General features: G+C 38.9%; 11 protein-coding genes and 2 long non-coding RNA genes across 20 annotated transcripts; 5 read left to right on the top strand and 8 right to left on the bottom strand.

Moving 5' to 3' along the window:
* Positions 1 to 14,626: 14,626 nt before the first annotated feature.
* Positions 14,627 to 18,961, bottom strand: ccdc174 (coiled-coil domain containing 174). Its single transcript, XM_042405281.1, has 11 exons — positions 18,823 to 18,961; positions 18,513 to 18,620; positions 18,310 to 18,410; positions 18,164 to 18,222; positions 17,919 to 18,072; positions 17,244 to 17,339; positions 17,017 to 17,153; positions 16,803 to 16,897; positions 16,345 to 16,489; positions 15,878 to 16,030; positions 14,627 to 15,251 (listed from the first exon to the last, which is right to left on the bottom strand). Exons 1-11 carry the CDS (start codon positions 18,862 to 18,864, stop codon positions 14,680 to 14,682), a joined length of 1,662 nt encoding a protein of 553 aa, XP_042261215.1. The 5' UTR covers positions 18,865 to 18,961; the 3' UTR covers positions 14,627 to 14,679.
* A 2,293-nt stretch (positions 18,962 to 21,254) lies between these two features.
* On the top strand, positions 21,255 to 24,923 carry ghrl (ghrelin/obestatin prepropeptide). The gene is made up of 4 exons (XM_042405337.1): positions 21,255 to 21,828; positions 23,021 to 23,098; positions 23,189 to 23,300; positions 23,410 to 24,923. Exons 1-4 carry the CDS (start codon positions 21,715 to 21,717, stop codon positions 23,427 to 23,429), a joined length of 324 nt encoding a protein of 107 aa, XP_042261271.1. The 5' UTR covers positions 21,255 to 21,714; the 3' UTR covers positions 23,430 to 24,923.
* A 98-nt stretch (positions 24,924 to 25,021) lies between these two features.
* tatdn2 (TatD DNase domain containing 2) lies at positions 25,022 to 31,942 on the bottom strand. Of its 5 annotated transcripts, none has more exons than XM_042405254.1 (8): positions 31,839 to 31,942; positions 29,980 to 30,292; positions 28,468 to 28,881; positions 27,186 to 28,181; positions 26,905 to 27,032; positions 26,547 to 26,730; positions 25,473 to 25,615; positions 25,022 to 25,381 (listed from the first exon to the last, which is right to left on the bottom strand). In XM_042405254.1, exons 2-7 carry the CDS (start codon positions 30,280 to 30,282, stop codon positions 25,475 to 25,477), a joined length of 2,166 nt encoding a protein of 721 aa, XP_042261188.1. In that variant the 5' UTR covers positions 30,283 to 30,292; positions 31,839 to 31,942; the 3' UTR covers positions 25,022 to 25,381; positions 25,473 to 25,474. The 5 variants fall into 5 exon arrangements, with proteins under 5 accessions (XP_042261188.1, XP_042261210.1, XP_042261179.1 ...); XM_042405276.1 differs by lacking the exon at positions 31,839 to 31,942 and adding an exon at positions 31,419 to 31,700 and having other exon boundaries at positions 28,474 to 28,881; XM_042405245.1 differs by lacking the exon at positions 31,839 to 31,942 and adding an exon at positions 31,419 to 31,698.
* Positions 30,318 to 36,605, top strand: LOC121892342. Its single transcript, XR_006094386.1, has 3 exons — positions 30,318 to 30,850; positions 34,096 to 34,181; positions 36,518 to 36,605. It is a non-coding gene; the product is annotated as an uncharacterized LOC121892342 (long non-coding RNA).
* Positions 35,543 to 38,656, bottom strand: vhl (von Hippel-Lindau tumor suppressor). The gene is made up of 3 exons (XM_042405315.1): positions 38,212 to 38,656; positions 37,000 to 37,122; positions 35,543 to 36,739 (listed from the first exon to the last, which is right to left on the bottom strand). The coding sequence occupies exons 1-3, from the start codon at positions 38,396 to 38,398 to the stop codon at positions 36,546 to 36,548; spliced, it is 504 nt and encodes a 167-aa protein (XP_042261249.1). The 5' UTR covers positions 38,399 to 38,656; the 3' UTR covers positions 35,543 to 36,545.
* A 130-nt stretch (positions 38,657 to 38,786) lies between these two features.
* On the top strand, positions 38,787 to 42,062 carry LOC121892310 (vasopressin V2 receptor-like). 2 transcript variants are annotated; one of them, XM_042405302.1, is made up of 3 exons: positions 38,787 to 39,805; positions 39,978 to 40,873; positions 41,061 to 42,062. In XM_042405302.1, exons 2-3 carry the CDS (start codon positions 40,030 to 40,032, stop codon positions 41,267 to 41,269), a joined length of 1,053 nt encoding a protein of 350 aa, XP_042261236.1. In that variant the 5' UTR covers positions 38,787 to 39,805; positions 39,978 to 40,029; the 3' UTR covers positions 41,270 to 42,062. The 2 variants fall into 2 exon arrangements, with proteins under 2 accessions (XP_042261236.1, XP_042261227.1); XM_042405293.1 differs by having other exon boundaries at positions 38,787 to 40,873.
* A 5,892-nt stretch (positions 42,063 to 47,954) lies between these two features.
* On the bottom strand, positions 47,955 to 59,743 carry crbn (cereblon). Its single transcript, XM_042406784.1, has 11 exons — positions 59,486 to 59,743; positions 59,125 to 59,243; positions 58,784 to 58,986; positions 58,269 to 58,418; positions 56,558 to 56,720; positions 55,553 to 55,615; positions 55,367 to 55,451; positions 55,106 to 55,221; positions 53,512 to 53,576; positions 50,606 to 50,737; positions 47,955 to 49,143 (listed from the first exon to the last, which is right to left on the bottom strand). The coding sequence occupies exons 1-11, from the start codon at positions 59,556 to 59,558 to the stop codon at positions 48,960 to 48,962; spliced, it is 1,353 nt and encodes a 450-aa protein (XP_042262718.1). The 5' UTR covers positions 59,559 to 59,743; the 3' UTR covers positions 47,955 to 48,959.
* A 7,496-nt stretch (positions 59,744 to 67,239) lies between these two features.
* On the bottom strand, positions 67,240 to 74,564 carry pa2g4a (proliferation-associated 2G4, a). Its single transcript, XM_042407339.1, has 13 exons — positions 74,357 to 74,564; positions 72,985 to 73,113; positions 72,639 to 72,744; positions 71,681 to 71,750; positions 71,488 to 71,580; positions 70,662 to 70,725; positions 70,349 to 70,427; positions 69,885 to 69,963; positions 69,631 to 69,764; positions 69,427 to 69,521; positions 69,198 to 69,325; positions 69,033 to 69,086; positions 67,240 to 68,887 (listed from the first exon to the last, which is right to left on the bottom strand). The coding sequence occupies exons 1-13, from the start codon at positions 74,436 to 74,438 to the stop codon at positions 68,825 to 68,827; spliced, it is 1,176 nt and encodes a 391-aa protein (XP_042263273.1). The 5' UTR covers positions 74,439 to 74,564; the 3' UTR covers positions 67,240 to 68,824.
* Positions 74,565 to 77,090: 2,526 nt separating this feature from the next.
* Positions 77,091 to 94,972, bottom strand: erbb3a (erb-b2 receptor tyrosine kinase 3a). Its single transcript, XM_042407572.1, has 29 exons — positions 94,885 to 94,972; positions 87,880 to 88,037; positions 87,283 to 87,469; positions 86,782 to 86,907; positions 86,613 to 86,678; positions 85,788 to 85,906; positions 85,355 to 85,496; positions 85,003 to 85,116; positions 84,317 to 84,434; positions 84,118 to 84,191; positions 83,916 to 84,006; positions 83,737 to 83,754; positions 83,188 to 83,411; positions 82,957 to 83,089; positions 82,703 to 82,796; positions 82,396 to 82,550; positions 82,261 to 82,314; positions 82,020 to 82,161; positions 81,817 to 81,936; positions 81,615 to 81,713; positions 80,868 to 81,053; positions 80,580 to 80,735; positions 80,319 to 80,394; positions 80,034 to 80,180; positions 79,821 to 79,918; positions 79,519 to 79,719; positions 79,345 to 79,413; positions 78,978 to 79,239; positions 77,091 to 78,192 (listed from the first exon to the last, which is right to left on the bottom strand). The coding sequence occupies exons 1-29, from the start codon at positions 94,970 to 94,972 to the stop codon at positions 77,393 to 77,395; spliced, it is 4,317 nt and encodes a 1,438-aa protein (XP_042263506.1). The 3' UTR covers positions 77,091 to 77,392.
* A 4,181-nt stretch (positions 94,973 to 99,153) lies between these two features.
* On the bottom strand, positions 99,154 to 106,131 carry arf3b (ADP-ribosylation factor 3b). Of its 3 annotated transcripts, XM_042407520.1 has the most exons (6): positions 106,057 to 106,082; positions 105,882 to 105,939; positions 103,851 to 104,103; positions 103,637 to 103,747; positions 103,380 to 103,504; positions 99,154 to 101,478 (listed from the first exon to the last, which is right to left on the bottom strand). In XM_042407520.1, exons 3-6 carry the CDS (start codon positions 103,996 to 103,998, stop codon positions 101,317 to 101,319), a joined length of 546 nt encoding a protein of 181 aa, XP_042263454.1. In that variant the 5' UTR covers positions 103,999 to 104,103; positions 105,882 to 105,939; positions 106,057 to 106,082; the 3' UTR covers positions 99,154 to 101,316. The 3 variants fall into 3 exon arrangements, with proteins under 3 accessions (XP_042263454.1, XP_042263452.1, XP_042263453.1); XM_042407518.1 differs by lacking the exon at positions 105,882 to 105,939 and having other exon boundaries at positions 106,057 to 106,131; XM_042407519.1 differs by lacking the exon at positions 106,057 to 106,082 and having other exon boundaries at positions 105,882 to 106,042.
* A 3,042-nt stretch (positions 106,132 to 109,173) lies between these two features.
* On the top strand, positions 109,174 to 114,413 carry fkbp11 (FKBP prolyl isomerase 11). Its single transcript, XM_042405841.1, has 6 exons — positions 109,174 to 110,653; positions 110,754 to 110,816; positions 112,331 to 112,418; positions 112,598 to 112,631; positions 112,792 to 112,862; positions 114,161 to 114,413. Exons 1-6 carry the CDS (start codon positions 110,528 to 110,530, stop codon positions 114,367 to 114,369), a joined length of 591 nt encoding a protein of 196 aa, XP_042261775.1. The 5' UTR covers positions 109,174 to 110,527; the 3' UTR covers positions 114,370 to 114,413.
* Positions 110,823 to 114,207, bottom strand: LOC121893784. The gene is made up of 4 exons (XR_006095426.1): positions 114,119 to 114,207; positions 113,229 to 113,329; positions 112,304 to 112,393; positions 110,823 to 111,914 (listed from the first exon to the last, which is right to left on the bottom strand). It is a non-coding gene; the product is annotated as an uncharacterized LOC121893784 (long non-coding RNA).
* Positions 114,414 to 116,674: 2,261 nt separating the features above from the next.
* On the top strand, positions 116,675 to 118,562 carry LOC121893783 (40S ribosomal protein S26). Its single transcript, XM_042405842.1, has 4 exons — positions 116,675 to 116,783; positions 117,860 to 118,037; positions 118,139 to 118,269; positions 118,464 to 118,562. The coding sequence occupies exons 1-4, from the start codon at positions 116,703 to 116,705 to the stop codon at positions 118,497 to 118,499; spliced, it is 426 nt and encodes a 141-aa protein (XP_042261776.1). The 5' UTR covers positions 116,675 to 116,702; the 3' UTR covers positions 118,500 to 118,562.
* Positions 118,563 to 119,494: the final 932 nt, after the last annotated feature.

The raw sequence follows: 119,494 nt of genomic DNA, 5'->3' as shown, positions 1-119,494 counted from the left end.
TTGCACCCCCATCTGACTGTCTGACTGTACAGCAGGTTCTTTTCAACATAACAGGAAACTGCTCTCCCAGTTTCCTGCACAACCCAACTTCACATCCTCAGCAGCTTATGAACATCATTCTCACATTTAACCCCTCGGCGAATTAACTGTGACTCACCGGCAGTGAAGTAAGGGAGTTTATTTTTATTCTTGTGGTCAGCTGGTGAAAATTTGTTGCACCTAAAAAAAAAAATTCTGTGCCAAGTAGGACGACCACAGCTGATTCACTAGCAACACACAGGAGTCTAAAGGTGGGGAGTGGCTCTGTGGGGAGTCTAAAAGGGGAGTCCTGGCTGTGGATGTCACGCCTAAGAATGTCCATTTTCAGACTATAAAGCATGAGCGTGATGAGATGTAATCCCTGTGTTACGTGCATTACAAATTACTCTAAAAGAGAGGCTAATCCCGGCCGAACGGCACACTAAAGCACACTGAGTATTTCTCCGGAGCTGAAGCTTTCCCAAACACCATGCAGAGGCTGTCTGTGATGATGAAGCTGTACAACACACTGATGAGCTGTCTGTCCTTTCTTGCTCTTGTGTGTCACATTTTAGGGTCAAAAATCAATCCACAGCTACACGAGGAGATTTTACTCACATTAGTCCATAGCCACTGTCACACAATTGCAAACACATAATCTGTGGTGGCTCCCTTACAATTTAGCGTATTAATAAACAGGTCACAGCATTTCATCCTGTCCCGTACGACCCAACACGAAAAACCTGAGGCGATATAGAAAAAAAACCACACAAAACTCTTACTGTTGAGTTGAAACAATCACTTAAAGCTGCTCTCACTGAGCTTATGAACAACGTTTTCACTAACAGAGTGTTCGGCTCATTGAAAAACATTATGTGACTTGACCCTTTGACCCCCTTTCTGATGGTGCTATAATTGTTTTCATATTGAGTCAATAAAGGGGAGGAAGGTGGTCTCTGCGGTCTGCAGCGCGAGAGGATAATGACAGATCTTCTGACAAACATGGCCCATATGAAAGCATGTTTTGGGATGAGGAGGTGTCCCCACACACACAAACACACACAATGAAAACAGTTAAAGGAGAAGGCTGTTTTTGCCAACAAATCCCATGTAAAGACCAGAACAAACAATTAATTGGACTGTCTCTGAATACTTTTTGACTTCCCTACTCAGTCTTCAGCCCCGAGCCAATTCATTCCGCATCCGCAGCGATTTCCTAAAACAGCTGGGCACTGCTGTTTATAGCAGACGTTACTTAAACAAGGGTAATTTGTGCATTTGTTGGGGACTATTTTCAGTTGGGGATTACTACACATTTGGCGCTCTAGTGACTACTTACATCAACAGGACAGGTTCCGTTTACGGCGCTTTGGTAGCTTGTTGTGCTACATATCACATCATCTTGACTTCATATTGACGTTCTTTGATAAATTTACAATGTAGTATAAAGTAAAGAGGTTGTGATATGTGTTCCCACACATGCGCAGCGGCCTTGCACAGAACTTCTTTCCCCCGAGACCGAAAAAACCATAATCTCTGTGGCAAAGGAACATGTCACCCAGTGCAGCGGTGTGGCTCATTGATGTGTTTTTTATAGTTTTTGGACAACAAGTTCGCTGTTGGTTTGGCTCTGCACATGATATTTGTTGACAATAAGGAAAATGTGGAAATCGTCAGCCAGATCCTTTAACTGTTACAGCTGTGGTGTTTTGGAAGGGAAGTGTGTGTTGGCTAATGGTTCTTTCTATCTTCTATAGTACAGTATAATGATTGTGTCCCTCTTCAAATCAAAATGTGTGTGCGTGTGTTTTTCAGTTCAACACCTACATTATCAATATATAGTTCTTTATCTATCTGGATCTCTTTCATGGCTGCAGATCCAGGTCAGACATACTGTATCATGATATATTGTATATCTATAGTTTATGTATTTAACAGTGTTGGTGTGTTTTAGCTCGACAGATTAGAAAACTGTGAGAGCCGTGTGCAGTCTGCACCCCGAGGTCCATCTCTGTCTGTGTGTCTCCTGTTTGCGTCAGGCGAGGGAAGAGCCGCGTCTCCTCCTCTCTCCTGCTCTGAGGTGAAACAATAAGACTGTTGCTTAAAAAAGGAACTCCATCTTGATATACTCCTTCCTGTGACTGTTTTCAAGTCTTTCAGCAAAACTAGAGAGAGGGTGTAGTCGCCAAACTTAAAGGAGAATTCCAGTTATTTTCAACCTGGGCCTCATTATCCCACTTTTTGACATCATCATGGTTTATGAGATTTAAAACATGTGTCGTTTACTTCATTGTACGTGTCTTTAGTTGACTTACTCTTTGTTTCTGTTTAATCACTTTAATTCCTACTTGGATTATTACTGAAGAACTACAGTAGGATCCATGAAATCTAGTAGAATTCCTTGTGTGTTTATTTAATTTCTTTCAAATGAACTTTAACAGAACACATAAGCAAACATATAACCTCTGTGATGGACATCCACTCCCACACACACACACACAAACAGAAAAACACAGATGTACATTTGTGTATCCTTGGAAAGTATTGTTGACGTTGAGAACACTGAATCCTGTAAACTGTGAAGTTTTTGAACCAATAGGACGCAGGAACAAACTCTTGTGTCATGGCTGTCTAAATTTAGTTTCCCTTCACATCATGACAAGGAAGAAAACACAGCTGGAGGGTTGTTTTTGTTCTCCTGTGAGAACTTTCTGACAAGTGTACAATGGGATTTGTTGTTTTTTCACAAAGGAAAGTTGTAAAAAAATAAGATTTATGACATGACATATAGAAAAATGCTTACTATCATCTGTCTGTCTTCGTGCTGTATCAGTTTGTCGTTATGTGCTTCATTCTTTGCACAAACTTGAGTGTGAGAGCTGTTTGCCTTCATGGGAGTTAATAATAACGCCCGGTTTTAACTCAGTACAATAAACAAAGGACTATGTGAATAAAGCCATTTGTGCAGTAAGGAAATATTTTAACTACGTATGAGACAATAGTGTGTGTGTTATGGTTAATCCTGATCTGAAGTGCTTCATATTCTCTTGAACACATTGTGGGTCAAGCTTTTATGCATAAGTTCATTTACATTCAGGATTAGTTCACTGGTTTCTATCCATATATGCTGAAGGAACTCTGCACTTTAAAGCTCAGATTTATTCATTGGCTTTCGACTTTTTGCAGATTAATCACTCCTGATTTAAGTGACGGGTATTAATTGAAACCGAACAATATGTCCATCTGTCTCTTGTCACGGGAAGCAATAAGTCTAATGACCATATTTATGTGAGCGCCGATCACACGTCTCTGTAAAACCACACTGGATTAACCTGAGCTGACCCTCTGTCATGAGTGTTATGTGTGTCTTCAATAACATGTCAGTGTGTGTGTGTGTGTGTGTGTAGACGAGACATGTTTAACTGCTCAGGTGATGGACGTCAATTTAAAACCAGAATGCAAATGACATCTCAGTAAAAACGTCTGAGATTTGTTCAGCAAACACTGAGACTGAGCTGAACATCAGCACTTTATATTACTGTAATGCAGTCAGTGTTACTTCCTGTTTCAGGGTAATGTCTTCAAATTTGTTTTCTATCTATAGCAAAATCACATTTTCATCACTTCAACCTACTATTTCATGCACCAGAGAAGACTGGCTGAAGACTGGAGGATTTTTGTTCTCTTAAAGGAATAGTTACAACATTTTGGGAAATACGCTTCTTTGTTTTCTTGCCAAGAGTTATATGAGAACATTGTAAAGCTGGAGCTGGAGCCTGCAGCCTTAGCTTAGTATAAAGACTGGTTAAATTTACCTTCCAGCACCTCTAAAGCTCACTAATTAACACATTATATCTTGTTTGTTGAATCTGTACAAAAACCAAAATGTAAAAATGATAAACTGCAGTTTTTTGGGGTTGCAATATTTCTTGGCTGGGTGTCCAATCCTTCTCCGGTAACTGTTACAACTTGAGAAGATAGTCCAGCACATAAAACTTCCCTTTTGGTACTAATTAAACAAAATACAACGTGTTAATTAGTGAAGGTTAGAAGTGCTGCAAGGTGGATTTCATTAAAGCAGCAAGAATAATTGCATTAGCCAAATGTCAAACTATTCTTTTAAAGATTAAATCTAAACCTTAAAAATCCTTGAGGCTTTTATTTTAAATATATATCCGACTGTCATTTTTTTGTGGTTGTTTTTGTAAATGTTGGTGTTTGTGTTGGAGTAGCTGTGTGTTTAAAATCAGATGTTTACTTTGGTTTGGAAAACTGCCATTTAAGTTTCATTAATAATGAAGAGAAATGCAGGCGGATAGAGTCTGTTTTTTTAGAGGCAACATTAATCTTGCACCGAAGGACACATTGAGATGCAAGTAGCCCCTTAACAGCCCCTGGATCTAACAATCAATACTGGACACGTGATACTGGAGCGAGCAAGAGTGACATTGGTGCCGCCAAGAAGCATTGCTTCCTCCCTTTATAGCATCTAATTTAGGCAAAGTCACTGCCTGTCACACATCACCATCAAATCCACCTCAATTACCTGACTTGGCAACACTGAGCACATTTTAAACTCTTACTTGTTATTCAGCTGTCACCTCATGGTCACACACAAGACTCCCAAATCTACTTTATGTCAGAATCTCACTTTTTATCATTTAATGAACAAGTTATGAATACACTTCTTATTCAGCCATAAGTGATCTGGATCTGTCATTAATAGATATAGTAGAAAGCTGTGGGGGCAAACTTACACCTGGTGTTTAATACATCTGCACAAACTGCATTTTATTCCTTTCAGAAATTCAAACACACAAAACAGAAGTAGCTAAAAATACATTTTATGCAGATGTTCATTTGAATGTATTTACATACTTTAGATACTTTAGACCAAATCACTGTGTATTTCAAATGAATGAATGATATCTACATGTGATTTATACATGTAATGAAAGGCGTAATTTTTTATTTAACTCAATAATCTTTTCCTTTTTGTCCTTGATGACTGATTTAATGGATCTAAAATCTGGATTTCAGTGAAAGGGCTTGAGGTTTGATTCAAATGCAGATATAAAAAGATACAAGCAGACTGTATTTGAACTCGCAACTGTTACCAAAACTGCCTCTTGACACTGAGTTATTGCAACTTTCTGAGCCAGGAGACGACAATACTGAGGCTCATCATCAATACACCCAGGTGGAGACTCTGAGTTTAGCTGTGTCAGCTTGAATGGAGGCAGAGAGAGGAGAAAAAGTGGAGTTGCCAAACAGCGGACCGCTCAAAGAAAGTCCAGCTGGATGAGGCTCAATGCAACCGAAACAAACCTGCTTACAGACCGGGTGCTGCAGAGAAGATAATTAAAGAGCTGAATCTCCAAAAGATCTGTCCAATCTGAAGAGACCTGAGAAGGATCTAGAGGAGAAAGTCCATTGAAAAGGCTGCTGGACAATACACAGCAAGGAGGGCATTGTAGAGTGAGTAATGTGGAAAGTTGCAACAGGAACATGTGACATTTATGAAGGCCATCAGGTTTGTTCTGTGTAACAGAGAGAACAAATCCCCCTGTTGGCACACCAGCCCGCACAGCAGCAGAGAGGGTCGAGATGGTCACACGCACAGAAGGAGCTGCAGTGGGAAGAGAAAGACTAATAAACACTATGGTGTATAGGCTAAATGATGAAAGAGCTGACATACATCCCTAATTTTCATTTATCATTAAACTGTCACAGTTGGTGTTAAACACATATCACAAAATCTAGCTGCATGTGTTACTTAAATAAACGCAGGATTTTACTTTCTGTTGCCCGTCAACTGACTTCTTGTCACACACTATAAAAAACAGTTTTTCATACCACCTACAAAGGTGGATTACTGACATGCTTGAAAAAAATATGAACAATTTAGCATTTTTGATGTAGTGGCAACATGTCGTTTGACGTATACCGACTTGTTCTGAAAGGACATATAAGGGGTTTGAGTTTGTCACATGATTTATGACATTTTTAATGGTGACTTGTCTACTTGTCGATATAATCTCCATAAAATTACACCCACACATGTATTTTTATCACTGTGAGATAAAACATTTTAAAGTTAAGTCAATTTATATCGCCTAACATCACCAATTTGCCTCAAGGGGCTTTACAATCTGTACAACAAACAACATCCTCTATTCTTAGACCCTCAAATCAGATAAGGAAACCACCCCCCTTACCCAAAAAAAACCCCTTTAACAGGGAAAAAATGAGAGAAGAACAAAATTTTATTCAAAGAAATTCAAACCTGTAAAAAAATGTAAAACCTGTTTGTGAATTAGTGCTTTAAGAAGGAGTTACTTTACTAAGTATAATATAAAACAGCCCCTGTGCCCTTTAGTGTAGTGTAAACAGGAACGTCTGATACTTGTAGGGCTATTTGCAGCATCTGTTAACTGCAGGTAGAGAACATGCTGGGTGGTTTAGTGCAGGCCGAGAGTGAGAGCGGACTGCCAATGAGTCCACAGTCCCTTTACTTCCTTGTTCACTCCTGTTTTCCCTTTCACACGAGCAGAATTTATGAGGCCATTACGAGTGTGCATGCAGTGTCAACAGTGCCCAAGCTAATATCTTTGTCCAGTGCCGAGAGGAGCGGGGGGCCTGTCAGGCGACACACACACACACACACACCGCCCAGGAGACAAACAAACCCTAGCCCTACCAGCTCACAGCTCAGCCGAACACACGTATGCACTCAAGATGTTTAACATGCCTCAGCATTTCAAACTCATTAGCGGGCTTCTCTAAGGTAACCGGCTACTTAAATAATGAATTTAGCCCAAGTCTTCACTTATTATGAACAAATCTGTTCATTAAGGGAGGAAACTGAAGCCTGGTCAGATGCCCAGAGGATTAAAAATCAATGCAGTGCACCTTGTAACACGCCAACATATAGAAATAAATTGACTTGAGTTGAGGTACTGTATCTATACGCTAACTAGGGCTGGTTATTGAATTTCAATGCTTCTTTGGTACCAACCAAAATATATCAGTGTCTGGACAGATTCATAATGTTGCTTACATGTTATTTGATCAGATACTTCCTGATTTAAATTAAGCTTTTGCCAATTTTAGACTTCATCTTAGGTCAGGTTCATGTGTTGCTGCTTGTGCTTAGACAGAATTCAACATTTGACAATTTCTGCTACTTTTGTTAAACAAAAACCAGACTGAAAGTCAACAGCCACAATTGCGGCTCTGTGAGGCTGTACTTGATCTTAATTCATAATGACAATGCTTACATACTGATGTTTAGCAGTATAATGTTTGCCATATTCAAGATCTTAGTTCAGCATGTTAGCATACTAATATGTGCTTATTAACACTCCAGTACAGTTGAAGGCTGATGGGAATGTCATTAATGTTGCAGGTATTTGGTTACAAACCAAAGTATTGGAGAAAGTGACATTTTGAGGTATTTTATTGGTGTTATATGGCAAGTTAAGGGATCACCAAAGTTAATACAATTCATCCTGCAGGGAACATGAATATGTGATCCAAACTTCATGGAAATTCAGCCAATAGTTGTGGAGCCATTTACCTTAAATGCCAACTTTATGGTGGAGTTAGAAGAAAAGTCAAGCCATCACCAAAGTTATTAGGATTCATCTTATGGGGACCGTGGATGTCTGTACAGAACTTCATGTTAATCCATCCAATAGTTGTTTAGACCACATAATAGTTGGTAGTCATGCTGCTATCATGGCTAAAAAAAAAGGGTTTTGTAGAAAACATGACTATGATGTCTTTGTCTCGGCATAGGTATCAAATATATTCAAACAACACCCAACGCCAATGGTAACAATATGTTGTTAACAGAGAGCAAAGGTGTTACATTACAACAAAAATTCAGCCGTCCCATGTTGTTAGTTGAACCACAGCCAAATGCTCATCAGAGAATCCCTGGGGCCTTTTGTCCCTCTCTCTCTGATCCATCTGCTGTGGGGGGAGACTCTGCAGCGGGCCTTCCATCAGCTCACTGGCACCAGTCTGTTTTACATGTGGCTGTTTGACACATCACAGCAGGAGCAGCATTATGGCCTGGTAAGAGGGGCTCAATAGCTGTGGCAGCATTAGCTCTTATTACACGCACCAACTCATTACAGCTCACCGTGGGGTGATACTGACAGAGGGACCCAGGCCTCCATCTGAGGCACATAATCTCACAGTGTGGAGCAGGCGATACACTGGAAGACACATTTCACTGATGGACCGTTGAAGAAGCCTACAGACAGAGCAAGACAGTGCTCTCGTTGAGGAGTGTGGGATGTCAAGGCAATAATATGTTTTAACTGTCCGCACTATGGACACTGTGCTGATTTTGAAAGCATGAGGTCAAACAAGTCTAATTTTTTCTTATTTATTCTGCAATTTTCTATTCTTATCATGCAGATTTTGGCCACCAAATTATGAAAAAACTGTATTCTTAAGGACCACTTTGTGTTAAAGTTTGAGTATTAGGTGACACCATTATTGATTTTTAAGTTATAGTGGTAGCAGCGTGTGTTTTACTAGCAATAGTAGTAATAGCTGGCTCATACTGGCTGCCATTCTTTACTTAATGTGGTTAAAGTTCAGCTTAGCTTATGTAATTTGGCATTTCTGTGAGGACTCTGTCCACAGAGTTGAACTCCTGCAGTGCTCCGCAGCTGAGATAAGCACACAGAAGAACAACTTGCATCCCAGAAGGAGAATCATGTCATGTTAAAAGCAAATGAAACCAACCTGTCGTCCATCTCAGGTGGTACATAGAGTACAGGTGAAATTAATTTAATTTAAAATTAACAGATAAACCTGCTTACGTATCAGAAATGAAATGTAATAAGCTGAATGTTGGATTTTCCACTTGTCTCTCTTTGGCTCTTGCCGGACCTCACAAAAAACCCCCCTATTGTTTTATGACTGCAATGAAAAACTCATCTCCAAGCTACATTACTACTTGTCTTAGCAGTTTTGTTTGTGTTGTTTTAGTGTGTGTCTTTGTTTCGCCTGAATTGTGCATATTCCAATAACTATAACTATAATATATCCTTATATATATATATATATATATATATATATATATATATATATATATCTTTGCTTTACACTGAAATATCTGCAAATCTAATGACATTACCAGCCTCAGCTGTACATCAGTGTTAGCATTGTCATTTTAAGCAATTTACAATAATGACGTTAGCTTCAGCTCAAAGCACATTATACCTCAGGTACAGCCTTACAGAGCTGTTAGGATGGCTGTAGACTCTTAAATGTGTTTAATTATTCCCACACATCCTCAACAAATTCTTATAGCACTTACTGAGTGTGTGTGTGGCATGTAAACAGGCAAGTTTCATAGTAAAAACAAAATGTCAGTAAAAACAAAACAAAAAAAGATTGGTTGACAAAACAATCTCCCCACAAGGGCCTTTTAGTAGCTGTTCTGGAGCTTTCAATCAGTTCAGACATAAAGAAATCAAACTGTTGAAGTAACTCAGCTCAGGAATAAGATGCTGAGATGTTGAGGAATCAAGTCACACCTGCAAGCAGATGATCAGAAACCTGTATAATGTTATAATTATGTATACAGGGATATGAATAACCAGGTTTCCATGTTCCATGTAAACGTCATGTCCTGAATAAGATTAAAACCAGGATAAGAAAATGAAAAACTAATGTACATGTAAAACATACTCAGTACTTTACTATTTTTATACTATCAAAGATCTAACATATTAATGTAGTTTATCGATGGCTTCAGTCACACTTTGCTTTGCTTGTACTGTATCACCATGCAGGTCTTCCCTGGAATGTGCACACATTTTACTGCTGGTGATAATCCTTGGCAAACTGGTAATCCTCGGGGCAGTTTTATGATGCTGTGTTTCAATGACCCAACTGGGGACCGAACTCACAAACTGAGAGTGGGAATCAAACTCATAAATTGTTAATCCAGGGGCAGATTCTACAAGTTCTCTGAGCAAGATGAATCTTTGATATTAGAGTGGTTAGTCAACCAGAGACCAGAGCAATTTTACACTGAAACAATAGACACAAAAATAGCTTTTTATATATAAAAAAAGGATTCCTCCTTAAATTACAGACATTAACATAAAAACAAGTGGAGGGTATAAGGGAAATACTACTGGCTCCATTAAAGATAATTGGTCATTAAGACTCAATCAATAAAATCAAGCATATTGAGCCAACAAACTAAACTACTACATGAAAATAACAAGTAATACTGTCTTAAAGGGAGTTTCATCACACTCTAAGTTATATTAAAATATGTCTGAGTACCAAACACAAATGAAAAAGTGCATTATTTGTGTATTTAAGTCAAATAATAGATCTGTAAATTGAGATTTCCCAGCATTTAAGCTGGGGTCCGCATCCTTATTAAATTCAGTCTTAAGGGGCATCGATGTGGCCTTGTGGTCCAAGATGCATACTGCGTAATGACGACATTTCCCATTCTGGCCTTTTTGAGCGTCACACCCCGCTTGCTCTCTCTCTCTAAAATCACCAGGACACTGATACAGCGCTAAAAGTACATTTATATAATCGCTTCCCTCCCTGAGAGTGAAAAGTTGCTCATCTGGTTGCAGATGAGATCATTTTTTATGGCTGAGGGAGTGTAGAGGGGAATGCATGACGAGCTTTTGGAAAAGCTGAATCTGATTGTCTGATTTTAAGCTACAGAGAGAAGAGACAATGATGGTACGTCAACAAAAGAAAATCCTTCAGCTCAACTCATTTAAGTTACTTTAAAGTCTCAAAACAGCTCACAAAGCCAAAGGAAAAACTTAACCATTCTACTTACACAAGGAATTTTAAAAGGGCTTTTGCACAAAGTAAATTTAGCTTCAGTTATTTAGTTAACTACTTTATGAGGACAATAATTGTTGAGTCTCATTGTGGTTTTCATACATTTTGAGAGCTTTCCTTTGCAAATGTACTTTATACTACTTGTTTCAGACAACATGGTTGGTATTTTTAAATTGATTTCTTGTGCAATGGACACACATTACCCTGAAAAACATACACCCAGGTTTCAGCTCGTTTGCAAACATCGACTGTTCATATCAGTCATAAATAAGAGTTTCTGCTACACTCATCGTCATACTGCTGCTGATTCTGGTGCCTGGCCTTTCAATTAATGCAAGATGGAGCCGTTTCAGATGAGGATCAGTAGACACAATCTAGGACAGGTTCACACTAACAACGCAAAAACTCAGCAAACTTCTCTGGTTTATCTGGAGATTTATTTGATCTTACCATGTCAGATGTTTCATTTTGCTAGTAGAAAGGACAACAATTTCTACCTCTTGTACTTGGTGTTGCTTGTTTGCCTTTTATCCCCGTATAACTGCAGTAAAAAGGGGGCAAACCTGCCCCGCCCTCTCTGGAACAGGGTCCTGCAGTGCCATAAAGGACATAAGACATTATTACAGCAGAGCAAGTGTCAGACACTATCTTCAACTCATATAACCTTCCTCATAAAGGCTCCATTGGCTCCTGTGCTACAGTGGCTTCATAGCTCCACTGTAAGGAATGTCATCAGTAAACTGACACCTACACTGTTGAGATGTGACAGTATGTTTCTGAATAGTGCATAAGAGTCTGCTGGTTAAACAGCTAACACTTTGCAAAAAAAATATCAATAAAACTAAACCACTTAGAGAGATCACACCACATTAGATCTCAAGTGGTTTCCACATGCTGAAGGTCATTTGTTTTCTATTATGAGAACAGCAGGTTGCCATTTTCCTCAGCCAGTAGGATTAAACTGCCACATCCACACGCAGGAATCATTTCTCAGTGCGGCAGGTCCCCGAGAGGAGGGCGGATCTGTCAATGGGACACACCCACCTGTCCCTTAAAAGTGATTAGACTCATCAAAGTGGTGAGTCAGCAAGTCAAATGAGCTGAGACTACAGTTGTGCTGCGGTGGTTCTGCACAGAACGGGCTGCTTTTTGCTCTTCACAGTGAAGGATTCACTGTGACTTCATTGCATTGATTTCATTTGTCTCTCTTTCTCTCTCTCGCAGCCAAGATATTTATACATGCTATGATTCTTTCCCATATGTCTTCACATAGCATCACATGTGGTGGGCAGGCTGGAGAAACAGCCATAAAACCCCTTGAGTCCTTATACAAGCAAACTCTAAAAACTCTGGACAAAAAGCCAGTGCATTTCCATCACTGTAGGGTACTGGAGAAATACAATTTACTGAGCTTTGAGAATTTTAGATTATTCTCAAATTTGTGCCTAGTTTATAAATTTTAAATGATTTGGCCCCTCCTCCACTATGTGACTTTGTGTAGACTCACTCAGTAAGTTCTATTAGATCCTCCAGAATATCCTCTATACAAGATTGTACCATTTCATCGCACTGCATTTGGGCAGTCAGCTTTCTCTGTGAAAACCACAACTCAGTTGAATGCCCTACCTGCTGATATGAAGAACTGTAGTTCAATCAATACATTCAAGGCCAAATTGAAAAATCTACTAAAGACCAATCAGCTGTGTGTCACTGAGTCTAAACTCCATCTATGGTCTTCTCATTAGCGCAGGTAGTTTTGCTTTTAATTTAACAAGTTAACATAATTAATTTCTAGTTGACATTGTGGGTGTATGTGATGTGCTGTTGTGTGTAGCTTTGTATTTTGTATTTTGTATTGTGAGTTCTGTGTGTTTTTTGCTTTGTACTGTTTGTTGTTGTGCTGTTGTATGTTTTGATTGTGGAGGACTGCGAATGCAAATTAGCTTTGAGCTAACAGTGCAGTGCATCTTTAATGTTTAAAAACTGCACACTATCCCAATCAATAAATCAAATCAATCAATCATTAAAAAGGGCTTTTCTTAATTGTTATGAATATTTTGGTCTTTGCTGCATTATGTATGTATGTAGAGAGCATATTAATCCACAGAAGATATAAATCCCCTGTATGAGTATCACTCTGGGAGGTCTTGTCACTGAATCTGCATCATCTCACCTCCAAGGTAGCAAATTTATTCAAGCAGCTAATTTTATTCAACAATGCTGAGAAACATATATAATTTCACAAAGACACACATACTGTATATGAACACACACACACCTAACAGGGGACAGTGTTTAAGCTGTCTGAGTGTGTATTTCCCAATCTGCTTGGACTGGTTTAACTTCACAGAAACAAAGGAGGGAAAAAACACAGCGTTGAAGGTCACAGGGGGGTCAACGACACGCCGCACCAGGAAGAGAACCACCTCTTCATACAGGAGATGCACAAAACATAAAAAGTGCCAAACTACCTATTCTCCTGCCTGAGAAAGGAAACAAGTGAGCCAGAAACCAAGCCAAATATCTAATTAAGAAGGTAATGGGGTTGATCTGGTCTTTGATCTGTGGTCAAGTTGAAGTTCCAGCTCTTGTTATTCCAACTATCAACTCATCTGTATAGTTCCCCACTGTTTCCTAAACGTCTCAGGTCTCACATGGTTCCTGTAGACCAGGACGGAGGCAGAGGTTGCAGTCAGACAATTGGCTTTGTCTGTGTCACATGTACGCTGACATAATCCACTGGTAGAAATATTATTCTTTGTAATTTAAGATTACAAGTTTGGATTTGCTTTACTGGTGTAAATGATCATACCAGCAGAAAGCTATTGTTTTTGCTAGCATGAATAAAAACCTGACAGTTTTCTAGAGCGCCTCATTTCTGTGATATGCAGTCGTTAAATCATTTTCTGCAAATATAAATCACTCCTAGATTACACAGTGCTCTATTCTCTCTAGCAGCATAATACAGTATTCCTCTCTAGCATTAATTATCTCATTATATAAAATGAGAAATATGAACGCATGCCACTCTGATTACACTGAGTGTGTAAGAAAACTTTCAAATATTCAAACTGTGTTCAAAATCATCTAACTGGACTTAGAAACTGAAACTGTTAAAATTTGAGAATAACCAGCTCAAATATACACAGCGACTCAAACACATCTCTCTGTTGTGTATTATTTGCACGGCTTTCTCCTTATCCTGGGCCTGTGTTGGAGGAAAGAGACAGGAGGTGCAACAAGGATGTGTCCATTCAGGCATCAGGGAACAACAAATGAAGAGGTTCAGATCAGGTTACTTCAGCAGGACAGTAAAATCCCCTGCATTTAATTTCACAGAATATCTGAACCATATATATGCGCGCTCACCTTCATCAGCTGCCTTTCCCTAAATGCCAGGAGAGGATTTATGGATACATTTTAAATTTGTTAAACAATCTTAAAATGTTTGCATTGTCAATTCAAGCACTATAAATAACAGAGACAAAGACGCTGCTGTAAACAACCAGCATATTCAGAGATGTAGTTTAAATAAAAAGGTGTACAGTACCATCTAGTGGTTGTTGGCATATCACAACTCTGCTTCATAGAGTGGGGGCTTCACTGTATGTGTACAGTATTCAAGATGAAACTAAATATTTAAGTAAATGAACCCTTTCACAATAAAAAGAACCAAACAAGTCAGAATAACTTAAATTGTTGATATTTATTAAAAACTAAAACTACAGAGCTGAGATGTTTTGCTCTGTTTTTTTCTCAATATTTACACTCATAATATGAACCAACTACACAGCAAACATGATATTTCAGAGATCAGGTAGAGTTCCTGAAGAAGGACAGCATGTCATCCAGATTCTGAGAAGCACCCTGAGGGGCCTGCTGGGCTTGGCTGTGGTCTGTGGGCTGGGGGGGCTGCTGAGGTGGATACTGGGGTGGATACTGGGGTGGATATTGGGGTGGATATTGGGGTGGATATTGGGGTGGGTACTGTGTGGGAAAGTGAGGGGGCAGGTGAGGTGGAAATGTGAACTGAGGAGGAGGTGGAGGAGGAAACGGAGGATAAAACTGAGGAGGGGGATGCTGTAGGTTGACAGGAGGAGCAGACACAGGAGCTGACGGTGTTGGCTCTGAAGGTGCTGGAGGATTTTGTTGAGGTTGAGGAGGTGGAGGAGTAGTTTTAGGCTCAGGGTGTGGTTCTGCCTTGCTCTCAGAGATTCCTGCTGGGCCTTTTGTCCACGTGAAGGACATTTTGGAATTTTTCTTCTGCTGCATCTCAGTCTTCTCTGATCTTGGTCTCTTCTCATTACTAAAGTAAGCAGAGGGAGGTGCAAACTCTGAATCTCGCTCTTGCCGACGTCGAGTTTTCCACTCGCTAAACATAGACTCTGTACGAAAAAATAAAAAGGTGGTGTTAATGGACCAAGCACACATTTCTAAGACAGAACAGTAACCCTGATCTTTGAAAGTCAGAACCACAACAGGCATCTAAATCTTTGAGAGATGCAATTCTTTATTCAGTTTAAATTTTTGTGTTATCCTTAATATGTTTCTTATAAATGACAAAGCACAGCTCTAAACAAAAAGAACACAAAGAGGGAAGAGAGAGATAAAGATCCTATAATTCATACTTATAATTCATCAATTCTTAACATGCCAAATGAAAATGTATTGTATAGGTGACTTGCCACTGAGAATTAAGGGAAAGATTACTGCGAAAACAATGCCTCACACCTAAAGTGTACAACAGCCAATAGTACCGAGTGATCTGAATGAGATGGAAAAATTAATAGTGAAATAAATAACATCAAGTAGATTTTTAGTGAAGTAGTGCATACTCCTATCTGTCAATAATATCATTATTTACTCAATTCAAGTAGACTTTTACACCAGTCTTAGTAAAACGTCAGGAAATTAAACATCCGTCTTGTGCAGGTTATTTGTTTCCAACATACTTTCATTGTACTTATAATGAGCTGAATTTCAAATATTTAATATTTAGTATTTAGTTTACCTTTGCCTCTGTCCCATTCTCTGACATGAGGAACTCCTGGTTTAGTGTCCTTCCTTTCCTGAATCTCCACTTCCACCTTCTTCAGTATGCTGACCTCTGGACAGTCCTCAGGTGGAGGCGGAGGTCCTATTAATTCACCTTCCTCCTCCCCTCCTATGACAAACAGTTCACAGAAATCACTCATGGGATCATTAAAGGTGCAATATGTAAGATTTGAGCAGAATTTTTAGTTTAAAGCATTCAAAAACTAACCAAAATTATCAACCAAATGCAAAGAAATAACAGTTTTTATGTCAAGGATGTCTATGTATTGTGTTGCAGAGTGGGGGACTGTGATTTCTGGTGATATGCTGCCCCATTGTGTTTGGATCAGGTGGCCAAATCTTACACATTGCACCTTCAAAATGCAATATACATTTTACATAAACAGCTTAATTTCTATAATATCAAATAATGTGGTTTCTGACCTTCATTCTCCTCTTCTTTCTGCTCTTCCTCAGTGCCGTTCAGGTTTGTCTTCATCTTCCTCTGCCTGACTTTGGCCAGTCTGGCCTGCAGGATGGCCTGCCTCTTTTCCTTCAGTCGTTCCCTCTTACTGCGCTGATCTGTTGTCTGAAGGATGAATGTAAAAGAGAAAAACAAAGATTAAGCAAAAAGTGAGAGAGACATTAGATTCAGAATTTATTTTATTTACGAAATAGAAGACATTCAAGTGTGCCGCAGCATCGTCTAAGCTGGGAACAGTTGTGTTGGACAAAACTAAATAAACAAACATATATATAATAAACACTTCTATCATTGCTTATTACACAACTAACAGAGTCTTAAGTCTGGAGCGGTATGTGGATGAGGTGTGATCATAGGAGGGTGGTTGTATCATGGAGTTTAACATTTCTGTGTTTTACAGCTGTGATTGGCAGCTCACCTGGTCTCTGAGCATGTCCAGAGTTTCTCTCTGCTTTCTACGCTGCTCTTCATCCTGAGCAAACGCAAAGTAGCCTACACCAAGCTCCCGAGCCTCTGAGATGAAACAAATAACAAACAAATAAAATGTTGTTTTTTTTTTTTTTTTTTACAGCACAAGACTGACAACCCAAACCCCTCAAGTCCAAATGTGTGCAGAAACGTAGCGTAGTAACCTTGCCCCCTCATATCCTCATAGTGGATTGGTCCAACAGGCTTCTTCATAGCTTCCTCTTCCTCCCTCTCCCACTCCTGCCTCTGCAGCTCTCGACGCATGTCTTCTGAGAGTAAAGTCTTCTCAGCTGAGGCTTTTCTACATGGCAAAGTTGCAGATATCAGTATGACAACAAAATACAGTCTCCAATCTTAGGAAACCTTTAGTGTGTTCATATTTGTAAAATACCCTTTTCCTTTTAGGTCTTGGTCCATTTTCTTAAAATCTGGAAGGTCTTTCTTCATGCATCTTCGAGATCGTCCCAAAGCATCTACAAAGTCCACCCTGCAGAGAAACAACACAGTAACACCCACTTAGAGGTCTGAAATGGTGAAATACTTCAGACATTATAACTATGTAATAATTGTTACATTTTTTTATTATTTAGAATTATTTAATTCAGGTTAGAAGTGGAGTATGTGATTCTACTTTAAAATAATTAACTTGGATTTAGGGCTGCAACTACCAATTATTTTAATTAACAATTAATCTGTTGATTCATTTCTCGGTTAATTGATTAAACGAAACAAAAATGGTAAAAATGTCCATCAAAGATCAAGGTGAAGTCCTAAAATGTCCCAATCAACGATCCACAATAAAAAGATATTCAGTTTACTATCACAGAAGACTAAATAAACCAGAAAATATTCTTCAAAATGAGAAATCGATTATCAAAATAGTTGCCGATTCATTTTCTGTTGATTGATTAATGAACTAATCATTGCAGCTCTACTTGAATTATTCAGCATTTTATAATTACAAAATTGTTATACACAGATCTATATTCATTATGGAAACAAATAACAAACCAAAATGACATATTTCAAGAATGAGACCCTTGAAATTGAAGTGATCAGACGTTACCATTCCTCATCTGGGGCCTGAGGAGGAGGGACAGGAGACAAACTGCCTCTTTCCTCGTCCTCTCTTTCTGTTTCCTTCTGTGCAAGTGTTTCTCTCTTTTTGTCAATAATCTTCTGGGTGAAATCAACCAGGAACAGTCCCTCTGTCTCTTCATCTGAAACATTGCGAGACAGGATTAATACAAAGTACATACAATTTGTCCTTCACACTAGACACCAGCAGGGTATAATTCATATGTTACCAACCTGGAAAGTCTCCTTTTGTCATCTGCTCATAGAGTTTGGCTTTCTCCTCCAACCTGCGTCTGTTATGAGAGAAGAAGGATGAGTCTGAGGGTTCAGTCACTACTGTGTACTGACAGTCAGTCTCCTGTTTAATGTGCTCAACTCACTTTGATGAATCGAGGCTGTTCTGCTCCTCAGCCAGCTGCTCTGCATCTTTCTCTGCTCTTCCTGAAACACCAGCGTTTTGCTTGCTCCAGACATTAGGTTTCTACACAAGGACATGAAGACAAAAAACTTCCATCTGTCATTCAGCTACACAAGCAGGTAAAATGAATATGTCCCCAAAAAAGAACATATACTCTCACATTACCTTGACTTTGGGTTTGGATTTGAATCCAGCACCAACATCTTCTCGCCCAAGTTTTTCCTGTTTGAATTGCTCCTGCTTTCTGTAGAGTTCAGCTTTAAGGTCCACTAGCTGTAAGAAACAAGGCAGAAATATCAGTCGGACAACTTTCTCTTCAGCTACTAAAATCTATTGTAACTCGGTTGTATTTGCTCGCAATTTAGCCTGACAGCAAGTGAGCTAACGTTAGCTGTTTTTAGCATTTATTGAACGTCACACGGCCACACAGGGTATCAATAAGATGTTTATATAGCTGCTTATGTACACAACTCACCGATGAAGCAGTCACGTCAAATGGTTTCTTCTTTTTATCCATGTTTATTATCTCTTTTCTAAGCTAACTGCACCATCATATTCGACTATGTAAACTGTGTCTGACTTCTTCTTTGGTGTTTGTCGCGCTGGCATAACGTTGCTTTACCGCCAACTAGTGGCCGCCTTCTTCTTCTTCGCCGCCACCAACTGTTGAATTACATAGTTCTTGAATCCTTGTTATTAAACCCGTGTTTTATAGATAAGTGACGACCTATTTAAAAAAAAGAATTTCCAGAGTCATTTGTAAAGAGTGTTTTCAAGTTTATGCGTTCAATCCCTTTATGTTCCAGTTCATTCTTTAACAACTGTCTTGTATATTTGAGACAATGAAAAAAGATGTGATCCACAGTTTCCATATGATTGCAGCTATCACAAGTTCCGGTCAGATGTTTCCTGAAGTGTAGAGAAGAGTTTAGTTTTCTTTGTCCCAGTCTTATTCTGCTGATCAGGCACTAATTTCTCCTGTTTTTCCCCTGCGCCCTTCCCTCTCCAACCTCTTCTTGAATCTGATATAAATAGTATCCCGTAGCCTTTGCCACTGTGCCTTAATCCTGCTCCATATAAGCTTTTGCTTCTATCTTGCTTCTTGCTATTACAACTTCTACTTGGTTTCAAGCTAATCCATTTTTGGAAAAACGATCAACAACCTCATTTCCCTGGATGCCCACATGTGCTGGTACCCATAAAGACAGTACATCAATTCCTAATCTAATAATTCTATATAACTATTGCATAATGTCATAAAGGATGTGCTGTCTGCATCTTGAAGAGGTATGCTTGAGACTAGCCAGGGCTGCACTTGAGTCTGAGCAAAGCAGTATATGCAGAGGACTGACTTCCTCTATCCATTGCAGGACTAACAAGATTGCCATCATTTCAACTGCATATACAGATATATGATCTATAGTTCTTTTGTTCACCTTGACTCTTGACTCTGGGACATGAAATGCACTACTTGTTTGCCCATTCTCTGGATTTTTTGACCCATTTGTACAAATTGCCAATATCTCTCATGTAATACAATGTTCACATAAGTCTGCTTTTTTACTTGAATGAACATGATCCAAAATTGAGAAATCAATAGACGGTTGAGGCAGTCGCCATGTTGCAACAGCTGGAATTAAAACAGTTTAACTAATATCCCAATCATTAACTTCCAATTCCTTAGTTATATCTGATATGACTGTGCAAAAACTCCCCTTTTTGATTTTGCTACTTGTGTACAAAAATATTTTTGGAGATGGTTTAATGGAAGGCTGCACCCTGATAGGTAGAACTCCGCATTCCCTCCTCTTCCTCCCTCTCCTTTTCCTCCTCTCTAATAGTGGATATACAAGAATAATCATAATCATAAGAATAATCATATCCGACAGAGGTTGAGTTCCCTGCCTGACACCCATATGATTAATATCAGGTCAGGTTAAGACGCTCTGACCTGCACCTTTGAAGCAGTGAATATTAGATAATGGAAAACTGCCCTTTGCCTCCTTTTTATTTAAAACCAAGAACATTAATGCCCTGCTACCTCTGATAGTGAGTACTAGTGCTCATTATATTATACCTTTCAAATTCAGGATTGTTTCAAATATCCTCATATAAGGTTTCATCACAATTTGTAGAGTATAGTAGTTAATTGCAGTAGCTGAAGAGTTAATTGCACATGACAGCATTTAAACTGTTTCAACTGTGTAAGGTTTTCATCTTTCATTCCAGATACACTGACTGTCACTCATATAGGATGCATGATGCTTGAGCTTATGAATTTCATACTGAGGGACTACAAAGGCCTGAGAGTTCCCACAATAAATAGTGACTTAAACTGTTTTTTAAAAATCCCATTTGATAAAGTGATGAACCAGCACATCACTGATGTCATGAATTCAGAACAAGAATTTATTGAGGGCTTTTATTTGCTGTCCAAAACAGAATGTGGTAAGAAAGCCTATCAAATCAAACTATAACTCAGACCCACGTGTAAATATTCTACAAAAAGTCATAGTAAACCATGTGTAAATAGCAGCTCTGAACACTAAAAATGTCTCTCAAATTAGGATTGCATGGATTTTGATCTATTTTAGACCCACAATAAAAAAACAAAACAAAACAATCATCTACTGCACACATTCTCATCTCAAAAAGAGACAATTATTAGTGATTGCATGAGGACGACTGAGAGGAGAACAGATTGGCTCTGGGTCAGAATGCTCTGTTTTAATTTATCTTAACTTAAATAGTTGTTCCCTGATTTTGCATCAAAATGCATGTTTATGCATTCTTTGGTTTTGTGCATTTATAACATACTAAAGGAGAGTTCTTCATTGTCGAGCATTTTGATTGTTTAACATTAACTTTATAACCGTGTTCACATCCAGTGGTCTCTATAAGTAAACAATATTAGCAATCAGTTCCATGTTCAATACTGCATTCAGTTCTTGTCCTGTAGATAATACTGATATATTCAGTCCCATTAATCAGTATCTCTATGACAGCAACACTATTACCTCCATCAGCCCACTGAATAGATAAAATGTTCATCAGACCTGCTATCAGGTTAACAAAACAATGCCTACTTCGTTATCAATTTAAACATTTGAACAGTCCATTGCTACCAAGATACAACAACACAAGTACCTGTTGCTATTATGTTTAATGCCCTTAATGACCAAAGTGAAAGAGGATAAAAGGTATATAAAGGTATGAAGTCAGAAACTCCCAAAGTCGAGACCTAACCCCAGTGTCGGTATCTGATTCAGATTAGTAGACTGATATTTTTTTTACCAACACTGTAAGTACACATCATTGCGTGTGTAACTAGATCTCTCTGGCAGAGTAGATTTCTTTTTGTTCCACCATGTTTTTGAAGAGAAATACATTCCTGCTGGTCTTTCTGTTGTGTTCTCTGGCCTTGTGGTGTAAGTCGATCAGTGCTGGCTCCAGCTTTCTCAGCCCCTCTCATAAACCTCAGGTAAGGAGCTTTCTGTCAGACATTCAGCTTTGTATTAGTTCTTCGTCTCTTTATAAAAATATAAAAATGGAATGTAAACCAGGAAATGTTAACCCTCTTTTGATCTAATCCTGTAGATGATGTATCTGTATTAACTTGTGATGTTTCCTTCATATACTGTCCTAATATGAAGCCACTTTCAACATAACTTACTTTAACTGTTCTTTAACAATTACTTGGTTGCTTGTTTGTTTGATTGTGTATGAAACTTTTTCTAATGCTTTAACATGTGACGCCAAACCATGCATCAATATTTTACACTTTATCATATTACTTTGTCTTCAGCCTTAAACATATTTAACTGGGATGACCAAGATGGCACACAGAGGTAGTGTGTGGTGGCCATGACATAGTGAACCTTAATAAATGGCAGGTGATCAAAATGTGTAAATACAGATGTTTAATGCACTGCATTGCTTCAACCTATGCACAGATAAATCATAACTGAATCCCAAAACTCATGTTAACATCTATTGTAATGTTCATACTCAAGGTCGGGTTGACGTTTTTATATTTTATAATCTTTTATAATTTTATAAGCATTAAACTAAAGGTGCCATGTTGACCACCCACAACTATACAACCTAGAACAGCACTAACATATCATTCTGTTCAGTTTTCTATTCCATGTACTGTCCTGACGGCCGGCATGTACTTTCGAGACCTGCTTTTTTCTGACTAATGGTGAAAAGTATGCTGACTAGAGATCAGCTCTCACAGCCTCAGTCCAACCATTACTATAGTGGTTGGAAATGGCCCTTTATCATCTGTCATCATTGAATGACCAGCATGAATGACCAGCATTCGATATCTATCAGATCTGGGGTGGTCATCCCAGGCCACCCACTGAAATCACCATTGATGTTACATATGATGGTAGTTGTGCTGACTATAGTTTTGACTGAAACGTTTACTATTTTTCTTTTTTTTTTTTATTACACTTAGTCACCTTTTGGTTTTGTAATAAATTAATCATTTTAGCATTTTAAGAGCTTCTCCAAGGCAGAAGTAATAAAATAAGGGAAATTGATTTATCACATGCATGTTTAGTTGATGTATTGTAGATGACAGAATGATGAAATCCTTACAACCACATTTGGACCGATAATCTAAAGTATAATCATGAGATTTTTCTGTCTTGTGTCAACTACAGAACAGAGGGAAATCATCCAGAGTCGGCCGCCAAGTCATGGAGGAGTCCGGTCAACCTCCTGAGGACGACCACATCACAGTTAGTGGTAATCATAGAACTACTCATGACTACAGTCCACCACCCCAAATAATCACAAAAAACTTTATGATCTTTCTCTACTCTGGGTAGATAAGTGCCCCATTTGAAATTGGCATCACCATGAGTGAAGAGGACTTTGAGGAGTATGGCGACATGATGCAGGAGGTCATTCAGCGTCTGCTGGGAAACACAAAGACTGCAGGTTCATCAAATTCTGTTTTACAAGTAAAAATATCGAGTTCCCTTCTGCTAATATGCAGTAAAATGATTTATTTCACAATTTCAAAATGTTTTTTCTCCTCTTGTTTCAGAGAGATCATCACAACTTTGAAGATAATGGATGAGATCTTCAAATTTGCAGTCTCAATGCTTTCCAATTTCAACATCATTAGATAGTGATAGTAAAAAAAAATAGCCTGTAGACATGTTGGTCTCATTTCTTTCAAAGCCCTTAAAACACTGTTCACTCAGACTGTAGCTAAACAGTTTACAGCCTGTAATCTAAGAGAAATGACTGATGTCCAACTCATCACAATTTAAAACAAGAAACTGTTCACCAGGTGTAAAATCTTAACTTCACTTTTGGGAGCTTTCAAACTGATCCCAGAGTCTTCATCAACAATGAGGTTGTTTCAGTTTTTATCATATGAACTTATTATGGAGCTTAACTGGTGTAAATATGGTTCAATATGAATTTAACATAATACAGAAGCTGATATAAGTTGAATATCATTATATATGGATCTTTAAAATTATTTGATCAAACTACTACTAAAAATGAACTTCCACTCTCAAATGTGTAAAATTATGAATTTAACGTTTCTCATAGGTGTTCAGACATCCTTGTGGATGCAGATGAGTCACTCATATTCATGATCGCATATTAATCAGAATTTAAAAACAGCCAACATATACATGTACAGTACGTACTGTACAACCAGTCCTGATTAGTGTTTAGAGACAAACATGTGCTTGTAAAAATAAAGCATTAATTAACCTTTTCTCTCTGTCTCATCTTTGACTCAAGTCTACTGGAACTTGTATACAATTGACAGTTCAGGGCTTTTTTTTCATTTAATTTGGTGATGTAACTGAGAAGGGCTCCTAGGCTGTAAATACTGTAATATAACTCTTTATTATCCTTCAAACAAATAAACAGTAAAGGACATTCATTCACCCCCTAAATGAATGGCATTTTTGTGTGAAAACAGAATATGAACATGAAAATAATTGCAATCACAGGCCTAAATACTGCTGTTTTAGACATGTGAACATCACATTACCAACTCACAGAACAAGGCTGTAAATCATCTTGTTCAAACTTCAGGAACTAGGTCAAACACAGCCAAGCACAAACAAAATGTTAGATGTGTTTTATGTTGCTCTGATGCATTTACCTGTCTTTGTGTTCCACCTCATAGCTTTTATTTAGGACAGATATACCATCAAGGACAGTGTGCTCCGACCTACATTCTGGGATGGATATAAAACTCTTGTGAACAAGGCTTTTATTAAGAACCTGGCAAAAGTGTAAATGTATGTGTTTTTAACACATCTCTTTTGTCAAACCTGATATGCCAGAGGCACGTCTACCCATCTACCATTAATCTAATCCTCCAACTGCATACTCGAACCACCAGAAAATGTCACAAGAAGGCCAGGCTAATCATTCTCAAAATAAAAAGCACTCAAGCGAAATGTGTGTGTGACGAACATGGTGGTATCAAAACAAGCTAATGGACCAGTCTCTGCCACTTCCGTCTTTCAATAAAGAATCAGCTTTGCTCAAGGCAAACATTAGTGGTGTTAGAAGTTTCGCGGCGGTACAGACGATACTTCACTCTCTTGCATTGTACATGTTTGTGAGCTCTTCAATCAGTACTCATGCATTACTGAGTAAAATGACTAGTCACACCTGCAGAATAAAGGAGCAGGATTAAAGGATTTTAATGTCTCCACTGCATCAAACCAAACTGTACAGCAGCCAGACAAGACAAACATCACAACAAATTAGAGCAGGCAAAGAGTGTCAACAAAAGCTTAAAACTGATAAAGCTTAGGAAGAATTTCTACAATGAATCACATAAAATATAATCAGATAAACAATAATATACAGTTTCTCTATCAGACAGGAGACATTTTATTTTAGTCCTTTTTTCTGGTCTTTTGCTAAGCACAAATTTGCGAATCTTTCAGATTGTTTAAAATGAGACTGCAGACTTCATGCTCCTTAAATCTGTTCCTCCATCCTCCTACATCTGTACACATGGGGGATCGATAAATCTAAAACAAAAAGCCACATAAAATGTTAGTGTGTCACAAGCCGGCATTTTGTCTGTTCTTTCTTGCTAATTTCTTATTCATCATCTCTCACGCTCATATGCCGTAAAGTTGAGTGGTGTTGTTTCGGATGGTGGCGAGGACTGTGGCCATGTCCTCTCTCTTCAGGAGGCTCAGCTCCTGCAGAGTATGGATGCCCATTCCAGGATGTGAAAACCGACAGACGTCTTTATTCACCTGTCAGAGTGAGAGACTTATCATATGTATGCTCTACTGCACAGTATAAAGAGTTCTGTAGTCACATTTCCTCCCACATATTACTAAAGTGTACTAATGCTAGTGTTTTGTTTATTAATGAGCCCTGCAACAGGCTCAAATAACCTCAAATCAAGCAAAAAGGGTTTGAAAAGTAACTACTGAATTGTTTCAGACCTATTGTAAAGGGTCAGAAGCTGATATTTTGTACTAATAATTAATATCTGGTGTGTGATTTCAGACAGGCTTTAGACCATCATGTGTCAATAAAACTGAAACCAAGACTTGTCCAGTGGCAGAGAAAACTCCAAGATACATTTATCCTTAAAATTAAGAAAAAACCAAAGTAACATTAATAAATATGCAAAGAAAAGGATGAAAAGGATGAGATCAAATGTATAGATTATTGGTCTAACCCAACATCTTGCAGACTTTCACAATGTCTGAGTTGTTCTACATTTTGTCTAAAGTTGTAAGAGCTTTGTTTGGATCAATATAGCATCATAAATACAAATACATGATTTTAAAAGTATCATCCAGTCTGGACTATGCAGTCCAAGGTGATTAATTTGAGTTAAAAAAATATATACTATACATAGTTAACAAAGTATGAACTTATTGGTACTGGAGATGGACAACAGAAGAATTTCTGTTCCCCTCTAAACCAAATATGAGGATCTCCTTATTGAGAACAATGGTTTCAGTGTTTTTTTAAATATAAAATTGACATTTATAACAACCTATATTGTGCACATTTAGCTGAAGTTCATTTCCCAGTCTATAAAGAGGGTGATACATTTCCAACAGTGATCTGTACTCATTTACAGTTATTAATAACATCAAGAGATGGTAAAAAGCATGTCAATCACATAGAGCAGTGCTGTGTTTTTCCTGGGCTTCAATCTAAATGTACCTGTCTTGGCAGGAAATATGGTGCATCCGTCTCCAACACAATTCGGTTGAGAGGGACCTTGCGGACAGCATCTCGGGCCTCAGTGGCGCTGGAGTAGGTGATCAGGGCTGTGAACCCCACGTACATGTTGGGGAACTCCGTCAAGAAAGGTTCAATCACTGGATAACTGTTTGTGAAACAATGCCTGCGACCCACATGAGTAATGAAGAAAGAAACTTCACAGATTAATGACATTACTGTTTACTGAATTACTACCTTTTTAACCTTTTTTCACATTGTTGTAGAATGTACATCATGTGACTTGTTGATAAATAATTAGTAAGATGATCCTTCTCCACACACACACACACACACACACCTGTGAATTTTGTATTCCCTTGGGACACACTTCTTCATGATTACCAGCAGGTCATCATCTGCATCCCTACAGTGGATCACCAGAGGCTTCTGCATGGCCACAGCCAATCGCAGCTGACGCTCCAACACCTGCACAGAGAAACAAAACATTGGCACTCATTCTTAATTTACTATGTTATCATTCCATACATCTCTGGCCACTCAATATTGATACATGGCTGTCTGATTCAAGATTAATAGTTATATTCAACTCAGACCATGTGTCAGATCTTTTTTGTTTACCTCTTTTTGCTTGTAGGAGTCAGTGGAGTTTTTGTGGGAGTAGTCCAGCCCTATCTCACCAAATGCCACAGCTTTTGGGTGTCGCATGGCCATCAGTATGTTGCGTTCATGGACACTTGAGTATTCCTTGGCAAAGTGGGGATGGCAACCAAATGCCCCCCAAACCATGTCTTCAGCCAGCAATCCTTCCCACAAGGCCTCCTTCACCATGATCCGCGGGTTGCAGAAGTCGGCAATACAGCCTCGAAACTCAGAGGAAAAGCTGCTCTGGTACAACCTTCGGAAATTGCTGAATGTCCCACGGAAGCCCAGTTTCCCATAGAGCATGTCTAGATGGCAGTGTGTGTCTATGAAACCAACCTGGTTGTATGGGTAACTTGTCCAAGTAGGTTCTGCCCCCATGGACAATCTTCTCTTAGAAAAGCCACCATGAGTAAAAGAGAAGGGGGGCTCACGCATGTAAGATCCAGCATATGACTGCCTGCGTGTGTTTGTGGAGTTCAGTGCTCCTCTGTTTGAGCGTAGTGGCAGAGCAAAAGGATCCGATAAATAGGTCGAAGTGTTGGAGGTGCGTAAATTCTCGGTGTCAACTCTGGAAGCCTTTGAAGGGCCTGTATTTGGTGGATGAGCCTGCTTGCATGAGACAAAAACTGTCCTCCTGGACGGTGGGAAAGACATCTCCATTTCGCCAGGAGCTGCCTGGATAGGCCCAGTGGTTTCATTGGTGGATAAAAAGGAGAGAGAGGAAGTTGTGGCTGGCTGGGCATTCACTGAATGGCTTTGGCATTGCTGGCTGTCGGAGGAGTTATTCTGACTAGTTGTGTGAGAAAACAACAACTCTGGAATATACTCCAGAGAAGGGACGGACGAGTCGCAGTCTTCAGTTTCTGGTTCATTATCTGGCACAGATAGCTCATCTTGGAAGGCTGAGTCTACAAACACGGAGTCCTGAGAAACAAACCTCTTGTGTGAATCCTTTCCCTCTAGCACAACACTCTGAAAAACATAAATAATATTGAACAAATTACAAAAACATTTCCCTCTCTTTAGCTTTTCATCCTCTATAGCTTCATTAATACTATATGGCTACAACATTTTAAGGAAGTCAATGTCCCGGATTCTTGAATTAAAAAAAAAAAAATTAGCTAAATGACCAAAAAATAAATCACAGACAAGAAAAGTATCAGATGATATGCAACTAAAACATTCTAAATTACATATAAAAAAACAAAAAAAGAATGAAAGAAAGAAAAAAAATTACTAGCAGTAAGTTGGGACTTACCCTTACATCTGCTTTTGGCTCTGTACTGTCATCCTGGGCGCCTGAGTCCACAAAAAGCGGAGTGGGGGACCACTCGTCTTCCTGGTCAGTACCTCTGTCCTCTGATTTATTTTTGGGTTTGAGTGGAGAGCAGTCAACAGTTCTGTCAGGTGTTGCCAGACTGGGTACTTCAGTCTTCACTGGTGAAGATGCAGGTGGCGAAGAGAGGGTGTCAGTGCTGGGGGTACTGGTAGTTGTGTGCTTCATTCCCCTGCTGCCAATGGCTGCAATCAAAGCCATCTTGTAGATAGCCTTGGATCCCTCCTCAGGCGTCCTTTCTTTCTTTTTCAAGATGAAAGAGTGAGATGGAGGTGGTGATACTTGCAGGCTCTTTGTGGATTCCAGCTGCTTGGATGGGTCGTCCATAGGTGTGTCCTGATAGTTGAGGTGCAACAGGACAAACAAATCAGTAATTTGCACATTTGAGACTAGAAGTGTATCATTAGAAAGAGTTAATATTTTATGTGGTGTGCCCCAAGGTACTATCCTGGGCCCTATTCTTTTATGCTTGTACATGCTGCCATTAGGTTCTATTATCTGCAAACATGGCATTTCTTTCCATTGCTACACAGATAACACACAACTAGAGTATATATCTCTGCTTCGTCCGATGATTTGAGTCCAGTCGAAAATCTCATAAATCGCATTTCAGACATCACTAACTGGATGGCTCAAAATTTTCTTCAGTTAAATAAGAACAAAACAGAGACCTCTGTTATCGTGGGAACAGGTCAAAAGAGAGAAACTCATTTAACATCTCAGTGCACATTATCTCAACATTACAGCCATTTAAAGTGGCATTTTACCATTTAAAAATCCCTACCAAAGTCACACCATTTCTCTTGCAGGACAACTGTGAAAAACGTATTCATGCTTCTGTTTACAAACATCTGCAATCATCTGTTCACAGAGCTCCCTAATAACCTGATCAAATATCTACAACTGGTTCAAATCACAGAAGCCAGGATTGTCACCAGAACTACATATCACCCCCACACTAAAATCTCTCCACTGACAGCCTGTAAACTATAGGTTTGATTTTAAGGTACTTCTTGTCATTTTCAGATCATTTCATGGCCTCGCTCCAGAATACATCATTCTATATACCAGATCCGCCAACTTTCTAACATCAACTTTTCCTCAATTCAGGACTAAAGCCTATGGTGATGCTGCATTTAAGACTGAAGCAGTCCTGTAGAGTTGAGAGTGCACTCAATTTACAATTTTTTTTAACAACCTAAAACTCAACTCATCAAACCAAGAAATTGTTACTATATTTTAACCTCATCTAAAGTATTAGTTGTATTTTTATTCATTTTTAAAACTCATTTTCCCCCTTTTGTTATGTCTTTAATGTTCCTATTTCTTGCATCCGTCTTTTTAATGTGCTATATAAATAAAGTTTTATTATTATTACTATCATTATTAGTATTATTACAGATATTAAGAGGAAGATTTACAGTTAATATTTACCTTGGAACTTATGAATGTTTCAAAATTTTTCCTGGAAAGCTTCCTCAGCTTGACTTTGCCTACAGAGGGTGTGCTATCACTGAGCACCTCTGCTTTTCTCTTGGGAGTGTCCAGACTCATTGCTCCAAGGCCATCAGGTCCTGGAGAGTCACTGAAGGGCAAGGTGTTTGAATCTTCATTGGGCGAGAGGGTATTCCAGCGAGAAGGTGTAGCGAACCCAGCATCTCTCTCTTGAAGTTGTGTCGGTGAGGTGATAGAAGTTCGTCGCCAGCTGAATTTCACCTTCTTTCTGTTGCTGTCCATGTCTGAGATCCTAATCCAACATATAATTATGAGAGTATTGAACAAATCTGCATGAAGTCTATAAAAGCCATCTAGTACATCAAATGAGCAACAAGGTGAAAGCATGACTGTTAGAAGACTCAAGTCAAAAAAGCAGTGTTCAATCATTTCCCTTCCATTCACAAGATATCCACCCATCTCGTGATCAATAAACAATAGCCTGACTCATTAAATACAAAGCATTGGCTGTGTGAAATGGTGCCTTTTCCCTTAGGATTAATGTTTTATTTCATAAAAAGGTATACATTTTTTGTGATGTTGGCACTTGGCAGAGGTGCCCCCAAGCCTGGGTTACAAACTGGGGAAAGTGGGTGACTACCTGGGGCCCAGACCTGTAAGGGCCCCCCAAAACTCCAAGTTGGTTGGTAGTTGATTTCACTGTACTTCCAAATACAGCAATATGTTACCTCCACTACAAAGCAGCTACCACAGGAAACCCTGCGTAATGTACTGGTGCTGAGTAGAGTAAAGTACCAGTATTTTAATTAGCCTAACTGGTCAAACTTACACTATCTGATGATTGGATTCTGTGAGTTCAGAATTTTATTTATTTATTTATTTTGTACACGGCACATTATAAGCCTTGGGTCTATTACCAGTTTTTACTTTCTGTAAATTACAGGAAAAACGGAAAAACATGGTGCAACATATCACAGCAAATTCCACCACATTTTATGTAACGTTAGCATAACTTTAGCTAGCTACACCTGGATATTAGTCAATTTTAGGTGTGCATATGTTAAAACCTAGCTTTAATGATTTGGAGACATTGTACGTGATGTTTTGGGTTTTTTGTAAAGTTGTAAATTAGGTTAAGTGTGGAAATGTGGCCTGACCTTGATGGAAAGGACACAGCCGTTGGTGAGATTACGGCGATTGATCGCTTTAACTGAGGCCGTTAGCTAACTGTTAGCACCTTTAGCCAATTAACGCTAGCAACATATTTTTCACTTGTTGATTCAAACCACACCTTAAATGTCGTTCTAGCTACGAACAAACGCTGTTATTTATCATGACTTTACACTTTATTGTCACACACAATAGTTAATTAGCTACAGTTCTGACTTTGTTGAACTAATGTGGGAGAGTTAAGTTACCTTCGCAGGCTCGGCACAGTAGAAGAGACAACATGGGTGGTCAGCGGGTGTCACTTTAATTATCTCTCCGCGTTGGTTCAGCTCAGTCTCACTCTGTTCACTCGGGAACGTAAATTATTTAGTGCTAGCAACCTTTCTGGGCAAAAACAAAATGCGACTACGTTTCCTTTTCGTGTTTGATATTGTTTTAAATTAAAAAGGAGTAAACATTTTAACGCTAGATGGAGGTAAAGTTCTACTGATGACCGTTTAGACGGAACCGAGCGACCAGATCTCGACATGAGATTCAGACAGTGAAGACAAGCGGGATCACTTTACTGATGTAGCTGCTCAATTTTACACTGAATTCAAGGCACATATATATAGGCATTAATGTACAGCAAATAGTAAACACAATCCCATTTCTAATTTAAGTGTTACCTTAAAATTGCTTGGTAGTCAGCTCACTGGAGCAAAGGACGGATGAGACGAGCCCTGCTATGCAGTGTCAGTCATACCTGCGAGTTTTCTATGTACGGAGGACGGAAAACGACATAAGTCTAAATAAATAAATGCAGAAAAAACAAATATATTTTGGTAATGAAAAAGGACATAATTAAATTAATGTCTTGAATTTATTTCTACATTTCCATACATCAACTTTTATTTTAGGCTATTTCTGTATTTCTACATTTTATTTCTGTAATTGATTCAGTTTCAGTGTTTTTAAGAGCTTGAAAACAAGCTTTTAAAGAGCAAATGAAAGAAAAAAAATATGCTGTGTACAAATTTAGAGGCAATCCTGATATAAAAAAGAAAAAAAATACATGAGATGGGGTCCATCTTAAGTGTGTAATGCTGAACAGTGATACTAGGCAAAAGGGGTTTCCTCAATACATGTTCATTTCCTCACTAGATATCTACAAATTAAGTTAAAGATCCTCTCCAGACATGTATTAAGACATACTGAATTACTCTGCTTGGAACAATAATGTGTGTCTAATACGGTTTTTCCACTTAAAAATCTTTAAAATGGCATCCACTCCTTTTCCCTCATTGCAAATTTCAGAATCAATGAATATACAAATATATTTCATTTCAGAAGTTTAACTGATGTTAACTTGATGCCAAAAACTGCACCTGTTGTGAATGTAATAATGAAGTGACAACTTTTATTGACAATACAGCATCAGAAAGTGTAAATAGTTCACAGTTTGTTTTTTATTCAGCTTACAGTAATTATACCACAAGATATTATTCAGATTATGCTAAGTACATTAATCTGGTCACTACGTTTTATTCCCAAATTTAATACTTCAAATTGCTACTGAAAGGCAAATCACTTTTCAAGTAGTGGAAATTGTGTCTTGACAGCTTTTCAAGTGTGGACACACTCAGGTAAAGTGATAGCAACCCTTTTTGTCAGACTTTTGGTAATCCCAGAGAGGTCTTATAGGCACCAAAGCTGTATCCTTTACCTATTGGGAAGAAATAAAGATGCATCAGTCTCAGTTTCATAATTTAAAGGGTTTAAAGAGTTATTGTAAGATACAAAACAGCACAGTTCTCCTTATAAACAAGGCTTGGGACATACATTCAGAAGTGTTTACATTCCTTTTATGAGATGCAGAAGATGCTTTGCTTCAGGTATATAGGTGTAGCACTCTATGTTTAGTTCTGTTTTGTAAGAAAAGTCAAAACATTGATGACACTAAATCAGTTGATCCACTTAATGTGCAGACTGCACACGCATCACTGTGCTACTGACTTTCTGTCAGTATCCATTACAGTCATAAGGACTGTACTGGAGAAGAGAAAAGCCCAAAGTCAGACAGGAGGACAGAACCAGGAGGGATTTCTGTAAAAGAGTCTTTGAATATAAACTGCTAAATCTTAAAGGCTGAGCGTAAAGTGGGAAGGCAGAGCCATGAAAAAAGATTTACGGTATGGATCTCACTCCTCCCATCCACATGTGCATGTAAATGTGGCGCCAAGCTGATACTTATTGTATAGGTGACATTTTACTGCAGTCAAAGCGTGGATCAGTACTTACACGTTGAGGCTTTCTTCTCAACCAGCCAGTAGCAGAAGCCCCTCTTGGCACGGTCATTGAACTCATTCCTGTACTGGGGCATATTTTGAGGTGAAGAACTTGTTTTTGGTGTGTTATAATGCAGGCCTTAAAAAAGAGATATAATAGTGATGCAGCAGGGAAGCCAATAATAAAAACAAAAATATTAAACAACTCCTGTTACTGTGGGACCTACTGTGTATTTGCGTCATGGAGGGAACAGGATCATTAACTGCAGTTTCATCCTGAGTCAAGAGAGGTAACGCACTGCATGTGGTGCGGTTTAGAGCACTTTCATATACTAGGACATGTAATAAAGACAAATTAAAAAAGGGCAAAACGAGGCCACAGGCACACATGATCCTTTTAAACATACAATGCAGCGCTAGTGAACAAAGTGCTCTGCTGTCATCTCCCAGTTTTATGTTATTTATTAAATAGTGTCAATTTCACAAACCTGTGTCTTTTAACAAGGCAGCTGGAACTGATGTGAGATAAACTGGTACCTAGGTGGGAAAAACTGTGTGTAGTATTACAAGAAAACAAAGTAGTCAAATGTGGCTCTGGCTCTGAGTAAAAGAGGGTTTTGCTTCATTTCATCTTACCTTTGTTTTCATTTTGCTCCAGTGATCTGTCTGGAGATGTGGAAACATGACTGGGTGATTCCTTGGCCAAAATGTCATGCTGGTGAAGAATATGGAGGCATCATGAATGTTAGTCATCATCGATTTGCTCTGTGTCCAGCAAAGCAACATCATGCACAACACTGGATCTTAGCACCAAAATAACTACTGTAGTACAAAAAGAAAGCTTTTGACAGTGACTGACGACTTACTGCTCTCGCCTAAAACGACTGGAGTCCCAGGTTTTTTTCCTTTCTCCTCTCTGCATGTTCCTGATATTACTGAACCCTGCTCACCTCTTCTCACACACACAAAAAATGGGTTGTGTTACTTTGTCGCTTAGCAACCTTTGGCAACAGTACCCCTGCTGCGGTAAACTGGAGCTTGTTATAACTTCAGATTTTGACGTGGACATCCTTGTATAGTATGTCTGTGATATTGTACAATCTGTCTTGTACAAGTGTTATTTATGGAAAGTTATTCAGTTTGTATAAAGCTTCATATATTACAGATGACATTTTGTAGCCATTTTCTCCACAATTGCATAATTACAAATAATGATAGTGCTTTAAAAATGTTAATGTTGTTAAAATGAATGAATTAATCAATTTACTTTGTTTTCAACACTGTACTATATAAGGCAAAATGATAAAAAATCATTTCTAACCACGAGTTTAACAAACAGACACTTATAAGGAGAAAAATCATCTATTGAGTATTATAGTATTGGAATTTATGAGATTCAGTTTCATGCACTTGACAACACTGATTATTACTTCCTAGACCATAAACAAGCTGAATATTAAATACTTTCAAACACATCAAAATGAGCCATATTTTGTAATTAATCGTATTTTGTGTGAACTAATAATGTTGGGTGTAGAGCTGCAAAGATTAGTTGATGGACAGAAACTTAATCGCCAACTATTTTGATAATTGATTCATTATTCTGTGCTATTTTTTAAGATAAAATGTCCAAATTCTCTCATTTCAGCTTCTCAGATGTGATTTTCTTGTTTATTTAGTCTTCTATGATAGTAAATTGAATATCTTTGGGTTATGGACATTTGAGGACATCACCTTGGGCTTTGGGAAACATTGATCAACATTTTTCACCATTTTTGTACATTTTATAGACCACAGAACTAATCAATTAATTAAAATAAATTAAGAAAATAATTGATAGATCAATCAACAATGAAATATAGTTACTTGCAGCCCTAATTGGGTGATGGGTGTATACTGTCCTAACAAGATCAGTATGTTTCTTACAAAACAAACAGAAGTAGTAAGTTCTCAATGTGTAATTACTCCTGTATACTCCGAGGAATTAGGTCACAATTTCATCATTTTTTTGTTTTGTGGCCTCATGTTCATTGTTTCATAGTTCACATTCAAGCACTGTACTTAAAGGCTTAACAAATAACCAGAATATCAATACTCACAGTATCTTTCAACCAATAAGAAATATATCTTTCATTTATTTAGTACACAAATAAACAATGAACGTCTTTGAGACACAGTAGCAAAGTATGAATTTTAAACAAGGTGACAAAAGAATCAAAGAGGAGAAGAGAAAAAAAAATTAGGCAAAAACAAATGTTGTGTAAAACGACACCAACTGTATCAGCATGAGCTCCTGAGTCATAGTCGTGTTTCATAGTCCATTGAAAATCAACTGTAAGACAAACTTTAGCCACTATAGGACATCACCCATTTGTAGTGGCATATTGTATTCTGACATGTAGTCTGCATTTACCAGAAATGCACCTACAATCATTCACTCTTTTCTCAGATTGTTGGTGCCATGGCTACAGCTTGCAGATGATACTAAACAGTTCAGTCTTGGTTGAACTAATAAGCAAGTATAACAATAAGATGCTTTGAGAGGGTCATGTGCAGATAACTGAGATAGTTATATAATACCTGGGGCCCTCCCAAAAAGAATATAAACAGCATATACAGTATCTCCTATCGAATGTACTTTAGTTTAATTAATAAGTTGTGATATTTATGACTGAAGCTATAACAGTGTATCTATGATAAAAAATAGAACAAATTCTTTTAAGTCATGTCCAAAATAGAATGTTTTCAGAGGTTTACTTTGTAATCCTTAAATAACATTTTACAATCATGGACAAACAAAAAATACTATTTTATATAAGACATCATTGTCACATTATATCAAAATTCCTCTTACTGCTACATACTCTAATTTACGCTACATACAGTTTTTTTCAGCTGCAAAAGGAAGATGTTTGCCAAAGCCAGTGGGTGAAAATGACAAACAGGCAGCAGATCAAACTGAGTGTCTTTTGCAGCAAATTAAAGTTCTGTGAGAAAGTTTTTACAGCAGCTGCTGACTCATCCAAGACTTACCCTCAAACATGTCTGACTTATTTTCTTTCTAATCTTGTGCAATACAGCATTGCTGTCCAAGAGTGATCAATATCCTCATTCCTCCTGGCCTTGGATCCTCTCTAGCAGATGCTGTTCTACTCGCTGATTCATGCGGTGGAGATCTTTCAACACACTGGGTGGATCTTCCAGCTCCTCAATGAGACACCGTGCTATTTCCAAACTCCTGTAGTCTTCTGGTCGAACCAGACGCCGAATAACCTGAAGCGCACGATCCTTAAGGCTGTAAACTGTATAAAACATGTTTGTTTAATAAATGTTATTTACCCCCCTTTAAACCACCAGACTAGAAATTGTTGACAGCGCCATAATCAACAGCAGTTTGACAGCCTTTCATAATACACCAAACATGATTTCATTTTGAGTGAACTGCCAGCCAAAGTCCTCTCAGACACAGTCTACAGTGAAATAGCTGTATTACACACTGCATCATAATGATACATAAGATCATAATGGGTCATATTTTCATAAGTCATCTGGCAAAGCTTACCTGGTAAAGTGATATTGACAAATGTAGTATCTCCACCCACTGCTGGCTTGGGAAGAAACAGCTCTTTGCAGTTCACCATCAGTGGCTCATCAGTCTCTGCATCTCTGAATATCCATGGGTGACCTGGGAAGCACGTACATAAAACATTTTTAAAAAGAGTTCGTATTACACCGCTAACATATGATAACATCCCACTGGCAGCAGAGGAACTGTAAGCTGCAAATCAAAACATCAAGACTTGAACTTAAGATTTTGGTCATTGGTTCATTAACACTAAACTAGTGACCGACTCACAATGCTGGAGTTAGCTTCTGATTCAGGGTTGGGGGAAAAGTTAAGGGAAACATAAATAATGATATTTAGTGGCTGATTCTTCATTTTTGCACCACTTACACTTGTGAAAAAGTGTTAGACAATGTAGCAAGAATCTTAACACTGTTTAAACCCACTTTCAGATTAATGAAACCTTTATTTTGCTTATGAAAACTGAAGAAAGGGTGATTTCACGATTTGACTAGTCTAATACATAAATATAGTGGTTTTTGATGTGGACCTGGTCCAATGTGGCCTTGATGGGAAAATATCAGTGAAATCACCCCTTTTTTTCTGTTTTCTTATGAAAAATAAAGGTTTCACAAGTCTGAAAGTTGGTTTAAACAGCGTTAAGGCTTTTTGCTACGATGTCTAACACTCTTTCGTAAGTGTAAGTGGTGAAAAAACGGAGAATCAGCCGCTAAATATCAATACTCTATTTATGTTTCCCTTGACTTTTTCCTTAAACCCATATTGGAACTTCAGCGTTGTGACCAACTCAGAGTATTTTTGTCGAAGACACTATACTATGTAAGAAACTGTGTTTTCTTTGAATCCAAGGTTTACAGTTGAGAGCTGATTATCTCTTAATTACAGTGGCTGCTGTCACATCCCATGAGTTCTCACGTTAATCACCACCTATGGAGAAAATGTATTATTTACTACAGTTTCTCTCTGCTGTTTAATTTAAGGGGGACTTGTTCAACATGTCCACACATTAAAAGAGATGTAAACTGTTATGAAAATAACATATGATTTCTGATGGAGGACCAACAACGTGTCGACACTGGATAATTCCTCTGTATGTGGAACTTAGCTCACAAATCTGACACAAAACAGCAAAAATCATTAAACCCCTTCGTGCAGAAATAGCTGGTAATAATGGAAAAGCTGTTTTACCGACGTAGGTATTCATTCTCCGTCCGGTTCCTGGCTGTAAATCGGGGTATGCCCGAGGAACCCCGCGGAAGTCTATCCACAGCGGTCGCACCACACGGGTACAGCGGTTACAAAACACAGGATTAACGGGTATCCGAGTGTTCAGGGAGCGGACCAGTGGGGAAGACTCCTCTCCCTCTTGAGGCATCTCTGCTGCTGGACACTAATTAACGTTTAATTGTTAGCAAACTGAGACGAGCCGTTAAGCTAACTAGCTAGCTAGTTGCCAGCTATCAAAATATCCATAAATGTTGGCTGTCGTCGACACGCGGAAATGACTGACAGAATGATTTCTGTTATTCAATCAGTCCGGTTACATTACATCCTTCATAAAACTGTCGACGGGCAACTATTTAAATAACATCGCAGCAAGGAAAACCTCCTGTCGCCTCTTCTCAACTGTTTTGTTTACATCCACACTTCCGGGTGAAACTCCTGAGACGTCAAACTATCCTGTGCTGTGATTGGTCGAGAGGAGCATGACGACATCTCGGTTTCATATACTCTGATAAAAATATGCTTTTAAAAAATAAGAAAAAAAATGTATATAATTTCAGTGTAACTGAGCAAAATGCAAAAATGTTGCAACCGCCCCCAGCCTTTCCTACTATACACTTGTAAGGTAGTTCTTCTTAACTTGAGTATTTTCTTTTTTCAGCTTTTTACTTTTAATCCACTACATTTCAGAAGCAAATGCTACACTTTTTTTTTCACTCTACTACATTAATCTGACAAATGCACCAGGGCTACTACCTTGCAAACGAATATTTTACATATCTACAAAACATAATTCATTTATAATATATGATGAATTGTTAAAATTAAGCTGTGTAGTGAAATATAAAGTGCCTACTAAAACATTAAAATGCAGCTTACACGTTTATGTATTAGTAGCCTTTTTCAAAAATCCAGTAATAAAATGTATATAATAATAAAACTCTGGGGCCATTATCCTATATAATGAGTATTTTTATTTTTGATAGGCTACCGTAAGTACATTTCTCTGATAATATTTCTCTATTTTGAATGCAGTACTTTAACTTAATCGAGTATTTTTACACTCTGGTATTGCTATTTTACTTAAGTAAAGGATCTGTATCCTTGTGCCACCACATAGGTTATCAACATACAGTATTTAAAGCACAAAATATCCTTATTATATTATATCAAGCGACCCTGGTTGAACTTCCTCTGGTCCATTTATTAGATGTTCTGGACGTTTCAATCATAACATTAAAATGTAATTTAAAAGTCAATATCAATGACCTGCTAAGTAGATTATTCCATTGTGAGCATAAAGTCAATGAGCACTGGTAAAGGCTTTTTCCGCCTTTAAAGTATAATGAGACTTACATGTCTGGTAGTCACAGTACTGGATGAATGTAAGCTCCACCCAGGTGTCATCTTCACATAAAACACCGGGACACAGCTGCAGAGACCTTCCCGAGCAAAAGACCACCTGCTGCTCCAGACATTATTCCCCCAACCTGAATCGACCAACCTCAGAAACTGAAATTCACATTCATCGCATTTGACACATACCTGTTTCCTGACGGTAGGTCGAGATGTGTGTTATAAAGTGTCTTGGTGACAGTTTTCAAGTGTAGTTTTGCCTTTTGATATGTTGTAGGGTCGAAATAATACAGCAAATTAGGTAAAAGAAGTTTTCAGAATATATTTTACTTTTGGAAAATGCAAACTTTAAGTATTCTTTTATTCCTCAACAGCCTGCCGGGTCAAGTTTGCAAGTCTGACAAGTATCACCGGCACCCAGACACAATGCGTCCTCTCAATGACAGTGACTTTACGGATACGGAGGACGTGGCGAGAGACGAGAGTCTGGCCAGGGTGGAGATCGCCCTGCTCAGTGTCATCTTCGTCAGCGCCGCCATCCTTAACACCACCCTGCTGGTCGTCCTGTGGAGACAGCGCAAACAGGTGACCAGGATGCGCGTCTTCGTCTTTCACCTGTGTCTGGCGGACCTGGTGGTCACTTTCTTCCAGGTGTGTCCGCAGCTCATGTGGGACATCACGGACAGATTCGTCGGGCCGGACCTGATGTGCCGCCTGGTGAAGTACCTGCAAGTTCTCGGCATGTTTTCTTCAACTTATATGATCGTGGTGATGACAGTGGACAGATACCAAGCTGTGTGCAACCCGATGGTGAAGTTCCAGCGGACGCGCACGCGACTGAACATACCTGTGTGCGTCGCGTGGGGGGTTTCTCTGCTGGGCAGCCTGCCACAGATTTTCATTTTCTCACAGGTCGAGGTGGCACCCGGCGTGTTTGACTGCTGGGCCAAGTTTATCCAGCCATGGGGACTGAAGACTTACATCACCTGGACCACGCTGGTCATTTTCATTTTACCTGTTATTACAGTTGTTATTTGCCAAGTGCGCATCTGCAGAGCCATCCAGATCAACCTGTACCAAAAAACTCAGCAGCAGTGCAGCGTGGCTCTCCCGCTGCCGTCCAGAGCCAGCGGCGTGGCCGGCATGTCCAAGGCCCGGGTCAAGACGCTGAAGATGACGGTGGTTATAGTGCTGGCTTACATCATCTGCTGGTCCCCCTTCTTCACTGTCCAGCTTTGGTCCGCCTGGGACACAGATGCGCCAAAAGAAAGTAAGTCACCAAATATTTGTGGCTGGTGCTCAGTTTTAGTTAATCAAAATCAAGCCTTGGTGTAGTTTATTTTATTTTATGTAACATCAGAGGTGTCTTTACGCACAAACACCATAATCTATTAATAAGTGGCAAATGACACTTGTTTGCAAACTTCTGACGCGGTGCGCTTCTGCTGTCATTCCAGCTGCGACTTTCACCATCCTGATGTTGCTGGCCAGTCTGAATAGCTGCGCCAATCCCTGTATATACCTCCTGTTCAGCGGCCAGTTTCCCAAGAGGCTGGTGACGCTCCTGTGCCGGCGGCAGTCCAACGGTAAGGATTCAATGCACGAAGAGGCGACGCTGGTCAGCACATTGTATATGAGCTTCAAAAATGTCTCCGAGTCCAAATGAAGGGGACCCCGTTGAACCTTGAGATGTAAAAGCCTGCAGGAAAAGGCGGCGCGAAGTTTTCGCGCCTTGCTGAACTGCCTCTGAGCTCTGTCTGCATGTGGACGACTATTCCTCTGAGCAGCAGATGTGAAGATATTAAGACTTATAGACTATCTATATGGGTACCTGACATTTGAAAATATGGTATGTCCTAGTACCAAAAGCAAACCAGAAATGGGTACCCATGAGTGAGAACTGCGCTCCAGATGCTGGATGTTGATGAACAAAGGGTGCAGTTTTGATGGCCTGCAGTGCCAATGCTCTTTGGTAAAGCACCAGTAGAGAAAAAGATACAGTAAACTGCTGGTGTGGATCATATCACCACATTGTTTTGACTGGGACAGGTTTGATGTGACATGCCTCACATTTAAAAGAAGGTGGGTTTGGACTTGTATGTTACTTGTATTTGTATTGGCCAAACTGGCCAATACACATATACTGTAGCATATAAAATTATACTTAAGTCTTTAGAGTTAAGTTCAGAAACCTGAAGCTACAGGATATATTGCATCTACACAGTAGCTCTATTTTCTGCAGTTGAAGCTGTCAGCAAGCACAAATGTGTTTTCTTGAATAACAGAGAAAAGAAAGTATGCAGTGCAGTATGTGCCCGCCTCCCAAAAAACTGTTGTAACATTGCTGTAAGCTACTTAAAGATAGTGAAATACGTTTGTCACTTCTGTAAATGTTCACTGTGGTCACTGAGTTACTGCAAAATATGTTAAATATTCTTCTTCTGTGACAAAAGAAAGTGTTGTGGAATAAAGTCATGTTCTCACAACTGCTTTGTCACTTTTCACATGTGTTAGTAAGGGTATAAATATATCAACCTTGGCTTCAAATGAAGCTCAGTAACACATACTTAGACAAAAAATACTCTGAGCCACAGAGTTGGTCACTAATTCAGTGTCACTGAGTCAGTTCAAGTCTTAGAAGCATTTTGTCAGTTTCCAGAAGGATGTTATCAAATGTAGTTTATGTACGACAAAGTCTTTAAAAATGTTTTATGTGAAAGTAATATTTAAAGGTACTTTTCAATGAGTCACCTGAGATTAATGTGTAGATTATTTCTCGGAGGAGGAGCACATTTTCTATATTGTGAAAGCATTTTTCCATGTAATTCACAGTTTACTGTAATGAAAATCAGCCAGGTTTAAACTTGGTATACAGTATGTCACACATGGTATGTGCATGATCTGCTGAGTGACTCAGGATGAAGGATTTCACACTGAAGGAACGGCACGCAGACCTGTCACAGCCTGAAAAATGTTGAGTTATACATGCAGAAAGTACACATGCGTGGAATGTGACCCATTTACTTTCAACTACACCCACTTACATAGACAGACACACACACAGTGCAAAGTCTGGATAAAAATGCTTTTAACTGGTTACATTTTTCCAATCAATACCTTGTCCAATGGCCATCATTTTCTTGCAGTCATTATTTTGGACATTTAGGAAACAAGTGCTCCGTTATGCCCCAGACTGGAGGCAGGTCATTAGTGCTCTGCTGCCTGTGTGACAGCAGGAATAAGTGCAATACCGGCAGCCAACAGAGCAGTCAGTATCACAGCTGTGGAAAGGTTTTTGTTAGTCACTGTGGCAGCCGCAACAGTCTTAGTTTGATCTGAGAATGATAATATGACTCAATACAATGAGATTCATGAGAATATCTGAACTTTTATTGATTACACAGAATCCTGCAGTTATGTAAACGTCTTACTGTGTGCGGTGCTATTGTTCTTGTTGTCGCTATGAGTCACCAGTTTTAAGAGCTACTTTGGAGCTTTGCAACATCTTTATGATTATTATTAATCATTCTTAACATTGCACATCAGTGGGACCACTGTCCTCTTTTAAATAAAATGTATTTGTTCCAACCTTCAAGAAGAAATATACTTGTTGTAAATAACCTTTGATATCCATTGTGAACTATTCCATTTCTGATGATGTGGGTGGTTTGACAAAAGCATGTTGGATATGAACAAGGCAGGACTGCACAGAGGACGACAGGAAGTCTGAGATTTTGTAACTGTACACATGCAGTATATACATCTATATAATGCATATGTACAGTATATTGTCAAACCAGAACAGAACAAATCAAAAGTTTGTGTCCTGTCCTATACTGGCACTGTATAAATATTCATAATACATGATATAATGTATATATATTTATAATACATGATACAATGTATATACTGTATATATATTTATAATAAATTATATAATGTATATATATTTATAATACATGATATAATGTATATACTGTATATTTCCTGCCACATATCACTCTGCATCTTTTGGTCATTTGGACGCCTTGATGTGAAGTTCACATCAGTCAGTGTTAGATGGCAAACCTCTCATACATCTCCAGTAATGTCTCCATTCAGCCTCATTCACTCTCTGCTCTGTTCACTTTAATAACTTGAGCTTTTGTGTTTGTTCCACACTGAAAGTTTTCAAATGATTTGGGGGAGTTGAAGTAGTTTTTTGTTTTGTTTTGTTTTTTTAAAGACAATTTTACTAAGGAGCCTTAGAATTGAGGAGCGCAGTGATGAATATCTGAACACCTTTTCAGTTATTTTTTCTTCACTGAGTGTAAAAGTGTAATGAAAAGTGAAGACAAGTGTATTACTGTTGAGTTGTGTGTGCTCAACGATTTCATTAAACGTTATTGTTGTTCACCGACACGGTTCACTCTTGTCTTGACCAAACAGGGAGACGCTGACCAGGCCATAAACATAAACCTGTTCCCTGCAATACCCTCATCGGACCCCTGCAGCTGCATCACCTTTAAGTCTTTGTGGTGCTATTTAGAAGTACATAATTATTATATATTACACTCCAAAACAATACTTAACATACATGTCAGATTTAACAGATTCTACTTTTTCCTTCATCAAACTAAATGGACTAACAGCCATTTCACACCTAAATGAAAGTGATGTTCCCTTTATGTTTGATGCCACAATTACCTCATTTACCTGCAGAGATTAATAATGTTTCATCTTATCTTAATATAGCCAAGTTTAATTTAATCAGTGCTTATAATTATCATTATTCAACATCACTTACTCCAATTACTTGAGACCCCACTTATAAAAACCATATTGCTGAGTTGTGTTTTGCATGATCAGAAATATGTATGATGACTAATTGTGAAGCAGACAACAACCGGGTCAGTTGCTAATCTAAAAACATCTTTTTCCGCAATTTTAACTAATTTTACCTTTTTCTGTGGCCGCCTCAGATAAACACATATTATACACATGATCGGCTGCTGGACAAAAGTATGATAAAAACAGGTGCAACACCTAAATATTTGTGTGAATTGTTGCACTACACTATTTTTAGACATCTTCAGCTGTGACTGGAACATTACATAAGCCCAAATAATTACATCAAACCAGCTTCAGACATTCTGTACAACATGCTCACTGACTGTAATTGAAAATAATGAACCCTAATGTGCGCTTGCATCACTTAAACACACACACACGCCCCCATATGAATGAATATACTAACAAACATTTTGCATCACACATACATGAGGCTGTTCTAGTCCACAGCAACATATACAGTCACTCAAGGTTCACTTACTCGCTCGTTCTGGAGCTTTCAACAGCAACACAAACGAGTTTGCTCAGTTGTCGTGGAATCGTAGATGTTCAAACTTTGCATTATTCTGAGCACATTTAGAACTTCTCTTCTGGGTTGGCTTAAGTTTGACGTCTGATATTGTTGAAAGCAGAACAAGTGTGTAAACCGACCTTGAACAGAGATTGTCTTGTCAACTGCTGTTTTCTAGGCGAAGAATAAAGTGCCATGTATTACATATACTGTATGTTGTACCCCGCCAAAACTTAGTAAACAGGTGTGGCTTCTTTGGTTGGCACAGAATCGTATCCTACAATGTAAAATGACTCCTTACACCTGAGGAAGTGGAAGACTAAGCAAGATTCAAGAAGTCACATGTGAGTTATGAGAAGTCACGAGTTGTGAACCCTTTCTACCTCTTCAATACAAATGCTCCTCTCTGATGGAAACTCACGTTCAAGTCATCAATGAGGCATGGTGGTCGGCATGGCTCTTTTCCCACCCACAGAGACTTGTTAGACCCTCAACGTGCAACCATACAAATAATCCTCAGTCCACACGTGTCTGCACATAAGATTCATAAAATGCAAATGCATTAGTGTCTTTATATGCGGACACATGAAAGCACAAAAACACTATGAAAGCACATGTTGATTTATCTGTAAGACACATCATAAACCCTTTTACCTGCTTGTTAAAGCTAAACTCTATGAGGACTATAGCTTCTTACACATACACACACAAACACAGGAGTGCTGTCTTAACTGTCAAATTTATGACTCTTGATGAACTCCCTGCCTCGAGTGTCGCAGGTATCAACACCCTAACCCTAACCCCTTAACCCTAACCCTACTCATAACCCTAACCCACTAACCCTAATCCTTACCAGGACCTCAGAAATGACATTTTGCCTCATTAGGACCAGGCTTTGGTCCCCATGAGGACTACTGGTCCTGACAAGGTCAGTGTTTATACCTGAAGAGGTCCCCAAGAGGTAACAAAAATGCACACCTGCACATGCACATGCACACACGGACGCACACACGGACGCACACACACACTCACACACACACAGGAGTGCCGTCTTAATTATCAATATTAGGACTCTTGATGAACTCCCTGCCTCAACTGTCCTGCTGGAACATGTCCAGCATCTGTGGTGACAAGAGTTAAATCAGAAGAGACTCACAGGATAACTGCATGTTTATTTTACTCTGTGGTACACTGAACGGCATGGAAAAACAAACAAAAACCTTTTTTGGAACCAGGTTATTGATTTCTTCAGTGAAGCATCCATATTATTGTTGGGTGTGTGTCAAAGTCTGACAGTCTGGTGAACACTGAACCAGTGATATGACAGAATATAATCAAAACATGATTTTATATTTTATGTGTTATTTTTATGGTGAAATCTCTCTTTAATGAAACAAAATGAGATGATAATATGATATGAAACTGTTGAGGGGTCCAGCAGATAAATAATAAGGAAATGAACGCCATCAAAATCAGAAGCTACTTCTGAGGAAGCTCACATTTTCAGATGTTTAAAAGGGACTACCACAAAAATATGAACATCAATAAAAAGATTTAATTCTAGACAAACTCAGCATGGAAAAAAAAAAATTCAAGCCATTTTCTCACAAGCTATTGTCAACACAACTCAAAACTGAACACCCATGACATGGTGGTGATGTCATATGAGGAATATTAAAGGATAGCTTCACAATTTTTCAAGTCTGTTCTTAAACAACAGTCAGGTGCCCAAATGAACGTTGAGACATGTTTTTCTTGCTGTAATCATTCCTGCTGTTCATACTGACTATTAAGAGATTCCTTCATAACGTATTTTCAATGTAAGAAATGGGGGACAAAGCTGATATGAGGCTTCAGCCGTCCAAATTAGTCAAATCAAGTCAATATCTTTTAAAGTTACTGTCTCTTTAGAGCCAAATTTTCTCATTTTGTTACAATCCTTCCACTAGAGCTGAACTGTCCGACAAAATACAAAGAGGTGATTTTTTACTAAAAAGAATAATATGCACTTTATTTGACTAACTCAGATCTGATCTTCATATAAACTTGTAAACATATTTTTACACAAAACGAGGACTGTGAATTTTGTCCACCATCACTTACATTGAAGGCACATTTGGAGGTGATCTTCTAATGGTCAGTATGAACAGGAGGAATGATTACAGCCAGCATAACCTGTTTCAGTGTTCATATGGGCATCTGAATGTTAAGGCAGACTTGAGAAATTGTGAACCTATCCTTTAAGGTGTCTCCCATCTAAAGGAATAGTTCGACATTTTGGGATGTATTATTTGCAGTAATGTCCTGGTGTCTCACTTTTTTTGTAGCTACCAAACAAACAAGATATAACGTGTTAATTAGAAATATTGAGAGGTGCTGGGAGGTGGATTTAGTTACTTTTGGACTGAGCCACTGAGCAACTGCTGACTGACGATATGTGCATGAGAGTGGTATCAAACTTCTTATCTAACTTCAAGCAAGAAAGCAAACAAGCACATCTCCCAAAATATCAAACTATTTCTTTAACCAAACACCCAAAAACATTTAATTCAAAAGAATATCTTCACATTCTAGAAGATTTCTTGTTTCGTTCAATTACTCTGTTTACTGATGAAAAAAGAAAAATCTGAAAACTCTCTGTGACATGAAGAGCAAAGAGAAATAAGAGCCGGATTCTACACACAGTAGAGCACTAGTTATATTACGCAACAAACGCTATAACTGCCTCTTATTTACAATTACATTTATACAAACGTGAGCCAGCACCTTGCAACAAATTCGCATGAAGTAAAATCCTGAAAACGGTGACACTACAAACCAAAGAGAATCCTGAAAAACTTAAACAATTAAATCTTATCGTCACTCTTACAATCTTTCATTCTCGTCTGGGGTTGACTGATTTATCAAACTAATCAGAAGACACTGAGCTGGAGCATAGGCACACCATTTTAACATGCCACACAACATGAACTAAATGAAGAAGGGGTAAATGCTCCTCTTGCTCTCTGTCTTAATCAGCTTTGACCTTTTTTAAAAAAAAAAAAAAAACGGTCTGCCATTAGGCACCTGTGCAATCAGAGATAATGCTAATTTCCTGAAGCACATTATCTGACAAGACAATGAGCCTTCGTGGAATACAAAACCCGATTATATCAAGTGTATTACACACTATCATTGTCTCCTCAGTGTGTTGTTTATTACACAAAAACTGGTGTGATAATAAAAAGCACATAACTTCCACACATGAATGAGTATATTAATTTCCCATCTTCTCGCGTACAAAAATACATCCAATTTAATCTCGAGATTCAAAACAACCGCTGTCATCAAAGGTCTACGCATACATGAGTGCACTTTCACGCCAACGTTTTCCTCCACTGACCTACGGCAGCTTAGATAACATCAGAAAACTCTTCTGAGAAACCCACAGAGGATCTGAATGCCAAGTGAATTTATATTGAGTGGTTGGTTATACAACAGATTAAAGTGGCTGAAGCAGCCTGTTATGTCAACTGCATGCAGTCACACTCTCCATCACACAGAGGAAAGGAGCTGAAAGGTAAAAAGCATAATGCGTTAAGCATCGCTTCTGTGTTTCTGTGCTTCTGCAGTGACCCAGAAAACAGCTGGACAGGGGTGCAGATCAGCGAGCTGCATGCTAGGACTATCACGTGTCATGACATCAATCTGTTCAATCTGTTACTGTCCATTTCTTTTTCACTTTCTCACAATGCGCCGAGTCGTCTCATTGCTGCGTCCACAATTTAAGAGCCTTTAAGAACAATCACTACCTGCGACCTGTTGTCATTTGAGTGCCATTTAAAGGCTGAATGACCTTTCCATTAATATGATGGATTTGCTGCCAGGGGTGACAGGCGGGGTGTGATGCATTGATTACTAAAAGTAATCGCAGCCAGAGAGCGGCTGACAATCAAGGCTTGGGGGGAGGGTTGCGGTTTTTTTTTTTTGTTTTCTTTTGTTTGTTTTTTTAATGAGGGGAAATGATGGTCTGACATCACAGGCAGAAGAGGCGAGAGCCCTCCCTCCCCTCGTCCCCGTTGCCTTGGGGGATGCGGGGGAGCATCGCTGAACGAGTCAGACCCCAGAAACGAGGCGGAGACAAGTCCTTCTTGGTGGCCGTGAACTTCCAACCCATGTGAGACCCGCAGGTTCGGCACTGAGCAATTGTCCAGGCGTACCTGAGAGAAAAAAAAAGGGGGGGATGACATTTTCTTAAAGTTGAAGTTTTTAAAGGATAACAACACTTATAATCTGTCTTTCATCTATCAAATACTCCCTTATAGACTCAACAGCTTGTTGCTTGCTCCGTAGCAGCTAACTGTGCAGCAGCTGTGGTTTGTTTGGATTCACAGAAGTTACAAAAGACTCCAATAGTAGGAAAAAAGCATCAAAACATCTACAAAAAAACATCTCAGTCAGACATGGAAGTAGAGTTTTTAGCCATGTTGAGACACTATGAGTGTTTGGAATATAGATCAACAGAGAAGTTCATTGTGCCACAGGAGAGTTTTGATATCAGAGTTCACAACTGGAATCAACTGTACATGCTGTGAATTCAAGCTAATTACAGCTGCTGTCCTGCATGAAGAAGACAAAACTTTTCAGAGCTTCTGAGAATTTAAAACCTCAACATAGTAGAGCTGCAACGATTAGTCGATCAAAAGAAAATTAATCGCCGGCTACTTTGATAATCGATTAATCGTTTTGAGTCATTTTTCAAGAAGAAATACTATAATTATCTCATTCTAGCTTCTTAAAATGGTTTCTTTATATTTCTATGATAGTAACCTGAGTATCTTTGGTTTGTGGTATTAATTTAAGCGTTTTAAATATTAACGTGCAACACATAACTCACAACGCATACTGGCACTAAATGCGTCATTCAGATCCTCTCAAGGAAGAAGAATTTAAATAACCTATTCATACAGGTATATGCTTCATTAAAAATACAGTTTGTATTTTATACAAAATATTACAGTCTTTACATTGGTATTTTATAGAAGCAACAAGCCACAGACTTTACCATAATATCACAGCCTGTTTCTTACTGCTCATATGAACACCTAAAAGTCCGTAACTGACACTTTTGTCAATATCAGTGATGCAATTCCTTTGGTGAATTGAAAAATATGCAGATAAATAACTCTACATTTCATAAAGTCCTGAAGGAGTTATTGAAACTAGACAAACTCAGACCAGTGATAGAATAACACTAATAGAAATGCATCATGTAACAGGAAATCAAACTAGGTGCCATTTAACAGAGACTCTAGGAGAGGCTAATGCTGCTCTCCATAGAAACCTGGTGTTGTACAATGAACCTAGACCACTAAGAAGAGAGGAAGACAAGCACCATTGATTTAAAAAATGACACTATTGATTATGACACCACAAATTAAGGCCAAAAGCTTTCGATTTCAGGTAGCGGACAGTGTCACTATGGATTACAGCTAAACCAGATATGGTATTAGAGCGTGTTTCAGACCTCCAGTGCAATCTCACTTAAAAAGATGCATTTATGAAAGTGGTGAAAAGCACAGTGAGAGGTCTGAGTCAATCTATACACTGTATGTGTTTGTATTATTGATAGGTCAGAGAAGAGGGAGTGTGAGCTCAATGCCATCAGTACAACAGTGTTACCCTGGAAACCAGCTGTGCAGTGTGGATGGCCTGCCGACCAGGTTGAGGTTGTTGGCTTTGTAGACAGTCAGGGTTTCATGGACGTAACCATGAGGGTTGACGTACGCAGCCATGGGGCCGTACAGAGACAGGCTGCAGAGAGAGACGAAGCAGGTGGAATATGTTATCAGCAGTGATTATGACTTAAAGGACGTCCTAAAACAATAGTCAGGTGCCCAAACAAACATTGACTCGTTTTTCTTGCTGTTCTCCTTTATATATATATATATATATATCCTATATTCCTTCTGTTCCTACTGACCATTAAGAGATCCCTTCATAATGCACATTCTATGTAAGAAACGGGGGACAAAGCTAATATGAGGCTTCACCCGTCGAAATTAGTCAAATAAAGTCAATATCTTTCAATGTTACTGTCTCTTTAGAGCCAAATTCCCTCTTTTTGTTACAATCCTTCCACTGCAGCTGAACAGGAAAACACTGTCAACAGAGAATTCATCACTAAAAAAACTAAGTGAGGAAGATAAACTTTATTTGAGTAACTCAGACTGCTGAAGCCTCATATTATCTTCAAATAAAGGAGGACTATGGATTTTGTCACTTACATTGTAAAAAATGGAGGCCAAAATCTACAGCCCTCCTTCTATGCAAAAATGATATAAGGGTTCAGCTGTCAAAATTAGTCAAATGAAGGGGACATCTTTCAAAGTTACTGCCGCTTTAGTGCCAAATTTTTGTTACAATCCTTCCACTGCAGCTGAAAAGGAAAACACTGTCTGATGAGACACAAAGAAGGAATCCATCACTAAAAAGACTGAAACTTTGAAAAATATGCACTTTATTTCACTGACTCAGATCTTATCTTCAGATCTTAAACTCATTTTAAACAAAAGGAGGACTGTGGATTTTGTCCCCATCACTTACATTGTTAAGCACATTTGGAGGGGATCTTCTAATGTAAATGTAACTGCTGCAGTCTTTCTGAACCAACCAGTGAGTTCTTATAACAAACTCATGTTGCACAGTCAAGCACTGTTCAAATCCACAAACCTTAGATTCTTATCAACACTACAGTGTTTCCAAAAATACCATGTACTGTATGTCAGATGGATTATGTGCCTAAAAGGTAACTGTAGAGTCACACAAAACATCACCATGACATGACCACTCTGGGAAGAATATTTCCCTAAGAAGAGGCATCATACAGCTTCTGTGTTGGGACCTGGGATAACGATGGAAATAAGTCCAGGACTTCATCATTCTATCCCTGACTGTCTGGTAGTCAAAATATTTTGTTATGAGTGTTGTCAAACTAAATAACAATGTGGAAATGTTTTTTCAAACTCAAACTATTTCAGGTAAAATTTAAAGGACCAGTGTGTAGGATTTAGTGACATCTAGTGGTGAGGTTGCAGATTACAACCAACTGAATACCCCTCACCTTCCCAGCATGTAGGAAACCTACAGTGGCTGCGAAAAATGCGAAAGAAGCTCTCTAGAGCCAGTGTTTGGTTTGTCTGTTCTGGGCTACTGTAGAAACATGGCGATGCAACATGGCGGGCCACGTGTAAGAGGACCCGCTCCCTATGTAGATATAAAGGGCTCATTCTAAGGTAACGAAAACACAACAATACTTATATCTATATTTTCAGGTGATTATACACTAATTAAAACATACTTATGAATATTATATTCCATTTCTGCCAAGTCCGTTCGGCTAAATGCCACTAAATTCTACACACTGCACCTTTAAGTCAAATTTTCAACCTGTAAACTTCAAAACATATTTCACACATCAAAACATTCTCTTCATCAATGGCTTGGAAGAACCTGTCAGTGTAGTGATAAAGTGAATATAACACAGAACTACAAAGCTAAGACTTAAGGATGTAAAATGTTTTACAACATAATTACTTAAATCCACAGGTCTCCGCAGAAAATACAACCCAAAAACACAATTTTAAAATACAATCAGCACCAAAAATTTCCATTTAGGTTGGCTTCTCGAGTAACTATTCACTGTACTCTGGTTCTGGTTTAGGCCCCTGACTGAAAATGCATTAGCTACATATGTTGTTCTGTTAGTCAGAGGAAGTGTGTTTTAACAGTTCGCACCTTCTGAGTGTCTAGCTCCAGAAATCATATTAAACACATCATCACTCATTTGCTCAGATTATCTGGATGTCCTAAGACACAAACGTTAATGCACTTTTCACATAAACGTACAGTGAGCGTCTGGACAGTTTCATCATCAGTGTTACAGGTTTTGTGTGTCACTCTCGGACAAACACGCTGACCATCACACGTCACAGGCAGTTAGAAAATTACATTACATAACAGTATCTGCTTGTGGAGGTGCAGAGCAGGGCCACTTATCTTCATGATGTAACCCCAGACTTTATTCTTCCAGACCATCAAACTAGCATCGACTTTGATGTGTTAATAATTACAGTGATTACAGTCATGGAGTTACTTACAAAAATACAAAAAGCAATTATATATAGAGGCAGATTTGTTCCTGGTTAAGTACCAGTCAGGCTGTTTTTATGGGGTTTTTGTTACATTATCGCTCTGTTTTTTCCGATAAAACCAAAAAAATCAATCGTGAAATGCTTAAAGCCTGAAATGTGTTTGTCTTTCAGTAAAAGTACAAACAACAAGGACAAATTGGCTCCATTAAGTGATATTTTTGATCATTATTAATGAATCATATGAATCCCTGGGAGAGGAATACTGCTGTCACAACTCCCTGCACTGTTCAGACGTTTTCAGCTCATTCTTTACGTTATTTGACAGGTGAAGAAAGTGCAACACCAAGCATAATATTCACAGTGATCGATTCCAATGATTTTCTTAGTTTGTATTCAAACGGTTATATATAGCACAACTTTGGAGAAAGTCCTCACCTGAAGATCTCATTTTTTGTGGTGATTTCTGTGTCCTGGCACTGCTTACAGCACAGTGACGTGCACTGAGGAGGAGAAATAATGACATTAAAACACGACATACATTATACGTGTCAAAAGTTCACTTTGTAGGGTGTTCTCACTGTTCTCACTAAGTGACAATGTTATAATAATACATCCAATCCTTTATGCCTGCACAAGAGCAACAGGCCGGATGACGGGTGTTTAGGTCGTCAATGTAACCAGTGAGACGCTACATTAAGGAGGATTATTATCTTCAATCATACAGGAGGAAATGCTGTGATAATGGGCTGACACATTTAAGAAGCACTTCACACATCCAGTTACAGCAAAGAGCTTGTGTGTGTGTGTGTGTGTGTGTATTTTCAGCTTAATGCATTACGCCTTTCTAACCCAGGAGTCTTCATAAAACTGTTGCTGTGACATTCAACTGAATGCTTTTTTTTTAATAAAATCCCTTGGCTTTGATCAATTTTCTTGCACTTTCAAAAGCTCATTAGGCCAAACTTTAATACTCTAACTGTTCTAGGTCTCTGCCTGTCTGACCATCAAATTCACATTATGATTGACTATTTATCAGAATTATATTGAGACTAAACATCTGCTGAAAGCATCAGCAGGCACCAAAACATTGTCGAATTATTAAGAAATGTATTCAATATGTGTTATATCGTTCAGTCCTCCTGAACTGTCTTATAACTCAAAGGGATTATTGTTAAATTTTAAAATATGAACTTTGGGGGTATTTTACCCTCCTGACACTGCTTTGTTCTCAAGTTGCATTTGCAGTTTTGTTGTGACGATGATGGTGGTGGAAAGCACTATTACATTATTACAATTCATCCTGGGGGAAACATGAATGTCTGTTAAAATTAACACTGAAATCCCTCCAATAATTGTTGAGATATTTCAGGCCAGACCGAAGCGGTGGACCGACCGACCAACGCTGCCTTCCTTAAAGCTGCCTCGCTAGCAAAGCTAAGAACAACCCATGAACGCCCTGACACACAGGACTGATGCAAACCAGGAAGACAGAGGCCAGATGGCTTTGTTCTGTTTATATTAAAATATGGATGTTGGTGGTGATGTGAGGAAGGTAAGATAAAGAAAGAAGTACTTCAACACTGTCTACTACCTCTAGTCTCAGGATCTACCCTTTAAGATATAAACATCATGTATCAGGAACAAGCTGAAGAAGAATTTGCAGTAGCTTAAATATCTATGAATAACAATTTTCTGCTGTTTGAACGATCGATGCTTTGTTGGAAAACACCCACAAAACATACAACATATGTTGATCTATTACAATTCATTGCTACTTGCTTATACTAAACTTCTTTCAAACAAATTTGGTTGTTAAGGTCAACTTTAGTCTGGGATACTGCAGCAACAAAACATCAATTAGCTCCTGACATGGAAGTTTAAATACACCAAAGAACACAGTACAACACAAGGAGGAGCAGCTGATCTTATCCCACAAATCAAACCACGAGGGGAAACGATGCTGCGACTACAATGACAGAGGAGACTGAAAGGCTGCCGTGGGCGGGGTGAGCGGTGTCCTTTTACTTACCCGGTCCATGATGTCCAGCTCACAGCGAAGTCTCTGGATGGCACTGCCGATCTTCAGCAGCTGGAGCCGCAGAGCGTCGTCTATGGGCAGACAGGCCGCCACTCTGTAGGAGAAGTCTGACAGAAACCAGACAGAGGTGAAAAGCGGGAGGGATGAAAGGAAGGAAGGAAAGAGAGCGCGAGGAACACAAACAGAGAGACGAAGGTGTGCGTGCGTGTGCGTATCTGCGATCCATCTGTAATAAACGGAGCAGGGGCTTACCTACGGCATTCGTGGGGAGAGAGTCATCCTTCAGATTCTCGTCCCATTCGTGGAGCTGCTTCTTCACTCTGTTCATGAGCGACTCCTGCGAGGTGAAACACAGGAAGCAGAGAAAACATGGTTTACATTCACTTTTATGTGATGTTTATGCACTAAGCAAGCAGTGTCGCAGGCTGAGATGCTTACAGAGTCGTAGAGTGCGTAGACCCAGGGTGGCCATGGCGTCAGGGTGGCACAGTGAAACTTCCTCTGATGAACAACAGGCGGACCATTAGTCAATTAAACCCACAGTTCAGTGGTTACTCTTTCCTAAAACATCCATACAGTTACTCTTCCCTTTCTTTCTCACATCACCATAACTGATAACCAACATGACCAAAAGTATGTGGACATCTGACTATTACACCCATAGGAGAAAATGCGCCTGTGTACAAAGTCACATGTTGAAATACAGTTGGAACAAAAAGTTGGAAAATCACCATTGTCTAAAATACCACTGCACCGTATGTTTGTAGCATTCAGATCTCCCTTAACGGCAACTCAAACCATGAAAAACAGCCCCAGACCAAAAGTATGTAGACCGGTGCAAATACTTTTGGCCATATAGCGTCAAATGAACTTGATCACAACATGCTAAATATTTTGCATTGGCATATAAATAGTATGTAATTACATTTCTTATTAACAAAGCAAACAAGTCAATAAAAAAAACGAAATCACGTTTTTCAAAGTTTTTTTTAAACTTTTCAACTATAACAGTAAAACATTTGTTATATGATTGTTGCAGCAACCACTGCCAGTTTGAATTTGAATTTAAATCTTTTTTTTTTTGCTATTTTTTTCAAATTACTCTCACAAGTTGATTAAATATAAACCAAAGTCTCACAACTTTTTTAAAGGCCTCATTCACTTTTCTAGAATTCACATGACTGCAGAAACCTTACTTATATATACTTATATATACTTTATGTGTAAGCAGATAATACAGGCAGCTGTTAATTAACACTGTTAAAGTTTCAAGCATTAAAAAACCCTCTGGCCAAGACAACAACATTCAAGGTCTTTACTTGTGAGCATCATAAAAGACAAATGTTTATTGCCTTGTGATGGAATTTAATCTAATTTTAAAGGACACAAGAGCAGAAAGTCATGCTTGCAATTACAGCACATTTACGTGCAAGTATGTCTGACCTGTTGGTAATTATTCCACCAGCACTGGGCCTGTTTGCAGCTCTGAGTCGGGGGTTTGGAGGAGGGGTGCATGTGCAGCCTGGAGAGGGGCGTTAGCTGCACGGCAGACAGCGGATCAGGAAGGATTCTCTCTGGAAGGATCTGTACTTTGGCTTGTCTGATCCTGAGGAGAGAAACAGAGGGAGCTAATGACAAACGCAGAGGAACAAAAGAAACCAGAGCAAGGCAAGCAGATGAGTGAAACCGAGCGGATGAATAACAGATTAAACAAATGGCGTGCCGGCTGAATGTTATCAAGCATATGGCAGGATGTTTGTAAATGTAAGATGGTCATAAAAATGTGCCGCCTGTTCATTTTCTCTGCCAGCTCCTCAACCAGACACTAAGTGAACTTTATGGAGTCCAGACATACAAGCATGCACCAATGAACACCACATGAGACCACATGAGGATGCAAAACCACCTTCAGGCTTGCCCATATAACATGTTACAGCCATCCATTTTCCAAAATGAAATGAGCTCTCATCCTGCAAAATGACAATATTCAATATGGGACCTCGATTTAATCTCTATCAATATGATAAAAAATAATCTGCAAAACTGCTCCTTTAATATGATGCTTCTGGATTTCTGTGGCTTAGTGATCCATAAATAACATTCAACAATTAAAAATGTTGTAGACATGTTACCCAAAGGAGAATTGTACAGAAATATGCAGTATCTATCAATATTCGGTATGTATCACCTCAGAATGAAGCACATCCGCTGATGCCACTGAAGTGAGTGATAGCGTCAATGTTACACTTGCTAGAGTCACTTGCAGTACAACAAGAGGTCAACGGGATTATGACGAGCAATTTGTGTGCGTTATATAATAGCAACTTGCAAATGACGGAAATATGTCTTTATGAAAACTCAATTTTATGGATGTAGAGCATAATTTCCTGTGCAGCGGAGGACATAAGTAATCCTGATCTATAGTATGACCATTACAGTTAAGTGGGCAGCTTTTCTCCATAAATGCTGCAATGGTTTACTGTATCCTTCAACAAGAGGAAGCACCAAGAATGATTAAAAATAAACTAAACCTCTTTGTGAGAGTGTTAGAGTATAAGAGCACAAGACACAATCATTAATCTTATTTTTAAAATGTGCATATTTGCAGGAATGCGAGTTACACTCCACAAAAACACATGGTGGAAACTATGTTCATTTCAGATCACATTTGGAAGATGACTGTAAAAAGTGTAATTCTGCCCTCTAGCTGTGAACTGTGACAGCACCACCTGAGAAACCAGTATCCGATGTGATGTCCTCTTCATTGAATAAATATATATCACATATATAAACCACTGACACTTGAAAGTTAGATTTCATTTTTACATCAACTTAAAACATCTCAATAAATGTTTGCAACTGCAATCTCAGTTTTAGGGTACAAAGAGTGCTGTTTTTCATTCTAAACAGTGTTAATATAATATTACAGATAAAAAATTACATTCATGTTATTTTCCTTTTTGAATCAGTCCCTGACTAACCGCTAAGAATACCCGCAGGGCTCTGATTTCTGCATACAGCCTCTGGCTTTAGTTCATTTGAGAACTGCAGCACAATGTGCACATCTTTATTCGGGACGGCAGCTCTCTTCACATGTGCACAAGCAATAAGTCCTGACCTTTGGTTCATGGTTTATGATTCAATTTCAACTTACCCATCTGCTTGTGTTCTTATCTCATGGACTTTGAATCTCTGCCTCCCTACAGCTTTCACTTTGACAGTTTCAATGCCGTACTCCTGCTCCTCTCGATATGCATAGATTTCAGCTGTTGTCCCAAACTCTGCCTCCGGCTCGCCTGCATCGCTGCAGAAACCAACATCAAATAAAGTCATTAAAATTTCATAATAATGTAAAGGGTTACTCCAGTGATTTAGTATTCTACTTCTGTAAGGTCGGGGGAACTGGCATGAGACAGAATAAAAAAATAAACCAAGCAAGCCTGGTAAGCACCCAGATCTTTCAAACTCCACATCTCCTGTTTGTAATCAGTTAAAAAAGGGGTCTCCAGGTAAGGTAACTCCATGATGACATAATCAGACATTTAAAAAGTTCCCTCCGGTGTCACAGAAGACATTAGTAGTACTCCTCATGATGAGTCGTAAACTGATCTTTGTGTATGAAATCAGTGGAGCGCCCCTTTAAATGATACATCATCAGTAGCCGCGTACCTGTGTGCGAGCACAGCAAAGGTGCGGTCTCTCTGGATGACGCTCCTCATCATGCTGACCTCCTGCGGCCTGAACAGCTGCAGAGGCAGCGTCTGACCCGGCACCAGCATCACGGCCGTGTGTGGCAGCACAGGGATGGTCTGGCAGCTGTCATCGTCGTGGACTGTGCGGCCGTGAAACTCCTCCATGTCTGAGCCCAGGTACTGCCATCACAAGGGTCAGAGTTAACATAACAAAACAGGATCTAAGCAGCTGCAGAGACCTGCAACACAGCTGTCTGACACACGTGTGGCAGTAAATAATGTCAAGAACTACAAGAGGACAGCTGCGGCATCACTCACAGCATGTGACGTGGGGAGACTGGGGTCAAAGGTGATGACGCTGGGCTTCTCTGCCTCCTCACTGTCTCGGTCTTCAGTCTCCATGTCATCTTCCTCTTCCTCCTCCTCCTCCTCATTGTCTGTCATGGCACAGCAAGCACAAAAGGAGTTTAGCTCACAGTGAGCGGCTCCTAAACGAACTACAGCTGCAACATGATCAGTTAAATGGGGGATAAAAGTGAGGGGAAAGCGAAAGCAGAGGCTCACAAGTGGCCTGTTGTGAAGAAATGGTAGCTAGCTGTTAGCTGAATGGAAATATAAACGCTCTTTCTGAGGAAACGCCGAGCGGAGCTGCGACTCTGTCTGTGCGTTGAACTGTTACCTGGTAAGAGCTGTAACTGGTTCCCCATGTTGTCGTTGATGTTGTCTTCACCTCCACCCCTCTCGTCAGCCATATCCTTGTGTTTACAATACTAACTCTTCTTCTACGGCGTCTTCAATGTGCGGCAGCCACGTGACTCCCGAGCGCCCCCTGCCGACCGTCTGCACAAACTCAGTTTAATCATGTAAAAATTGAATTAAATAATCAATTTCTTTAAAGTGGAGTATATAAAAAGCATTCATGGTACTTGAGCATCTTAAGCTTCAGCTGTAAATTGGATTTGTGTATAATATTATTATTTATAACAATGATTTATGGACTAAATCAAAACTGTGTATATGTACGATGATAAAAACTGAATATGATACTGAGAATTATGTTCTATATTATTTGTCTAAAAAGCAAAGATCTCTATGTGCTCAGCTGAGATTTGGTATTATTCCACTGGCTGTTGAAACTGGATGTTATGTTAATCTAGAAGAAGAAAAGCAGATTTGTCTAAATGATAGAAAATGAGTTTCATTTTGTTTTCTACTGTCCTTTTTATTGGGAACTGTGCAATGCTTTGTTTAGTGAGATAAAAGTAGATGTTGACTTTATAAATATGGATGATGCACAAAGACTGTTGGCTGTTCACATGTGAAACATATAAATTAGTCAGTTACTTACAGAAAGCCTGGGAGAAGAGGGGGGAAGCCCTTTATCAAGATAATATGTAGATATGTTAAATTTCTTTTCTGTGAGCAGTTCATTTGGGATTTTTATTTTGTATTGTTTCATTTTTTTGTGTTTCTTTTCTTTTTCCACATACTTCTCTATATGTTTTGTATATGTATTACTGGAAGATGCATGATTTGTAAAATAGTGGTGTCTTGTGATCCCAGACACAGAAATATAAACTAAAAACCAATACTGCATCAGACATTACTATTACTATGACACCTGTTGGCTCATTAATTGAATATTTTATTTATTCACTTTGTTCAACCACATGGTTGATACATTTTATTTCCCAACAGAAAGATCTAAACTCTATTTGTTGACATAAAAGTAATGAAATGTATATACTGTATAATCAGTCTTAAAAATACAGGAATCAACATATAAAATATCCACCAATGTAAAATACAAGTTTCTTCATAATAATATAATGCTAACAAGGACCGTTCTGCCTGCATAAGTAGTTTCTTTTGATACTTTCAATACATTTTGCTGATAATACTGCTGTACTTCCACTTGAACGCTGGACTTAAACTAGATTATGGTTTTGCTACTTTTATTTAAGTAAAGAATCTCAATACTTCTATACACTGACAATGTTATATATAAACTTGTGCAGATGAGAGACATATATATACTGTAAATGACAGTTACATGCTGTTGGTGTGCAGGTGGTCAAACAATGGACTGTGTTCTCATTTACTCAAATGAGGTTCAAGCAGTTTAAGCTTTTGAGCAATTAATGCTCAGAAGATGAATGAAGTCTATCTAATCTCATCTGAGATAGAATAAAATACTTTTTAATACGCCCTCCACTGATTTGTACTAATCAGAAGGTTAAGAAAGAGTTTATTTGTACAATATTTGTACCTTTCAACAGCAAAATGAGCCATGATGATGCATAATTAGCATTAGAAATTTAAACAGCAGAACCGGAGAAATTAAACAAGAACTATAAAAAGCAAAATTGCAATTATGATGAAAGTCAGTGAATGAGTTGCTACGCTTCTCGATCTTGATCAAAATTTAATTCAAAAGACTGTTTGTAGCTTAAATTGTCTCTAAAAATGTCTTGTTTATTTCTGAGAGATTGCGAATCTCTAGTGGGCAGACGCTGAGTGAGTCTTATCTCTCTTGACATTTTCTGCACAAATAGACAAATGAAGTTGTGTTTCTATCTGAGAAATGGCTTTAAATGCCATGTTTGTGCCTGTGCATGAAGTGAATCTGTTCTCAATTTTAGTATGAGGGGAGGTTGAGATTGTTATCCAGAATTACCTTCTGTAGTTGACATTATACTGGGTGTGTTTATGGCCTTAGACATCAATATCTGTAATCAAAAGTGTTGATGTATTGATTACTGATGCTGTCTGGTTATGATGTGGTGATAATGTCTGCTAGTTGTAAACTTATGTTCTTACTCATGTTCTAAATTATTTATAATAAGTGTTGAAGTACATAGAAAGTTATTGTTGTGTTGGTTCTGATCTCTAGTACATTTAATTTGTAATTATTATAAATTAAATTTACAGACTGGCAAATGAATATTTTCTTAAATAGTCTCACACATTTTACGATACCCAAAGTCACTGGAGAAGTGAATGTGAAGTCATACTTCATATTCGTGAATCCTTTGGAAACAATTAATTGTCTAAGTCGTCAGCAGACCTCAGACTTTTGAATGTCTTTTACTTTTTCTGTGCATTTATAATCATTGCACTGAAACTGGAAGATTAAAAGACTGACTAAAAGGCCACTTTTAACAAGTAGGTGTCTGCACCTAAACCTCGATCAGTATGGAACTGTAAGTCCAACATGCTGAGTACAGAGCCAAAAACAAATGTCAGTCCAAATTCTTTGTGCATTATATTTCATGTTCTGTACATAAAGTACATCCTTGATGTGTCAATGCACAATTTATCACATGGCCAGCATCTACTTATGATGTGAGATATTAAAAATAAGATGTGGCAAAACTTTGCACTCAGTCCATGGACAATTATGTGATCTGTACACCTGGTATTGTCTGCAAGTATAAAAAGCATAAATATTGACCATTCTCCCTTATGAGTTATTGAGACTCAGGTATTAAGTCCTGAACCCGTGGTCTTAATCTCTTTCTTGCATACTAGTATCATATTGATGCATAGATTTAATCCTCAGGTCTCTGCAGGGTTTCAATGTGCCAATTTTACATGCCCTGTATGAACTGCTCCAGTTTGAGTTCTCACATCTTTGCTTCTTACACCAAAAATTATAGAAACCCAGTTTGCACTAGTCAGGAAACCAGAGCTATAGTTATACATGACTCACTCCCTCTATGCAGTGCAACTAACTAATATAAAAGTGCACCCACAGACTTTTAATCCTATATAACGGAGACTAGACAAGAGGCTGAAACTTGTGGCAAACTTTTAAGAACATTTATTGTTCAATACACCACATGACAGTTGTTGGTCAACAAGATGTTATATATGGTCCATGAACTAAACAGCTGTAGTTCTGATGTTGAGAGATCTGTCCAGCGTCGTTGTCGCCTTCGTCAGACTGTCACAGCTGGCTCCGTGAGAAGCGTGGTCATCTGAAGTCAGGGTGTAGTCTTCATTTTGCTGATGGAGGCTCTACGTGATCCACTTCAGCTACACGTGTCAGTCATCTGAAGAGGCTCTGACAGGATCACAGCTGGCAGGGATGAGGGCTTACTTTGACCTCTGCCTCATCTTTCTCCTTTTACGCTTCAGCCTGTTAAAAATAAACAGCAGCTGTCAGGAAACATGCAGAGGTTTGCTGCTCAGTGTCCATTTGATAGTGCACACCATCTGGACTGACAAAACCCACAAGTCATCTAACTCAAATAACTTCACACGGGCAACACTGATCCGAGTTATGAACTTGCCAATTTGGGGATTTAATTGATAAATCAAAAAAAAAAAAAGAAAGATTGAGACTGTATAACTTCTGTTGAGCAGCAGCAACAGCAGCCTCTGCTGCCAAAAGTGGTAATTACAGGATGCTGCTGCATTTAATTCTGTTGATATCCGAGCAGTGATGGTACCACACTATTGGAACATGAGGGAACACTGAAGGGGAACAGACTTCACTTATACTGCATCTAGAGCATAGCATGAGGAGAAGATTTAGTAGAGCAGCGAGTGCTCTGTCTATACAGTTTACACTGTTTTGATATCCCTTCTGGTTAGTCTGTGATCCCAACATCTGAACCCACAGCAGGTGAGTGCTAAAATGTAGTTGCTAACTAGCGTTATACTAACAAAGATACAATCCACAACATTTTTACAGAATCAGGGAAAATACAGTCCAGTGGCTGCTAGTTGTTAGATCTGTTGATAGTTACATATTAGCGACATAAGTGATTGTAATTCACCGAAGGGCTCATTAGCTTTAAACCCATCTGCATGTCCTCAGGAGTGGAGTTATAGCCCAGTAACTACTATTTCTCACAGGTGATTGTACCTGCTCAACCCAAGTTACATAGTGCAAGAACAGGGGTTTGGTGCATGGAGTGGGAAGGAAAGAGGTGCCATTCCCCCAATTTCAAGTCTAGTATATCAAAATGATTTTGAAGCTGTTAGTTTTATTAAAAAAAAAAAAAAAAAAGAGTAGAATAGTTGCATAATGTTTTAATATCTACTGCATCCAAAATCTATGTTGATCTTTGTCTTTGGTACAGTACCATCTGAAGAGCCCTAAATTTGCCTTTTAGTTGACATCATTCAAGCCTTCAACTGGCCACAGCACTCAACCCACATCATGTACTGCTAAATAAATGCATTAGATAAATTATACACTCAATTTCACAGCTTCATGTTTTACTTTCAAATTAAATATTTGGCCTGTCAGACTCTTTGGTATGTTTCCTAGGCAATCTGAAACATTTTAGAGCCTCTCAAAAGTGATGCATAGTTGTATTTCAAAGTCAGGGAAACAAGAGGCTACAATGAAGACTTACAAATCAAAACATTTTAAATCCTGTAGTGTTAGATTATTCCACCTACAATGTTGCCAGTGTGATGTTATTTTGGACACTTGTGAATATTTAGAACAAGGAACCATTAACAATACCAAGACCATGTGCACACTTCAACAGGATCCTGTGTGTTGCTGCCTTTAGTACTCTACAAGGCTTCAGCAGTAAACTATTGCTGCACTTTTAACAGTAGTCAGACTGACTCTGATTTACCAATCAAATGTTCAATATTTGTTTAAAGTCATAATCACTTGACTGCAGACACAGTATATTTAAATGCACACAACAGTAATATTGGCTATCAATGTGAAAGCAATGATCCAATTGGGAATGGTCCTTGCCAATTTGACAAATTCCACGTGTCATTTGAAATTGATCAAATGCTGCTGTATTGGGGGTATTTCTGCACCTTTTTACATACATAAAGCAGGTTATAAATAGTAGGTAGTTTTGTCAACAACCACCTCTTTACCTATTATACATGAACGCTGTTTTATAGTCTATATAGAAATCAGACAATATCAAACCAAAATTTTAGAAAAGAGTATCATTAATGCTCACCTGCGCATACGCTTCTTCCTCCACTGGAAGACAAAAAGGATATTTATTAGTGTACATCAGGTGCAGTTTGAATGTGCTGTGTGTGCACTCCCACTAGACATGTGACAGCATACTGCTTGTTAGGATGCAGGACACACTGCAGGGACTCCCCACTGCAGACTTCACTGATGTGATGTAGACATTTTAGTAAGGCGTATCATTTTTTAAGCAAACCTTTTTCCTCATAAACACAGCTACAGGTTCAGAGGTTTCCCACGGCTAACATCACAGCATGCATCAAAGCGGGCCCTATATTAGCATTAGCTCTACTTTGCACATATATGTATCAGTTATTGAGCCCTACTGTACAAATGTTATCAACATAGAGTGGAAAATATGAGTGGGAAAATAAATACACAAATAACAGAAATGTTAATTAGCCACCAGACAGTAAAACAGGACAGGGGGTGTTGTTCGGATGCTAGCTAGCAGCACTTACTGAACAGGAAGACGACACAAAACAGTATAATAATGACTTCTTACCTTGGCTCTCATCGTGTGGAGAAGTTTCTGTTGAAATGAAACAAATAAAGAAGTCAGTTGCTGCGGATGATTAATAAAAAGTAATGATTAGTTTGGATTCTGTTGGCAGCGAAGCAGCTTTCTTACCTCAAAGTGAGAAGATCAACGGAAAGAGGATGTGACGAAGGAGGAGGGAGGTATTTATATACTCAGTGACGTCACGCTCAAGCGCAAACTGTTCTCTTCGCTCACTGGGAAATGTAGTCCAGATAGCAGAGACTGCATCTGCTTAAAGGTGATTTTATACTGGATATGACATGAGTTTAATATCATATTCAACTTTTTCCAAGGCGATATGAACAGGTTTGATGTTTTATTAAGAAAGTCAAACTTTTTAAACCAATTTTTTTTTTTAAAGTTATTAATAAAATAAATAGCCTATATAGAGCAATACTCATCACTGTTTAGGGAAACATTTATTATTATCAATTGTAGTGTTTTAACAGATAAATATATCAAAATGTTGAGGTTCAAAGTTTATTCTTCATCTTGTAAACAACAACAAAACAAAACAATCATACCTCAAGGTCCATTTAGTAGCTGTTCTGGGCATTTTACTTTTCTCATTTATAATGGGAAACTCAGACCTGAGATGATCTCTTACTGGTCCAACACCACTGAGGACACCCATAAAACCTGCTCAGCTTCAGTTTTCACTTCACAAAACTAATGATGCAGTAAAGCAAGTTAACAGGTGTCACTACTAGAAAAAAGTTTTTCAAAATTGGAAAGTACAGATTTCTATGTTTTTATGAACTTCAAGGGGAATGGCAGTAAATTTGACAGCTTGTTCCCTAAAGTCAAAGTCCATTTAGTAGCTGGTTTGACCACATCACATGGTCCTCAAGAGATGTCATACAAGTAGGGCTGCAACTAACCATTATTTTTATTATCGATTAATCTGCTGATTATTTTCACGACTAATCACTTGGTCAATAAAACATCAGAAAATAGTGAAAAACGGCCATCACATCTTGTAGTCCAAGGTGACGTCCTAAACTGTCTTATTTTGTCCAACCAACAGTCCAAAAACTAAAAATATTAAATTTACAGTTATGTAAGACCAAGAACAGCCTTGAACCAGCGAATGTTTGACATTTTTGCTTGAAAAATTACTTAAACGATTATTCAATTCTCAAAATAGCTGCCGATTAATTCTGTCAATCAACTAATCGACTAATCAATTAATTGATTAATCATTGCAGCTCTGCCAACTTGTGCCCAGAATCATGGAAAGATCTAGTTTCATGGCAAACTTAAACTGCTCAAAGACCACATGTTTTGGTTAAAAGCTCAGGAAAAGTTACTAAATGAACATTAAGGCAAGACAGTTTTGTCAAATATCAAAACTTTGTTTTACTTCTACTTGATTGTAGAATATTCGTTTAGCAGAAGCTCTTCAGTCTGTAAACGGTCATTAGTATTACGCACAAAACCAGTTTAATGCATAGGACTGGGAGATATGGATAAAATCAAAATATATGTAATTTAATGCAGTGATACTGATATTTATCTTCATATGTTTAATGTATTAGAAAATCGATCAAATAAACAGACATGAATGTCTGTTCGTGTCAATGCACCTAATAAAAGTTGCTTCATCACATTGATTCAAAAGTCAGTAATATTTAATATTGCCATAAAACATTTCTGCACATTGATTTGTAACATAGCCCACAATAGTTTAATACACCCAGAGATATTAAAGGGATCGCTAAACTGTATAGCAAAATCTCTGATGGCTGACAAATAATCATCCTCTGGTATTTACTGTTTCATGTTGACCAGCACTGCTGATGCTGCTTTACAACATCACTCTCAACTTACAACATTAGTTTGGAGATGAATAAGCAGTTTTCATATTTCAGTGCAGACAGTTTTAAATACTCAACTTTGACAAGGTCCTTTCAAGAAAACATAGACATACAAAAATGTTTTTATTTCATTAGATGTAAAGATCCTTTGCCCACCGACTGAGCTACAAAGCATGATTTTACTTTTCTCATTTAAATGAAACTCAGACCTGAGATGATCTCTTACTGGTCCAACTCCACTGAAGAGACCCAGAAAACCTGCTCAGCTTCAGTTTTCATTTCACAAAACTAATGATGCAGTAAAGCAAGTTAACAGGTGTCACTAATACAAAAAAGTTGTTCAAAATTGGAACGTATAGACCTCTATGTTTTCATAAAATTCAAGGGGAATGGCAGTAAATGTAGCAGTTTGTTCCCTAAAGTCAAGCGGACTACAACTGTGTTTTTGCTTGTAAATGTTCCAATCTTCTGCTCAGGTTATTGCTTTAAAAAAATCTAGTGTGGTTAAAATGTTGAAGTTTCAGAGCGCCCTGGTAGCCGAATGGTTACTGCGCATGACACATAACCGCAACGTCCCTGGTTCGATTCTAGCCAGCGACCTTAGCTGCATGTCGTACCCATCTCTCCCTCTCCTTGTATCCTGTCTGTCACTACACCATCCTCTACCCAAGAAAGGCTTAAAAAAATGTTGAAGTTTCAGTCAAAAAGTGTTCAGGATGGAAAAGTAACCTCCACTTTCCTCACTAGCTTAACTTGGAAACAAAAGCCATCTATTATATTACAAACCTCTAAATGACTCATTTGCTGTCAATTTTTTTTCTACATTTGAGGAATTACTGTAACAATTTCCAGCTCTTATTTCATGAATGACAAATTAAAAATTTAACCCTTTACTGCATGATGAGGTTACGAAAATATTTCTGTTGAAATGTTTTAAACGGTCTCAGTTGTTTAATAATGGACGACTAAAACCATCATTCCTAAAGATTCACACGTTTGAGAAGTCACAAATGATCCTAGAACAATAAACATCTGGATATTCCTTTAACCATAACTTTGTTCACATATAAACAGTTTTAGATAACTTGTTATAACTTTGTTGCCAAAGGGAACATGTGACAGTTAAGTAGAAACAGCGGCCTCAGAAATGATGCCTTTCCAATGAGATCATAGTTTCTGTTAGCATCTATTCAATGAACTTTTACTGATATTTAGATGTCAACAATACAAGCTGGTTCACTTCCATTAATGCCTAAAGTGAACTTCAGATTCTCTTAAAAAGGACATTTTCAGCTGCAAATAATACAAGCATGAGTGGAAAAATGTTTTGTTTTTTTTTCCCCCCTCAGACAGAAGTCACACACTCACCATTTGGCAACAAATCTTTTCAAAAATGTAAAACTATTTGCAATTATTCTTTATTTCCTGCTCAAGTTCAGGAAGAAACAGAGCAACATTTGATCCATGTTGCTGCCAATTAATGCAGTAAAGGGTTAAGCATCTGTGTCAGTTTCAACAATTAGTGAAATATCTTTATATATTCAATTGATTCCAGTGTTTTTATGAATTTGCCAGTTTAATTTGTGAAATCAGCTCTGTTGTATGACAGGCCGAGCGTTTGGGGGGTGGGGGGGGGGCTTGTCGTGTTTTCTCTTGCTTCTCTTTGGGGTCTTGCGTGTGTGGAAAGGCAGTTGTTTATTCGGCTGCTTCTGTTTCTTCAGCTGGCTGTCCAGTTGCATTTTCTGCCGTCTTTGAGGCCTGTGGGATGTGAACAGGGAGGTACGGATCGGTTAACGATGGCTACGTTGAACATTATTTTTATTTAACACTACACAAAGGTGAAATGAAAAACAGGGTTAATTGTAGGACAGTGTGAGGGGTCAAACTTCAACTCAAAAGTTACCTTCTTTTTCTTTTTCTTCTGTGTTTTACGGCTTGCAGAGCTCTGTAGTAAAGTCTGTAGAAGAAAGGAGACGTTTTAGTATAAAATTTAAAAAATGCTTCATGCAGATAGTTGTAGCTTGTGACTAAGGTGCTCAATGTACGTCCAGTGATTTCACAATCTTACCCTTAGCTCTGGGTCCTGGACTTCATGCTCTGACTTGTAGAGATCTGGATCGAAGGGTCCGTTGGTGATTCTGTGAGGCCCGTTGGCCATCAGCAGCACTGTGAACTTAAACTGAGCTACACACTCTCCTGAGAACAAAGAGACCCAGAGGGGGAGTGATAAATAAATAAAAAGTGAAAGCAATTGTTAAAAATAACATACATGTTTAAGGGAAGAGGTAAACACTCACCCTCTTTCTCCTGTAGCACACTGAAGGGCTGTAGCAATTCATGTTTGGCACACTCCACCACACCCAGACGGGCTTTGGCTTCATCCTCAAACGCCCTGATCAAAAACGGATGGTGGTATTAAGTAAATGTAGAAGCCAAAATGCATCACTATTCAATCTGTGGTCAAGGTTTATACAATTTCTGCAGGTGGTGGTCTATATTACCTAAGAGTGAAGGGCATGGCATCAAAGCGTCGCTCAACCTCGCTGAAGAAAGTACGAGAAGTCTTCATCTTCAAGCCATACTGTTTACTGGGGTCCCTCTTATAAATGGTGGTCCTCAGACCTCCATCTCTGGCCTGAAAGTAGATCAGAGAGGATCAATTCTCCTTTACTCTTCAGTGCTGATTGGCTACAGCAGAATCATACTATTTGGACAGCTTCGGGTGATGAATAAACAAAGATGAGAGGGCACTGACCTTTCCTTCTCCGGTGCTAATCAAGACATCCACAGCATAAACTTCATGTACCTCAAACTCGGCCTTCTCGTGGTCCTTCCTGGAAAAGAGTGTCAACAGTAACCAGTCAAAACAGATGAGCGACATCTTCCGCGCTCTGTTCATTCTCAGGGAACATACAGTTACTCAAAATATGTCACTGTAAATAGTTTCAGTTACAACTGTTCATAGTGATGTTGGTCGATTCGCCCAAGTTGCCTGAACATCATTCCTGGTTTTAGTGAGTTTTTCAAATGTTATATTTACTTACTTTCAACATCACAAACCAATTTTCATTCATCTCCATTGTATCAGGGTAGTGGCAGAATTTCTAAAGCTCATCAAATCAAACTGAAACTTACAGTAGTGACAGACGCCATTAAATATATCTGTGAAAACATGTTTTTTGTATTTTCCGTCTTTGAGTAAAAATGACAAACATGTACCTTTGCTGGTCTGTCGGGTTCTGTATGATGGTCTTCTCTCCATCAATGATATGTTGCTTTAGCTGATGAGACAGCATACCTTCAAACCACAGAAGCGGACACGGGAACTCATTATATTATACAGGAAAAAATGCATCCAGCTGCATTTTGTAAACCCATTACAGTCATTATCATATACCGAAGAGATGTAAAGAGGAAATTTAAGGACGAAAGGTATCTCACTTGTATCTCACAATGTGCACACTTGTGGTTGACCTCAATGTCCTTTCATGACACAGCGCACTAAGAGAACAAACTTTCAATAGACACTCACCCTCAATAGGTGTGCATTTGAACGACTGGGCGATCTTGTTCCAGGCCTCCGTCACCTGAGTGTTCTGAGAGACAGAGAGAAAAAGGAAATTACTTTCTAGAGCCCAACTGATGAATCGGGCAGGCTGATACAAGACAAGAAATTTAAGCACAGAAATGTCAAAAATATATTTTGAAACATTGTCACCATTCTATAATTTTAATTCAATAGTTCTTCTATGGTACCAGAAAGTAGTGACAAGTTTATGTAAAATGTAAAATGTCCTGCCCAGTAGATTTCCAGGCCACAATTACTAAAAAAAATTTTTATAGGAACCTTATCAAAATCTTTTATTTATGTTATGGGGTATGTAAAAAAATATATATATCAGCTGATATATCATTCAGATTTTTAATGTCTCAAATATCAACATGACTCTCAAAAATCCTGTATTGGTCAGGCAATATTATTCTCACATGCAAAATATTTTTGCAAATTTTGCAGCTGAAATGCAGTCTGAAGAAAGCTTTCATTTTAGGTTGTATTTCAAACCACTGCGATAATGTCATCTCTTTTTTTTAATCTGATGGGTGCAAAGAAGAGGGAAGAGGTGGAATAAAAAGTCTCGCAAAAAAATGTAAGTCTATTAGAGGATTTTCAATGAACTGTCTAAGAGAAAATACAGCTCAAAAAGAGGAATTTCACACAGTGACACATACAGCCAGACTTTAAAATTCTTCAGAATAATTTGAAGACCCATCTAAACCTTTCCATGATGAGAGTCAGCCACTGTAGAGAAAGTAACTTATAACAACAGGAAAGACTGTGAGGAGGAGGTTAAGTGTACCTGGTTACCAGGTTTAACAAGGCGAAGCGCTGCTTCTGCACACAGATGGGCGGCTTTGACTACATCAGCTTTCCGGCCTGTGATGGGATTCTCCTACAGAAATAAGACGCAGTGAGAAGGTATGTTCTAAAGACGATACAAAACTGTGGCAGATGCAGAACATTACCAAAAAAAAAAAAAAAAAGGTTCTTACCTTAGAGGCTCCCACCACAAAGCTGTGAGCGACATTTGCAATGAAGCCATCAACATGAACCCCTAGATCTCTACAGAAGAAAAAAGAAAAGGAGGAAGGAAAGTTTTAATAACAATAAATGAAATAAAATCAATGATGTATCAAATTCATTTCAAGTTTAACTGCCACTCAGCTGTCAAGATTACTAATGTTGATGCAGGAATCAGTCAATCAAATCTACTCGGAAGGACAGAATGTCAACTATGTTGCACTTTGGGAAATGAGACTCATAAAAGACTAAACAATAAGGTCAGACAAAAATAAAACAACTTAATCCGTTATGGCCATTAAACAAAAGATATGTTCCAAGGTGAATTTCTTTTTGGCTGTACATCAGCTGGACTGCCATGAAGGACTTATTGTGAATTCAAAGGAGTGGCGCTACAGATGGTATTTAATTAGACAGACGTGCCCAGCCAGAAGGTTAGGCTGCAAATGTGTGTATGTGTGTGAATTGAGAAACATACAAACCTAGTGTGTATAACCACATCACCATGAGCTATAACAAACATCTTTAAAACACTGAAAATGTACACGGAGCACAAAAGACATCACAGAGGACAAAGACAGAAGTGGCAATACAACAACTAAGATGAGTTTTCTTCCTTTTTCAAAGCACACCGTTGCATTAGAAAAGTATGATAAATGGGATTTAGCATCAAGGCTAAAGTCCATTTTATCACTTTTAAAAAAAACAGACACCCCCTACTCTAAAAACGTCCAATCTTACTTGTGGTTTGCCACACAGGACAGACAGGAAGACAAGACCTTAATGATGAAGCAGACAGTCAACAGCAAAGAGAAAACCCTCACACACAAGCCGAGATATAACAAAGAAAGAAGGGAGGACAAGACACTGGGAGACTCAAGACACACAGGGGAAGGAGGGGGTGACATTGTTGCAGAGCGTGGTGCCTACATTTTGACCAGATCCCCATCTTTAAGTGTGTAGTCGGGGTCACTCTTCAGGGGAGAGAAGTGGCAAACACAGTTATTGACTGAGACGCTGGTGGGAAAGGCAATGCCTAGAAGAGGGAGAAGAGAACCACCAAGTCTTCATTTGGAAATCATCCACAACTTAAGCAAAAAAAAAAAAAAAAAAAAAAACTAAACAAGGATGGAGGGAGTGACACTTGGATCACACAATAAAAACACACTGTCATCCTCTGCCACCATATTAGAACATTTAAAAACCCCTGTGGATTCACACACAAAAATCAACCTCAAATACACAACAGATGTACTTGTAACCATGCTGGCCTCACCTTTCTTCATTTCCTTCTCCTTCTTGAAGACCTTTCCGGTTTCTGCCATGATGTAGGCATCCCCTTTCTCACAGAGGCTGAGTACAGACACACCTGGCTTGGCTGCTTCCACAACCAGACGAAGAGCCTCTGGATGACAGAGCAAAACGAACAGTAAAGGATTAAGAGGAGGGCAGGAGGAAAGGACCAGGAAGCAAGTAGAGCAGGTAGATGAAGTATTATATTGACATAATATACAACTGATACTGTGATGTGAGACCAAATATGATCTAAGATTCTCTCTTAAAACAATGCATAACGTTATTTGAATGCCCTACCATCCACATACAGTGACTAATGATATTTTCTAAAGACACCATATCACCCACCTCCACTATAGCTCCACCCTGTGTCTGGGTACTGACTCAAAAATATTGTGAACATTTGTGTCTAAAATTATACTCACCAAGCACTTTAATAGGAACACTGTTGAAATCTGATACAATACAACAGCTCTGCCATAAATTCTACTTTAATGAAGCTTATACATTTTCAGTTTTTGTTGACATTGTCAGAAAGGGTGGTGTTGTGATGGAGTGCATTATATTGATAAGTGTTCCTAATATTTTGCCCCCTCATGTATGTTAATAGGGTGGACAAGATATTAGGAACACTTTTTGCACTTTTTCTGACAGAGGATCTTATCCACATCTCCCACTTGTAATTTCATATAATGCAGCCATCCTTTATTTCCACTGATTAAGTATTTTCATCATGCTGTATTTTTGATTAAAAACAGGCAGAATTTTCAAAGTACTTGGTCTGTATATGCAATAAAGTTTGAGTTACATGCAAGCTGAAGACCTTAAATTATGCCTCTGCTAAAACTTAGCAGATATATCAGCATGTTAGTTCTGTAAATAAAGGAGATAACTTTACCATGAAAAGTTGTGGAGAAGCTAACACAAAGAATTCATTTTGGTGATACAAATAAGAGAAACATGTAGCTAACTAACGTAAAAGTGGCTTCATATCTGTAGTTAGCTGACTTATCTTTCAGCTCGTTAACGTTTGCTTGACATTTTTAACTGCCTGCACTGGGCAACAGGCTGAGCTAGCTTGTTAGCATCCCACGTTAGTTTAACAGACAAACAGCTGCCTCCAGGAAAGCTTAACGTCAACGTTGAGCGGCAGACCAAACATTAGCTGACCCAAACGCACCTGCTAGTTATCTATCCAGCCGGTTAATGTAGCATTTGTGTGCCTCGCATGTAAACCACATGGCTGCTGCTGCTGCTGCTGTGGAGGAACTAACGTTAGCTCGCTGCACGACAGGCCGAGCAGAGCTGATCGACCGTTAGGTACTAACAGCTACACGTTGATATCAACTTACGGTTGGCGATGTCACCCCCCATCTTGTACTTGGTGACTACCAGATCCTCGGCGATGGTCTGCTCTTGCTCGTCGTCGGACATCTTGGCAGTGAGTTTCAGTCGCTAGTTGGTCCTAAAGGCAGCCGCAGTTCCCGCAGCTCGGCTCGGCTCGACCGCTGTCTTCACACCAGCCTCCCGCTACCCATCAAGCCCCTCCCACTCCACCGTGACACGAAATACGTCACAGCGACCCCAACCCGCCAAAGTGCCAGTTGTTATGTCGAAGTCTGTTTCCCGGTCGATATGTGTCTCCCCTCACCTTGAACTGTACCCGGCCTGACCCAAAGTTTACCTTAACCCAAACCAGTTATCTCTGCCTCGCCGAACCATAACTGTAACCAAACCTAACCCCAACCGCGGAGCCAATTTATTTTCCTAGGATGGCGAAGTCTTGACCCGCCCGAAATTGCCTCTGATTGGCTAGTTACTCGTTGCCTTCGTTGGTTGGGTTGGTTAGGTTTAGGCATGAGGAGTGTGATTGGTTAGGGTTAGGGTAAGAATATCAGGGTAAGCCAATCAGAGGCAGAGTACGGCGGGTCGTGACTTCGCCATCCTAGGAAAAATAATTGTGGCGCTACAGAAAACACAATTCCAAACGAAGGGATCCAGGGGTCCTTGAGAGGGTTCCAGGGGGTCCCCAGCAAAAATGTGAATAATTTATTTTCACTATAATTCGACCCATAAGTAACACAAGACAGAATGTATAACTATTTTAGTCATGGGTTTCAAAGACTTTCTGTAATAAAATGTCTATAGCAAAAATCTTATCAGATGGGGGACCCTGGGACAAAATCGTATCAAATGGGGGTCTGTGGTCTAATTTGTGTCAGTTTAGGGGTCTTTGATGTGAAAAAGTTCGAGAACCACTGGTCTAAAATATCTGTGGATGACAAGAAGAGCAGATGTTGTTAAAGCAATGTAAACACTTCTGAAAAATCTGTGTTGATATATATTTATTTAAAATCTTTTTTTTTTTTTTTTTACTATTTCCTAATTTATGCTGTTCCCTTTGCTCCATTTATTTTCACTATTTTTTTATTTATCATAGCCTATTATTCTGTGATGTGTCTTGTTTTTTTTTCATTTACAGTATTATCCTTTGTTTTATCATATATTATGCTTGTGAACAGATCTTGTTTCTTTCTGTTTTTCTATGCCTTGTGGTTGTTATTGAATTGTTTTGCAAGTTATTTAAAAAAAAAAAAAAAAAAAAGAACAAGAACTTTCCAATGTACAGAATTATGTTTTGTGATGCCTGACAATTCAAAATGGTATAAGTACTGGAAGAACTTGTCTAACCGTTTTACACTATATGACCTTTTCTTTAAAAGTTTGTTTAGCCTCGTTATGGCAATGAGGAGATCATAAAAATAGAGTCATTTTAAACCTTTGACTATTTTAATAATTTGACATGATGTCAATTTTTTTGTTACTATGGTCAGAATTATTATTATTATATTTATTAGCATTAGACAATGACAAGCTTCTTCTGGACCTTTCAACCATATCTCAGGGTCTTCATCAGCGGATGGAGTTTGATATCATTTTATTCTAATTTTAGGTTTTTAAGATCTGGACAACAGATGAAAATGAGTATTTTAGGCTAACTCTGGCTCTTTTCCTGTTAATTAATGAGCATTGTCACTGTCAAGTAAATAAACAAGTGAAATCCACTGTGAGATGTGGATGAAAGCTGGTACAGTAAGTGGTAAAAGTGTTAAAAATTAAGTTAAAAGCAGTTTCCGAGGTCAAGAATGAATTCTCAAGCTCATTAATAGACCTAAATAGTCTTCATTTCACCCACTGCACACACTAACATTTCACTCACAAGTTAAGACCTGCGCGCCCGCACAGGTGTTTTCACTTATTACGGCGAATCTTCTGCTCAGGTCGAAGTTGGGCGTAGCTATAATTATGTGAGGCCATCAAACCTCATGCACCAATAAGATTGGGAGGTTTACTTGGGAGGTTTATTCAATTTAATACAGTCCTCAAAGGAGCTTAAATCCAGCATGACAAGTCCACAGGTGTGTATGGTTGCATGGCCTTTAGAGGACAGGTTCACATTTTTTCAAGTCTGTCTTAAAACAACAGTCAGGAGCCCAAATGAACATTGAAACAGGTTTTTCTTGCTGTAATCATTCCTCCTGTTCATACTGGCCATTAGAAGGTCCCTTCATAATGGACTTACAATGGAAGTGATGGGGACCAAAATCCACAGTCCTCCTTCTGTGCAAAAATGTATTTAAGTTTATCTGAAGCTAATATGAAACTTCAGTCATCCAAATGAATCAAATCAAGTAGATATCTTTCAACGTTACAGTCTATTTAGTGCCAAAGTTCCTCTTTTTGTTACTATACTTCCACCGCAGCTCAACAGGGAATTTGATGCACTTGATATGACTGAGGCTTCATATAAGCTTCAGATTAACATTTAAATGCATTTTTGCACAAAATGACTGTATGGACACACTGTGGAATTTGTCTCCCATCAATTACACTGAAAGCACATTTGAAGGGGATCTATTAATAGTATAATATAAACTTCTTTCAGTGTTCATACACCTGACTGTTTTAAGACAGACTTGGCAAATCCTTTAAAATAAAAAAGTTGCTGCTTCAGAATAGATATTCAAAATATTTTTTATTATTTGAGTAGAAAATTTACATATTTCACATATCATCATGAAAAGAGGTCTCAAACATAAATGTACAAACTCAAAACAAACAAATTTGTTCTCAAAAACATGGTTTGTTCTTTTCAAAATGTAAACAGAATAATATAGCTTGTAATCTGTTCGTTTCTGTTAGTGTTTTCAACATTCAGTGCTATTCATTCTGGCAATGCCCCAAATCATAACATCAGCCCATAACAGACAAAAGCTTAACGTGTGTCATAGGCTACATTTTTAACATGTCTCTTGATTGCATTTTCTGTTTCAGGTCCTTCATGAATACAAGTCAGAGGGAAGTTCATGAGATTTAAAAAGTGTTCTTCATGTGGGCACCGCATTGGGTTTCAGGAACATCCTGCTGTGCCAGTAGTCTGGATTGTCAAAGGATCTGTCTCCAGCTGCAGGTTCCCCGACCCCAACTCCGGCTCGCACTTTTACATAGCGTTCAAACGCATGTGCGTCTGTGCCTCCCGCTGCTCCCTCCCCTTGCCTTTGCATGTTCTGGTACACGACTGCATCTCCAGGCAGCACAGCAGCAAAGCAGTCCATGTCCTCGTACTCATACACCTCGCCCTCGTCCTTCCCCTGTATCTTCAGCTCCTTCTGATCTTGAAGAGCTTGTCGCAGCTTTGGCTGTCTGTTCGTGTAATGATAGTTACTGTCCTCCACATACTCGTCCTCTTCTTCCTCATCTTCCACCTCCCCTCCCAACCTCGCTTGTGTTTGAGGAAGAGGAGGAGGAGGAGGAAGAGGGTCATGTGCAGGAGGGCTTTCCTCTTTATCACTAACCCTAATATCCATGTATTCATATTCGACTTCTTGAGATTCCCGCTGCTCTGAATCCGAGCTCTGATTATTCCTCATCTGACCTCCCCTGCCCTCCAAAGACAGTGTGATGTCCCCTGAGCATGCCGTCGCTTGTGACGACACGGAGGAGGTGTGTTTCTTGTTCGTCTTCAGCCAGTGGGCGTTATCTTTGAGATGGTGGTTGTGCCTTGATGAGACAGGTGATACACACGTCTGCTTGTTCATGTACTCATATTCTTCATCACCCAAGAGGCCTGATGAATGAGACTTGCCCATCCTGCCGGTAGTGGCTCGAGATGAGGAAAGTAGGGTTTCTGAAATTGAAAAAAGTGAGGTAGAAATCAGTTTTTTTTCTTCTCCTTTTTTAATGGCTGATGAAGATGTAATCTCAAAACATTGTAGCTATACTCAATAATAATAATAACAATAATACTTTTTCAGTGTTCCGGGATTTTTTTCCCTGTTACTTTTTGCCAATACACCTGAGATAATCAAAAAGATGAAGATACCCTGTGTACAGCAGTGCCTCTTTCGTGGGTGCCAGCTGATGCAGGGCAAATTACAGAAAGTCAAAAAAGCATTCCAGCACACGCCAGGATACTAGGATAGACACTCTTCTAGGATGGACACACACTTTTTTGACTTTTGACACCTGATATAATGGGATGTATGTGCATATACTAGCTTCTTCTCTTTTTTTGTAACACCTTAGTTAGCACATGTAGTTTTTTAGCTTTTAATTTAGCTTTTTTATTATATAGGTGATAATTAGCTTTTTCTACATGTTGAAAAATTATCCCAATTTTCTCTTTGTTGACAAATTGGTTAATTGACTAATTGTTGCAGCTCTAAACAGGGTACACAAGTAAAGATGGTATATGATTTCATGCTCAGTTCTTGTAGTCGTCTCACAATGATGTTTCAGGTAATTTCTAGAAAAAAATGTGTAAAACTGCCAGTTTTGTATCATTCTAATTGGTGGTTGTGACACAGCAGAACTAAGCCAGACTTCCAGGGATATTACCTATTGTCCAAGAATGACTGTACAAGCCAGGAATATATCATTTCAATACGCAACAAATATGAATGATGGTATCACCTTTCTCTGGACTGTCACCAGGGAGCACATAACCATTTTGGTCTTCCTCCTCTATCTCTGGGGACGGCGTTTCTGGTGGCCCGCCAGACATGCTGTCTCTCTGCGATATGTAGGCACTGTCCTCACGATGACGTCTTCGTTTCAGGCTCCCTGCCAGAGAGAAGTCCTCACTCATCTCCAGTTCCAGTGCTGTGCCGCATCCCTCCGAGCTCTCAGACACAGTGCGGGCAGAGTTAAGTCGAGAGCGCGACTGCCACATAGCCTGAGACAATATGAACACCACTGCGTTAGAAAATGACCACAGTAGGATAAAGAGGATAATGTTGATGATATCTTTAAATTTATAGTAAATACTCATTTTAGCTACCTGTCCTGGGTTGTCAAAACCTGGTGTCATAGGCAGGTATCCAGCCCCGCTAGGCACAGTCAGAACCACCTTAACAAGTAAAGACAGAAGTGAATTTTAGATACAGGATGTGACAGAAAAGGCCTCACAAGACCTAAACTCTCCATAAAACTGACAGTAAGTGGTGTCCCCTACTCTGTGAGTGTCCATCCTGGAGAGGCGACTGAGGCTCCTGGACTGAGACAGGTAGTGGGGGGCTGGAACCATGCCATCCACCACAGCTTCCTCCCCCTTCTCCCCGAGTTCGAAGTCTAGATCATCCATATCATCCAGGTCATCAAGGTCTGCACTCCGCTGGGCAACCTCATCTGGAGCGTCTTGTTGGCTGCAGTCCTCCTGGTGGATAAAGAATGAATAAGTTGCCTCTGAGCTTTTACTGAAGTTCCAAAATACTATACATATTGAGTGGCTACTGATACAGACAGTACATGTCTTACTTTTATCACCAGGTAGCGAGGCGGATCTCTAGCCATTCTGGTGAATTCATTGGCGAGCTCTTTGAATGTTGGACGGACATTCTCATCAATCATCCAACCTGGAAATAAAGACAAGTGTGTGTTACAGTTTGCTACTCATTTCTATGTTGTTCCGGGGCTACATGTGTATTACTGCTGCTGTTTTGTAGGTCAGAACAAGAAGAAGATACTTACACTTGACCATAACCATATAAACATCAATGGTGCAAATTTGAGGCTGGGACAGACGCTCCCCCTTTTCCAGCAGATCAGGAACCTCCTGTGGACGCATCGCTGCGTACGGCTCTGCCCCACAAGACATCATCTCCCATATTGTCACACCTAAATGAATACGAAGGATTTAGTGGGCATGAAACAGCACCAATGGCACAGTAGCTCAAACATCCACAACTTTACTACTGTTTCCATCAACACTCAATATTAACAAAATTTGTAATTGTAAGGTGGTTTAAATCTCACCGTAACTCCAGACATCGCTCTGGTGTGTGTATCTCCGAAACAAAATACTCTCCAAGGCCATCCACTTGATTGGTGTCTAAAAAGGTAGAGAGAAAAGTGAAAAAAAGACCAGTATTTATTTTAAATACTTAAATGAAAAAGGCAGGATGAGGGCCTTTTCTCACACTGTGCAAATAAAAGTGAAGTCCTTTGCCAATGAACTTTGATCATGTTACTGAATGTCCATTGTCTACCATATCTTGTTTTCCAGACTATACGCACCTTGACCTCGTTGTAAAAGTACTTCTTGTCATCAGGGTAAAGCAGGTCTGCGATGCCATAGTCTGAGATATGGACGGTATAATTATTCTTCAGGAGCACATTTCTGGCGGCCAGGTTCCTGTGGACCATCCTGTTCTCCTCCAGGTAATACATACCCTGACAGGAAAGAACAAAAATGCATTTAAGGGCTTGAGCTGTCAGTGGAATACACAAAACAATGTGCATATATGTAAAAACACAAAGATTATTACAGACACAAAAAAATTGCTGAACCTGTTTGTATTTTACCTTTGCGATTTGAACACACCAGTTGAGCAGCCGCTGCGGACTGAGCTTGTTCTTGTTGTTCCTAACGTGCTCCAGCAGGGAGCCCTGGCTGCTGAGCTGGGTGACAAGTTGCAGGCTGGCACCGGGACAGATACCCAGGATCCTGACAACATTAATGTGGTCCAAGCTTCCCATCGTCATCATGTGCTGCAGTAAGATAAAGCCATTAGGGATTTTAAAAAGTCAATGCTCAGTGAGTAATAAAAGAAAATGTCATCGGAAATATATTTGGAATATTAAACACTCATTGCTTGTAGGTCTGAAGAGTTTATGGTTTGCTTCTTTGTGTGTGACAGCAGCTAAATTCACAGCAGGGACAATGGATTCACAACTCCACTGTTAATCTTTATGTTCAGTATGTTCCAAACAATCTTTACTTTGTCAATAAATTATCAAATATGCTACTTCCAGTAGATTGTTCGCAGGCAATAACATCACAGGAAAGTAGTGGATGTAACTATGTTGTGCAGAGTGTTTGAAACACACTGAGTAAACTGAAGAGTTTTATGCTGCAGGAATCGTTCAAAGGGGTTCAGTGCACATTTTGACACGCATGACTCTGGTTTGCCGGAGGAATCCATTGCACCTGCTATGAATCCAAGGTGACTCCACAAAGAAGAAAGCTACAAACCTCTCAGAGCCACCTGTCAATCCTTTGAGTATTTGACACAGAAAATATATATTTTTCTTTGAGTCATGTTTTCTCACATCTGTTAGTTCGTGGAAGGTCTGCCGGCCAGTGCGATCATTAATAGTCTTTATGGCAACAGGAAGCTTCACTGTATCACCTTCAGGAATCCAAACGCCCTGTGAAATACAGAAAGCAGAGAGACATAGAGAGACATTACTTTTAAATAAGCAACAAATGTGCAAAAAGAGGATTGTAAAGGCAACTGTCAATCAGCTCTACCTTATGGACTGATCCAAACACTCCGTTACCCAGCAGCTTAATCTTACGCAGCTCTGTGGGTTTCAGGAGCCGAGCATGGACTTTGGGGCCCTTCTCTCCAGGATCCAGTGGCTCAAAACTCTGTGGGCACATGGAGTATGTTAGAACAAACCCAACTGAAGAATAACAACATTGTGACAGCTAAACTATAGACTCAGACTCACCTCTCCACTCTCCATATATCTTCTCATTGCTCGCTTGCGCCGGATGGCGAGACCTCGGCGGTAGAGAATAGTCAGCATGAACACAGAGAAACCAACAAATAGAAGGGCAATCACTCCCAGAACGATGCCCGTGGTTGCTTGTCTAGTGACACAGATGAAAAGGAAAGAGAGATGTCATGTTACTGGCACTTGACAGAGAAGCCAAATGTCAAAGTTATTAAGAATAAGAAGAGAAACTTACCCAGACATGTTTCGGGGAGTCCCCACACAGTCCCCAATTCCTGGGCCGAAGCACCTAAACAGAAAAGGGATGAATTAAGAACAGAAAAAAACATGCATATGTGTGCATACACACAGATCTCTACTCATTCCTCACCCTTGGGTACAGTTAAGGTGGCACGGTTCACAGCGGCCTTGCTTGTTGGGGTATTTAAAGATGACCTCCTCCCCTCCCATCACGCCCTCAGGACACATGGAGACGCAGTGCGGACCGTCCTGCAGACTGGCGCATGCTATACACTGATCTGCTCCCTGGAGAGAAGGAGAGACAAAGTCAGCGGTAGTATGGAGTGGGCCACTAGGTGGCAGCAGCACACCCACAGTAATTACGACGCAATACTTGAACTTGAGGAACTGATTTGTTGTGTACATATTATTGTGATAACTGAAAAGAGAAAACATACCGGGCCTGTGCACATCTCCTTCCCCTCCTGGACCTTACACTCAGGGTGGCAGGGCATACACTCGCCTGACTGAGTGGCAAACTCCCGCCTCTCCCTGCAATGGGGGCAAAAAGTCATTCACTTTCAAAATCTCTCAACAGATTGTAGATAACATTGAATACTTGGGGCAGCTACACCACAGCAAACATTACTCACATAATGCAAACAAGTTGGATATTATTACTCATATTGTTATTTATTTTGTGAACACTGACCCGGTTAAGAACATGCAGTTTGGCACGCAAGTTCCTCCTCTGCTGTATTTCTTGCACGACAGACACTGGTTTGGCCCTGGACCCCAGCAGCCATCAGTGGAGCACAGGGGGTCACACACATGACCCTCAGCGACTACACACACACACACAATAGAACAAAAAAGACTGAGCCATCATCTACACTGTGACACAGACAAGGGAGCTGGTTCAAACTGATCCGACCTCACTCACCACACTCATTTCTCGGTCGGTTCTCTTTGACGTCAATGTGCTTCTGGCGTTTCTGGCGCTGAGGACGGGAGCTGCTGGTAAATATGCGCGTCCAGTTGACAGTGTCGTGATAGCACAACTTTTTGTTTCCTGTGATGTAGACACTGCCGTCGTTTATCTTTCGCAAAGAGCGTAACCCCAGTGAGGTCAAAGAAGGGATCTTCATCACCATCAGGGCGTAACCCCTGAAATTGGAGATAATGAACTAATAAATGCTGTGTTACAAATGAATAGTTGCCAGTATTGTCATTGTGTTTAAAATTTGGCGAGAGACCCTGATTTTGCAGCCAAATTTTGTGTTCATTTTCATCAGAAAGAGCATGCAAGAAAAACATGTGAACTCATTAAAGGGTTGAACCCACCACCAACTCAATTACACCTTTCCAGCATCGAATCAGCCCTGCAGGAGAAATACCATTTACCCGTAATAGTAACCAAGAAAGATATGTTGTGGAAAAAAAAAATCATACAAGATGAAAGAGCGACGGGCATGTAAAATATTTACTGTACCTTCTAGAGCTCACTCCTCTAAATGTGGTAAAAAGGATGTGAAGGGGATACAAAGATACAAGACACAAATCAGATTTATGCCAGTGGAGGCTAATATGCAGTAACATGATAACATCGTGACCTTTGTCAGAGAGAAACAAAAACAATGTCAGAACAAAGAGAAAACAACAACTGCTCACCTGTAAAGTGTTCTGCCTTGAATTGTTTGGAGGTTGGAGAAGACTGACAGGTCAGACATGTTTTCAGGCCACGACTGGATACTGAGGATGTCTGAAAAGGGAGACATTGTGTTTCAGCGGCTTTAACCAGACTGCAAACACTGTGAGGCGTCCTAAAAAAATGACTTTGAGTTTAAAAATCAGCTCCCACATACAAACACACCTGTAATCTCTCGCACAGTGTTGAAGATTTTTAGTTTCTCCGGATCGAGGGCTGGTACCTGGTTGTATTCGTCACTTTAAACAGAAAAAAGGAGATAAAAAATAAAGGTCTGTTGCAAAAAGCACACAAGGAAATGTTTATTAACCTAATGGTGATTATAAAAACTCATGACGACTGTTATAACAAAGAGTCTCGTTACCCTTTAATCCCAGTCACCAGGAAGTGAAGACTGCCCTGGATCTTAGTGCAGTTTATAAAACTGTTGATGTTTGAAGCATCGACAGTCTGTCGATTTTGAGTTCCTGTGCCAACGCAAACTGAAAGGAACATGAAGAGGAAGAGGTGGTTAGAAGAAGTTAAATGAAGGTGAAAGTAATTAAACATCAGTTAGAAATGAGCAGCAGTTGAACTTAATACTCAACATTGCAGGGAAATATTGCATTTTTTACTCCAGAAGATTTATTTCACAGCTATAGTTACTTTGCAGAGTACAGTTTTATATATAAAACAATCAACAAATAAAATCTGACTTTTGTTTTTTACTAGATTAAACTACCTAACAGTATTCCAATGAATCAACTCAACTAGCTACACATTATGCTGCTTAGATGAATTAAATTAAATCATATAATACATACAATGATATAAATGGCATTTTGCACAATAAATACTTTTGATACATTTTCTGACAATAGTTTTTCAATTTTGAATGCTGAACTTTTACTTGAAACAGTCTTTTTATGTGCATATTTCTTAAGTAAGGGATACTTCTTCCTCAGCTGCTGACCAGAGCAGGAGAGGGTTAGTTTAGCTTGTCTCTCAGTTACATTAAACAACTGCCATGAATGAATAGTGAGACAGTTTTTGATGGGTTTTTTTGAGTACCTTTTGGACAGAGGCCACTACAGGGTTTGCATATTTTCACTCCGTTTTTCTCCACCTCCATATTATCAGAAGGACAGTTGCTCACACACGAGCTGCCGTCCACCACAAAATTTTCTATAAAAAAAACAGAAAATTGCACGAATAAGGGACTCAAACAGCATTAAACCATGAGTAACATAATCAGATTAAGACAGACAAAGTGCAGCAGGAGCTTTTGGAGAAACTTTTAATGACCAGCAGACTGTAAAACATAATAACTGCATTGATAAGACAGAGATAACAACGACTCCATATCAACTGTAACTCTGTGAGAATTATTTGTGAGTAAGGCAGCCTGTATATGTGGACTTACGGGGACACTGGGCCACACAGATAGAGCCATACTGGTACTTTGCATTGGGGTTGCGCTCCAGTTTGAATGTGTGCTTGTTGTAGATCAGGGTCTGGGGACACTGAGGCACGCAAGAGCCCGAGTCGTTGAAGTTCCTGCAAGCCTGTAAAACATGATATACAGCACGATCAGTGACAGAGCTAATAGATTTGTTTTGTGTGTTTGTGTTTTTCTTTCACAGCAGGTGAAAGAAAAACACAGGTGTTACTAATAACATTAACGATGGCCTTGTTATATTCAAGTCTCCCAGTAAGCTGTGACAGTGTGACAGTGATCCTGAAACTGAAGCAGCTAAATGGAATCCAGCCATTGTTAATTTTTTTATTTACACCTGCTTTTCCTACTGTGACATGTCAGAATTTCTGTTCATTTAAAAAAAGGGCCAGAGACTCACAAAGCAGTCTGTGTCCAGAGGTCCAGTGCAGCCTCCAGCACACTCGCTGTGACAACACTCACTCGGGTTTCTACCAAAGCATCGGCGGTTACACTGAGGGGCGCACACACTCTTTGTCACTGAAAGAGAGTTGAGTAGCATGTTAATTTGTTAAAGCATAGGTTCATGTTTTTTCAAGTCTGTTTCAGAACAATAGTCAGGTGCCCAAATGAACACTGACCAATGTTTTGCTTCTTGTGTTCATACCATTAGAAGATCACTTCATAATGTGCTTTCAGTGTAAGTGACAGAGGACAAACTTCATAGTCCTCGTTTTGTGCAAAAATGTATTTCAAAAGTTTATCTGTAGCTTATATGAGGTCTGAGTTAGTCAAATAAAGTAGATATCTTCAACAGTTACAGTCTTTTTAGTATAAAATTCCCTCTTTTTTTTCCTCAGACAGTGTTTTCCCTGTTGGAAGTATAGTAACAAAAAGTTTGGCACTAAAAAGACTGAAACTCTAAAAGATACCCACACAATTTGGCTAATTTAGACGGCTGAAGCTTCATATTAGCTTCAGATAAACTTTTAAATACATTTTTGCACAGAAGGCAGACTGTGGATTTTGGCCCTCATCACTTACATTGTAAGTGCATTATGAAGGGATCTTCTAATGGCCAGTGTGGACAGGACGAATGATTACAGCAAGAAAAATCTATTTCAATGTTCATTTGGGCTCCTGACTGTTGTTTTAAGACAGACTTGAAAAATTGTGAAACTATTCTTGAATCCATTACAGGATTGAGGTGACACATGGTAAATAAAGAGATGTCGATGTCACTTACAGATCTGACACGTGTCATTCCCAGGACCCCAACATGGCACGTCTCCACATGCTTCGTTACAGGGCTCTGAGATGTAATTTTATCATCAGTGGATACATTTTCACATTTTAAAGCAGAGATAGGAGATAATTGATGCTCATATGTGTAATTATCATCCATTTTCACTCACTTTCAGGCCCATTGGTCTCTATCATAATATGTGCTGTTACATCCTTCACTATGTCCAGCCAGTTCACCTGCGGGGCGTAGCTCAGGTACTTATTCTGGATGATCTTGACTCCTCCTTCCAGTATCTCTGTGGGCACACATGCATTTAAATAGGGAAGGACAATTAACAAAGCAAGCCAGAACATGCCCATGACTCATCCTATCAAACTCTGGTATTCGCTGTTTACTACCGCATATACAAACTCAGTATAATGTGCCGGGGCTCATGTTACACTGGCAGTTGAGCGGTTGAGCACGAGACATTCCTGGGACTTCATATCACTGCGACTACACACACCGCTGCTCTCTGAACGACCGGTACTCTGAAGGTGTGGCTGCACCGTGTGGGTGTGGGAGCTGAGCTGAGTGTCACCACCAACCTGACGCTTATCTACTTCATGCATCCCGGCCTCCCACACTTAAACACACTCATTCAAGCTGACTAATGTGACAGCCTGCGTACCTGTGAGGTGCGTCAGTCCCAGCTCCTGCAGGCCATGCTGGCCGTCCTTCTGATAGTTGATCATCACAGCCAAGGCGTATCGATCTTCATATAATGTGGTGCCTCTGATGACGCGCAGGTGATCCAAAGGCAGGCGGCTGAACTCATTGACGGCGAACAGGATGTAGCCTGTCACCTCCCTGATAGACTGCAGGGGTTAAAAAGACACAAATTAAGAGGAGATATTTTTAGACTTTATTTTGCTTTTGTTAGTCATTTTATTTATTATCAGAGTCCCAATCTGACAGCACAGGTGTGTTTTGCTTGTGCTTTTAGTCGCCCTGATTGTAGTGCAGTGATTAACTTATAAAGGATCTTATAGGGGGATATAAATGAGTTCATTGTGCATTTGAGACACTGACATCAGCGAATCTGCTTTGGTTTTCAGTGAAGCCTGTTTCTGACGTCGCAGACTGAAATAAGTTGATCCATCTCCTTGTCTAGACTGGTTCCCAGTTCTTCTAAAGGCTTCATGCAGTGACACATACTGTATATTGTAGTTCCGTGAAAGGAATAATATGTTGTCTCTGTTATGCCTCTGTGTGTTTAACGACTCACCTGCAGGAAGGAGAAGTCTCTGGTGTGCTCCATCATGGTGATCTCAAGGTTGCCCATTATGATCTCACAGCCGGTGTACCTCTCCTTCATCAGGTTGTACTGGACCTCTGAATTTCCCGTCACGCTCAGACCATTCTGGGTGCCGGAACAAACAGCCACTGGAAAAGTAAAGAAAGAGCAAGTTCCTGTTAATGTCTTTACTGTCAGTATGTTAGATTAGAAACACAAATTTAAAAGATAAGTCTGGTGATACTATTATTTTCTTCTTGTCAGCTGTATTTGATCTTATTCCTCTGTGCCATACACCTCCAGTGTCGTCCAAAAACTGTTAAAACACATCAATGAGCCACATCGTTGCACTGAAGGACATGTTTTTTTATTACGATGAATGTGGGCACTGTAGTTTATGTTGAATCAATTCCATGTACACTGTCTTACTGCCATAAATACTCAATAGAGCACAAATTGTGTATTAATTCGCAGCTGAAAATAGTCCCCAACAAATATACTTTTTACTCCTGTTTGAGTTACATTTGCTAAAAACTACAGTGACCAGCTGTTTTAGAAAATTTAGTAATTTTAAAAATGAAGCTAGATATTTGTGACCCATGTTAAAAGATTTATGTTTAAGTTGGAACTAGTGGTGTTGCGGCTGAACATTACAGACAGCAGAGATGAACTAACATATTGTTGGTTTTCATGGGATTTGTTATAATAATTTTACAACATTTTACAGCTTTATGTATTATGTGAATTATCATCTTTACACAGTGGAAAGAAAGCAGTAGAGTTTGGCAAAAGTTAAATTCACTTATGTCCACACAGTGGTACAATACAAGTAAAAGTATGGATTTTTTTATTAAATCATTAAACAGCACAATCTTTTATGAAGACTGTTTTATGCCTCTTACTACAAGCCTCTGTGTTAAATATCAATGGATGTACTGTAACAGTGTGAAACAAGCTGAGGATTGTAGACAGGCCATGTCCTTTTTCTGAAACAAATATACAAGGCCTTGTTTATGGTCTGTGGGAGTTCAGCCATTCAGCGTCACTTGAGGGCTGCTTTGCTATTCAAATGCCAGAAAGGACAGAAGCAACAGAGAGAAAATGGAAGGAAGAGAGAATTTGGGCATGACAATGAATCTCAAAGTCATCTAGAAATCAATACTTCAAACAAACACACAAACTTATGTACTGTGCAAGTTGGCACATATGTACAATATGACCAAAAGTCCCCTGTCCATGTACTTTTGTTAGGTGCTGTTTTTCACAGAGGGAAATCATCAGTGAAGGGAAATCTTGATGCTACAGCATACAAGGATATTTTAGACAATAATGATCTTCCAACTCTGTGGCAACATGACAACATAAAGCAAGGTCCATAAAAATGGTTTGGTGTGGAAGAACTTCCCTGACCTGCACAGACCCCTGATCTTAACCCCCTTCTCCATCCATCCAACACCTTTGGGATGAACTGTGATCCAGGCTTTAACAACCAACATTAACAGACAATATCATTCCAAACTCTTGTGGAAAGTCTTCCCAGTTTGTCCCCAGTCACACACATTAAATATGCTTGACACACTTACAAACATATTCCATCTACTAACATCAGAGTCCAAACAGAGCCCAGTAGAACAACAGGATCAACAAGGGCATAAAAAGGCTAATGATTATTAACCAAGCACTCAAAGCACAGTGTGTGTATGAGAGGGAGAGTGTGTGTGTGTGCAAAACGCATGCCCTATGTGTCCATAAAGTTCTGATAAGAGTCACTTTATTGTTATGTTTCTGAGAACAGCAGGTTCACAGGAACTGGCTTTGTACCAAACATTATAAAGGATCAGTTCATCTGAATCAGAAAAAACACAATTCACCCCTCTGCTTGGCATTTAGCCATGCAGATAGTTTTGTTTTCATATTGAAATCTCTAGCTCTGAAAGTCTTGTTGTCACTGCAATGCAGCAGAGCTGAATGGAATTTTGTTTACGCTACTCGAGGCTTTCTTTCCAAAAATAATGTCTCACTCAGGGTAGCAAGGTCTGTTTATTATCAAGGTCAGGTCATTGTTTCTGGGAAGACACCTTGATTTCTTTAAATGTTATTTTTAAATGTTATTTTTAAATGCCTTGAGCAACTCAAACACAATTCACCTCCATTTTATTGGAGTAGAGACATCTTAAAACCTAAGCACATAAAAAAAAATGTCGGCATGGCGACACCACAGCACACCACTAATAGGAAGTGGACAATATGTTTGGTTTTTTAGATTTGGGTCAGCTGACCCATTAACCGGCACTGATTTTACACATGACAATCAGTTTTCTTGGGGAGTACTACTCAGATACGTGACACAACCCTAATCATGTCATCAGGGTTATCTGGTCCGAGCTTGCGTATGACACGGTTTTAACAGAAACTCGGTGTTACAAACTGAAGGCATGAAGTGGGAAAGACCTGAGATTTTTCTAGACAGAAAAGGGTTTAATGCTGCATTCATGCAACGTTGACGGAATAAGAAGAACAGGAAAAACTGGGAGCATTTACGCAATATTCCAAAATGGCACTGCATTGCTAACCTTGCAGACATTTATGCTAAATTAGCTATTTTTAATGTATCACATATTTGTAGCACTTTGTTGACATGTGAAACCAGATACATAGCAATTATTTTTTTCTAATTAGTTGCATGGTTGTATCAGTGTTAATATTGGATTTTATTTACATGCAACTGCAGCTATTTTGCCATCAGTTTGTTCTCTACTTCTAGTGGGAGATCGTAGCTGTACAACTAGGAGGTTGACATTAATGTTTTTTCCACTTGGCTCATAATCATAATTGTATATAATTAAATATATACAATATAATTATAATTATATATTAATAATAATTATTATGGTCTTTACAATATGACATTAATGCAGCACAGCAAAAGACTGATGAGTTGCATTAAGGGATGTGTAGGATTTAGAGCTGCAGCAGTTAGTCAGTCAATTGATAGCAGGATTGGATTGAGAGTTAATGGTGCTTGGCCCATATAGGGACTAAATGTTGGGTTATCTCAGCCTCTGGATCAGTTTTGACCCTGTACATATCTGTTTCCTGCTACCACAGTGAGTTGATATAAGATTTGAGATGTGAGCCACCAGAAACGTTTTGCTGATTAAAAGCCATTCAATAGAAATGACATCAGTTTACGAGCTGCTCAAGGCCGAAACAATTAATCTACCCCACCTTAGTTAAGCCCTGAGATCAGTTCAGTGCTATCAGTGGATGACTCTTAACTGTTGACTCTACACCGTTTGAATTGCCTGTTGGGAAATACTCGGCGAAACACCTGCGCACAAACGTTTCAGGACTTTCCACGCAGCACAGTATGTAGAGAATGCATACAGAACAAGCACAACCCACTCTACTGGTGGGGGGGGGGGGGGGACAAACCAGTGTGTATGCACACAGTACAGTATGTGAGAAAATGGTATGCCCGCCATACAGACAATGCACAAGCTGCAGCTGTGGAAGCCGAAAATCTCAACAGGCTGAGTGGGTTTTCTCTGTCAAAGGACGACTTTCAGTGTTGGCAGATGGGTGGTGGTGAAAAAAAAGGAATGGGGTGGAGGGTTTAGAGTCAACACACACACATATACACACATGCATATAGACAATGGTCCTATTTTAAAAGACTACAAATCAAGTGTCGTAGTGCATCAAGATGTGAAGTCAAGCCTCTGTTACTCTTTGTGTGTCTCGTCACTCTTTACAAACACTGCAGTATGTCTTCCTTCCTACTTACTCCATCACTAACTATCATGTACAGTATATGGACTCTCCGCAAAAAGGTGTCATTGTCCTCGGCACTGAAGTGTAACCTAACACATGACGAAAACATTACACAGCGCAATTCGAACGAGGATCAGGTTTAGCTGTTATTTTCGTTCGTCTGTTACCAAGGTTTCAACACTCAAAAAAGAAGAGAGGCAGAGAAAGAAAAGAATAGAGGGAGGAGGAGATAAACAAGCTCAATAAAGCAGTTAAGATGATGACTGAGGTAAACAGAAACTTGGCACAGGATGGCAAGCGATTACTGCATACCTCACAAGTGAGCACGCGCACAAACATGCACACAAACACAAAGACAGACACCTGAGCACATGAACTACTTCATGGTGCGTTCACTGGTTCACAGCCAGAAAGTTGTGTACAAATGAAGTGAAATCATTTCTCTGTTCTCTACAGTGCGCAGGATTGCTCTGTCAAATGTTAGTGAGCAAACAGATGCAGAGAGTTGCTCAACATCAAGTGACATGCTTTGGCAACAGGAGCGACAGCATATTTGCTTTTTGACGCATCACTTATTTGGATAAGTCCTTCCTGTAAGAGTACAGAAGACATTTAAAAGGGTTCCACCTACTGTTGTTTTCCTCAAAGATAAGAAATTAAATCTTAAAAGGCAGCTGTTATATCACATAACATCATCTGAGAACTGACATGCACGGTTTGTTTTATATTGTACTGTTTTGTCATGATGACTATATATTAAATAAAAATCATCCTTCAGCAGGAAATGCAGGTAGTACCAAGCTGGCTACACCTGTGTTGTTTACTTACAATGTGGACATGTTTTCTGTCCCTCTGGTGCTTTATGAATATGCACACATGATGTGTGTATGTGCATATTTCACTTGCACCTGCTTTCTTGCAGAAAAGTGCAGCAGAAATTTAAAAATAAAATCATCTTTGAAGTGTTATAGAGGAAAACAGAAAACACCTTGATTGCTCGCAACTCAGTACAGCAGTAATTTTATTATTACTGGCCAGTTAACCTGATATATTACTGTTGATATGTTGATACAAAGGTCGGTGCAAAGATTCACCTTTCTGCGTCACAACAACAGCAACCTCTCTCACAACTGCCTCTTTACTGCATAACAATATCCTGTTAAACAACTGTGTGTTTAATAACTGTGTCTCTGAAATTCCTTTAAATAATATTAGTTGAAATATTTTTGATTTGGCAGCACTTAACCTATAAAAGTGACTCAGAACAAACAGGTGCTTCAATCTGAACAACTTCTGTATCTTTTATGAAACAAAAAGTACAGTTAGTTTATTATTGTCCAAACTGTTATGGTGTTAAGAAGCATATATCTCATTATTTGCTCTCCTAGATCAATACAATTTAAACAATCAAATGGTCCTACTGATTAGATAAAGGGGTTTGTAGGTTTTTTTTATAAGTGTTTTTTATTGTTCTTGTTGTTTTTGTAGTTTTAGTGTTTTGCCCAGATGCCCGAGGATCGTCACCTGAGCATCAGCGTCCTCAGATGGATGATCTCATGCTCATTGTTTTTCTCATCCAAAGAGCGCCATTTGATTCACCTACAGCCAGGTGACGCAACGAGAACACAGAGGTAATGTTCACAGCGTCTCACTGAGTTTCAAATCACAACACCTCGCTCTGCCTCAAACACTCAGCGATGGAGAGTAACTCAGTATTTCCTCAAGTACTGTACTAGAGTAAAATTACTTGTACCGAGTATTTCTACTTTATGCTACTTTCTATTTCTATTCCACAATATATCAAAGTGAAATATAGTACCTTTTACTCAAATTTGTGTCGTAGTTAGCCTCTAGATACTTTTAGAGCTGAAAGAATTTTATGATTAATCGATTAGTCCATCGACAGAAAATTAATTGGCTAGTCAATCTATCGATTTCAATCAAAAATACGAAACATTCCCTGGTTCCAGCGTCTCAGGTGTGACAATTTATTGCTTTTCTGTGTCTTATAAGATAACAAATTGAATATTGCTTTGGACTTTGAGCTTTCAGACTTTGAATTTGAGTTTTAGAGTGTGACGGACATTTATCACTATTTTCTTTCTCATTTTAGACAATTTGATTAATTGAGAAAATAATCAGCAGATTAAAAATGAACATAGTTTCAGCCCTGGTTAATTAAAAGATGAAGATTTTAAATACATTTTCCCACCTAGTAAAAAGAAATAGAAAAAGCAGTAAAGTAGCTCAACCAGCTACAACCATAAAATGCAGCTCACATTGTAACACATCAATAACAATTTGATCATAACATTTAGCTGTACAATATCCTGATAGGAGCCGTTCTACTCCCTAATAAGTCCTCCTAATATGCATATTTTAGGGTTTTTACAAGGCTTTTACTTGTATTGGAGTACATTTATAATTTGATATAACTTCTTAAGCAGCTTAGTAAATCTGAATACGTCTTCCACCACTGACTATACTGAATTTAAACATATCAGAGGTAAGTTTTTTCTATTTTAAAGGAAAGATCTTTTCGGCTGACTGGTTTTTGAAGCTGCGGTGAAAGGTTGGGCCACTCTGTCACAAAACCCTGAAACAGTCAGACAATTGAGACAAACACAGTAAAGCACACAGAGTCGTGGGAGAGGTGCAGGTGACTCACAGCAAACAAGTTTTACGTGTGCAGAACAGGTTCTGTGTCTGGGGTTTATGAGACAGGAGTTTTCCTACATCAGAGCTCCTATTGGAGTAATTAACTCTAATCCAGGTGTTCAGAGGGATTTGTCAAGGTAAATGAAGGCGGATATGTGATTCTGCCCAGTGTGTGTGTGTGTGTGTGTGTGTGTGTGTGTGTGTGTGTGTGTGTGTGTGGACCAGGTACACATAAATCTGTTTATACAGTCATGTTGTGGGGACTCGCCTCCCTTATGGAGACAAAAAGTACCCTTAACATATATCATTAATTTTAGGGTGAAGACTTTGTTAAGTTAAGGTTAGTTTAGGGTTATATTAAGGTTAGGGTTAGGGTTATGGGGAGGTTAGGATAAGTCTCCAGGTAATAAATGTAAATCTGAAGTGATGATGATGTGTGTGTGTGTGTGTGTGTGTGTGTGTGTGTGTGTGTGTGTGTGTGTGTGTGTGTGTGTGTGTGTGCGTGCGTGCGTGCGCGCGTGCGTGTGTGTGCGTCTGTGTGTGTGTGTGTGTGTGTGAGCGCACCTCCTTGTGTCTGAGCGCTGCAGAGTTGGAGAGCGCACGGCAGCAGGACGCACAGCACCTGTTGCACCTTCCTCACTAGCGCGGTCATCCTCATTTTAAATTTCCAGGCTGGTGACGTTTTAAATAAGCATTACCATCCTAAAAAAGAAGAAGAAATGTGTCCTTTTCACGTCCAAAATCGTTCTCGGTCGTTTTTCAGTCATGAGAGAGTCCATTTAGACTTGGAAACTGAATCAATCCAGATTGTCTTTTCGTATTCCTTCGTATTCCAAATGAAGGATTAAATCCACGCCGAACTGAAGAACCAGTTTGTGTTTTCCCTGTTTGACATTAAACTGAGTCTCTCGCTCCGGTCAGTGTGTGAAGAATCACTACAGCTCAGTGATTGGAGCGCAGAGGGGAGCCAATCAGCGGCCGGAGCGTCTTTTTCTCTGGCACTGATTTATCTGCGAGGGCCCCGCCTACAGCCGTACACCTTACTGCTTACAAAACCTGGAGACCAAATGCAAACCCTGAAAACACCTTTAAACGAATCACAGTGTTTCCAGTGATGCTTTCATTGCACTCGATTCAGATTTATCTTGATCAATAGGCTAATTGTGTTTGGATGTGATGAGAAGGATTCGTTTTTAAAATAAAACGTGAATAATGTTTATATGCGAAGCTGGTTTTGATGTGGGAGACTTTCTGTTGGATGTTGGTACACTGCAGAGTTCATGGAAAAGATAATAAAGATTTATTTATAAAGCACAAAAAAAAAAAAACGTTCAAAGTGCTTTACAATAAAATATTAATTGTCAAACAGGCAGGATATTAACAAACACAAGATCAACAAATTAGAGTTTATAAACAGAAATATTATTTTAAAAAAACATGACAAGAAACAAAAACGAGAAAAGTGATTACTTTTCATTTTTTTAATTCCAGTTGAATAGGATGACATGTTTTAATAGTAGGAGGTGAATTATTCAAAAGTTTAGTGGCAAAAAAAATCATTTCAATTGTGTGTGTGTGTGTGTGTGTGTGTGTGTGTGTGTGTGTGTGTGTGTGTGTGTGTGTGTGTGTGTGTGTGTGTGTGTGTGTGTGTGTGAAGGAGAGTGCATGACGGCAGGATGTACAGCACCTGTTGCACCTTTTCCTCATTAGCGTGGACTTTGTTCTCAAAGTCCTAAAACCTTCATACATGGAGATAGAAACAGAATTTTTTTTGTACTTCTGAGATTGTAATTACATGGTCACTATAAGTCACAGGACCAACATTTTAGGCACTTTGTCACATGTATTTAATATATCAAACTATTGTTTTCAGTATTAAAAGGCTTCACATATCCTGAACAGTAATGTGGGTATGAGTTTTTATCCCTATTCTGCATTTGTCATATATTTGATGAACATTTGACGAGTCACTCTAAATGTTCCCATTTCTCTGCTCAACCACTGTGAAAATGCAAATACAGAGTTGGACGTGTTGTACTCATGACTCATATTTCATAGAATATTCTTTTATTAAGTTCAGTTAATAAAGTTAAGTTAAGTTTCCACAACTTGATACACCTCAGGGCCATTTTGCATCACATTAACGGATAGTTCATATAGAAACTGACTCCCCACTCCCTCGTGGTTCCTCCATGTTAATGTAAAGAGTTTATCATTACAGTCAGAACAGGTGAGCTGCTTCCTCTTTCCCTTCATGGACTGAGAACATGTCTCCTCAACAAAGAGTGGAGCACTACTTCTCTGTATGTGTCACTCTGTCGCCTCATAATCTTTTTTACATCTGATTTCTTAACAAAGAGACTTTGACCTCTCCACTCCTTTATGGCGATGGCCTGAAATAAGGTTCTTTTACTACTGCATGATTTCTGTGCTGCACTCTGCAATAATCTGTGTGTGAGTCGAAGAGGAATTCAGATCCTTCACTTGTATAAAAAATACTCTATAAACAACTATAAACAAGATATATAAACTATAAACAACAGCCCTTCATTTCAAATCATACTTAAGTAAAAGAACAAAAGTATCATTACTTGCAAAGTGCAGCAGAATGTCATTAAAATATCAAAAGTAAATGAACTGATTCTGCAGAAAAATTGACCTTTAAAGGTATATTATTATACCTGACATTAGATTGTCAATACTGATGCAGCAGCATGTTACTGCTGGAAGTTGAATCAAGCTTTAACAACTTTACATACAGTTAGTAGTTTAGTCCAATTGATCCCAACCTCGGGGTCGGGCCCCTCCAAAGGGTTACCAGGTAAATCTGGGGCGTCATGAGATGATTCATGGGAGAGGAGAGCAGAAAAAAGCAAAGTTATGTGTCACAAATCTGTAGAAAATATTTGGACTTGTTTTTTTGTGAAACTCTGAATCATTGTACCTGTTTGGGCCCCAAACACTTATTCAAGTGAAACATCTCAGAAGTAAAGAGGGGAAACGTCTCTTACAGACATCTGAAACGTTACACGGGGCCCCAACTGCTTTTTTTCACTCATCGTGTGTTTTAATTTAAAATATTAATCAGAAAATTAAGTAGTAACTATAGCTATAAAATACATAACTAGTTCTTCAAAGTTGTACTTAAATACAGCACATCAGTAAATGTATTTATAGTTATTTTCTACCACTGATTGCCGTGATTGACGTATGAGTGTAGTTCAACGTTTCTTCAAGTGTTGAGTATGTTTCAAGACAGACGGAGATAAGGATGCATATCAGGAAGTTTTCTTCTAGAACCCTGACTTATATCTGGTTTGGTAAGAAAATCTCATATCTTGTCATCTTGTTATTTTGTCCCTTAAGCTTCATGCAAACATCTTCTGCCTGTAAAAGTGGGCGAACCAGCTGTTGTGGAAACTGGCTCTGCCTGCAGCTCCGGTCCGTCTCTCTCTCTCAGACACACAAACACGCATGAACACACACAAGCAACCTTCCCGTGTCTCTCTACCTGGACAAGTCTAATTACACAGTTATAAAGTTCACAGTTCACAGTTGAATACAATGATCTCCCTCATCTTTTCCTGTCAGAGTCACCTGAAACTTGAGAGGAGTGTTCAAAACAAATGGTTAATATTTCACCACTACCAGGAAGTTATTTTCAAAAAGTATTTCTTTTCCGTTTTGCCTCAGAGAAACAACTTGCTGCTCAGAATAGGTTCAGGAAAACTGAACTTAAAAATATTGTAACACAACTGACCCACATGCAACAGACTCTCTTCAAAACACACGGAAACAGACATAACGGACATAAAGTGTATGAAATCAAATAAAAAAACATGTTTCTGTTAAAGTGTACTTGAAGCCTACGTTTGACATAAAAGAAACACTTAAACATACTCTGAAAATCACTGAGTGATAAAGTTGTGTGGTAAAATCAATTAAAATGGACAAAAATTGCACCAGATTGACATGGCTGCAGCCAGGATTTTAGAAATACTGCAGTCATTTTGAGGAGAACAACATGCAGTTTTTGACTAACACTTATAACTCAATACTGAGTTCACTTCTTCAAAACTCTTCACACAGTTGACACAACAGAAGTCATCATCGACTAAATTGTAGATTACTTTTCATTACTTTGACACAAAATGCATTGAAGGACATCTTTCCAGATTCATAAAGTGCTTTCTCACTCACCAAAACTCTGTATATTTACAGTCCATGTTGCACATGCTCACATATTATTGTCAAAGCTGTTACATTTACATTCCAAAACCTACAAAATTACTGTAAATGTAAACTGCAATTCATTACATTTTGCTACATCTAAAAATAAATAGAAAATAGAAAATGAGCAACACTGAGCACCTCATTTCATTCCTTAATTAACTCTATGAAAGACTTGTGGACTAATTTGAATATTTTCCCATGTTTAGAAAATATAACTAGTTGTTTAAATTTAACTATTTTAAAAGTTTATTTATTCATTTTATGTATTTCTTTATGTTTCTCTGACTGAAAATGACCAAATTTAAGGAGCATAAGTAAAAAAAATATGGTATTTGTCTTTTAAAAACAGACAATGTGGAACTTTAAATTGTAAAATGTAAACTGTACTTTACTCATTCAGAGGACGTGACCTCTGTATCCTCACCAGCAGCCCTGCAGACATAACCCTTCACACTTTGAGCCACACAGATTGAACACTGCTGCTAAAGACTGTCCTCTTCTGGTAGAAGTTCATGACTGCAAGTCATCCATCACTTGTAAACATGAATACAGAGCATGAATATGTCCATCAGTAACATCACTCAAAGCTGACAAGACAGATCATACAGAAAATGGGTTTATTTGTAATACAGCAGGATTTTGTTGTCTTACATCACATACAGATGTCTCCGTGCATTCAGCATTGAAACATGGTCTTCACTGTTTTTAAATCTACTTGTGTAACTATAACGGTACAGAATGAATCATCAGAAGTATTTTTTTTATTTGTTTCTGCACTGATTATCATTGTTTCACAGACACAGTCTACATCAAAGTTTGTTTTTTTTTACACCCCCCTCCCCTCCTCACCCCCCAAAAAACTCCCAAAGAAATCTACCACCAAATATGTATCAAGTATACTGGCAAAACAAAATATACTAAAGGACAAAACCTTTGCCTAAACATCTTGAACTGTGGTGCAAAACCTGCCTTTTGAGGGCATAGAGAAATAAATCTGTAAATCATTCTTTATAGATAAATATATGTGACTCAAAATCAGAAGCAAACGAGCTGAGAGGAAATTAATTAGCAGTTTTTTTTTTTACATCACTGAATATAAGGCCACAAAACCCAACTGATCAAACTCATGTTTTAACAATACAATAGATGCTGAATATGAACAATGGTACAATGGTGAACTGGTAAGTTGGTGGACATACAGACGGTTTTACTGTTACTGGTGTCGTACTATGTGAGTACCCATGTATGGCACAAAGAAAGAGTTTCATTGACGGTAGTGTGTGGGTTCTGCTGGTATCAGTGGTGATGCGGTAACTAGTCTGCTGTTCAGAGGTGAGTCGTGGATGAACCTTCACTAACTATAACACGGACATATTGATCTGCTTCCCCTGCTTTCTTTCAAACACTTCACTGAAATAAACAATGTGTGTGTCAAATAAATATAATTACAGCCATTTGTGGATTCATCAACAATATTCACATTCAGAAACATTATCAGGCAACAGAATCATCCCCTGATATGCAAGTAGAGACAAAAAACAACACAAGCGAGAGCAACCTGATGCAGTTTGAGTACTCACATGGACACACAAGAAGGCAGACAAGCAGCAGCTGTGTGGATCGTGTGCGTGTGTGTTGTGTTTAACCTATATGCTGCTTTCACATCAAAGACCATGTAGCATAAAGCTGACTATATTGCACTGTATTTAGCACATGTTGACACCTACAGAAGTTGGTGGTTTGGTTAAGTTTCTGGCATCCTACAGTAAACAACACCAGAGCACGATCAGGGCAGTTAAAGAGTACAAATCGACAAACAGTGTCCATGCAGCTTTACAGAGGACAGAGAAGTATGCAAGAACAGTCAGCGAGATCTACCGGGATGCATGCAGTTCAGGCAGTCAAGAACGTGTTGTGCGTTTTAAAATATTTAAAAAGGGCGGCTCAAGCGCTTCGGGGTGCCACGGAGGGGGGTAGAAACACGCCACAGATATCAAAAGATTTCCAAAATGGGGCAGTAAGAGGATGTGTGACAGAGAGATTCCAGTTCTGTTTTCTATTTCTGGTTCACAGAGTTGTTTATGATTAATGCTGTCTCGGCCGCTTGCACAAACACATACAGCATGCGTGCACGCTCAGACACACATGTACACACTTTATCTGAGTATCAAAGTGCCTCAGCATTGCTCACAAATTAAAAAGGGAGACTGAATTAAGTCTGTGGTGACATGAATCTGCCAGCTGTGATTGTTCTCAAACATGGCTCTCTGTTACCCCGCAGGGAAAGAAAAAAAAAAAAAACAGGAAGCGCGGCTGACACAGACGACACTTCTTTGCATGGACGACAGTTAAAAAAAAACATACGTCAACAAAGAGTCAAGCCGGTCTTTTTGCTGACACGATGGAGTCACACATGACTCAGTACAGCACCTATGACTAATGTACAGTACGATGCACCTAAAGACAAGAGGTGGACACGGGAAAAGCAAGAGTCTGCTGTGATTGCTTACGGTTAGTGTGCAATTGTGTGTGTGTGTGTGTGGTTAAATATGGACATGAGAATCTGTTTTCAATAAGCACTGAAAACCATCAGGAAACCATAACAGACTGAAAATGAAAACCCTAAAATCTCCCCCAAACCCCGAATCTTGCTTTGTACCTATCAACCGAACCCCCTTGTACTACGTATCCCGCGCCCCCCGTTCCCGAATGAAATAAAAAGCTGGACGGTTGTGGCTGCTGGTTTTCCCCCCGATTCTCTTCTTATTTCTTGTTCTTGAGTTGATTGGCCAGCCAATCAAGACCCTCGTAGAGGCCGTCGCCACTGGTGGCGCAGGTGGCCTGGATGTACCAGTTGCGGTGGCGCAGGGAGTGTAAGCCCAACTTGTCTGTGATCTCGGCGGCGTTCATGGCGTTTGGTAAGTCCTGTTAAAGAGGAAAGAGTTCAGATACTGCCCTTCAGTATATAGAAGTCAAAGATTAGTGATAAAGCATGTGTGTGACAGCTGATGGCTTGTTTATTGTTTGGATTTAAGTATGTACGTTTGCATATGTGTACTTGCTGTATATACAGTATACCGTACTGTGCACTGTGTGTGAAGTTGATTAATCAATGGACAGAATTTTTTATATTAATAATCGATTTATCGTTTTCCAATCAAAAGCACCAAAAGGTCTCTGGTTCCAGACTTTTAAATGTGAAGTCTGCTTTTCATAAATTAAAAGATGTTTGGGTCAATGATTGTATGTCAGACTTAATAAGCAATTTGAAGACATCAACTCCAAATTGTTTGGACTCTGAGAAACTGTGGAGGTTATTCTGAACTATTTTCTGACATTTCATAGACCAACAGTTAATCTATTAAGATTAATCACAAAAAAATTGGCATATTAATTAATATTGAAGATAATCATTAGTTACAGTCCTATTGATCTGCATGCAGTTGTACAATAGAAATTTAAAACATAAACATTAAAGGAATAGTTTGACATTCTCATGTCTGTCTGCTACATATAAAGCTGTCGCCAGCAGTCGCTTAGCTTAGCTTAGCATGAAGAGAGGAAGCGAGTGCAAACAGCTAGCCTGATTCTGACTGATGATAACAAAATATGCCGACTGTACCAGCACCTCTAAAACTCACTTATTAACACATTCTGTCTTGTTTGTTTCATCTGTACCAAACCAAAACGTAACAATGACACACTATTGCTTCATCTGGCTGCAGGCAGCAGCTTTATATTTACTGGAAAGACAGAAGACTTACAACTCTTATTTCCCAAAATGTCTATCTATTCTTTTTAAGATCTAGTTAGTGATTAACCACAAAGCAAACAACCACCATTAGCAACAGAACAGAAGTGTATTATATGATAATACTAATACATTGTCAACTTAGTACAAAAGCTTGTTTAAAATCTCGCTAATGTATTATTCATCCACAGTGAAACTTTGTAATATGTGTATTGTTCAGAATTAATTATGTTGGAATAACGTTGAAAAGCAGAATGCTACATTTAATACTACATACAACTTTGTCAGCTTGGCAGCAGGACAGAATTAGAGCAGAAATGATTAGTCAATTAATTGATTAGTCAATAGATAAAAAATGTAACTGTTAACTATTTTGACAATGAATAAATTGTTTTACAAATGCTTTGAGAAAAAGTGCTTAAAAATTCTCTTTGAGTTTTGGACCATTGGTTTGACTCTATGATACATTTGAAGACATCACTTTGGAAATTGGGAAACTGTGACAGACATTTGTGACTGCTTTATGATATTACACAAAACCATTAATTCATTATTACTCAAGGAAATAACAACCAGATTAATCAATATAGAAAATTGCATAAAGTTGCATAACCTCATTCACTACATTACTGATTGTTTTTCATTGTGACTGCTGTCATTACAGCAGCTGGAACTATTTCATGACTGCTTTAAAAATAATTCCCCATTCAACTGAGGCCAACTTCATTTTTAATTTCTTACCCTTTTTTTGTATCTGTCTTCTCTATTTCTTTTTTCACCTGTAAGCCATGAATTCTGAGAGCTACGATATACAATTTTGTTCTCTTTCTTGCATCAAATTGTAATTGTAAATGAAACTGTAATGAAAACTACATCACATCTCAACTTGTTTTCATCATTTACTGTAACAGTTAATATAATTTCTACGTTTAGATTACAAACGATTACATCAGGTTGAAGGAGAAGTTGAATTTATTGCAGGGACAGAATGGGAGGTTGGGTTTTGTGGGTTTCTGTGTATTCATGTATATGTACTGTGTATTCACTAAGCATGTGTGCAGTTATGGTTTCTAACCTGCTTATTGGCGAACACGAGGAGCACCGCATCTCTCAGCTCATCCTCAGCCAGCATCCTCATCAGCTCTTCTCGTGCTTCGTTCACACGCTCTCTGTCATTACTGTCCACCACAAAGATCAGACCTGAAACAGTGAGAAGAACACAGGGCAAGGAAATAATAACAATCTAACAAAGTAAATTCTTTTCTGAAGAAGAAGAGGAGGGAAGTATTCCTCCATTAAGACTGGCGTTACCCTCTGATTAGCTCAGCTCACCCTGTGTGTTTTGAAAGTAGTGTCTCCAGAGGGGGCGGATCTTGTCCTGCCCACCCACGTCCCACACGGTGAAGCTGATGTTCTTGTACTCCACCGTCTCCACGTTAAACCCTGACAACAAGAGTGAAGGTCATCCAACATGTAAAGTAAACACGGTGGTGCATCATTAATGCGCGTGATGACATAACTAATGTTTCTTTGACAGCGCACATACCGATGGTTGGGATTGTGGTGACTATTTCCCCCAGTTTGAGCTTGTAGAGGATGGTAGTTTTTCCTGCAGCATCGAGCCCCACCATCAAGATCCTCATCTCCTTCTTTCCTATAAGGCTCTTCAGCAAATTCCCGAAAATGTTCCCCATGATTCGGATGAGCTTCTCACGCTTCGGTGTGCAGCTACAGTTACAATTCTAGACGCCTTTCTAAGAAGTTTCAGTAGTTCAGCAGTGATCGATTCAGAAGGAGGGCTGAAAAGAAACAGAACAAATAAACATTTAGTAATGATTTTATGTAGTTTCATATATGCAGTATAAGGCAAACAGCCAATGAATGATGCTGGTCTAAATAATTAACATGATTGAATAACGAGAGAATTATTAATAAACCAAACTGACTGTCAGGCCTTTGTTAAATTACAATGAAGGAAAACGTTCCAGCTCACCTTCTCTCACCTTTCTAAAAAAAACCCTACACCACCACCATGCCAGAACATCTCACTTCTACATGCACGCCCCGCGACAGGTGCAAGCTATGCTAATCGCCCACAGTCATCATCGCAGAGAGGGTGAAAGAGATGCATGTCAGTGCCATGACTCCAGGCTGCAGCACAATCTGTTCAGACCCTTCTCGCTGTTTTTCTCTCCTTCAAACGTTAGCCTGCAACAACGCCAAGGCCTCAGAGCCACACGCAAAATGTCCTACATTACCAGACCTGGCATGAACACATTCAATAAAAGACCAACCACTAAGCCACCTGGTTTGAAACAGATAGAGAGACATGAGAAGAGGACATGTCTTCTCTACGTCAGATCATACCGAGAGTTACCTCAGAATATGTTAAAATGAAGTCTAGTCGTAAAAGTAGATGGCAATTATTCTAAATGTTGTAAGTCCAGTCAAGTAAAGTTATATTTATATAGCACATGATCACAAATCACAAATTTGCTTAGACCTTCAGATAGGGGAAAACTCTTAAATGGGGAAAAAAGGGAGAAACCTCAGGAAGAGCAGGGGACAGATCTCTCTTCAAAGATGAGGAGGGATACACAACATACAGCATATATATGTGATAACAGTAAATATACAATATAAAGAAACAGACTGACAATATTATGTAAATTAACTGCAAATATATATGATGAATATGGATCAGAGAAAACGTCGAGCAACTTACAGCTGCAGCATTTTACTGTTAGGACCAACAAGAGGCCAAAAAAAAAAAACAGGGTAGGAGTAAAATTATATTTCCAGTTTCCAAATTTCACTTTAAGAGTAAAAACTGCACATTTTTCCCACTTTTTTAAAACACAATCAGCACAATCCACTTTGTTGAAAGTGAGATGTTATTAACTAATGTCTTCTGAATGTTCAAGCACATTTGTGAACATGTTGGTACACCCTGGAATATGTGAAAAACCCCACAATGATCACACATACCCAGTCTGAATCTGACTATTTTTCTCCCAGTGTGGAGAAGAAAAAAGGGTGGTTGAATTTATATGTGTAATATGTATCTAATGCATCCTAATCATGTGAGTTTTATTGAGTTAACCATCCTACATCAACAGTGAGGGATGCAGAGGATAAACAGTGGGATGATAATAAAGAATAAAAACAAATAAAGTAGATGTGAGGCTCGCTGCAGCCCTGTCCATGGTGCTGAAGAGGATCACCGCACTGTCACCGCCTGGCACCAGCTCTTCTCTTCACCCAGCTATGTTTAGTGATAACATACACAAATAAATGGAGATTTAACGCTAGCTGGGAGCAGGGCCGGTGTGATAATGTTAATTCATCTCCGGGTGACTCAGGTTAGCTCCGTTAGCCGGAGGATGCTACGATAGGTGACGTTACAGCCATCGGCCCAAGCACATTTCTCCGCTTTATCCAGCAATAAACACCTAATTTCACCACTAAAGCTCAACAATTTCCTCATTATCGCATTTATTATAAACCCATTTATCAATATAGTTCATCTTTTAATCGCAGAATCGATGAGACATTCATCCATCCATCCGCTCCTCACCTCAGCGGGCATCCTGCTGTCAGCGAGCCGTCCGCCGCTGCTTCAGCCCCGGACAACGCTGAGGCCACACAACCCGCCACAGAACAGCCAACACAGCACACTATTATTTCATCCACTGCTGCCACTTATACATGTATATTATCGGGTTAATGGTGGTGTCAGTATCCTCACTTACCTTCAGCTGAGTAGTCCTCTAGCTTACTATATGTCTCACGATATTTTCCGGGGGGACAACTCAGCAGGAAACGAGATATCGCGAGATTAGGGTGTCAAAACCAAACCAAGATTTAATACAGCTTGTTTTTTGTCAGTTTGTTGAGGATTTGGTACATTTCTTTTGGAACAATGTCTCCTCAGTCTTGCTTTTGTCTTAGAAAATGCACAGTAATATTTTATGTGTAATAAACAGGGGCTGCAAAATGAATGGAAAGTGACTCTCTCAGTCCATTATTTCATGTCATATCTGTGTCTACCCATCCAAGACTCAAACAACCCTTCAGATATCCTTTTTTACTGATTAGTTATAGACTCATCTGCACCAAAATTACAGGTTTTAGGCAGCTGATCGTGATGGCAGCTGTCATAGCCAATTTTTGGTCCATCCACACAGGTGATTCCACTTATTTTGGCTGATCAGTGCTCTTGTACAGACTTTGACTGACATCCGACGGTGGGATAAATGTCCTTCATAATTCTTATCTATACATGGAATCCAGTGGCCTCATATAATTCCCAGCATAGCTCTGCCCACTTACAACCATATGAGCAGAGGTCTAATCAGCCAGAAACGCCACACCGCTTGTGCGGGGGCTTTAACTCTCTATAGGAAAACTTGGCAGCAACACTTGGCAGCTTCATGTCAGTTTTTATAGAAACCAACCAGTACTCCTGCTCTGGAAAACTCTGCCCCAGGCTCGCTGTGAGTCAGTTAGTTTGTGTTGATTTGATTAAAAATAAACTTATTTAGGAAAATGCGACTTTGAGCTCTGTATCAAATGAAATAACACAAGTTTTAAAATTAGATTTTGACACCTGAGCCCCTCTAAGAGCCAAGATGTCAAGGTTATGTAAAAATGTAGCACCTGTGTGTGTTATATTGCGTTTGCAATGGATCAAATGAAAACAGACTCATTTCCACACAGTAAATCTGGGGTCGTTGGGGCCCCCGAGGGTCTGTGGCCTTAGGGCAGCTGCCCTCTTTGCCCTGTTGGTAACAACAGATAAATCATAAACATGCTGATGTATCTAACCTAAATTTATTTTATCTTATTATTTTTTTATTTATTATTATTATCAAGTGTGTTTTATTTTCCATCTTATAAATATTTACATGTTTTTATGTTAATTTTAGGTTTATTTTTTCATGTGAAGCACTTGGTGCAGGTAGTTTCTTTTTTGTAAAGCATCTTGAGCTGCATTTTTTTGTATGAAAGGTGCTTTACAAATAAAGTTATTATTATTAATCATTAGATTTTCCATACTAGCCTATTTAATACTTAAGCTTAAAATGTGCTGAAGATAATTAAGTTATCATAGTGTAAATTTAGCAGATTAATGTGAATACAATATAAATTATAAGTCAATTTACATGTTCTTAAACATTTTTATAAAAGGATTCCTCGTGACATTACATAATTGGAAACCACATTTCCAGTGGTGTAATGTAGTCGTTCATATCATATTTTTAAAATAAACCAAATAAAGTTGCAGGATTCGTTCACAAAGGAGTCACGATACCAAATGCTGAGAAGAATCATGATCTTCCCTCATTCAGGAGTTTCTCCTTTTTTTGTAATTGTACTTAATGTAAATGCTACAGAAACTGACTGTTATAAAGTTCCTGTTATATGTGGGAACTTATTGGGTTTTCAGGAAATGGTGAAATGATTTTCAGCATTGCATAACATGTGTTGCTCTTCAAACAGAAAGAGGTTTCTAAATTGAAGAATTTGTTGCATGATCACTGGTATAAAATACTGCATGAATGGTAGAGAACAGTTCAGCATGACATAGTCCTGATTTATGATGTAATATGACTCATTGTGAAAGGTCAGATCATAATGACATCTATTACTGGCTATTACCTCAGAGAATCTGTAACCTTTCCACTAAAATCTAATAAAACCTACTAAAACGATACCTAAGAGCCGTTTGATGCAGTGGTTGCATATGACAATGAGACTTAATCATACATTTAAAAGAACACTGTGGTTTTAGTAACATACACTTCTCTAGTTCTGGGTTCCGAGGGAGGAAGCAGGTTTTATCTTTGGTTTGTGCACAAAAGTGAGTCAGTAATTTCTATTTCAGTTCTGCACAGTATTAAGTACTATTCTTGATCGTTCACCAATTTCTAGTTCCTGTAAATTCCTATTCACCAGTGTGTTAAGGTCAGATGAACTGACTTCTTGTGCAAAAATACCATAATGCAGCATGTTTAATATTACCAGGCAAACTGTCAATTTGGCACGTATGACTCCAAGTTTGAGATTTTCAAGGGCGACAGAAGGAGAGAGAAGGAATTCGTTAAAAGAAGAGACTCCCCATTTACACCAATTCGTGTTTTGTTTCTTTCTCTTGAGGCTGTCATAACTTTTTTATTTTTCATGGAGTCTAAGACATAAATTCTATTGAGAAAAAAAAAAGAATATGATAAAAATGTATCCATATGTCTGAGTTTGTGCTGAGTTGGCCTACAGATTTTTTAAAAAAGGAAAAATGTAAGGTGATTGTTCTCTCAGGCTGTTTCTATAGATTTATGTACACTTGTAGTTCAGAAATGTGCATACAAAGTGTTGTTACGTTTCTAAACTGCAGGCTAGATGACATAGCTTCCTTGAATGACGCATGTGCTAATTAGGTTATATTCTTTTCTTTCCTTCTGCCTTTTTGTCATCACAGCTATGCTTCATATCTGACTTGATGACATTTAATAACCCTGTAACAAGTCCCTGAGGATTTGTGTCTGACAGTGCTTGTACATTTCACTGAAACTAAAAATAAGTGATGAAAGTGAGTTATAGGTGAAGAAAACCTGGTAAGAAACCTGTTCTTACTGGATATAAGAAATATATAAGAATCATATGCAGTATGCTGTTGAATATACATTAACTAACTTTGAATTTGCCCAATATGTGTTTTGTTTTACACATTTATTCGGTGGTTACTTGTGTAAACATTTTCATTTCAGTTTTTGGACTTAAATTGGTTATTTAGTGACATAAAATTGAATTTTCACACTGTTCCCCACGATGTTTATTTTATTTTGCTGTTGCTGTGCAGCGTTTTAATCAATATCTGATATTGTTCAAGTATGAACAGCACAATAAACATCACATAATATGTATGCATGTCTCAAAATGATGGCAACCAAATATCCATCTTTAGAGTACACTTAAGTGATCATTGATCACAGGTGTCAAAAATTGGAATGCAAAACAATATGATAAGATATGGTACATAGTTACATAGTGGAGCGTTCTGCCTGTTATTTCAGTTTATTTTGTGCTTTAGTTGTGGATAGAGAACGAATAAATTAGCAGTTAATGAAATTACAATAAATGAATACCAACATGGTAACTCTGGGGCCCCAGAACAGTTGCAGTTTACCGGGTTGGGAATTAAATAACAGTGTGTTGTATTAAATATCTATGAAAAGGGACATAAGCATGTAAGATAACACATCATATTAATTTACAATGTCTAAAAATAGATGGGCAACATTTACAGTTTAGTTATATGATTTGAATGCCCTGAAAACATATTTTCTCAACCAGATTCTCGCTCCCACATGAAAGCAACATTTTCTTCTGAAGTTAGAACAGTCTTGATTATTTATTTAGCTGTTTATCATTGTGTCCTCATTGCTATCCTCACTGGTTTGAGTGTACAGAGTTTATATTTATATTTCCACGCAACAGCCAAAGTTTAGCCATATTTGAATCAAAATTTTTGTCTAACAGCACCGACACAGTCCTGATGATGAAGCAGATTAGCTGAGTTTCTGTTTGTTAAACTCATAAAAGATCATGACTGATAATGTTTTTTTTTCTGAACTTGAACTTAAACTGTTACATTTTTAGCCACGAGTATTAATGGTTATAGAGAAATACTTTCTTAAAAAACAAGTTTTTAGGGGCTCTAATCAATAGATTCTGTTAATAGCATACATGACATTATTTGAAACTGGTTTCTCTATCAATATTCATATTTCTGCAGCCAGGATCACTGGGCTAATGGGGGGAACTAGCAGCTACGTGGCGTCTGTGCAGCCGGCTTTAACCGGCATGTCTGCTCCTGACAGGCTCCACATGAAGGAGCCCTGGGGCCGGAGGAGAAGCTGCACAACAGCGCCCTCCAGCGCCTGAAGAGCGCCGTTTCCGCTTCCCACCCCCCGGCAGCCTGATGGGATGCTGGCGGAATGTTTGAGGCGGGCTCTTCAGAGAGACCCAGGTGTTGGGACAACGTCCACGGGCAGCTAGTCCTTATCGCTCCAGTATTATAACACATCAGCATTACCCGGTGCTGAGCCATTTTGGACACAGGGGTCGACCGGCAGACTGTGCAGCTCGGCTCTGTCTCTGTCTCTTTCTCTTTCTCTCTTCGCTGCTGTGTGTGGAAGAAGAAGTCCACACGGAAGAGGTTGGATGGCAGCTCTTTTCCAGAAGTTCACAATGAAGACCGGCGTCTGCCTGCTGCTGCTCGCCGCTTTCATCTGCGGAGTCGCGCTGGGCGAAGAAAATGCAGCCGAGGAGGTGCAGGTGGAGGTGTTGGTGAGTGTGTCACAACAATGTAACGCAGACACAATGCAGCTGTAACACACCGACAAATATACACGCAACAGTGTTAACAATTTCACTCTTCTGACCCAAGGTGAAACCCGAAACTTGCTCCACACTTTCCAGTATGGGAGACACGCTGCAAATACATTACACGGTAAGACAAAGACACAACACGTTTATTTATTGTCCATTGTGTGTCTGGTGAAACGTATCCAGACAGTTATGTGTGCATTATTACAACGATTGTAAGTGAAACCGGCCCAGCTGATGACGAACGCAGTTGTTGTCTATGTGGCAACGTCTGTATGAACCATGTGGGCACCGCTGTGTTTGTGCATTTTACTGACTCCGAATAACAAACAGCTGGTTCAGATGTCACGCTGATGAGCAATCACGGGACAGATTGTGGTTTTCAGTTTCTATAGCTTTATCTCGTGGATCGCTACTGCTTTTTTACTATGGAGTGATGGGGCGGTGCAACACGTCAGCAATACCAGCCCTGTCACTGGGGGAGAAGCACAACCAGTTCACCCATGAACACTGGAGGCTCGAGGTTTTTTTTTCCAGCTCTCACACATGTTGATCTGCAGGAACTTAAAAACTCAGTTTTATGATTTGAATTTCAGCTGTAAGGCACAACAAACATGTCATACACCGCATACAGTGTGAACAAAAGAACATGAGTAGTGAGATATGCTGTGTATATTTTTGATTATTGTTTAATTTCAGTTGAACTACTTTTTTTGGGGTCCATACTGAAAATATACAAGTGTAATCAAGAAAAGGTTTACATAGAGACTACATGAAGTGGATTATACAGTTACAATATCACTATTATAACTAAAATAATAAAATGGTGAACTATTTCACTTCTATTAGGCACGTGAGGCTGAAAACGTACAGTATGCTGTACTGCTACGGTTGCTGGAACTTTTTTTGTTTCTTTGGTTCTTATTTTTAACATATTGGACGACTGCATGTCCTTCTCAGTGCACCTCTCCCTAATAAAGTATCAATTAAGAGTCTGATGAGGCCCAGAGAGCTTTGTAATTGATAATTAACCCTTAATGATTCAGGTCGTTTGGTTAAACAAATTACATGTAAGACTATTACTGCTTTGTTTATTCTATGTTCATTTATTGGTTTATTTAACAGAGACAATGCATATTAATGAACATTGCTGCAAATGCACCAGTGTTAGCCAAGAGGCTATTTTTCATCTGTAACCCTAAACAGATGTTACAGAGTCACCCTAAAAAGAATATAAGATTTAAAATAACAAAGTTATTGAGATCATTTATAAACATGCAGAGCAAGAATAGAATAGAATATTAATGTTAGGACATTATACTAAATTATCAGGTACTAATTAAAACACAACCAATAATATTTGTCAGTTTACTTGCACCTACTCTTCATTTTTAACTTTAAGAATTTGCACAGTGAGCATTTTAATATGTTTTTATGCTAAAATATAAGTCATACACAATTTATACTTACTGTATATTTATACAACAGCATATTTTTACATGTTGTAACTCAGAGTCTATGTCAGTTGCTGCATCCTTTTTTAAAAAAAGGATGCAGCAACTAACTGGTAATGACGCGTAAACACACTAAGTTCATGTCATCATTTCTCACCTCTTGTTTTTTTTTTTTACTGACCAGGGTAAACTGATGGATGGAAAGGTGATCGACTCATCACTATCTCGGGATCCTCTTGTTGTTGAGCTGGGGAAGAGGACAGTTATTGCTGGTAAATTAAACAGTTAGTCTTTGTGTGCCGGCTGTGTTACTCAATCAGTGACACTTTGATTTGGTTACATTGAGGAAATGACTGCAGCTTATTGTGCAGCAGGGAATATGCTCTCTTTGCTGATTGATTCTCTCTCTCTTGCTCTCTCTCTCGCTCCCTGTGTGTGACTTTCTTATCAGGTCTGGAGCAAAGCTTGATTGGCGTGTGTGAAGGGTAAGTGAAAAGTACAGGTCCATTGTGACGAAAGGGCTTAACGATTCTTTGAATAGCTGCGTGCAGTCATGAATCAACTTCAAAACACAGCACGGTTAATGGTTTTATGATGGAATGAGAGAAAGTAAATGTGTTTTGTATTTCTCATTCTCTCATTCAGGCAAAAAATCAAAGCCACTATTCCATCTCACCTTGCATACGGGAAGAAAGGCTACCCTCCTACGATTCCAGGTACTGTACACATGCACACATGGTTTGATCAACACCACACATACTGTATACAACCTCACAAGACTGGGTGATATGGTTAAAACCAACATCACAGTGTTAATAAGAATGTTTTTTATATCCATATATATATATAATATTAATGCACATGTATGCAAAATAAATAGAATAGTCAAATTAGTGTTGAATTCAGTGAACTCTGCTCCATTACTACAGTATATATTTACAGAAAGTCACATTTCTGTAGATACTGGAGGTTAATGTTTGCACGGTGCAGCTCTACACGACTACATAAGTATGATCACATACATTTAACATTGGCACTATCACAGGGGTGACCTGGTAGCCTACTGGTTAAGACACATGTACCTGCAGAGTCCACAGTTTGGTTCCAGATGTGAACCTTTGTTGCAGGTCATACCTCTCTCTCTCTGACTCCACATGTTTCCTGTCCCTCTCTGCACTTTCAACTGTCAAATAAAGGCAAATATGCCAAACAAACAGAAATAACATTAGCACAATCACACTGAACATTTGTTGAAGGATAAGGTTGGTGTTACTCTATATTATTCTAATTATCCACAAATGGGTAAAAGAACAAACAAAAACAAAACCAACAAATATATATTACGAAATCTCTCTGTACTTTCTGACTTCCCTGTCTGTGGCACTCAGCCCCGTCTGCTGCTGTTGAAGATGTTGATCTTTAATAATGCAGAACTACTGTATAGTATCATTTATTTAAAAAAAAAAAAAAACAGTCTCAGTAATTTACAAAACCACCTGGGCACCGTAGTTTTAAACAAACGTTACTCAAACAGGAGTAAAGAGTGCATTGGTTGGGGACTATTTTCAGGTGCGGATTAATAGACACTAATGAGTTTTTACAGCAGCAGGACAGTGTATGTGCTCATATTCATTGTACAAAAGACACCTCACCCACTGCAACACTGGTTCATTTATGTACTTTTAGTAGTTTTTTGAGTACAATGAAGCTCTATAGAAATAGAAGAATAAGCTATGAGGCGTTAGCTTCACAGACTTATTAACAGGATCAGTTTATTGTTGGTTTTGTTTTTTTCATGAGATTTGAAAATACATAAAGTATCACCAGTCGTCCTTTAAAAGTATGCCAGTGACTGTTTTTTTTCTCCACTTTTTTAGATGTTATGTTATATTTTATATCCTTATTTATTTACATATAAATACAATAGATATACAGACAGGTGACATATTAAAGGAAACAAACTAATTAATACCTGATGTGACAAAACGTTGACTGTGTTCTTGATTCGTCCCAGGTGATGCTGCTCTTGAGTTCGAGGTGGAGGTGATCTCACTGACACAGCAGACGCCTTGGCAGAAAATGGTCAACGATGTGTTGCCCCTCGTATGTTTGGCGCTGGTACCCACTCTGCTCGGCTTGGTGGGACTTTACCTCTACAATAAGGCCAACGCTCAGAAGCCTAACAAAAAGAAGGCAAAGGACAAGAAGAGCAAGAAGAAATAAGGATAAGGGCAATGAACTATTTAAATAAAAATTTTTAAATGTAATTTGTTTTTTCTCATCTTTATTTAGTAAAAAATGTGGTTTTGACAGGTGTAGTAAGACCTGGAATTAAAGTCTCTTGAAAATTCAGCTGTTATCTTTAGAGTTCAGTGTGTGTTGTAACAGCTTTGGTAACAGTGATGTTTGTACTGTCTGTAGAGGCTGGATCAATGATGGTGATGTGAGACATCATGTGCAGGTGTTTGCCAAGAGTTTCATCACTGACAGAAAAGAAAAGAGAAGTTGCAGCTTCACAAACTTGAAGAACTTGCAGCTGATGTGACAGATCGAGTGTAGAAATGGCTGCACCCTTATGATAGTGCTGTACAATTAATCACTCAAACTGATGAGGTAAATACAATTTAAGCAACAGTTATGCTGCATATTACAGGACTGCAGAATTATAAACTGTCTCTGCTCCTTCACCTTTACCAAAGACAGCACAAGCAAAAGTAACAAGATGTTACTTAACAGGACATTGTGTAAAAGTGCAAGGATGCTTCACCAACAACAGCTCAAACTAGCCTTGGACAGACTCTTTTCTTTGGATGTTTTGTAACTGTGTTGAATAACTGTAAAGACCTGCTTTATCATAACCAGGCAAAGGGCAGAACATTTAGAAAGCACACACCTGAAGAACAGCATGACTAATCAGGAGGAGAGTCAAGTGTTACCAAGAGATTTTTTGGAGATGATAGGAGCATCATCTGAGTGGATTCACTTACTAAACTGCTTGATATTTTTAGTTAGACCAGCAGAAGACACCAACAAAATAAATAAGAATAATGCTAACTGTTTATAGATTTGTCTAAAATAATGCAGCTGCTTATCTGCAGCTTTTTCCTCTGTGTGTCAATCTCTTGAGCACAACATTGTCATTTGAGAGGAAAGGGACCGAAGAGCAATCCGGCCTATGTGGCTGTGTTTACATTGAGAAAGTTGGATGCATCCACTTGACAGTCTAGCTAAAGATGAGAGAGAAACATCGGAGACTCACGTAAGAAGGAATGGACAAAAACTGTCCCCATGTCGTGAAGATCTGTTGTCAAATTGGGTAAAAACCTTTGTTCCTAAAAGTTCCTTTGCTTTGATATTGTCATGAGCACTGGTAATAGATAAACTCTGATGCAGTGCCATCCAGTGGTCTCTTATTGGATGTAGATTTGTAGTTGAAGATTGAGGAAACCACACACACATTAACCTCAGATAAACTCTTGACCAATACTATACAAGAAATGTTAAATGCAAAAGATATTATAATACAATATTGGTGTTTTTTTTGCATGTTTTATCCTCTTGATTTGTTTACACTTGGCTATCTACAGATTTTATTATTAGTTTTTTTCTCTCTTTTTTGCACCATAACATCCACATCACCAACATTGTATATTATAGACAGTAATACTTAATGCAGACATAATATGCATGTAATTATCCATGAATGGCAAAGCAAACAGCAAAATAAGGTAAATGAGATTTTAAGGAGTGATGGTGAGAGGGGAAAACCACCTGCCATGTTCCTTATTCCTACAAATATATCATCCGTTCTCTCCATCTTGCAGTGTATGAATAATTTCTCAATCTTAGTATGAAAGTCAGTCCGGCCATCTAATGAATCTATTTGATGATTTCAAGCCAGTTATCTACTGTTGATCGCTCTACCATTTATGTTTTATTCTCTTAACTATAAAATCACTTACATTACTGCCAATATCTTCAAGGCATACCATAGAATTTTAGATTTTTTCCTTTTCCCTGCCTTTGGTTTCATTTTCACAAGGTATGACGATTAACTTGCAGACATAAAACTTGCTTGAGTTAGTTTATACATAGCAGTGAAGATTATATGATTATAATTTCCCTCAAAGTTACATTAATGTTTTGTGTTAATGCATGCTGTCCTTACATTACCACCAAGACCACTGTTTCCTGAGGCAGTTTATCTAACTCAAGTTTCAAGTGATTTTTTTTAACAACTTTACCAATATTTTACCATTTTATGTATCTAAAGCTTTGCCAAGCAATGTGCATGACAATATAACAAACACAAAATAAAGGATAGGTTCTCTCGGATTAATGGAGGGACTGAACTCCGCTCACTCGGGTGACTCCTGGCTGCTGTCAGACCATCTAACTATTCACACTAATATCCTTCCGCGATTAAAAATCATAATGTATTTATTTTACATTTAAAAAACATGTACATTATTTATATTTTATATTTGTTCAAATAATAGTAGTAAAACAAAGAATCGAAGACCTTTTATTTGTGATTTAAAAAAAAAAAAAAAAAGATGTCGAGGGCGGAGCGGAATTGCGCTACTTCTCGCGGTGCAACCTCTTCCGGTCCTCTTTCCAGCTTCCCGTGCAACATGGTGAGTTCGTGACTGGGGCGGCCGCTCGGCAAAAACAGAATAAACTGGCATTTTATTCGAATAATCACACATAATCAGACCTTATTGTGTATTTTAATCACACAGCTCAACCACAATGTAGGAAGTTGTTGGTAGATGTTACTCTAAATGATTAAAAAATGAGTCTGGGCCTAATGCTAGCAGTTAGCAGGCTAACCGTTTTGTGCATGTGTTCATGTGGTAACGTTAATGTTAATATTAATGTGCGTAGAAACAAGCAAAGTAGTTAAGATTAAGATACACATGTTAGTTTCTCACGATGTTAATTAATACGGAATGTAAAATAACAAGGTGTAAAAACATGAAATATCTATAAAACATGTGTTGTAATGGTAGCCGGGTCGAAACCCCGCAGCCATCCTGCGCTGTTGATGCTCCTCTCATGTATTTAGGCTAATTAAACACATCAGACATAAAACCAATGAATTATAGTCACTCTACCAAACAGTGATTCGCAGAACCTCCTAAACGACAGCATTGGCATTTTTTTAGTGGTATCGTGAATTGGACCTTCAAGTGCTTTGAGTTTTTAACTGCATATGTTGAAAGATCGATATTGAAAATATACGGTAACAAATCATGAATGTCGAAAGTAACGCAAAATGTCTTATAAACGTTGAATTGACGAGCAAATTACAACATTTGTGAGTGTTACAGACGTTTCAGCATAAAGTGATTTACTTTGTGGTCAGTATTAAGTTTTGTCACTGGGGCTGGTTATTGGACTTTTGTGAAATTGTAAGGGATACGTAGATTTTTGTAAGATAAGATTTTCTGAGGAATACTTTTAATCATGCATGTTGTCTCAACACAAGCAGCTCCACAGTAGTAGCATTAGAAATAGAAACGGTCTCAATTGGATATATAATAATTCAAATCAAACTCTCCAGGCATTGGATGCCATCTCCTGTTATGTGGCTGTTTTTGATGCACTTGACACATTTCAGCTGATAGAAAAAACGTGTGGTTCATTACCTAATTCCATGTTGCCAGGCTGTAATTTGTAGTTTTTTTAAGTGTTGCCTTTTGCCTTACAGACAAAGAAGAGGAGGAATAACGGTCGCGCTAAGAAGGGCCGTGGGCATGTGCAGCCCATTCGCTGCACCAACTGTGCCCGTTGTGTCCCCAAGGACAAGGCCATCAAGAAGTTTGTGATCAGGAACATCGTGGAGGCAGCAGCCGTGAGAGACATCTCAGAGGCCAGTGTCTTTGACTGTAAGTACATTATTTCCCCCACATCAAAAATGTCAGTCTGTGCATTTTTCTCTCGTTGCGCGTCCTCATCTGTACCTTTCTCCCCTGTGTCCACTCTACAGCGTATGTTCTGCCCAAGCTCTACGTGAAACTGCACTACTGTGTCAGCTGTGCCATCCACAGTAAGGTGGTGAGGAACCGCTCCTGTGAGGCCAGGAAAGACCGTACCCCGCCACCCAGGTTCAGGCCCACTGTGAGTACTATCCACAACACTACCCTCTGTTAACTATCACATCTGCTCAGTGTAGCGCTACAAGATCCACAGCACCAGTTTACTTAATATATACCGTTTTCAGTGGATAAGTTATATCTGTGCTTTACAGGTTATTGATAATCAGTGAGATCCAACATTAATCTAAAACTTTTTTTTTATGTTCTGTTTTTCAGGCTGGTGCACCAAGAGCTCCTCCGAAGCCAATGTAAAGCAGAATTTGAACATGCTGTACATCTGACGAATAAATTGAAAAGTCTTTACAAAAACTTAAAGTGTACGGCTCATTATTCTTAACTAACCATGTGTTGTAGTTGTAGGAAAAACAGGCCTGTCAAGTATTTTATTTGGAATAGACTCTTACAGTACAAAACTTACAGTAGTTTTAAGATCGAATTACGCAAATGCATAATTACATGACACATTTAAAAAGGCTCTGCAGTTAAAGCGATATCAGACCATTTACAAGAGTCGAAAGGTTAACGAAGAGTGAAACTGAAGGGAACAAATAGTGCAACAAGGAAAACTTCAAAAGTAAAACATTTGAACACAATATTTCAAAAGTTTTTTTTTTTTTTTTTCTCAAGTAAAGTCAAGGATTCATCTTCATTTGGTTGTCCTTAAGACTAGAATGGAAAGGTTGGTTGAGGCGCAAACAGCATTGGTACCACATGCATCAGGTTTAGAAGCACATTACTGTCAGTGTAGCACAAAATAAAAATCTACACCCACATTCTCAACTTGTGAAGGGGAAAGAAGGCTGAACCTTTTCATCTCTGTTTGATGCAGAACTTGGAGCTTAAATACAACTTCGGCAGAGGATGAACTAAATCGTGGACTGGTGCAAGCTCTTACATTTTTGTATGATATTAGTGACACTGAAAGTCAAAAGGGCTGAGGGTTCAGGTCAACAGGAAGTCTTTGGCTTTTAGCAGTCAGCATCAAAGTCCTTTTCTCTTGATGGATCTATGGTCAACTGATAGTAAAAATGATTTATTCTGGCCAGGGTCACTGACTGCTGGGGGTTTTACGTCTACAGCTGTTGGTAAGATTTACAAGATATGGCCAAAATAATGTGGAGCCTTGTGTAATGTCCGCATTTGCACCACAGGATTAAGAATTAGGAGAGGGAAAAGCTTTACATGTAAAAATGTAAGAATTTCAACTGAGAAAAAAAAATGCTGAGAAGATCTCAGGCCAAAGGCAC

Source organism: Thunnus maccoyii, chromosome 3 (assembly GCF_910596095.1).
Source record: "Thunnus maccoyii chromosome 3, fThuMac1.1, whole genome shotgun sequence".
In the NCBI taxonomy this organism is placed as follows: domain Eukaryota; kingdom Metazoa; phylum Chordata; class Actinopteri; order Scombriformes; family Scombridae; genus Thunnus; species Thunnus maccoyii.
The sequence above is the reverse complement of the archived record's forward strand: the minus strand, read 5'-3'. Positions and strand labels throughout refer to the sequence as shown.

What these genes read in the sequence shown, in the direction of transcription:
- tatdn2 (XM_042405254.1), bottom strand. Translation starts at nt 30,282, where the DNA reads ATGGACAGCAACAGAAAGAAGGTGAAATTCAGCTGGCGACGAACTTCT. An exon ending in ACTCCTACAAGCAAAAAGAG is followed by an intron (nt 27,033 to 27,185) that starts GTAAACAAAAAA and finishes TTCTCTGTGCAG; the next exon opens with GTGTTGGAGCGTCAGCTGCG. An exon ending in CATATTTCCTGCCAAGACAG is followed by an intron (nt 25,616 to 26,546) that starts GTACATTTAGAT and finishes TCACTCTGACAG; the next exon opens with GTGAATAAAGACGTCTGTCG.
- arf3b (XM_042407518.1), bottom strand. Translation starts at nt 103,998, where the DNA reads ATGGGGAACATTTTCGGGAATTTGCTGAAGAGCCTTATAGGAAAGAAG. An exon ending in CTACTTTCAAAACACACAGG is followed by an intron (nt 103,505 to 103,636) that starts GTGAGCTGAGCT and finishes TCACTGTTTCAG; the next exon opens with GTCTGATCTTTGTGGTGGAC. An exon ending in TCGTGTTCGCCAATAAGCAG is followed by an intron (nt 101,479 to 103,379) that starts GTTAGAAACCAT and finishes CCTCTTTAACAG; the next exon opens with GACTTACCAAACGCCATGAA.
- LOC121892310 (XM_042405293.1), top strand. Translation starts at nt 39,943, where the DNA reads ATGCAAACTTTAAGTATTCTTTTATTCCTCAACAGCCTGCCGGGTCAA. An exon ending in CACAGATGCGCCAAAAGAAA is followed by an intron (nt 40,874 to 41,060) that starts GTAAGTCACCAA and finishes CTGTCATTCCAG; the next exon opens with CTGCGACTTTCACCATCCTG.
- erbb3a (XM_042407572.1), bottom strand. Translation starts at nt 94,972, where the DNA reads ATGACCGCGCTAGTGAGGAAGGTGCAACAGGTGCTGTGCGTCCTGCTG. An exon ending in CTGGTGACTGGGATTAAAGG is followed by an intron (nt 84,192 to 84,316) that starts GTAACGAGACTC and finishes TTCTGTTTAAAG; the next exon opens with TGACGAATACAACCAGGTAC. An exon ending in GATATATGGAGAGTGGAGAG is followed by an intron (nt 81,937 to 82,019) that starts GTGAGTCTGAGT and finishes ATGTGCCCACAG; the next exon opens with AGTTTTGAGCCACTGGATCC.
- pa2g4a (XM_042407339.1), bottom strand. Translation starts at nt 74,438, where the DNA reads ATGTCCGACGACGAGCAAGAGCAGACCATCGCCGAGGATCTGGTAGTC. An exon ending in GGAGAAGGAAATGAAGAAAG is followed by an intron (nt 72,745 to 72,984) that starts GTGAGGCCAGCA and finishes TCCCTCTTCTAG; the next exon opens with GCATTGCCTTTCCCACCAGC. An exon ending in TCCAGGACCCAGAGCTAAGG is followed by an intron (nt 69,087 to 69,197) that starts GTAAGATTGTGA and finishes TTTCTTCTACAG; the next exon opens with ACTTTACTACAGAGCTCTGC.
- ghrl (XM_042405337.1), top strand. Translation starts at nt 21,715, where the DNA reads ATGTTTTTGAAGAGAAATACATTCCTGCTGGTCTTTCTGTTGTGTTCT. An exon ending in GCCCCTCTCATAAACCTCAG is followed by an intron (nt 21,829 to 23,020) that starts GTAAGGAGCTTT and finishes TGTCAACTACAG; the next exon opens with AACAGAGGGAAATCATCCAG. An exon ending in CTGAGGACGACCACATCACA is followed by an intron (nt 23,099 to 23,188) that starts GTTAGTGGTAAT and finishes TACTCTGGGTAG; the next exon opens with ATAAGTGCCCCATTTGAAAT.
- crbn (XM_042406784.1), bottom strand. Translation starts at nt 59,558, where the DNA reads ATGGCTGACGAGAGGGGTGGAGGTGAAGACAACATCAACGACAACATG. An exon ending in TTTGCTGTGCTCGCACACAG is followed by an intron (nt 58,419 to 58,783) that starts GTACGCGGCTAC and finishes TGGTTTCTGCAG; the next exon opens with CGATGCAGGCGAGCCGGAGG. An exon ending in ACAAAAAATGAGATCTTCAG is followed by an intron (nt 50,738 to 53,511) that starts GTGAGGACTTTC and finishes CTCTCTCTGCAG; the next exon opens with CCTGTCTCTGTACGGCCCCA.
- fkbp11 (XM_042405841.1), top strand. Translation starts at nt 110,528, where the DNA reads ATGGCAGCTCTTTTCCAGAAGTTCACAATGAAGACCGGCGTCTGCCTG. An exon ending in CGCTGCAAATACATTACACG is followed by an intron (nt 110,817 to 112,330) that starts GTAAGACAAAGA and finishes TTTACTGACCAG; the next exon opens with GGTAAACTGATGGATGGAAA. An exon ending in GAAGAGGACAGTTATTGCTG is followed by an intron (nt 112,419 to 112,597) that starts GTAAATTAAACA and finishes CTTTCTTATCAG; the next exon opens with GTCTGGAGCAAAGCTTGATT.
- ccdc174 (XM_042405281.1), bottom strand. Translation starts at nt 18,864, where the DNA reads ATGGATAAAAAGAAGAAACCATTTGACGTGACTGCTTCATCG. An exon ending in AACAGCCTCGATTCATCAAA is followed by an intron (nt 18,223 to 18,309) that starts GTGAGTTGAGCA and finishes CTCTCATAACAG; the next exon opens with ACGCAGGTTGGAGGAGAAAG. An exon ending in GACAAAAGGAGACTTTCCAG is followed by an intron (nt 18,073 to 18,163) that starts GTTGGTAACATA and finishes GCAATGTTTCAG; the next exon opens with ATGAAGAGACAGAGGGACTG.
- vhl (XM_042405315.1), bottom strand. Translation starts at nt 38,398, where the DNA reads ATGCCTCAAGAGGGAGAGGAGTCTTCCCCACTGGTCCGCTCCCTGAAC. An exon ending in GAGAATGAATACCTACGTCG is followed by an intron (nt 37,123 to 38,211) that starts GTAAAACAGCTT and finishes CGTGCTTCCCAG; the next exon opens with GTCACCCATGGATATTCAGA. An exon ending in TGTCAATATCACTTTACCAG is followed by an intron (nt 36,740 to 36,999) that starts GTAAGCTTTGCC and finishes TGTTTTATACAG; the next exon opens with TTTACAGCCTTAAGGATCGT.
- LOC121893783 (XM_042405842.1), top strand. Translation starts at nt 116,703, where the DNA reads ATGTCGAGGGCGGAGCGGAATTGCGCTACTTCTCGCGGTGCAACCTCT. An exon ending in AGAGGCCAGTGTCTTTGACT is followed by an intron (nt 118,038 to 118,138) that starts GTAAGTACATTA and finishes TCCACTCTACAG; the next exon opens with CGTATGTTCTGCCCAAGCTC. An exon ending in CACCCAGGTTCAGGCCCACT is followed by an intron (nt 118,270 to 118,463) that starts GTGAGTACTATC and finishes TCTGTTTTTCAG; the next exon opens with GCTGGTGCACCAAGAGCTCC.